The sequence below is a fragment of the Aulonocara stuartgranti genome (assembly GCF_965226115.1).
Source record: "Aulonocara stuartgranti genome assembly, chromosome: 7".
In the NCBI taxonomy this organism is placed as follows: domain Eukaryota; kingdom Metazoa; phylum Chordata; class Actinopteri; order Cichliformes; family Cichlidae; genus Aulonocara; species Aulonocara stuartgranti.
The window spans coordinates 67,005,325-67,149,503 of record NC_138945.1 but is presented as its reverse complement, the minus strand read 5'-3'; the positions used below and the strand labels follow the sequence as shown (position 1 = coordinate 67,149,503).

At 41.0% G+C, this 144,179-nt stretch overlaps 6 protein-coding genes and 1 long non-coding RNA gene across 10 annotated transcripts; 6 read left to right on the top strand and 1 right to left on the bottom strand.

Moving 5' to 3' along the window:
• Positions 1 to 13,302: 13,302 nt before the first annotated feature.
• LOC309711484 (monocarboxylate transporter 13) lies at positions 13,303 to 19,658 on the top strand. Its single transcript, XM_082541837.1, has 7 exons — positions 13,303 to 13,320; positions 13,476 to 13,619; positions 15,153 to 15,422; positions 15,914 to 16,057; positions 16,137 to 16,843; positions 17,136 to 17,376; positions 18,959 to 19,658. Exons 3-7 carry the CDS (start codon positions 15,188 to 15,190, stop codon positions 19,162 to 19,164), a joined length of 1,533 nt encoding a protein of 510 aa, XP_082397963.1. The 5' UTR covers positions 13,303 to 13,320; positions 13,476 to 13,619; positions 15,153 to 15,187; the 3' UTR covers positions 19,165 to 19,658.
• Positions 19,659 to 27,894: 8,236 nt separating this feature from the next.
• On the top strand, positions 27,895 to 40,042 carry wfdc1 (WAP four-disulfide core domain 1). The gene is made up of 7 exons (XM_082539574.1): positions 27,895 to 28,428; positions 37,187 to 37,382; positions 37,546 to 37,629; positions 38,084 to 38,224; positions 38,660 to 38,710; positions 38,799 to 38,858; positions 38,950 to 40,042. The coding sequence occupies exons 1-6, from the start codon at positions 28,318 to 28,320 to the stop codon at positions 38,855 to 38,857; spliced, it is 642 nt and encodes a 213-aa protein (XP_082395700.1). The 5' UTR covers positions 27,895 to 28,317; the 3' UTR covers position 38,858; positions 38,950 to 40,042.
• A 2,928-nt stretch (positions 40,043 to 42,970) lies between these two features.
• Positions 42,971 to 71,523, top strand: dyrk4 (dual-specificity tyrosine-(Y)-phosphorylation regulated kinase 4). Of its 3 annotated transcripts, XM_082540030.1 has the most exons (15): positions 42,971 to 43,635; positions 44,183 to 44,252; positions 61,621 to 61,704; positions 63,032 to 63,184; positions 63,380 to 63,530; positions 63,766 to 63,929; positions 64,854 to 64,990; positions 67,031 to 67,171; positions 67,923 to 68,061; positions 68,274 to 68,355; positions 68,459 to 68,631; positions 68,729 to 68,789; positions 68,898 to 69,027; positions 69,195 to 69,352; positions 69,470 to 71,523. In XM_082540030.1, exons 1-15 carry the CDS (start codon positions 43,604 to 43,606, stop codon positions 69,745 to 69,747), a joined length of 1,953 nt encoding a protein of 650 aa, XP_082396156.1. In that variant the 5' UTR covers positions 42,971 to 43,603; the 3' UTR covers positions 69,748 to 71,523. The 3 variants fall into 3 exon arrangements, with proteins under 3 accessions (XP_082396156.1, XP_082396157.1, XP_082396158.1); XM_082540031.1 differs by lacking the exons at positions 42,971 to 43,635; positions 44,183 to 44,252 and adding an exon at positions 48,061 to 48,144; XM_082540032.1 differs by lacking the exons at positions 42,971 to 43,635; positions 44,183 to 44,252 and adding an exon at positions 58,833 to 59,065.
• Positions 71,524 to 71,623: 100 nt separating this feature from the next.
• Positions 71,624 to 77,929, top strand: ndufa9a (NADH:ubiquinone oxidoreductase subunit A9a). Of its 2 annotated transcripts, none has more exons than XM_082540054.1 (11): positions 71,624 to 71,734; positions 72,952 to 73,128; positions 73,269 to 73,366; positions 73,484 to 73,575; positions 73,681 to 73,822; positions 73,985 to 74,087; positions 74,277 to 74,347; positions 74,685 to 74,761; positions 76,363 to 76,458; positions 77,500 to 77,566; positions 77,690 to 77,929. In XM_082540054.1, the coding sequence occupies exons 1-11, from the start codon at positions 71,680 to 71,682 to the stop codon at positions 77,858 to 77,860; spliced, it is 1,149 nt and encodes a 382-aa protein (XP_082396180.1). In that variant the 5' UTR covers positions 71,624 to 71,679; the 3' UTR covers positions 77,861 to 77,929. The 2 variants fall into 2 exon arrangements, with proteins under 2 accessions (XP_082396180.1, XP_082396181.1); XM_082540055.1 differs by having other exon boundaries at positions 71,630 to 71,734; positions 72,955 to 73,128.
• Positions 77,930 to 86,371: 8,442 nt separating this feature from the next.
• On the bottom strand, positions 86,372 to 92,525 carry LOC309712193. Its single transcript, XR_014278202.1, has 2 exons — positions 90,604 to 92,525; positions 86,372 to 87,529 (listed from the first exon to the last, which is right to left on the bottom strand). It is a non-coding gene; the product is annotated as an uncharacterized lncRNA (long non-coding RNA).
• Positions 92,526 to 107,333: 14,808 nt separating this feature from the next.
• Positions 107,334 to 116,854, top strand: LOC309710511 (putative polypeptide N-acetylgalactosaminyltransferase 8; the record flags this gene model as incomplete). Its single annotated transcript, XM_082540049.1, has 11 exons — positions 107,334 to 107,511; positions 108,384 to 108,633; positions 108,846 to 109,012; positions 109,099 to 109,282; positions 109,525 to 109,722; positions 109,854 to 109,968; positions 110,063 to 110,248; positions 115,765 to 115,902; positions 116,186 to 116,281; positions 116,361 to 116,528; positions 116,720 to 116,854. The coding sequence occupies 11 exons, from the start codon at positions 107,334 to 107,336 to the stop codon at positions 116,852 to 116,854; spliced, it is 1,815 nt and encodes a 604-aa protein (XP_082396175.1).
• An 8,313-nt stretch (positions 116,855 to 125,167) lies between these two features.
• On the top strand, positions 125,168 to 136,566 carry LOC309710504 (putative polypeptide N-acetylgalactosaminyltransferase 8). The gene is made up of 11 exons (XM_082540033.1): positions 125,168 to 125,405; positions 131,947 to 132,292; positions 132,421 to 132,587; positions 132,771 to 132,957; positions 133,411 to 133,608; positions 133,721 to 133,835; positions 134,139 to 134,324; positions 134,830 to 134,967; positions 135,095 to 135,187; positions 135,785 to 135,955; positions 136,037 to 136,566. The coding sequence occupies exons 1-11, from the start codon at positions 125,231 to 125,233 to the stop codon at positions 136,154 to 136,156; spliced, it is 1,896 nt and encodes a 631-aa protein (XP_082396159.1). The 5' UTR covers positions 125,168 to 125,230; the 3' UTR covers positions 136,157 to 136,566.
• Positions 136,567 to 144,179: the final 7,613 nt, after the last annotated feature.

Genomic DNA, 144,179 nt, shown 5'->3' with positions numbered 1-144,179 from the left:
ACCACTCATTGTGAGGTTTATGCCACAGATGCCCTAAATTAATGCTACTTATCATTACCAAAATCATTTTTATGTTTTTTTATGGTTCACATCGTACAAACTCTATAATCAAATTGTATCCAACAACTTTCAAATGTACTGTTTTAAAAGATAAGCTGAAAAAATGGCAAAGCAAATGATTCATTTTATACCAAATTACGCTTATTTAACTGCAGAAGAATTGGGGTTGGTGGTTGATTTTAATTGGTGATTAATTTCTGACTGATCAGAGAAGTCTTTCCTGGCTTTGGGTTTAAGAACATGAATTTTGTAATTTGCTTAAAAGATAATGATGTAATTTTCTCAAATATACTTAAATTACTGATGTTGTCTTGTTTTATGACGTGTCTGTGAATGTCCTCAGTCATCCAGGTCATCGTAGTCTAAGGAGCTTGCGAAGCAAAGCGTCTGGACTTCTTTAAGTTGCTTGAAGACGTTTCACCTCTCATCCGAGAAGCTTCTTCAGTTCTAAGGTCAAATGGTGGAGAGTCCCAGATATAAACCTAGTGGGAGTTTCCCCCCACAGAGGGACAAAGGACCCCCTGATGATCCTCTAATCGCCTGAGCCAAGGTGGGAAACTGGGCGTGGGTCCCAATCAGCCAGAGTTTCGGGTGTGTTCATTGTGAAACCTGGCCCCACCTTATCATGCGAATTCCTGAGGTCAGATGGCCCAGAATGTGAGTGGGCGTTAAGGCGTCTGGGAAGGGAACTCAAAACTGGATTATAGATGGCAGAGAGTTGGTGTCGTAAACCCCCGCCTCTGTTCAAAGATGGTCGCTCACAGTGGACATAGATGGCTTCTTTCACTCCTCTTTCAAACCATCTGTCCTCTCTGTCCAAAATGTGAACATTGGCATCCTCAAAGAGTGACCTTTGACCTTTAGATGCAGATGGACTGCTGAGTCTTGTCCTGTGGAGGTGGCTCTTCTGTGTTGTGCCATGCGCTTGTGAAGTGGCTGTTTGGTCTCTCCAATGTAGAGGTCTGAGCATTCCTCGCTGCACTGTACAGCGTACACCACATTGTTAAGTTTGTGTTTTGGCGTTTTGTCTTTCGGGTGAACCAGTTTCTGTCTGAGCGTGTTGCTGGGTCTGAAATACACTGGGATGTCATGCTTGGAGAAATGCTTGTTTTATGACATATAGTCAAGCACTGTATATTGACATATGCTACAATATTCCTTATAAATTACATATACATATGCATGTATCATAGCACTTTACCTCAGTTAATGAACTGAGTGATCATGTTGAGACTTATCAGATTTTTGTCTGGTGTCATGCTGGGGGGAGACCCACCAGTCTTCAACAACCCAAACTCCCAAAGACCCAAGAGCCACGTAAGGAGGAGAAGTAGCTGTTTAATATTCAAAGCCAGCTTTGCTTTCATCCTACATTTGTACTGATGACAGCTAAGGCTACAGTTAACTGGTGTTAGCTTGTCGGAGGTGCTGTAATTTTCATAGTGAAGCTAACACTTGAATTTCAGTTGTTCCACAGCCATGAATTATTACAGGTTCAAGACAGCAGTGAGAAAAGGGTATCGTATGTGCTTGTAGGGACACGTGAAGTGAGCTGCTTGTTTTAATCCTTGGAGCAGTCCTTGTGAGTAGATGTGCAGATTTTGATTTTAGAAGTATGATTATTTTTAACATTTTTTGTTCTGGAATAAATAAAGTTGAGAAATATTTCATACTACAGGTATTACTGGTTGTAATAAGGTCAAATTGCAAAATTGTAGGATTTTCACCTTTCCTTTTCTTTTTTTGTAGCAGTTTTACTTCAGGGAGGCTGCTGCTAATGTGGCGAGAGGGTGATTCTTGTACTGCAGAGATGTTCAGGCCGGTGGTGCAACTGAAGTTGCTTTGCAGCGTCATCTGTATGACATCTTTTTTTCAACACAACCAATTTGTAAATCTCAAACATTTTCCTATATAGCAAATTTTACCTTGATGTGAGATTATGCACTGATTCTGTGATGCTGGGAAATCCCCCCACTGAGCATTTCTCTTCTTTGTTACAAGAAAGAATTTTCTTAATTCCCTCCATGTCATGAGATAGGATAAGCTGGTGTTTGATTTTCCACCATAGGCATCATAGTTGATGCACACCATAAGATATATGGTAAGATATGGATCCAATTAAACTGCACAGGCACAGACTATCAGCACAGAAATCCCTACAGAGGACATATCCCACCATCTAGATAGAGAGCACTTGGCTCAGACCGCAAATGTAGATTTTAATCAGCCGAATGAGTCTTTCTCGTGTCCCAGTGTGTTTTCTCACTCTAATTTAAAGGAATAAAATGGAAAAGGGAAGAAAATGCATTCTGCCATTAATGTTCGACTGTAGGGACACTGAACCAGTTTGTTCCAAACAAAACCAAAAAAACATGAATCTCAAGAAAAAGACAAACACAAGCTGTTGTTGATGGGTTTCTATGTGATTTAATATTTGAATATTTGTTAGTGGGAAATCAGAGGATTTGTGTAGATTTGATAAAAATATAAAAGACAGAAAAAGGTGTCACGGACCCGGCTCCGGAGGACTCGGGGGTCCGTGACCAGTTTTGACTGTTGTTATTGTTGTTAGTATTATTATTATTTGGTGATGTGTGTTTTCTCCACAATGCTGTGTTAGTCTGTGTCCCACTCGTATGTATAGGCAGGGTGTGGGTGTATACGTGTGTATGTCTGCGGGTGTGGCTGGAGGATGGAGCACAGCCACCTGCAGGCCTGATAGGTGTGGCCCTGCGAAGGACTGGCCACACCTGAAGTTCCTGCCACACCTGTTGGTGATCAGGGCTCGTCGGGGGAGCTACTTAGGAGAGTGTTGGAGCTCCCACCGGCGCGGGATCATTGAGTTATCGTACCAAGTTAGTGTGTCAGTATATGTCTGTGTTGTTCGTATATGCCCGCCGAGGGTTAGTGTTGATAGCTGCCTCTATGGTTTCCCTGCAGGAGGAAGAGTGGTCCAGAAAGGCAGCACGCACGGGGTGTGCGGAAACACAACAGCGGGGAGCACGAGCACAGACGTCGGAGGGAAGCACGCACACGGGGTTCAAGGGAGCAACGGGGAGTTATTGTGTTTACAGTTTTTCACTGTGAATAAAGAGCACTGTTTGCATCGCAGAGTCTGCGTTTTGGGTCCTCCTTTCCCCACATCCCCACGGTCTGCCAGCCAGACCGTGACAAAAGGAGAGACAGAGGAACATCAGAGAGAGGGAGTGGACAGAGAAAACAAGAGTCTCTGTAAGTGTCTTCTTATCTAAAGCCAAGCACATTTTTCTGCTCCATAGTGAAATGAATTATGTGCCCTTTATTACGTGGCAGCTTGACTTGATGGTCCACTGCCCTTTAATACCTTATAATAACAGAGGACTCACACAAACACGCTCACATAAAGACAGTGAACTTGGTAAAAGATTAACACAAACATGCTAAAAAATGTCCTGGAAAGCTCAGGAGGAGGGAAGCTCAAGTAGTTACAGTGAGGCTCGTAATAAAAAAAGTCCTTCAGAGCTTCACAGTCTTCGCAAGATTTGCAGCAGATTTTATTCACTGAAGTATTTTACCATCCTCTGCAAAGGCGACGTTTAGTGTCTGTAAACATTCATGCTCTAACAATAACCCTGATTAACTCTGCTTACCCAGGACCTGCAAGCCAGCACAGAGGGACAGAAAGGGGAAATCAGCCGGCCAGACCAGCATCAAACTGAATATAATACAGTCGTTAAACATTCCTTTTCAGCTGTGTTGAACTCAAAGATTACCTGAGGCTAACCAGATAACTGTTTACAAAAACCAAACCTCCTGTTACCTGTGGATACAAATTAAAAGGGAAGAGGAGAAACAACAATGCAAGTAGGTAACATGCATACAAACAAAGGCTTCTGTACAATGAGGCCACCAACACATAATCCACATCTTTGATGTATAAACCCGGTTCATTTAGGATGCTGTGTAAAAATTGAATTCAGTGATTTGCAAATCTCATGAAATTATATTTTATTTATAACAGAAAACAGAAAACATCTCAAATGTTTAAACAGAGAAAATTCACCATTTGAAGTTATCTTTAATATTATGGCAGTAACACATATCAAAAACGTTAGAACTAGGGCTGCCACAAACGATTATTTTGATAGTCAACTAGTCACCAATTATTTTTGTGATTAGTCGATTAGAAACTACATCATTCGGATTGTCTACATTCAAAGGAACTACTTCCTCTTCCGCCTTCATACTTATGTGCGAAATACGCTGTATTAATGTCTGGCAGCCGCTGGCGCGTGAACTCACAACAATGGCTGAGCATAATTGTGCGGACTTATTTTACCTCCACAAACAGCTGAGACGTGGTTCACGATACATGTGGCAAAAAAGTGAGGTGTTGTGGCCATACTTGCCAACCTTGAGACCTCAGAATTAGGGAGATATTCAAAAGGGCTGTTGGGGGGGGTGATAAATACATTTTACAGTGTTTATTTATCGGATAAAATACGTTAAATGTCACCGTTATTATTGGCCGGTGTTCTGGGAATCCATCCTACCTGGAAAAACATCCTACCCAATGTACCCGGCTTGGAAACAGCGGGGGTGTCCAAATTCAGAGGCTGCTTCCACCTGAGGACCCGGCCTTTCTAAAGAAAGCCGGGTAGTACGTCACGAGCTCCCTCGGTGGAGTGAAATGTTGCCGTCTGCTCCTTGCTATCTAAAATATAACCGGGCGCTGACTTAAACTCTCGACCGTCTCACACTTCTGTTTAATCAGTTTTCTGTTTGATGTTTATTCAGCTGTGTGAAAACCCTCGAGGAACCCACCCGAGGGATTAATAAAATAAAATTAAATCTAATCACTTTAATCTCAGCCAAACCGATTTACTCACGAATAAATAAAACACTGAAGAAGCCAAACAAGAACATTTTTAAGTTATCAAAGTGACTTAAATATCATGTTTAACTCGAGTAGTGAAAGCCCGCGGGGGTTTGAAGACGATGTGTCGGCTCAGATATTTGAAGTTTACACAGCTACATTCTCACCTGAAAATATGTTAAAAGTTTTTTTGCGACCCAGAAAGAGAAATAAGAGTAATATTAAAACTAAGTAGCTGCCGTCATTGTTGGAAACTGGAATTCGCTGGGCCGCGCTATGAATTCTGCGATATGGTTTTTCAACTTTGTTGTCCGGGTGGAAAATCGGAGAAATTCGGGAGAATGGTGGCTCCGGGAGATTTTCGGGAGGGGCACTGAAATTTGGGATTCTCCCGGAAAAATCAGGAGGGTTGGCATGTATGGTTGTGGCAACATCACTAACCTTGTCACCTCAGAGTAAATCATATCACAGAATATGACGAGTGTTGAGACGAACTGAAGAGGAGGACAGGGACAGGTGCTGCTAGGGCGAGACAGACGTCTCTCACAGGCAGGCAAGGTGGTCAAATAGCACAACTTCAGTTTTTTTTATTTCTTTATGATGAACTCTGCATTATTAAGTGATAAGAACAAGTAATCTGATGTCCTGTAATCATTATGATGCTATAATTTGAGATACAATAAATAAAATACGTTTTTGTACAAAGTATCGGATCAGTATCGTCGATACCACCCTGAATATTACTTGGTATCAGATCGGAAAGGAAATCAGTGGTATCGCACATCACTACTGAGCAGGGCCACGCTATGAATTCTGGGATAGGTTGAGCAACGAATTATTCACCCGACCCATCCTTCAAATCTGGGGAAATGAAGGGCGCATTAGTCGGAGTCTTAGCATTTGGACAGTCTTCGTCGTGTCGCTGTAGCGTAATCAGCCTACAAATGCGGGTACAGGAGGATGCGGTTCCTGAATTTGGACACAGCTTCTTCTTCTTCGGGGTTTAACGGCAGCTGGCATCCTTGTACATGCAGTGCTGCCATCTTCTGTTTCAGTCCGTTATTACACTCTTAAATCCTGCTACTTATTCCTGCATGTTTTGGAATCTTACAAAGCTTCAAACGACGCGTCGACTATTAAATTAGTCGTCGACGACATCGTGACTAGTCGACTAATGGTGGCAGAACAAGGCTGTTTACCACTGTGCAGCACCCCCTCCTCTTTTAACAAAAGTCCATGAATGTCTGGAAACTAAGGAGACCATGTCACAGAGTCCCAGCATCTTCTGAACTGGTTTTGTTACCAAAGTTACCAGATGTGCCTGCGGACACATATAAACTTGAGTGACATCCCATTCTTAATCCATAGTGTTCAATGTCCCACCCTTTGCAGCTATGACATCTTCAGCTCTTCTGGGAAAGCTTTCCACAAAGTTGAGGAGTCTGTTTATGGGATTTTTTTTCTTGCAGAAGTGCATTTGTGAGGTCGGACACTGATGCTGGAGGGGGCAGCCTGACTCACAGGCTCTGCTCTAATTCATCTCAAAGGTACTCTATCGGGTTACTGCGCCATGCTGGAATTCACTGAGCTCCTGAGATCAATCGCTTCTTTTATAAATGTGTGGAGGTGCTTAGGTGCCTGGTTTTTTCCCCGTTGGCTATGGAAGTGCCTGGAACTTCTGAATTCAATGATTTGTTTAAATAAACCTAATGAACACAAAGTGCTGCTAGTCTAGTCTTAACTGCAGGGGAAAGATACTTACTAGCATCACATTGTTTGAGTGTCCCGCTTAACACGACTGAGTCAAGCACAGGAGCCAGAGTCAGGACACCGGTGCAAGGTTTGTGATCCCCCCTTGTGTGAAAATCTTTTTTCACATTTCTATAGATATATATCATCCATGGTATCCACTGCTATTGAGGTTGAGCACACTTAATGGATAACAGGAATAGCTCAGTAGGTAGTGTTTGTTTTGTTCCATATTCATATTCATCTAATTTCATCAACACCACAGGAGATTAACAAAAGAGCCACTTGTTTGCACTCCCAGGTCAAGAACCATTACCATTTTGCATATGTGTTAAGAGATAACATGCTAAGGTTCTAGAAATGGTGGGACAGATTATCTGGTGAACACTGGCGTGTTTGCACTGTCATTGGGGTGGCTGTGGCTCAAGTAAATAGCTCCTTTGCTCCTCCTGTGTACATGTCAATATATCCTTGGACAAGAAGATGAACCCTGAGTTGTCCTTGATGCTTTCATTGGAGTGTGAGTGTGTGAATGTTAGAAAATATGCTTAGGCATGGATAAAACATTATATGAATATATGTGTGATTAGATGAATGAGACTTGCAGTAGGAAGCACTTTGAGTGCCCAGCAGGAGTATTTGGAGTATACTGCATCATTAGCATGCACAGCTCATAGAGCATCTAGCAAAATTGTGTTACTTTGTAATGTTACATTTTGTAACATATTTTCTGTAATAAATTAGTTAGTGGTGCAGTTTCTATGACGGTACAGTCACAGAGATGATAGAACTCTAAATATTATGCAATTCAAAGCAAATAGTCCATCAAAGAAATAGCATAATGGGAAGCATCATAGCCTACTGAAGCAGTGGGAATGTTCAGAATTAAGGGGAAGTATTCCCCTGTGAAATCGTTATTTAAAAAACAAACACTCCAACACCAGCTGATCCCACTCTTTAAGTCCAAGCTTCCAACTCATTACCTGTAAAGACTCATTCCTTGTGTTTACAGGTAACACAAGTGTGAGCAACCTTGTGCTTGTTAGCAACCTCCTGCTTTAACACATCTTTCACCTGGAGACCAGAGCAAGACACGAGCAGGTGAGGGCGAACCATCCATTTATTTCAGATTCGGTTTGAACTGCTGCAGATTTTTAAATATTTTATGAAGGAATGCTAATGTGTCTCTTTGTACACTAGTATTACTGTGAGCGAGAACTAGCATATATGTCAAGTTGAAATTATGGAGTGTAACAAGGACATAAGCCATTCAAGAGCACAAAATCATTTGAGTCCAATTGAGTCATCTTGTTTAGTCCTGTTTGATCTTCTGCTGGAAACAACAAATTAGGTTTAAAACTACAGGTTACAGAGTACCGAGAGGCAGAGAAAAAATGTAAATGTAATTTTTTTTAATGAAGACATCAGACAATAGCCCACTCGTTCTGTGAGGAACTGTGATCTGATCCCATGCTGCGCAGGGAATGAGACGAGACAAGAGGGAAGAGAAAAAGTAAAAGTTGTTGCTCATTTTCGCTCTGTGTGTCTGTTAATTTAGTTCCTGCAATATTTCAAACTGGTCATCTGTGGCAAAATCCTGAAAATTCCAGTGATTTGGCTTCGTTTTTCTGAAGAATGATAGTGGTAAGTGCTAGACTCGCCAACAAAGACTTCCTGTGACTAGTTTATGCCTGCCTGTTAAATCCTTTCAATGTGAAGCAACGGGAGTAGGGAATGTTCGGTTTGTGCTGGCAGAAGCTTAATCTGTAACACTGTTACTAATGCATTACATTATTTGGTGTTAGTGATGGAACCTTTTTTGTTAAAAAATGCAACTCTTTGCCAAACTAATGCAAGAATGTGGCATCTCCCAGGGCGTGCAGCACAAAGGCTGTGAACCACAAATGTATTGTTTTTATCACTGAAATGTTTATTAATGAGGTTTACAGGTTACTTTGAGCTCTTTATCAAACCAAACACTGCTGATTATTTTTAATGTAAAAAAAAAGGGCGGGGGGGGGGGGGGGGGGGGGCAGTAGAATAGAAGACTAGAAGACCTGAGTTCGGTTGGCTTGTTCTTCCTCCTGTCATCATCAAAAACACTGCCATCTGGGCAGGCCCACACACACCTGTGCTTTCTGGGAGTTTGCCACGGAGAGGCAAGCAAAGACTGAAGCATTCAAGCAGAGGTGATGCAAGGAGAGACTGTCCTTCAGGTAGACTACAACTTTTACTCTCTTCAGCCCATTTACATGGTTGGACAAATACATAAAAAGGATACAGAGAGTGATTTTGGAGCAGAAACATAGATGGAAGTGAGTGAGAGAGGCAATACTTCTTTTCTGTGTTCTACCAACTTTTCTCCATATAAAGCTAACTCCTACACCAAACCCGTGTTATCCCCAAGGGGTCCATATTCCTCCTCCACATATGGACTGAACATTGTAATTCCTGTGGACGCCCGTACAAAGCAGCCTTGGGGCAGCATCGATGCACCTGTTCATGTGGCATGAATTAACCGACATCTACATCAAAAGGGTCAAATCTATACCCCCCAGGGCATGTTTTGGCTGAGTTTGCGTGTATCTGCAGAATTTTTGACAAGGCTGTCAGCCACTCTCCAGAGGAAGCCCCCCTACCAATCCCCCCCTCTCTTCTTCACTCACTAGAATAATTCACACTCAGCTATAAACAAAACCGACTGCCAAACATTCTTGGGGGCTGAGTGTGTGGAGAAGATTGAAAGGATATCTGCAAGTTTTTGAGGTGTGTGAATGTGGGGTGTGTGCTGCAGTGTGTGTGGGTTGGTGCGAGTGATTGTGTGATATGGTTTTTAAGCAGGCTTGAATCCTAAATGATCATTGACTAAACTGTTTTGTGAAGGAGAAGGAGACGAAAGAGTGGGGAAGGGGCCAAGGGCCAGTTTTACAGAACACGACCAGCCTAAAAATGAGCTCCAAAGACATCTTTCAACTCTCACTGGCTTGGGAACCTTTAGTGCAGAGTTCACAAACTCATTGGTCTTTAATTAAAACATCAGAGGCTAATCAAAACGATGCCCTGTTGCATATATGAATTTATAATGAACTGAAACATATTATCCACTTTTTCTTTAGCTACAAGGACATTTGGAAACTGGGAAGATAAAAAATACCCAAAAGATTTAAATCGCTCTTGCAATCCTTGATGTGGTGTGTGTGTGTGTGTGTGTGCGTGTGCCAAGCCTCCAGTAGGATCTGAGTTAAGATTTGTCTTTCATTGCAGACAAACAGACTGATCGGTTGAAGTTGATTTGCCGGACATTTGGCTGCACTGCTAATCAGAGAGCAGGAATGAGGTCCAGTGGTCTGATGCCAGCAGATTCTTTTCCTGTATGATTACAATCTCTTTGTTCTTTTCCAATGACCTTGGCTCATCACACAATCGAGTGTCTGATTGCATCACACGTAGCCCCCGACTGCCTTGTTAGCTTTCATGGCCATTACTGCGGTGCATGTGTGAGTGGCTGTTGGACGCAGTTGGTGTGCATCGGGGAAGTTCTGTCTTGTCTAATACTCTCATTGCTGTGTGTTGGTGACATGCACAAATGTTAAAAATGCAAATTTACGTTCACACAGCTAGTGTGAGGCAGTATTGATTTAGCTGGGTGGCAATTTGCTGCTAATGACACAAAGAGACAGACAACCATTCACAGTCACAGTCACACCTGTGGGCAATTTAGAATCCCCAGATAATCTAACCCCACAAACTGCATGTCTGTAGACTATGGGAGGAAGACGTACCCAGAGAGAACTCGTGCAAACCTCATATAGAAAGGTCTCGGCCAGATGGCAGATTCAAACCCAGGACCTCCTGGATGTAAGCCACAGTGCTAACCACTGTGGCTCTGCTACCCATTTACCAAACTGTTGATTTAATTACTTCCAATGGTCCTGCAAGCAAGCGCGAATGTGAGTGTAAATTATGTCTGTGTACTGGCCCTGTGGAGGACTGCCTAACTGTTTGGACTGTGCCACAATGATGGCCACAACCAGAAGATGGGTAAATATATGGATGGATGGTGCAATACAAATCTTTTAACTGAGGCTAGTGTGGCTAAAAATAGTGCACACAGAGGAAGTGTGTAACTAAAACACCTGTTGCATTAGAAGAGTGAGAGGAAGCTGGCTGTCATGTAACTTCTATGGGCTTCTTTCAAAGCGGTGTTCTGCATTTCACTTTTGTTGCATCACCATCATGACTGGAAATGAAGAAAAAAAGAAACAACAGTAAAGCTTTAGTCAGCATTTCAGTTAGCCGTGCGTGCAGCAGAATGAATGCAACGCTGGCCATGAAGTATGCTACAAATTTTCCCTGTAGCATTGTGCTTTTAAAAAACGTAACATGGCTCTGGATTCCCTCATAGGCACAAAGATCTGAGACTGTGTGTGAAAAACAGAAAGTTGACTTGTTTGGTGACGTGTGGGGGCAGCCTGTGCAGACAAACACGTCTCTGCTGCAATAACAATAACAGACATGAAGCCAGATACAGTGAAGACAGGCATCAGAGTCCACCCTCCACTGAACAGCACAGTTAATAACACCACCCTGTGCACTGTGTCAGGCTTCAGCAGCACATATTCATTATTCAGGTCTCCATCTCCATCTATACCACTATCCCACCTTCCCCAGTATAGATTTGTAATTCATCACCCATTCTTATAAATCTTTAATTGTTTTAAAGCACTCGTTGGTACGTGTATGTCTGTGTTCTGGGCATTACAAGCAAGCTTTCGCATGAACGTACAATTACTAAAGATACTCTAAAATAGACTGGGATAATTCTTCTGCTGATGTTACATAACAGGAATACATCCAGGAGAGGTAGACTGGTCTAAATTATTACCTGGGTGTTGGACAGATGCAGAGAAAGAAGATTGATTCTTTTATTCCATCCCCCACCGTTTCTGTCTCGCTAAGCTCTAACACCTAAACAGCACTGCCACGCAGTGACCTTCACCACAACACAGGAAAGCTATCTGAAATTTGAATTTACTGAAACAAAGAGTGCGAGTCATCCCCAAATCACATTTATGGATATTATTTTTGAAAATATCAAATTCAACATAGGTTAAGAGTACACAGAGTATATATACTTTTACCACTGACAGAAGATTTAATGTGATCGATGAAGCAGGAAGGATCATTTGCTTCCCTATTAAAGGAAGACTTCTCTCTTTGCTGCCGTCTGCTGACTCACAAGCCCACATAAACTTGGCCCAAACAATGTGCACTTGGCTTTGTAAAGATCCACACTAACAATCTGGCACACCACAAACATTGGTACCGTGCCTCTTTAGTGAACTGTAAAGCTCATAAAAGAGACAGTTCATGAGCAGAATTAATAGTTTGCCAAAGTTTATTGGCAGGTTGTACCACTGAGAGGTGGTTAAAGGAGGTTTACGAGGGGTTTGTCCCAGGTGGTTGTGGGATAATGATGTCACATTTGCATGTCCTTATTTTACCTTTGCTAATGAATATGTCTGTGGTACACAGGAATGGAGCAGATGAATCCAAATCCATCTGATTCAAACACATTCAAGCTAAAATATTATTTATTATGTTATTTTAAAAACAGCACCCGACTAAAAAGGACACCTCATGAATCAAAACTCAGTTTGCTAATTTAAGTATTTTCATTTGAAATAAAAAATATATTTATCTTTAGTTTTTCCCTTGAAGGAATCCATTACTAATCATGGGATGACCTTTTTGACGGGATCATATCTTTTTACTTTTACATGGTATAAACAAGTGTTGCTTTGAGCAAGCGTGCACTCCGGGCACCTTTTAACCAACCTTGCCATTTTCTCTTTGGTATATGACGCATTGATCAGAGGAGTCGTGTTGACTGTCTGCAAGGCAGCAACAGAGCAAACGTATCACTTGTGAAAGGACTTGCTGAGCTCTCAGCTGTGTTTTGACGTGCCCGGCGCAGAATACAGTCTCAGTTGTCTGAGCTTGTAGCTTTATCTGCATGTGTGGGTGGTTATCATGGACCACATTAATATGGTCTGTCTTTATTTGTCTATTTTTTTTTACAGATTTCATTATGTTGCGGTCAGAATGTACATGTATTTGAGGGGTGTTGAAACACACAACATCTTCCCTATTGAATGATACTGCTCTATTAAAAGTAGCACGCAAGGCAAAATCGTGGTTTTAAAAAACCCAGGATGTTACAAACAAGTGTCAGATTTGGGGATTTGATTGAGAAGCAAATGAGAACATGCGTTTGAACGTATCGTAGTGATTTGTTAACTGCATGATGGACGCGTCACACTCGTGGTCAGAAAGTTCTGAGTAAACTGAAGTAGCTAAGTTCTCTAATATGAAGCTCTTAACTGATTTACTGATACATTGTTTCCACCTTTGATTGTTGTTAGTTAGTCATTGATATTAAATGTTACAGAGAAACGCATGATTGTGTTTATGGTGTTACTCCCCACACACACACACACACACACACACACACACACACACACACACACACACACACACACACACACACACACACACACCAAACAGCTGATAAGACAAGTTTAATAAAACTTTGCCCTGCATGTGTCTTTGTTTTCAACATGTCCAGGAACCGTGAGGTACAAAGGTCTATCCAGGTTAGCTGTTCACATGTTGCTCTTAACCTTTTACATCATATTTAATCCTCTGCTGTATTTTATTCCCTATCTCCTTGATTCCTTTACTTAACCCCTTTTCTTACACTTATTGTCCATGCTTGACTTTTGCACCTTTTAACCTCTAACACGAGAAGACGAGCTGCATCTTTTCCTGTGTGAGTAACACCACTACAACCTCAGCATGTGACAAGCCGCTTATGCTTAACAAATCCCACCAAGCTTGGACGGCTGCCCCACAGGAGGAACATCATGGTTTCATGCTGACCAAGAAAAGTAAGGTAGCAATATTATTTTACATGGATCACATGTAAAATCTAATGCTTTGAATTACACTTTCATTCATCTCATCTTATAATGTTGTTGAGCTGTTGGGGTCATGATCTGGATTTAGGTTCAGACCTCTTTCATTCAAATCCCACAGAAGGTGAATAATCTCCATAATTGAAATGCATGAAAATCCTCTGTTCTCTATGCACTCTGTGCAGTTTCATTATCGGTTTTTGTGTTATGTATGTTTCATCAGCAGAAAAGGGACCTGAGCTAAATCCTATCATGTGTGATAAATTGTGCTCTGACTGTCGTCCAAAGAGACCAAGAGACAAATAACTAACAATAGACGCACTTTACTGTTGTCCTTTTTGGACAGACGCAGAGAAAGATGAAAAATGTCCTTTTTCAGACTAAACGCTGGTTGGAATAAAGAGGTGTTGAATGTCTCGATTTATGACAAATGTTTCATGTTTAGTTGATTCAGCAGGCAGAGTGAGTATGGCTTATTGAAATGAAATGCTGCTTAGACAAAGACTAATCCAGCCCTCGAGATTTTAGTCTTGTGGACACACGTGGTGGTCAGTTTGAGGCAGACATCAAAGGAAGTAAATGGACTGTATGTACTGTCTCATGACCAAAGTTACATTGTCAGTGTTATCCAACTGCACCACACAAGTCATCGTTATCATCGGTCAGTATTGCTTGGTGGGAATTACAGCTGGAACTAAACTCTTAACCTAGGAATCAACATTCGCTCAGTGAGTGTTTATGTGAGGGAAAAACTAATAGAATCAAAAACCTCGTATTGACTTCCACAAGATTTTGCATCCTATCTGGATTTTCTCCATTACACCTGGAAATTAAACTTTATGTGGGATCCCAGTTCATCATAAAAGCTTCTCTGAGTTTTTGTCAGCGCTCTGTACACGAGCCAGGTACATATTACTCAAATATATCCACCCATATATTTTCTTAACCACTTATCAAACTGATGACAGCAGGGGAACTTGAGTCTAAGGGTGGTTGCCTGGTTGTACTGTTACACTTTCGAAGTACAGTGCTCTGTGCGAGGTTGCTGAAGTTGCTCTGTTTTTAGGGACTAAATGGTTATTGGAGACAGAATCGCAGCTCTGGCTCTCAGACATACCTGGGCTGGTCTTGTTGTTGCATGCATTAGTAATTCTGTTCACTGACATCATGATGTACATTTTCATATATTAAGTACAGCAGTTGGGTACTGTACTTAGAAGGTAACTTTTTCACTTAGTACTGACAAATTTTAGCCAGAGGTATCCAGATAAGTCTTTCTGTTTAATGTATTCGTGTCCAAAATATGTTGATTTGCATCTGAAATTAAACAAGAACATCATTCAGATTTAGTAGCTGTTCTGAATATCTTCAGTGCAGAGACACCAGCCAATATCTGTTTACAAATTAAAGTCTCTTATGGAAATTAATATCTTGCTTAACAATTTGACATCAAATGTAAAAGCGCCCAAAAAAATAAATAAATAATAACATACTTGTTTTTCTCCCTGTAGATATTTGACTGTTTAAGGAGCCAGCGCAAGTGAACATGGACTCTGCATCGAGAGCTCAGAGGAGAAGGATAACCATGGCGGTAGCTGCAGCCCCCGACGGCGGCTACGCCTGGTTCATCCTGCTCTCCTGCTTTCTAGTTTTTGGTCTGACCTTTGGGGTCATTAAAGCATTTGGTGTATTCTACGTTGAGATACATCGATACTTTGAAACCACAGCAACAGGTACATCGTGGATCACCTCTATTGCGGTGGCTACCATTCACATTGTAGGTAACTATCAGCAAGTTTTTAATCTTAAGCATGTCTGTATTTAATACAAGCGTATGGAAGCGAGTGTGGTGAGAGTAGACATCGGAGCATCCCGACACATTTTCCTATTTTGACAGTATTATCTCGATGCGTTTACCCTTTAAATGCCCTCCACTTTTTAAGTTGTGGCCACCAGGTGTCGCACTTCTACAATTTAAAAAATGGTTAAACATTTGACACCCGGTTCTTTTCATGCTGAATGAATTCTACTGCATTAATCACAAAACTACCAAGAAAGTACTCAAAATAATAAGATATAATTTTGAACCCAACTGTTAGGATAGTTTGGTTATATAAATTATATAGCTGGACAATAAAGGACACTCTTAAGTCGACGATTAAAATTCTAAGCAAGTTACAGAACAGATTAAAAAGCATCTGTTATACTATGAAGTGTGTAAATGTTGTTATGGAATCAGTTATATGAGTATGTCCTATGTGTCCATTTGCAGCTCCAGTGGCATCTGCACTCAGCGCACGATTCAGCCATCGTGCTGTAGTGATAACGGGGGGTCTGATGTGCAGCTTAGGAGTTGTATTTGGGGCTTTTGCCAATAACCTCACTGAACTCTACTTAACAGTAGGGTTTCTAAATGGTAAGTGATACAATGCACACAAAATCAACCGAAAACACAACACAGAAAATATCATATTTGCTGTTTTTCTTTGCTGCAGGATTTGGCTACGCTTTAACGTGGACGCCCACAGTGACCATGCTGGGCTATTACTTTGAGAAGAGGCGCCCGGTGGCAAATGCCTTATCCAGCTCAGGAGAATGCATTTTTACCTTTGTCCTCACCCCTTTATTTCAGCTGCTGATTGACAGCTTCTCTTGGAGAGGTGCTCTGCTGATCTTAGGGGGTCTGCAGCTTAACCTGTGCGTAAGTGGGATGTTGTTGAGGCCCCTGAAAGCCACCAAAGATCCTACTAATGGCAGTGAGATAAAAGCTGCAGAAGAAAGCTTGGAAATCAGATCAGTCTCTAAAGAGGACTTGGATGAGGTCAAGTCCAGCTGCCATGTAGGGAAAGAGCTGGAGGATGCTGATGAGTGGAGAGTGGAACTATGTTTTGAAGATCCCAGTGACAAACATGATATGACTGAAGAATCAACCAGCAGAACTAAGTGGACTGAACTAAAGAACAAAATTCTTCTGTATGTAGATTATACCCTCATTACAAATGCTCAGTTCATGATCTACTCTATGTTTGGGGTGTTTGCTGCTCTGGGTTTCTTTGCCCCAGCTCTGTTCCTGGTTCCCTATGCCCGCAGTAAAGGGATCGAGGAGTACCAGGCAGCTGCTCTTATGTCCATCTCTGCAGTGCTGGACCTCTTTGGAAGAGTGTTTTTTGGCTGGGTGGCAAACCTGAGACTGACAGAGACGGTGCGTTCAATGTAATAATGAACCAGACCTAGAACCATACTTTGAAAATCACATGATAGCAAAGTGCTTCTTATTAACAGTATTACAGATCAAACAGATATGCCTGTTGAGAAAGAAATATTGTAGGTGATGGGTGAAACAATAAGTAAATCATTACAACTTAATATCTACGGAAAGGTAAATAATGCATCGATACTTGGGATGTTCCCGGCGACTCATTGAGAAAAAAAATGTAACTAGCCCTCTAGTCTGAAACTAAGAAACACTCTAATGCACTGTTTCCCATTTCCAGGTGCAGCAGCTGACGGCTACAGTGATTCTGCTGGGTACAGTGTTACTGCTATGCCCGTTGGCTACCTCGTTTTCAGAGCTGGTTGCTTTTAGTGCAGTTTACGGGCTGGTGTATGGTGCAACGGTTGCCATTCACATCACTGTGTTGGCTGAGGTTGTGGGCATCCAGAGGCTCGGAAGTGCACTGGGGTTCTTCATGCTTATACGCAGCAGCGGAGGCCTGCTTGGACCACCTATTGCTGGTGAGTTTTTATAGTGAACACTAAAAACAACAGACATGTTAAACCTTCTGTGAATATCACAAAAGAAATGGATTTTTAACTTTATGTTGTTGCTGTGAAACTCATCCATTTAGGTGTTGTGACTGCAAACTAAAAGGTATAATTATTGAATTGTTGCTTTATATTAACATTTCTATTTGCAAAGCTTTAGAAACATTTCAAGGTCGCAGTGTCCCCTCACATTATCCAATACATAAAGTCTTACACAGTGGTTGTGCTTATGCATTTTTCTACGATGTAACTGCAGCGCACTGAAGCTCAGTGGAATCAAATGAGATTTTGATACCTTGCTTACATTCAGTACTGCTTTACAATTAATAATGGATTTCATCAAATGTCCATCTGACAGAATCCTTGTTATTCTATTTACACTTTCTTTTGTATTTAGAGGGCAAGTGGGTAAAAATCACATTATGATGCTACTTTATGTTTATTTTACAGCTGATCGCTTCCAAATATGTCTTTTTCTTGTTAAAGAGAGGCTCTTTCCCACTGATTTTTCCTTCTGTTACACTGCATTGCAACAGCAGCTGCAGTAACTATGCATGCAAAGCAGAAAAAAAGAGCAAAGAGATGACAAATGGCAAATAGACGCCTAACTGGAAGTGCATGTGTCCTTTTTTCAGCTATTTCATCTCACCACCTTGCCAAGATATATTTAAACGAGTTGCAAATATGCCATCATACATCTCCAGTAATCTGTCTGCGAATTTAATTAAAAAGGCATTTCTTGAACTAAATTACAGTAAAATGTTTTTCTGCTCCTCTCCTCTCTCTGTGCAAACCAACACATACCATGAGCCCCGCCTCCCAAATCAGCGAGGATTTAACCTGATTATGGAGGTTGTGACTCACATTCACACACAACACTAAAGAAAAGCAGTTAATAGAGATTAGAAAACATCCGGTGTGATTTGGCATGCAGACAGACAGATACGCTGCCTTTGGTGGAAGATTTATGGTTATTTGATTTTTCTTTAAACAAAAGAAAATGTTGCATAGAAAAATATCAACAAATACTTTTCAGTCCTCCCCCAGTTTCTTACTTTCCTGCTGACATTTAAAGAATCTTTTTATTTATTTAACTCCCTAAAAATCTCTTAATTTGGATAAAAGTGACACCCCCCACATTTAAATGTTGAATTAAAGAACACGCTCAAGGCTGAAACTGACCTCAAATATAGTTAAATGCTCATTGAAGTGAAGTAGATGCAAATATAGCCAGTGGTGTCCTATTTTTAACTTAACATGGTTCCTCTGACACAGAGGCTATTTCTAACTACTTCTACTACTTTGATGACCGGAGACTTGATGGATTTTGAGGATGCATCAAAGATTCTATTTATGTTTCCTTCATGTGCGTCGCTGGCTTCATTGCCTTAGGATGAACCTAATGTTAGTGCAATCCAATTTCTGCCTCAGTCTTTTGCTTGTTCATGAACAATAACATAGCTTAAACATTGTTGTGTTTGTTGGTTTTTTGACAGCGCAGGTGAATTCCAGTGATGAATAGATGTTGTCCCACTTCTACTTTTCCTTTTAGGATTCTTCATTGACAAGATGAGTGATTATGGGACAGGTTTCCTCATGGCAGGGGTGTCTCTCATTGTCTCTGCCTTGTTCCTGCTCCTCCTCCACATAACGAACCGAAGAGGTCAGGGCACAGCTAACAAGAGCCAGAGTACACACAAGGACAACAAAGGACAAAGTCTAGGAGGGGAAGAAAAAGAGGAGCAGGACATGACATGATATTCTGCAGTTGGTGAGTTTAAAATGGTGACTGAGCCAAAGATTGCCATCAAAAAAGGAAAAAGAAGAAAGCAAGGACTGGCAAGTTAAACGTCAAAAACTGTCACCCTGCCATATGTTGCTTTTACGTACACAAACGTCACACAAAATTTCCACTGGAAATAAAGAAATTGTCATTTTGTCATTTTGATATAAACACTTCGCAACCCTCTGTTTACTTTTCACAAAGCACAATTTTACAAAGCGATCTGTCTCGTTTTTGTTATTTTCAGTGTTAGCAGTGTCAGTCCTGCAGGCGTGTTTGCAGTCAGCGGATAGGAACAAATGTATTGGGGTTTTTTAAAGATGCATTTGAGATTAATTTCAAGAAAGAGCAAGTAGAAACACATGAAAGGGCTAACCGTTTTTAACTGAATGCTCAATGCTTTTTGTACCAATAGACTGACGAGCATTTTGTACGCTCCCCGAAGCACTGGTAGAAAACACTGGGCTGACTCGTCTGCACAAAGCTGTAGTAATGATAAGATTTGACCTGACCGTTCACAAGGTCATTCTCATATGTTAATAAATACAACTTTGTTACTGAACGTCTTTAATCCTTGTATGGATGATGTGTCTGCATGGACGAGTGCGGAGCCGCTACTTTTAAAATGCAACTATGGCTCCCTCCAGTGACAAGATACTGCTATTGCATTTGCAGCCTTCCTAACTGCAGCACTGAGCTGAAAATGCTGATACATACAGATCACAGAGAGGATTACAGACTATTGGGGGGGGGAAAATTAGTTGCAGTTAGTTGTATGAAATCCTAAACTGTGTGAAGCATCCTCTCCTTTACTTTCAGGCCCCTTGTAAACAGCCCAGACGTTATCTGAACTATTCAAAGCTTCAACATTGGAGTTTGAAACCCACCGGGATTTTTTCCTGTCCTATGCTGTACAATTTTTGGTACATGCAAACCCTGCAGTAATGCAAACACACAGTAACGAGTGTAAATAAATACATCCCTCTTCATAAACCTGTAATAACGAGATCCAAAGTGAGGTTTACAAGCAGTGGCCCACACTGGAATGCCCCCACACTAAGAGGCACAAGATATGCAGACTCACACAGGCCAACACACACAGCAAAGGCAAAAGGCTACAGAAATGAAAACTCGCCACAACAAGAGAGCTGCTCTCAGAATACCACAAAGCTTTGATCTACCAGACAGGAACAAAGACCTAATCCATGTTTCATAGGAGCTCTACATGAAAACCAAACACACACATTCATTCACACACACTCGCAGGCACACAGTACGCCGTGGTTGAGTGCCAAGAGACGGATGCGACTACCTATCGTCAGGAAACGGTTATTGTTTTCTGAACTGAACAAATGTGCATTTTCAGACCAGTAAAATCAGAAACTAGGGCGGGTTATGCAGTTTTCATTTTCAGTGTAAGGACTGGTTTATTGAACCAGTGATTTGCAGACCATATGAGAGCCATGCAGTTACACGTTGTTCCAAATTTTCACCAGCTCATCGTTGTGGCTGTGAAAACCTCATTCTGTCCCCCGTCCTATTTTGACACTTGTGCACGGAGCACAACAGACAAAAGTCCTTCCAATGTCCGTCAGAGCCCAGCAGAAAGTTTCTCTCGCTCTGCTGGCATCCGCCCACAGGCTGCCTCATTTTTACAACCAATCAAAAACAACAAAGCAAAAGCCTGTGACAGTGATACTGTGAAAGAAATGTTTTTCTGCAGGATTATCTCTACGTAGTTTGAATAATTCGAGTTTACCAGTGTGGATGATTTGAGCTTCGTGATCAGCTTTTGGAATATAAATGATGTTTAGTCAATACCGAGGACCCACAGTGTACCAAGAGAAGAACATGACCCAGCAGCATGTTGGTAATTTGACTATGATTTGCAATCAGACATCTTATCCAGATAAAATATCCAGACTTATTCATTACATGAGATAGGATATTAGTTACAGAGGTCATATAGACTTTGCAGCTTCTTCAGAACTATGGACCAGATGTGGTGTAAAGTGCACTGCAACCTAATAAGTCGACTTTTACATTTAAACAATTCAGTCACAATAAATACGGTGTTTTCTTCATGTATATGAGGGAAAGACCTCGTCGGTGGGATGTGTGTAAAAAGAGAAAGAGAGAGTGTGCGAGGCGGAGAGCAGTGACCTGAGGCAGCCTAAATCTGACCCTTTCAGCATCATCTCCTATAAAGACGGAAGCACACGAAGAGCTTTGAAGTCTAACATGAGTTACTGAAGCACCTCCTGGACACTTTGACCCCACAGTAGAACGTCTGAGCTGTGAGTTGCTATAGAAACTGAATGAGTTTCTTTCTTCTTCTTTTTCGACCTGTAGGTCACGGTGAGGAATTCTGCACAGCTATCCGAGTTCAAAGTTTTTAGTTGCAGGATGAGAAGAGCTGTGAGGCAAGAGGGAGGGAAAAAAGACAACTGTATCTGAGAGATGAGAAACTAATTTGGACAAAAAGAGAAACTTAAAACTAAGGTGGAGCACATGAGGTAGAGCAGTAGGCAATCAACCATAAATAAACGACAAGAGGAAGCAGAAAGACAGAAAAGAACCAATTACTGTATGCCGGGGGAAGCTCTCAGACTGAGCTCACACATCAGACTTTTTGCAGGTTGGAGCTGTTAGAGCAGGGGTGCCCAATCCCGGTCCTCGAGAGCTACCGTCCTGCAGCTTTTAGATGCATCCCTACTCCAACACAGCTGAATCAAATGAATGGCTTGTTATCAGGCCATTTGATTCAGCTGTGTTGGAGTAGGGATGCATCTAAAAGCTGCAGGACGGTAGCTCTCGAGGACCGGGATTGGGCACCCCTGTGTTAGAGGATACAGTATCGTGATATTTTAGTGAACAGAAGGAAATCGAGCAGAATCACATCAGTGAGAAAGTCGTCCTGATAATGAGAAATTAATGAAACAGCTAAAAAGGGTTTAGATTAATTAAGATTTATAGCAAACAGAAGCTCACAGTGTGCACAGAAATCATTACTAAAACATATCAAAGCTGTACACATGAGCAGATTTTTGATTTTAGTTGATTTGAGATGTCACAAGATATCTGTAGTACTTTCAGGGGAATGTTCTAGACTACAACAGACTTAAAAAACCAAACACACAGCCTAGAAGTTTGAATAACGAACACACGTGAATTTGGAGTTTGTTTGACGCGCTCCCTGCCTTGAATAAACGTTCAGTTTGCAGGCGATTAAATCTTTTGTAAATAAAAACAGCCTTTTTCTGATTTTAAGGTTACTGACAGTACTGAAGGGGAGTAACTGTTTGGGCGTCATGAATGCCTTTTTGTCTGTCATCTATCACAAACCCTTCCTCTCCTTTTATCTGCAGCTCTTCCGCCCCGCACCCTCTTTTTATCTTTCCACCTTGATCTTCTTCCTGCGCTAACCCACAGTATTAAACAGCTGCCATGCTTTAAATCATCAGTGTGTTGCTGTATCTCTAACACTCTTAAATAGTAAACCTTTAAGTGCCATACAAAGGAAGCAAGATTTTATTTATAACATGCACCGACCCGATACTTCATCAAAATGCTAATACTGGGTTAGACCCGCTTTTGCATTCAGAACTACTCTAATTCCTCATGGCGTGGATTCAACAAGGTGCTGGAAACATTCCTGACTCTGTGGTCCATACTGACATGGCAGGTTCACACAGCTGCTGCAGATTTGTTGGCTGTACATCCATGATGTAAGCTCAGCTCATTTCAGTTTTATTTATCTGGTGCCAAATCTCAACACTCACTTTATATTGTAAGTTAAAGACAATAACGGAGCGAAAACCCCAATAACCAAACCACCTGTGAGCATGCATTCAGTGACACTAGCAGGGAAGAACTCCCGGCAGAAGCAGGCTCAGTGAGGCCATCTCCAACGACCGGTTAGGGATGACGGGAGGAAGACGGGGAGTTTATGAATAACTAATGATTACATGCACACTGAGTGTGAAAAGAGGTGAAGGGAGAAGCAGAGAAAGGTGACTGCTCTCCCATTCTTCCATTAAACACCCTATAAACCACATGTAAACCAGCAGTCTGAGAGCAAAGCGCTCCATCGTGGTGATATGCTGCTATGAGGTCCTTAAGATAAGATATGGCCTGACTGAGATATAAAGATAAGCAAGTATCTGTGCCTTTGACTGTTTGTTAATGTTAATGCTCCCTTTAACGAGTGGCATCATGTGGACTTGGACAAAGAGCTACGATATACCTGGGAGCTCATGTTTTTTCTACCATGTAATTATGATCATTGCAAAGTTGGCATTTTAAAATTGAATTACATCTCCTGTCATTTGTGTCAGACTTTAGTTACTGGAGCTCATCAGTGGCTCGTTTAGCAAATTAGAAGGAATGCCACTGCAATCCCACAAGTGAGCCTCTGTTTCCTGTTCTTAGCTGACGGGAGCGGCATCCAGTGTGGTCTTCTACTGTTGCCCAACTGCTTCAAGATTAGATGTGCTGCATACCTTGGCTTTAATCAGAGGTTAATTGAGTTAGCGATCTTCAAGCAGCCTGGCCATTCTAATCTGACCTCTTAAATCACCTTTCTCCCCATTCTGATGCTCAGTTTGAACTTCAGCTGCTCGTCCTTATCCCGACTACATGTTTAAATACACTTAATAATAATAAATTGTGTGTGTGTGCGTGCATATGTGTGTGTATGTGTGTTATAGTAGATAAAGATCACGCACATCAAAGGCCAATCTTTGCATGTAGTATAATATTTGCTTCATTTGCTAAAGTTCAGTTTTCAAACTAGAAAACAAAAAAGCAAACACATGAGAACAATCAGTAAAATTGCAATTAAGTCACAGATTTGTGTAACTGATCCCAACTGGTTCCTCAGAGTTTACATTCTGTCAGACACATTAAAACCAAATGCTGGGAAGCAGCGAAAGCCTGCTGGACCTTTTTCAATGTGACTTAGTGAAAAATAAAACAAGGTGGACTTTTATTGCCGTTTGATGTACACAACATCAAAAGGAGGACATTAAAGAGTTAAAGTGCTGTAAAAACTTGCCCTCTGCTCTGTACAAGTGCAACAAAGCTCGGGTATCCTTCTGTCACTTCTGGCACAGCATTGCAGGATGAAATCATGTAGCGTGATCATCTAATTACCAAACACACAATTTATTATCAGAATTTTCCGCTAATTGTTGTCATATGTACTGCGTGTGTCAGGGGGTTAAAGCTCATCCAAGTGGAACTTTGACTCCTGTCCACATTCAGCAGCCGAGTTCAAACTAACCAATCGCAGCTGACCTGTGACCTCTTGCGTTGACCCTCTGACCCCAACTGACAGGCCTGATTAGAAATGAATAATCTGACAAGTTTCAGCTTCAGGCTTCAGCTCACTGATACAAACGCAGCCCACACAAAAAGCTAATAAACATTAAAAGCCACACCAAAAAGATAAATGATCTATTCACTCGCAAAGCTGGTTTCACCCCTGCATAACTCCACAAATGGCATGTTGTCTGTCAGTTTATTTGTCACTAAACTATTTCAGAAATGTTTTAATAATTACATTTTCAGCCATTCTGGTTCCAACATCCATGTTTTTTCCAACATAGAAGGTAAATGATCAATTGGACCATCTTCAGGTGAAACAAATGTGTCCATTACTTTGTCTTACTTGTTACTGTTCTATGACCAAATTAATGCAATACGTTGTTCAAAGATTCATTTCAATTCAATTTTATTTATATAGCGCCAAATCACAACAAGTCGCCTCAAGGCGCTTCATAGATACAGAGAAAAACCCAACAATCATATGACCCCCTATGAGCAGCACTTTGGCGACAGTGGGAAGGAAAAACTCCCTTTTAACAGGAAGAAACCTCCAGCAGAACCAGGCTCAGGGAGGGGCGGGGCCATCTGCTGTGATTGGTTGGGGTGAGAGAAGGAAGACAGGATAAAGACATGCTGTGGAAGAGAGACAGAGGTTAATAACAGATATGATTTAATGCAGAGAGGTCTGTTAACACATAGTGAGTGAAGAAGAAACACCCAGTGCATCATGGGAATCCCCAGCAGCCTACGTCTATTGCAGCATAACTAAGGGAGGATTCAGGGTCACCTGGTCCAGCCCTAACTATATGCTTTAGCAAAAGATGCACATTTAACATTAAAGTCACATTAAAGAACAATCTTCAGAACAAATTTTAAATATATTTTCTTCTTCCACATATCACTTTAGCACATGTTCACAAAATCTGGTAAATCTTTGGTTTTGGTTCATTTAAATGTTGCCGTGCATTTCGTCCTCCTTACATTGACGCTAATGCACAGAGTCAGCAATAAAGTCTCTGTGGACTGAATCTGCAGAAGCTCATTCCTTTATTGCTAAGATCATGGTAACAAAACATTAGACGTCAGGGTTGGTCCATGTGATTGGAGTAGGTTTACTAGCTGTTGTTGTACTGCTTAATGTTTCTGTAGTACCTCAGTGATTGGTTCATATTATCCCTAGAAGCCTTTGGCAATGTGTTAAAGACCGTCAGCACTAAATAACTCCTCTCCTGCAGTCTCTAAGATTAACAGCATGAGGAATGAACATTTTATCCCATTATTTACTGCAAAAAATCCCAGTATCAACAAGAAATATGATGAATTATATAGGGAAACTCAAGCATCTGTGGTATGAATGCATGGTGTGTGTACATGTTTGGCTACAGTAGACCCCAACCACAAAGCTTACTGGTACTATTTAAATGTAACCTCTGTTGAAACTCACAGATTCTGTCCAGATGCACAAGCTGGCCTTCGCTGTGAAACACATGTCACACATTTACCTCTTTGGCTTCTATGAAATCACACTCTCTGCTCGTGTACAAACATGAAAAAGAGGGGCTGCTCTGTCCGCTGAGCCACATCTGTCTTTGGAGAGCTACCAAACATTACAGCATGAATCAGGCTAGAATTAATCAGAATCAGAGAGGATTTAATATGGAGTCCCCAGAGATTTGCAGACACTCCATCCTCCCAGAAACAACTACAATGCATCTTTTTCTCCAGAGAACAGCTGTCAGATGAAAGGATTTTTTTTTTGCCTTTCAAGAGGAGCCTGTCTCTAAACAGACTGCAATCAAAGATTTTCTTTTAGGTGTCCAGCCCCTTATCTTTCTCATTTCTGTCTTATATAGATGACACACATATAACATTGTTTCCAAAATAGTTCAGATGCTGTTCCCTGTAACAGAAACGCAGACAGAAAATGCAAGTATGAATGGATGAATTTAATTTAAAAAGTACTTGGAAATTTCATCATATGTGTGAAAGAAAATCATGGACACTGGTTATCAACCAAAAGTATCCAGAATAATATAGAGCTGGGACTTATTTGGAGCAACATATGCATGCATTTAACTGATGTTGTTTTCCAGGAAAGGCCTTACACGCTTCGGCAATGCCAGCAAGGCTACAGGTGCTCAGCTGGCCACCCTGTAGTCCGGACCTGTTGTGCATTTAAAGCACTTGGGGTGTTGCTAAAAAGAAAAGAGCAACTGAAATTCAAAATCAAACAAATAGGGGGAAAATGTTTTGCTTTCAAAACCACAGTAACTGATCTTTTTGATTCCCAGTGTAGATAAAAGTAGATGCAATAGACTCTTTTTTTGCCACAGACCAGCAGTTTTATTACTTAACTGTATTCAGAGCGATATGTTCTTATATCTTGTAGCTGCTGGCTGGATTGTTTCAACCGTATCCTGATCTCGTCTTGTTTGGTTATACTCGTTTATACTGTAAATTCCACCTTTAGAAAGAAGGGCAGGATGTAGATGTGAGAACATGTCTGGGAAGCACTGCTGTAAACGGGACAGCTGAATTCCACTCCAGCATTCCAGGAGTGTAATTATAACTTAGCATAAATATGGAAGGTAAATGAAACAAATCATTCATTAAATTCCACTATCGTCATATCTTATTGTCCGTGTCGCCCACCCCTTACCCTTTGCATTTTCATTTTTTTCTCCCTTGCTTTTGCTTTACTTTGTCTTTTGTGTAAGTGAGCCCAGGGGCCTCTCTCTCAGTGACACCGGCTCTGCTTCTGTAAAACTAATAATGACTGAGATTTGTGCCGGCTTAGCATTCTTTCTCCCTTTCAGTGCAAGACGCAAAGAATGGGGAGAAAGGTCCGGTGGTAAGGTGGTGGGGTGAGTCGGGGGAAGTGGGGGGTGGGGTTGAGATGAAGGGCGTCCTAGTTTAGGGGGGGGGGGGATGACGGAGAAAAAGACAGAGAGGCCCCTTTCCCTGGAATACACCACATGCTTTTATTGTGCATGGATCAATGCCACTGAAATCACTGTGAGTGCTCTGCCAACAAACATTAGCTTGTATTTATTCACACTTGGACACTCATTCAGACAGCTAGGTGTATTTGTGCAATTTCAGACACCTTGCCATATGAATCAGGTGTGTCCTAACTCTGTTGTAATTCAATCTTGGACTGTTAATAGTTAAAAAGCATGTATGAACTCCAGGCTAGCAGTGAAGTCTTTTTAAACCCCGTGCAAAGAAACGAGATAAAATAAAATAAGTCACAAATGCACGCTGACAAAATGCTGTCAAATTTACATAAAGATCACCAGATGTGCTACAAGATGCAACGAGGGGCCAAGGGGCGGTCTCACACTCACTGCCCTCTCCAACAGTCCTCCCTCCCTCCTTTCACCTCCCCTTCTCTCTTCCAGAGACATGTGCACACGCTGTGCCAGCAGACAGTTTCAGCTCTCGGTAACTGATGCACAGACTGCTGCTGTTTCTCCCTTCCCCTCTTTACTCCCCCTAACAATTCTCCTTCCTTTCCTGTACTGCCTCTATTCATCCCCTCTGTACTTTCCTCTACTTTTTCTCTACTCTGTCATTCTGCCCGTCACTTTTCCTCAGCCGGATATAAAGGCAGGACCTGTTGGAGGGAGAGCGCTTGTGTAATTTCTGGCTGCACTTGAGCACCCAGAGTTGTTGCTTCAGCTGGAAAGGCAACAAACCAGAGGACCTACAAACAGCTACAGGACAAACTCCGAGTAAATCTCTGTAATAAAGAGGAAGAAGGAATACTTCTGAGAAAATAAAGGAGAAGAAGGAGGGGGATGTGCAGAACACAGACCATGCCAGGCTCTTTGCTGGTGCTCCTGTCCCTGTTGGTCCTGTCCACAGGAAGTGATGCCAGAAGAATCAGGAAAAGAGGACTCAACCATAAGGTGGGGCACATAACCTCACCTTTCTACTGTACATACGAGTGTGTGTATTTCTCTGTCTCGGGGTTGTTTAGAGAATCTTTTAAAGTGGAAGTCGGTGAAAGCTCACAGCACTGCAGTACAATGTCTGCTCGGTTACAGGGAGGCACTTTGAGCTGTCAGGGCAGTTTTGTGTCTGAGGTGAGAGGTGTTCGAGTAGGCCTGAGGGCTGTGATTAAAATGACCGATAGTGTTGTGGCATAGTACAAAACACATTTACAGAAAAAGTGCATTTACTCAGGTTTTATACTCAAAGGAAGAAATAGATATTTTTACTCTACAATCACCAGCTGGATATTTTAAATCAGATTAAATTGGTAAATAAAGTTATATATTATATCTTGTTTTATATCAATTCCAAAGTCGTGGAGGAAAAACAACAAATTGCAGCTCTGAAAGTTAATTCAGGACTTTTCCAAACCCAGGAGCGTGAAATTAGATTTGTGGCACCCCACATGTCCCAGCTATGCTAACTGTGGCTAGGTAATGACCATGATTTTGATTAAATAGGCCCAATCCACACGATGCTAGCTTTTTTTATATGATCACTTATTATCATCGGGAAATATTGTAGCTTTTAACGGAAACTGTATGAGATAGGCATGCTTGTTAGTTTTCAGATGAAACATTGAAACAAATACATTTAAAAAAATGCTAAAAATCAGATCAACAAAAATGTAACAAAGTAAGTACGTAGTTCAGTCTGGAGAAGAGTCGGTGTTTTGCTTGAGAGAACTTTAACATTTCTTTCACCGTTGCGAAAAAACGGTTTGAGAGCAGATGTGCTTTGATTTATAGATGCATGAAAAATCCACTCAGACAGGCGAGTTTTGAAGAGTAACAGAGAGTGTGCAACAGGTTGGAATAAGTAATAATTCTATAGGAGCAGTGGGGGGTATATGGGATGTTCAGCATTAGTTGGTGTGTGTGTGTGTGTGTGTGTGTGTGTGTGTGTGTGTGTGTGTGTGTGTGTGTGTGTGTGTGTGTAGTGGATTATTAGGGCAGGAACTGAATTTGCAGGCCAGGCCCCCGCTTGTTAACTCAGCTCAGTGTAGCTGATTGATCATCTCTAACAAGGGCTCACTGTAGCGTGCTGCCTTTCCTCTCTGTAACCTTTCATGCTTCAGTGTTCTCACCTTCTGACTTGTTTGTGGCCTCTGTCTCTCATTTTCAGCCTTTCTCTAATACTGTATGTAACTGTTACCATTCCACCCTCGTTCTGACCCGATTTCTCTTCCCCGCTGACCGTGTGCTTCTCTCAGTACACCACCCTCCGTTTTCCCTCAAATATCTTTCTCTGGTCTCCTCCTGCTCTCAGGATGGGCCAAAAGAACCGTCCGTCTGGACTCTGCCTCAAAGCTGCAGTAATTGGAACATGCTGAGACAGCTCTATAGACAGAGTTTGCCTTTTACTCCTTGAACCTTTTCATCTCGGTATCTTGCAATCTTTCTTTTTTTTAAATCTCCCACATACACACACTCAGCCTCATTCATAATGCCAAGGCCATACAGAAAGACAAATTATAGTCACGCAGTATTTAACATACACACTCCACAGAAGGATATTTTGTCTCGAAAGGAAAATTGGTAAATTTGAAATCAACACAAGACCACCAACATGCTCAGTTTTGCCTTTTGAAGCCTTTTCTTGAGATTGTATAATAAGCTTTAAACCATAACAATATGAATACACGATCCGTTTAGATTAACCAAAATTTTTACATGCAAGTAGGTTCGCATATTAATACAGGAGAGGAGGTCAGATTTTGGCAGATGTTTGTTTTAACCTTAAAGAATGTATTTTGGTCAGTAATGGATAGAACACGCTGACATTTTCCCAAAACCAAAGTATCACTTGGATTTAAGAGAAGTGCTACATGCACTGTGTACACCAAGAGTTGATCACTTGTATTTTTATTTTTTATTCCTATTTATTCTATTTATCCCCTTTGTATATTTTATTTATATTTGTCTCTGTATTTATATATATGTGTGTGTGTGTGTGTGTGTGTGTGTGTGTGTGTGTGTGTGTGTGTGTGTGTGTATATATATATATATATATATATATATATATAACAATTCTGTAACTGTAACTTCGGTCGTTGCTGTGCTTTTTTTTTGGAAGTCGAATTTCCCAGAGGAACCCACCCGAGGGATTAATAAAGTTCTATCTTATCTTATCTTATCTTATCTTATCTTATCTTATCTTATCTTATCTTATCTTATCATTTAGTATACTTGTAAATCTTTTGAAAGAAAGGTGTTTGCATGACAGTCTTTCCATGTTCCATCTCTGCGCTTCAATAGAAACATGCCGGTCTAAGAATGATTTACATGTAATCAGGGTATTTAGGTAAGAAATGGGCCTAAAGGCTGCAATGGTCAGAGTGATAGAGATGCTAATAGAATTAGGCCAGTTTTCAGCACCTGTCTAATCAGGCTGGAGATTGCCTGTTCTGTTTAAGCGCTTAAAAGGAACAAAAAGGAAATGGACCCACTCTTATGTCTGAGATAAATACCTCAGCAGCGCCTCAGTTTGAAAGTTTTGGATCTATAAGTTTCCCCCTCTTACCAAATCATTGCCCAGATTTTCAGATTCCAGATTTGCTTTGCACACACCCACCACTCAACCAGATTGTTTAGTCTCATATAGCCATAACACAGTCTGGCTCAGACATCTGCCTGGGCATGCCCGTGTGCAAAGCAGTGTCTCACAGTAGCATTATAAATCTTTAGTTTCATCTAAGTGAAGTGATGTGGGCCCTTCTGACAGTATCTGCTATTAAGCAGAACGTGAAACACTTGGGCTTCCTGGCGTTTGTCTGGTCATGTGTTTGAAGGATAAGCATGCAACTGCTGCCTGATCTTTGAGAGATTTGTGGACATTTGTGGCGTAAATGTTGCAGACTGGTGGTGATGGCTTGTCTTGTAATGCAAACAGTTTCAGAGCTAAAGTTTGAACACTTTAATGCAAGGAATATTGTTTCCAGCTGTATGCAATTGCTCTAAGCTCAAAACTCATCTGTTTAAAACTACTTTCCCCCTGTGATCACATGTGCACTGTCTACTTCTAACTTCTTTATTTTTAGTGCTCTTTTACTTGGTTTTTGTTCATTTACTGTACAGGGCCCCTGAGTGTTTTGAAAGGTGCTTGTAAATGAAGTGTAATATTATTATTGTTTATTATTAGGTAAAAGGGGAAAAGTCTGTAAGCCTGGGATTTATAAATGCATGGAAGGCGCTGACTGTAGAAAGACCAGGCCACGTTTGTAGCTGTGAAGTTTTAAATATGGTGACTTTAAACATGTAGATTTGCTTTGTGGAGGCTCAGAGCTCTGAGAGGACAGAGTGTCAATATGAAGGAAACTACTGCAGCCATTGGTCATTAGCTATAAACCATCAGTTATATCATAGTAGTGTAACACTATTCTCGCTTAGAATCTACAATTTGGGATAATTTTTCTGTTATTATTAATATATTCTAATGAATATATTTGTTTTCTTTTCTGAGACATGACCTGTCAGCTATTTAACTCTGCAGCTCAAAGCAGGATTAATTCCAGTTAGATCTGAGTCTGGTGGTCAGCAGCACATTACTGGACATAACACTGGAGCAGATTATTGCTCAGTACCACAAACCTCAAATATAAACTCCCGTCCAAATCATCCCAAACATTCCTTCTGTTGAAAGAACGTTGTGTAAACCAACATGATGTCTGTCAACATGATTTCCCATCATTCATTAAAGCTCTCATGTCTTACTGATTTACAGTTTGTCTGTTTTCCTCACAACTTAGCCTGCTGCGTTTGCTCTTCTGTCTTTCTGTCAAACTGACAGCTGCTCTAGAAGCAGGAAATTGGGTCTCACAACACAAAATCTAACCAGATGTGTGCTGTGAGTTTCTTCATTTAGTAAAAGCTGAAGATCTTCCAGATTTAAAATGAAACCTTGAAACCTAACCAAAAGACCGAACACGTTTACCTGTGTGTACACCATGGAAATATATACAACAATCTTTATTTATAGAGCACATTTAAAAACCAACGACATGCCAAAGCGCTTAACATAAAACAAATTAACACAAGTATAAACAGAGTCATAAAAAAATAGAAGTGTAAAATTATGTTCACAGGAAAAGCCACCAATAGAAAAAATATAACTATAGCACAATATAACTATGCCATCAAAACACAATGGCGACAAGACACACACAGCGGAAATAAAAGCATGATAGGAAAATTAAAAGAATAAATAAATCTCTGCAAACAAGGCCAGCATTTAGCCGGTAGAAAAAGCAAGATTAAACAAATACGTTTTAAGCCGTGATTTAAAAGATTGAATAGAGTCAGACGCCCGGATGCTAATCGGAAGGTTGCACAACTCTGGTGCAGCCAGAGCAAACGCTCGATCACCTCTAGATTTCAACCGAGAGATCTAGGCTGCACCAGCAGCCTATATATATTCTTTGGTTTGTTTGTAGATCCAAGTTTCTGTGCATGTGTGTGCTCGTGCACTTGCATCCTTGCACAGACGAAGCAGAAAATGTTAGTATCTGTCTCCGATTTTGTTTTGTCCTTACTTCAAATGGTCAGATTTCAGTTCAGTTTAGGACCTCAAAATCCCATCCTTTCGTGAACCTCGGGACCAAAAAATGGTCCCGCCCCAAAAGTGCTCTAAAAATGTTATATATCAATATTTTTTTCTACTTTAAATTAGTCAATCTTTTAAAACTACTTCTGCTTAAAATATCCATGTCAAGTTTTAATTATATTTTCATTGTTTTAACCCTTTAAATCCCAGTTTTATTACATGAGCGCCCTGTTTTTTTAGCCCCAAAAAACAAAAAAACTAAATATTTTCCAAAAAAAACATTTGAAGTAATATTTGTTTGTTATTATAATTAGGCCTTTAGATGGACTAAAGATTGGCACCAACAGTCATTTCGATCGCCTTTTATTTTTTTTCCAGGAGCGCATTTCATAAAATGCACACTATCGACCACGCCCAAAAAGTGCTATAAAAAATTTATATATTAATATTTTATTCCACTTTAAATTAGCCAATCTTTTAGACCTACTTCTCCTTGAAATATTCATGTCAAGTTTTAATTACATTTCGCGGATTTTAACCCTTTATATCCCGGTTTCGTCACATGAGCGCACTGCTTTTTTTGCCCCAAAAACATAAAACATAAAACATAAAATATTTTCCAAAAAAAACATTTGAAGTAATATTTTATTGTTATTATAATTAGGCCTTTAGATGGACAAAAGATTGGCACGAACATTAATTTCGATCCGGTTTTAATTTTTTTTGCAGAAGCCAAAAATGTCCCCAGGCGGCGCTGCTGCTCCTGCTCCCCCGGGGAGGAGTGCCTCTGCCGCGGGTGTGTTTCGCGCAGCGCCGGAGCATATGGTTCGGTTCCCGTGTCTGCAGCACACACTTCCGCTACCACGTGAAAACAAATACGTCATTTCCTGTTGATTAAAAAAAATTAATGCACCCTTAAGGCCTGTAGTCCAAAACGAAACCTAAGCTGGAAACCTGACGATCCCTTTGACCGTAATTTTTCTGGCGTGAAAAATAGCGTTTATAATGGGTTTCAATGGGGCACAAATCGGCCACGAGGTTCGATAGTGGATGTATGCCTTTTATTCAGCCATTTAAGCTCATTTAAAAAACTCAGACTGAAATTTTAAAATAAAATGGGAAAAAAATACATGTTTGAAAATTTGGCTATACTCCATTAAACACAGTGGAAATGGCGTGGAATTAAAAAACGGAAAGGCCACGAAATGGTCCCAGGTCCTACCAAGGGAGCCAGGCGTGGTGGCTTCTCCTCATCACCTCTCTGTGAGAAATTGGAACGAGTGAAAGAATCAGCAACTGAGATCAGACTTTAAAGCTACCGTCGTGTTGCTTTTCGACACCAACAGCAGGGGAAGAAAGAAAATGAAAGCATCAAAGAGTGAGCGAGATGGAGTACAGACAGTGACAGATAGATAGATGGAGGGGAAAATATTCCCACAGATATTCATGAACATCACACACAAGCCTGCTGGCAGTTTCTTTATTGGGGAGAAGCAGCAGACAGGAGTGTAAATAAACACTGTGGAACATCTGAGAGATGTGTGTGAGATTTTATGATAGACTTCAAGAAACAGAGCATGACAGCCCTTCTGGCGTACAGCAGTGGAAAAATCATGAGATGACAACTGAGAACAAAGTGGTTAAAGTAAAAGAAGAGTAACAGATATTTAACCAAAGCACAGTCCGAACCAGCATGGGTGATGGTAGCGTTCTCGGGGAGCTGTAATAAATCAGTGAATGGCTCCTGCAGTGTGCACTTTTGCCTGTATGGTATAATTAAGAGCAAGTTCAAACTACACACACACAAAAGCATGCAGTTGAATAAACAGGAAGGGCACGCTTGAGCTTTTTGTAGGAGAGGTTTGCAGGATACACTGGGAACAGATCGGATATAAGATAAGTTCAGATAGTGTAATAATCATTATGTAATTATCCAGTCTGAGCAAACTATCCAGTCATTCACAGAAGAGATGCTGTGAATGAGTACGGAGCTCCAGTAGACTCCTGTCTGTATGAGGCCAGCATACACATAAAAATTAGAGTGGAATTTAACTAGAAAAGCAATAAAATAATCACTGACCACCGACTAACATCAGAGACAACACCCGCAGCAAACTGACAAACAATATTCTTGTTCTTTGGAGATGAAAAGCTTTACTAAGGTATCCAGTTATTTCCTGTTTCTGTCCATGTGTCAAAACGACTGATGAGAAACAAATTTCAGGCCCAAAGTATCAGGCAAAAGAGGAATCTCATTTCAACTCGGTAAAATAATCGAAATTTCAAATTAACCGAAGAACACAACGTTCTCTCCATCTCAACGACCTCACCCCATACACCAAACACCCACCGAGCTCCCAGCTGCCAGAAGAAACGAATTCATTTTTAAAGTGTTTGTGGTGCCACCATGAGTGCCAAACATTTGTCTTTTGTGTTTCACTGGTTGGTTCGGAGGAACAGCCTGCAAGCCTGCCAAATAAACAGCACAGTTTTAATGATCGTGTGCCACCCAGAAGCCAATTATCTAATTACAAATCTAGTGTAAGAAGAAACAAAAACAAATTCCTCTTTCTCGCTTTCATCTGCACTCTGGCCCATTCAGAAACGATGCTGCAGTTTCACTTGTTTCTTGCACCGTGTGCTTTCAACATCATGACAAACAGTTTGACAGAGATGCACTACCTTGACCAGTTTAGAAAATAAACTCTAGCCAATTAATAAAATATTCCCCAAATATGTTCCTCCGCTCTGGAGGATCCGAGGTTAAACCAAACTGTTCATTTTGATACAGTTAAAAGGAGAGAAAACACTGACGCTTCATCCAGAAAAGTAAATACAGTTCGTGAGAAAATATGAGAGTTGGTGTTTAGTTGATGGCAGCTGTGCTTCTTGGGATTTTGCTATAATAATTTCCATGTGCACAAACCCCCAGAACAATGAATGGTCACTTATTCTGTGGTGCACAACATCAGATATTCAATACCAGCAGTGAACAAAAAAATATAATAAAAAAACAAAACACTTCCCTCCACTTGTTCTTGCCAGAACTGTGTGTGAAGTGGATCTTTGCTCAGCTTCATAGTGGCCTACTTTCTCCCTCTCATTCACCAGGGAAGTAAGTGTTCGGTCCCACACTGAAACACCTGACCAATCCAGGTTAAGGTATTGGTAGGCAGGCATGCATGCAGAAATCAAACCTTCACCGCTCCTGTGCACAGTTCAGCTAAGTGCGTGCTGGATGTGCTCCCTCAGGTGTATTGTCGCCCTCTGCTGGTTGCAATGTGGTCACAGATATTATTACACTGAATGAAACTGTCTCAGTCTAATCTACATACATGCAGCACAGCCAGCACCTATTCTGAAAATACTTCCTGTCTACAGTGAAACTAAGCTTTTACTTCAACTGATCAAACACACACGTCCACACATGTGCAATAGCAATAACACTAAACGCAATACTCTTTTCTGGCATTGTTGTATTATACTTGTATATAGCATTTGTATTCTATTTTATTCGATTGTATATAGTATTTTATTTTTATTTTATTCTATTCTATTGTGTACAGTATCTCATAGATATATTATTCCAGTGTTTTTTCTCTAATTCTTCAATGCAACTTTGCACTGCACTGCTGTAACAAAATAAATTTCCCACACGTGGGACTAAGGTTATCTTATCTTATCTTACTGTGCTTCAACTTTACTAACTGATCAAAGTAAACTTGTATTAGGAGGCCAGTGATTAGCTTTACTTACTTTATTTTGAAATTCATTTATATAACAGCATGTGAAATCCTACAGAGACATCCATAATGTACTTATTATGGTTTTGTTTACAGCGACACCTGCAAAGTTAATGTGACTCCAGACTCCAGAGCTGCATTTTTATGATCTGTTGTCTTTTAACCGTGTTATTAAAAAAATAAAAAGCATATATCTATCTATCTCAATATCTACTAATTCTGAAGTCGGTATCTCTATTTCTTTTTGTGTGTGTTGCCCTCACATTGGCCTCCAGGGTAATATGTTCCAGTACTTTAAATAAAGAAGAGAGGGTATCGTGCATCAAAGTAACAGACCCCATCCATGGTATATTTCAGACATTTATCTGTCTTTCTTTCTCTCTTTCAGGATTACGAGTATCTCAATCATCCCCAGTCCACACAGCACCAAAAGAATGACCGGTGTCCACCGCCGCCCCAGATGTTACCAGAGCGAGCCTGCGAGGTCCCGGGCTGCCGCTCAGACTCAGAATGCGAGCGCCACAAACGCTGCTGCTACAATGGCTGCATCTATGCCTGCCTGGAGTCTGTGCAGCCACCACCAGGTCAGCAGAACCAGCAGACTGGAATTAAAATAGGGCTTCAAATTATATTAAAGTGATTATTGGTTGGCAATATTTTGATGTTCACAGAAATGCAGGAAGTTATATTTTTCCTCGTATTGTTGTTGAGTATTGCAGTAGCTAAGGATGTGTGTGTTTTGAGCAGTTCTGGACTGGCTGGTGCAGCCCAAGCCTCGATGGTTGGGGGGTAACGGTTGGCTGCTAGACGGTCCTGAGGAGGTTTTGCAAGGTGAGGGCACACACCTGAACAGTTAAGGGTAACACACATGTGAGTCCAGAAAATCCATCTGCAGAACATTTTTGAGTTTTCAGTGCAATATTGTGCAGTGATATTTAATCAGAAGTCACTTTCCTCCCTTCCTGTGTGACAATAATAATCACAAACTGTAAAGACATCTTCACTGTAATAGTCCCACCAGTCTCAAATACAACGCTCCACAAATATTAACAGGAGGGCAGACTTGCTGCTCATTTTCCTTTAAAAAAAACAACTCTAAAACTTTGAGTTTTTTTCTGAGTTTATATTTGTATGCTGGCATTTCCTGTGGGAAATATTGTTTTTTAATTATTTGAAGGAAAGCCAGAATATAGTGCCACAAAATGACTTTTGCTCTTCTTATTGTCGTTTCCTTGGATACAGAGTGTACAGAGTGTGTTGGTTTTTGTATTTTTTTGCCCACTAGCTGAGGCCTGCAGTACTACTGAGGATGGAGATGAGCCTCTGCACTGTCCTACGGGCTACGAGTGCCACATCATCAATCCAGGAAACCCAGCCTCTGGCATCCCTAACAGGGGACAGTGCATCAAGCAGCGCGGCAACTCTGGTATTATTTTATTTCCCTTGACTTAAATGTTTTAGTGATCGCTCACATGATTGTGATGTGGCTTTAAATGTAGAATTTAACACACATTCTCTCCTATCTATATGTCACTTTCACAACAACCGTCTGATAGAGCTGCTCTCAAAGCTTTGTGCTCTGAAGCGCCACAGGGCAGGATGAGAATGCCAGGCTGTGCCAAGCATTCTGCTCTGGTGTCTCTATCTTGGCAAATGGCACGCTGTTAGATGCCAGGTTTCTCCTTTGAAATAGATCTTGAAATAAACATGCTGGAGTGACCTTGCAAATGAATAGACGGCCACGAGATGAACTGATAACGTGTGATTGAAGCTGTTGGCAGAAATATTAAACCAAGTATTTGACAGAGGGAACTTTATCCATTCATTCAGTTTGTGCATATAACGGTGATTTTAATTACAGATGGACGTAGCTTGAGACACAAATACTTTAAGGACTACAAGGACTACTTAGGTAAGAAGCTCAAGTGAATAAAAGCTTCAAACTGAATATTAAGTAAAGCTAATATGTCTGACATCATTGTGGCTTTTTTATTTGATAGGTACCAGCTCTAACAGTGCAGTGGGCTATGAAAAGCATCACCACAAGCACCTGGGGTGAAGTATGTTCTCAGCCACTCACATAAAAATAAAATCATCCTCATCTGCATTTTCCTGTAAACAGACCCATTTTTTTTTCTCATACCTGCTCAGGTCGACTTGAACTCAGCCTCAGCTTCGAGCATAGCACAACCTCAGACATCAGTCCAGTCCTGTTTGATCCGCTCGCAGCTAAACCGGGATCAGATCTGACCTTTTTTTAAACTACGCCTCCAGCTGCTACCTCCTCTGCGCAATGCCTCTCGTCAGTCACGTGTCCACAGGGAGACGAGTTTCTCACACTCTCAGCATGCATCCAAAGAAAAAAAGCACTTTTGTCCCTCTGTTTGATGTCAGCAAAAAGGGAGGAGGAGAGGCTTTTGGTGAAGGTAGCGCAAGGTGCAAACTGAAGCTGATTAGCAAAATTGTCTGAGCAACCCCGATTTTTGCAGCCCCCTCCCCCCTCTCTATAATTTGTTCCTATTTTCATCCACTGCCATGCTCTCTATTCTTAAGACTGGTCAGCAGAAAAAATCAAGACCATGTGGGCTTCATTCTTAGCTCTAAATTCCTCTTCTGAAATCTGGAATGTTTTATGGACAAGAGGGAAAAAAATCCAGGTGTAGCCGTGAGTCAGCTAAGAAAATCCAGATGTTTTATATTATGCGCTAATAACTCTTAATTAAAAAATAATACCATGTGAGTATGTGGATCAGTAAATTCAGAACAGCTGCAGGTATGTACAAGCTAACAGATGCTGACTGTGACTTGGAAAGCAAAATAAAGAAAGACAAAACTGTTTATTTAAGAGGCCTATTCGAGATGCTCCCCCTGTGAAAAAGAAAACTTAAATTAACCTACTGAAGGAAAGTGACTCGTTTTGAAAAGACTGATTTCATTTACACTTCTTTGACGACTTATGCAGTAAATATGTACCAGTTCAGAACAGTTATTCATTAACATACTATATGAGAGACAATAATCCCTGCTGCAGTATACACATGATAAAAGAAAGGGATTTTGCTTCCATGTAAATATTTAAATGGTGCTTCGGTAATTGCTGCATATAATAACAGAAGAATAAGCTGGTCACACGTGAAAGAAAACCACTCTGTGCAGAACTAAAGTGATGTCTGAATATTTCCATCTGATTGGTGCTATGTCGCTGCCTTGATTATTCTAAATAAACCACTTTATTTTAAAAAAAGTTGTCCTTTGGTTCTCTTTCCCAAGTCATTTTAAGATGTGTGAAAATACTATTCACATTCTGTCAAGCCAAGAACATTTATGTACATCTGCATGCAGTCAAATTAGCTTTCTGTTCACGATCTAAAAATGAAACGAAAAGGCAAAAATTATATTGCACGGTTCTTTTCCCAAGAGAAACACAGACTTCTTTGTTCTCATTTAGTAGCAGAAACAGCAGAACAGCTTTCAAATGAGCTGCCTCAGTTTGTAGCTGAAATAAGTGCTTTAGACCACATTGCATTTGAAACTGTTTGGAAGTTTGCACAAACAACTTCTGCAAGAATGGCACTGATTTGGTTCCCCATCTTGCTCATGACAGAGAACAGAAATATTTGCGTTCTTTAGCACAAAAACATGTAATGTTTGTGCAGTTATACAAATCCACAGTCAGCTTGTAAAAACAAGCTTGAACACTTTCTGACCCAGTGGGTCTTTTTACAAAGCCCCAGTGTTAGGTAGCCAGTGGTAGTGGTGGTTGTGGAGGTGGCCGTTAAGGTCACCGCTCCCCCGCTGGACAAACATTTCCTTAAATTAAGACAATTTATATTTAGAGCCTGTGATTTCCATTAATAAACAACACAAGAGAATAAAAGATAAGGCAATATACAGGGAGTGCAGAATTATTAGGCAAATGAGTATTTTGTCCACATCATCCTCTTCATGCATGTTGTCTTACTCCAAGCTGTATAGGCTCGAAAGCCTACTACCCACTAAGCATATTAGGTGATGTGCATCTCTGTAATGAGAAGGGGTGTGGTCTAATGACATCAACACCCTATATCAGGTGTGCATAATTATTAGGCAACGTCCTTTCCTTTGGCAAAATGGGTCAAAAGAAGGACTTGACAGGCTCAGAAAAGTCAAAAATAGTGAGATATCTTGCAGAGGGATGCAGCAGTCTCAAAATTGCAAAGCTTCTGAAGCGTGATCATCGAACAATCAAGCGTTTCATTCAAAATAGTCAACAGGGTCGCCACGGCGTGTGGAAAAACCAAGGCGCAAAATAACTGCCCATGAACTGAGAAAAGTCAAGCGTGCAGCTGCCAAGATGCCACTTGCCACCAGTTTGGCCATATTTCAGAGCTGCAACATCACTGGAGTGCCCAAAAGCACAAGGTGTGCAATACTCAGAGACATGGCCAAGGTAAGAAAGGCTGAAAGACGACCACCACTGAACAAGACACACAAGCTGAAACGTCAAGACTGGGCCAAGAAATATCTCAAGACTGGTTTTTCTAAGGTTTTATGGACTGATGAAATGAGAGTGAGTCTTGATGGGCCAGATGGATGTGTTAGGATGCCTGGGTCGTTGACCCAGGGTTTTTGAGTTTATTATATTATTTATACTTTCTAGTCTTTGGCTTCTTTGAGTTCTGTCTTATGGTTTATGTCTCTGTCTTCTTTAGTTGCTCTGTCTCCCCTATCACCTGTATCCCCTTGTCTAGTTCGCGTCTCTGTGTATCCTTAGTTCCTATTTCCCCGTGTTCAGTCAGTGTTTGTCTGCCCTGGTCCCACGTCTCTGTTCCCTTTGTTATAGTGCCTGCCTGTGAGTCTGTGTTATGTTTCCTGTTTTACTTTGAAAGTCCATGTCTGATGTTAATGTGTCTGGTTTTGCTTTCCCTTGTCTCGTTAGGCCTGATTTGCCCCAGCTGTGTTTCCCTCCTGTTACCCATTCCCTGATTGCTCCCTCTGTGTATTTAAGCCCCGTGTTTCTTTGTGTCTGTGTCGTGATCTACCGTTTACTTTGCTGTGTGTTTTGTCAATCCGCCGGTGTTAGTTTATTTTTGAGTTTTTCCAGTTATGTTTGCGTTCAGTATTAAAGCTGTTTTGGTTTAAGTTCTGTCTCCGGAGTCTGCACCTTGGGTCCTATTCCTGTTTGCACACAGCCACACCTAACAGGATGGGCCCGTGGCTGGATTGGTAAAGGGCAGAGAGCTCCAGTCCGACTCAGACGGCAGCAAGGTGGAGGTGGAGTACTGGTTTGGGCTGGTATCATCAAAGATGAGCTTGTGGGGCCTTTTCGGGTTGAGGATGGAGTCAAGCTCAACTCCCAGTCCTACTGCCAGTTTCTGGAAGACACCTTCTTCAAGCAGTGGTACAGGAAGAAGTCTGCATCCTTCAAGAAAAACATGATTTTCATGCAGGACAATGCTCCATCACACGCGTCCAAGTACTCCACAGCGTGGCTGGCAAGAAAGGGTATAAAAGAAGAAAAACTAATGACATGGCCTCCTTGTTCACCTGATCTGAACCCCATTGAGAACCTGTGGTCCATCATCAAATGTGAGATTTACAAGGAGGGAAAACAGTACACCTCTCTGAACAGTGTCTGGGAGGCTGTGGTTGCTGCTGCACGCAATGTTGATGGTGAACAGATCAAAACTCTGACAGAATCCATGGATGGCAGGCTTTTGAGCGTCCTTGCAAAGAAAGGTGGCTATATTGGTCGCTGATTTGTTTTTGTTTTGTTTTTGAATGTCAGAAATGTTTATTTGTGAATGTGGAGATGTTATATTGGTTTCACTGGTAAAAACAAATAATTGAAATGGGTATATATTTGTTTTTTGTTAAGTTGCCTAATAATTATGCACAGTAATAGTCACCTGCACACACAGATATCCCCCTAAAATAGCTCAAACTAAAAACTACTTCCAAAAACATTCAGCTTTGATATTAATGAGTTTTTTGGGTTCATTGAGAACATGGTTGTTGTTCAATAATAAAATTATTCCTCAAAAATACAACTTGCCTAATAATTCTGCACTCCCTGTATGCCCGTAAGAAGTAATTTCAAAAATTGTTTTTAATTAAATATATTTCAAGAAAACATGGCATTGCTAGCAAATAAGAATGCTCGATTTTGCCACCAGTCTTCAGTAGACTGGGTGTCTGCATGTTTGTACTGGGCGGCAGGTGTGGGCTTATGCTAGCGCCTGCTTGCTTATTAGAAGTGCTCTGTTTGGACTTTGAATGAAGAGAGTTATTCTGAACTACAGAGACAAATTCTGCATTATTCTTTCTATTTATTTATCACATTACTTAATATTTTAATATTTTATTCAAAGGGCTAAAACGAAACATGGTAACCAGGTTAACATTAGCAGCACTAGTTTCTTTTGAAATTTGGAATCTTTTTAGAAAGAATTTGTATCTTTGTAGAAATATGAAAGTATGCGGGCCCTCCTTTACGCCGTGCTACGTCTCTGTTGCCGGTGTGGTCACTGAGTGCTGCAATATGTGGGAAACGTGTAGCTCAGCGGGTGTCCTCTTCTCCCTTTGTCTCGTGCTCTCTCACACGGGCACACTCGTGCAACTAAGCGCCTACGTCAGAAAAAAGGGAGAACAACACTTGTCAGTGAGCACTTGGTGTACAACGGCCATTGTGTTTGGGATAAGCCGGTGGTGGTAACTACGACAGCACGAAGGCTGCCAGCCGTTTGTTATTACCGCCTAAAAACCTGACTAGCGGGCATGCCGCGCATAACCGCTTCATCAACACCACCTTGCTGATCACGTCAACATGAGCGCGCCGAACAAGTCTTCGGAGAAAAGGTTTGTGTGGTCCTCTTTTAGAAGTTTGTGGTATGTAATGCTGTGCACTCTGCATTTAGTGAAATATATAAAGAAGTAAATAAATGCCCATGAAGAGTTAACGTAGACGTTTTTAGTTCGTAATGGGATTTAGAGTCTCTTCTTTACATTCCCTGTTTACCGATAAAGCTATTTAATCCTAGTGACACTTTCAGTTTTATGAATGGACTGGATGAAGAGTTGAATGTGTTTAATAAAAGACAAACTTGTGTCCAGAAGGTGTCAGTGTAGTGTACGCAGTAAGCTGCTGAGGAAGAGTCCGCGTCTGTGTCTGCTGTAAGAAAAAACAAACTTCACAGTATGCAAACATTACATCTGCATGTGGTTTCAGTCTGAAACCGCATGCAGATGTAATGTTGGCAACAAGGATGACAATAATTAGTGCAAGACTTATGCTTCTGAAAGATGAATCAATATGCGTTGGCATAACTGAAGAGTAGTTTAATCTGCAGTTGATAAAGCAGCAGGTTTATGTTGTTATACTATTATCTTTTTTTTCTTTGAACAGAAACGGCCCCAAAAATAAGCTGGATAAGCTTTTAAAGGAGAGAAAATGCACATTTCCCCTTCTGATCAAGGTATGGAAACAGCAATTCGTCTTACCACTGTGCTTTATTATTTCAACTGTATACTAAATCTTGAGAGGGGTTTTTTCTTTTAATTGTGCCATCATGAAAGCTTAATGTATTACATAAGTTAGTGTTGTTGCCAAGGTTTTGTGGGGTGACGGAAGGCCTCCAAGTAACCAAACACCCCGAGTTCATCTGCAGGCCATTAAATAAATGTTATTTGGGTGATTGTGTGCTCTCAGCAGAAGTGATTTATTGGGGAACATGCTCTCCCTTGTAAAGTTCTTGGCCTGCACCATGGAAGCATCTGAGAGATGTGCTCTATTCCCATTTGCTGGGAAGAGCAAAACTACTCGATGGCGAATAGCTATGACGTTACACGCGTCCCATATCTGAAGCTTTCCGCGCAGACACCTGTGTTAACCCCATCATCTCTTCTTCCTGGAAGGTTCCACAGCTTTAAACTGTGCCCTGCAAGGACACATTCATGCAGGGGTGGACTGATTCGCCCACCCCCTCCCTTCTGCATGATGGGATTAGTGTGTTTCAAAGCACCTGAGACCTCCCTCGCTGAGCTCCTATCGGACACTTTTATAGTTACTGTTGATTAAACTTTTAATACAGTTTGGACCTCTTTGCCAATAGTGGACAAAGACCAGTGGAGGAGAAATTACTGCATCCTTTAATGCAACAAAGATCATGCTCACTGTTGTCTTTCTGTAAAGCATCCTGGGTTCAGCGTCATTCAGACTATTTTTAAGTAAAGCAGGGATATTTTGATAAAGAAAATAGATGAGCAAGGTGGAGAAACAAACGAGAGAACATATGAATTTGGGGAATTGGGGACACCAGATTGATATTGCATGTGTGTGTGTTGGGTTTGAGAGAGTGGGAATTTAATGACCTGTGGAGAGGGCCAAATCACAGCAATAAGAAAGCCCATCGTCACTTAAAACAGCACAACCAAGCCAAGCTCGGTTTGTGTCTTCCATGTGGATTACTGCATACTGCAGAATGGGTCAGCTAAACGCATCCTTGTTTAATCCTATCATGGCTCCTCTTATTCTTTGATCCCAACACTTAAAAAAGGCCCTCAAACAGATATCCTTATTAATTAGCAATAGAACTCCCCACAGGTTGTTGAGCTAAAAGATGCCCAACATAAGAAGGCTGAAAAATCTTTGATCATCAGTGAGATATTTGATAGAGTGGTAGCTGAGGCATCATTTGAAGCTGCCATGGATGGTTAGGGTGTCAGTTCAAAAGATTTTTCTGGTTTTCTAAGTTAGGCTATCGATGCGAAGCATTTGCGTCATTGCAAAATACGGACGCAAGCAGCTGCTCTCAACAGATGCTTGCTGAGACTGGAGCAGGCAGTGTCTTTTCAAGTTTGCAGCTTTCGTATATTATGACTCACTGCTCAAGTCCACTTGATCATTTAAGAATGCTTTTTATATCTCACAGTGACTCATGCATGTACTTGGACATATATGACTTACATATGGACATTCATCCCGTTACTGAAGCTCAATGTTTGCCTTATACTGGGAGCTTCATGCACGTGCACATCTCTATGTTAAGAGATTTCTTACCCCATGGCTCATGAATTAGCTGAATAAAGTTGTAACATTAAATAGTGTAATTGGAATAGCAGATCTGCAGTTTAAATTTAGCACTGAAATGCCTGCATAAAAGTTTTATAAAAGCTTGTATAAAAACACAGTAGCAGACTACGTTAGATTAAGACCTTGATTATATTTCTTGCACTTCTTGACACGCTTCACTGCATTGCACCTGGTCAGCCACCTCCACAGAATGTGGAATAAGGAGTGTGCCACCCTATTATTCTAATGAACCTTGCCCCTGATAGAGTTTCTCATCACTGCTTTGTTCCTTGATGACACCGGACCCCTGAATAAAAGCCGGTCATTTAGAGAGACATAGGGTTCACCTCTTCTGAATGACAGGCTGATATCGATGTCAGTGAGCACAGAGTTCACACTGTCACTTTACTGCAAAGTTGACTCTGCGCGTAAATTACATCTGAAGTACGATGAGCTTAATTCTAATCATGTCCTAATCAAACGATCGTTTCTTGTTTCTCATTCCGAGCGTGTTTGCGGATCTGCTTTCCTGCACTGTGTTCCCTCGAGTTTATGTTTATGCATGGAAGATGTTGTGTGTGCCAACTGAACGGCCTGCGGCTTGTTTGTCACATGGCTCTCACTCGTGTCAACATGTGAATCTCCATGATCACCAAAATAGTTCCAGCCATAGCAACATTTTCATTTCTGCCAGCGATTGCTATTCCTCCCACTGGTTCCTGCAAGCTGGGCAGGTCTCATACTGCCAAGGTGTGATCCTGGTTAGGCCACCATGTCACGGCTAAATTTCACAATGGTGAGGAGGTGTAGCGATGCTGCCCCGGAGAGGATCAAGAAGCCAGAACACTCCTCGGCCGATAAACATTAATTGGATCTACAAAGAATGCTGTGTAAACAGCCACCCAGGGAGTTTAGTTAATGAGTGTCTGGTTTAGTTGCATGAAGTGTCTGTTTTCCTTTAACAGTGAGTCATGCAGTACCGAGCTGCAGGGTATGCCAACGTCCTCCCCCATCACACCCTTTCGTTCCATCTCCATAGGCTCAGGAGAATTGTTGTGTAATCTGGTCTAATCTAAAATATCGTTATATAAAAGGACACATTTGTTGCGATTGGTTCACTGATTCCTACACAGTTTTACAGTATAATGCAATATCTAAGAATATGAGATGTGACTACTTTAAATCATCTAGTAGTTTTGCACAGTTTTGATTGAAGCAGCAAATTCAAACTTCACTGTTGGCTGAAAATGAAAAGTGTTTTAAAACCCCCCCACTAATAATAAGTATTTGTGTCTTTTACTATGATGATCATTTATGTAATTATAATTGCACTTCCTCTCATGAAAGCTTGTAATTGTATTACATAATCAGGATCACATTAATCAGGATTTACCTTTAAGCCACGCCTGTGCTAGCCAGAGTGTGTCAGTATACACCTGTAGAAATGGGGAAGGACTCAATGAATGTTTCATTCTTCATTGTTTGCATCCATCATGCGAGCCATGAGATTAAATCCTGCAATTTGTGCTAATGATACACTTTGAAGGCTGTATATTGTCTGTCTTTGTCTAGCTCAAACATTGGCTGCTTCGTACCCGGGTGGTGCAAAGGCTTGTTGTGGTAGGTGACAGGAGAGTAAGTACTTTGGGGTCAGAAGTGGACAGTTGATCTTACCTAGGTGATAAGGCTCAACTTTGTCCCACCACTGGGACGCAAAAAGGTTGGCTGGTTGGTGGGTTACCATAACTTAGCTTGCCAACTGATGATTAGAAAGTAAAGGAGGGGATGGTTTCTAGGAAAGCTGAAAATGGAAAATTAAATGCTGTGTTGCCTGGAGATTATAGCTCACTTGGCGCAACATTAGACCCATTTGTAGACAAGGTTTGTGGTCACAGGGCTGCCAGAGATGTCAGGCCATCATCACTCACACAGGTCTGATGGCACAAGCGCGCCGACTCCATCCTCAGGTTCTCAAACCTGGCAGGGCAGAGTCTGGGGCATTTAGGTCAGCGCCCGCACCGCACACGACAGGGGGTAAATCCTGCGGTGTTGTAAACATATTTAGCAGTGAAACATATCACACACACACATTTTGATTATAGAGCTGAACTCTGACACACACATGCACCTGCAAACATTTTACGCCTCAGCTGCCTCACAAGCAGGCCAATTAATTTAATCTTATTGGGTTTATTGAAATAACAGTGCAGCGGTCTGAGCCAGACATGGGGCCCTGGGTCAGGGCTCATTCCAGGGAAGGAATGCCGCAGATCTTAGATGAAAGAATAATTCATGAGGTAAGACTTCCAGCTCTATATTAATTTAGAAAGAATAAGATAAATATAGGCTATGGTGTCTTACTAGAGATTGTATCAGTAGAACTGCTGTAGAGACATGACTTTTAACTTGAATGCATTGAATATCTCCAAAATATTTAGTTTTGATGTGAACAGAACAACAGAGCTCGGAGTATCCAAAGCTGGATCCAATCAATGTTGATGAGACTAAACCCAGCCAGGCTATCGACTGTTACTGAGCTAGAATATGTTTTGTGTTTTTATTCTTGTAGTTGTAGGGCATCAGTACAATCGGTTTCCTGGCCTTTTAAAATTTCACAAACAGAAAAGACTTCCAGCGTGTTTTTAATGGTTTTCAGAGAATAGCTGCACAGCGATGCAGTGCGAAGAACAGTTAGACCTGCAGGAGTACTTTTGGCTGTTGACTATGTGTCTCACTGCAGCTCAAAAGATTAAGAGAGGTGAAGAAATAGCAACGCAAAATGTTTAAAAAAGACTATTTTCTGACTGAATCACAGAGCTTTTATGACCACATAACATTTTATTTTAGTTACAGTTAAAATCTTTGGGATTTCTTTCTGTGTTGAGGCATTCAACAAGGGTGCAACGGGTAGCAAGCATTCAGTCTGTATGTTGGATTAATTTCAAACAGTGAGGGGTTTATCTGTCGGTGCCACGATGGGGAAGTATAATAATTCCACCACAGCCCCATCAACCCCCGATCAAGGCCACAGAAAAATGACCTGTGGCCCAATTCTGGTGTTTTCTGTGACAGTCTGTCTGATAAAGGAGGCAGACAGGAAGCTCTTGTATATCTGTTTGTGGTTATTACAGTACATGAAATGGTGAAGATTGTATTATAGTGCATGGGAGGATTATACATGTAGGTGGTCCCGACGGGCCAGCACAGTTGACACAAATATGAAGTAGTAGGTCAGCCTCCACAACCATCGAACACCCCACACAAACATAAATCACAACAATATAATATTGAAGTAAAATAAATATTATGTGTTTGAAGAGAGTTCAGCAGCTTTTTGTCACAATCTTTCGTTTTTAGAAATCTGACTCATCACACTTTGTTAGCCTCAGATCATATCATGAAATCATATCACATAGTGCCATTTAATTTCATGTTTGTCTTTGATTTTGCTTTTATTTGCTATTTTATGACATACGTTACAACTTAAACATTAGAAAATATTCACTGGTTTGCTTTAAAGGCTTATCCAGTTCAGGGTTTGGAGGAGCTGCGGCGTATCCCAGCTGTCGAGGGGTGAGAGGAGGGGCAGGTAGACAGGTAGCACCTCACACCTTCAGTCTATTTAAAACTGGTAATTAACCGAACCTCTTGTTAGGTGTGGCTGTGTGCAGGCAGGAATAGGACCCAAGGTGCAGACTCCGGAGACAGAACTTAAACCAAAACAGCTTTAATGCTGAACGCAAACATAACATAACTGGAAAAACTCAAAAAAACAAACTAACACCAGCGGATTGACAAAACACACAGCAAAGTAAACGGTAGATCGCCACACAGAGAAACACAGGGCTTAAATACACAGAGGGAGCAATCAGGGAATGAGTAACAGGAGGGAAACACAGCTGGGACAAATCAGAACTGACGAGACCAAAGAAGCGTAAACTGAACACACTGAGATAAGACAGAGACCTTCAAAGTAAAACAGGAAACACATAACACAGACTCACATGCAGGCACTACAGAGGGAACAGAGACGTGGGACCAGGGCAGACACAAACACTGACTGGATGTGGGGATACAGCAGACAGGGAAGACAGCAACTATGGAACACAGACAGAAAACCAGAACACTAAAACTCTAACCAACCCCACCCAGAGAACCTAAACTAAGAATGATCCTAAAACCCATAAAGCAAAGCTAGAATATAATGAAATAACAAAATCAAAGAACCAAAAACACAAAACACTGGGTCAACGACCCAGGGACCCTAACACCTCTGGGAGAAAGCCAGAAATCCCACTCAGGACAACAAACAAGACTTTGGTCTAAAGCAACAGTGCTAACCACAAAATGTCCCCATTATTGGAAAATATCCTCATTGATATTTTCTTATTATAAATCAATTCATTAATTTATTCATCAGGACAAATCTGCTCAGTTGACTTTGATTGCAGGATGTTTTTGTCAAACAGGGCAGATACTTTTCCAAATTTAGACAATGTTTTACTACAAACGGTGGCTTGTGTTTCTGTTGATGGACACAAGTCGACTTGAGGTTATTTGCCTGTTTTTGTCTCACCGTCTTCACCCTGCTGGAGAGAGCCTCTCCACGTGCCTAATAAGATTTCGCTTGCCTGGGAACTGCTTAATTTTCAGCTTTACTCAAATAAAGAAACACAGACACTAACATAGCAAACATGAATGCAATCACACAGATACAAGCACACAGACCTCCTTATAGAGAATGGGGCTGAGCGGGCTAATATTCAGAATGTGGCTTGATTGTAATTACTTTAATAAAAACAGATTATCAGATGCTCTTTTAATGCAGCGACTCAATGACGACATCGTTATTGTTCTTCAGAAATGAACTCATTTATTTCCACAGTAGGTTTAACAGACTGGGGATCTTAGCCACAACACCTTTGCAAAATTTGCACTTTTGCACAAAAACTGTTTACATATAATGTATGTTACAAGTGAGTTTATAATCACCTGTGTGACTAAAGTGTATGTGGTTGTGCCACCTTGTGAACTTGACCCATATTGCACATGGTGACATGCTGTTACTGAGACGTCTGCTGTGCATTTTAAACTGCAGATGCTGCATTGCACCTGCCAGCCGGGTCACACTACCCACATACCTCTCTGCCATGTGGGAGGGGACACTGACACGGTCTGTTTTGGCCGATAACCCATCTTCTTTCAATTTGCCTGCACCTGGCAGCGATTAGCCAAAGGCCCAACAGCATGTAAGGCACCAGGTTGCAGTCCTCTCAGAGGTGGCAGGTTGGTCATGACTTAACAGACTTACTGTTCATTCTATCCAGATCAGAGACATTAAAAAGGTATAGCCCAGTTATATGACTGATCCAGCTGGTTGAGGAGCAAATGAATTAAATAATACAGGACAAGAGAATACAGGATGAGAGAAGTGATACAGCAGCTACTGTACCTCAAGTGTCTCAACTGGCTGACTGAGCAGTAATGGAATACAGTACCCTGGTGCTTCATGCTACAGGAATAGCAACATTTTTCCTGTCACCAAAACATGGTGATTTACAGATTTTATTTTTAGTGGAGGGGTGGAACCTGTGTGAGCGCAGCGTGCTTGTGCTTACTGACAGCGTGTCCTTTGGTCTTTGGTATGACTGCAACATTTAATATGAACTGTTGCACTCTTACCTCCCTAATAACTGGACTGTAAATAGAGAGCTCCTCCGATAAATCATTTAATCATCGGCAATAAATTAAAAAGAAATACAGAGAGATAATTACAACACTTGGTTACCCAATGACTATCTGCAGTAAAAAGCTATAGTCAGCATTTGTCTCCTGTCCTGCTGTGGGCTCTGCTGTTTCTGCTGTTGTGTGTAGCAGGCAGGAGGCCAGGGGTAGCTACAGGAGGGTGGGGTGGCTAAGCTGTTTGTTAGCAAGACTGTAGCATCTCACAGGGGTTTGTGCAGCAAGTAAAGCAGCTAAAGAGGTGTAGAAGAGTAGAAGAGATGGAGGGGTGGATAAGGAGAAGCAGGCAGGGGGATATAACATCCCCGTTGTCTTTGTCTCCAGGATACAGTGACAAGTGAGAAGGAAGAGGAAAGTTGCAGGCATCTGTTGAACCACATGGGAGGGCCATTAGAGCTGCACCACCTCCCCATCTGACTTCCCCACGAAGTGCCCACCTGGGAGGATGATGAGCTCTGTACCTGTCTTTTCTCATCTGCCTAGTCCCAGCTCACCACTTCCCACCCCCTGTCCTTCACTCCCAGAGGCCTCTTTTATGGCAAAGTCAGTGCCAGGCCCCTGCTGCTTTGTCTCCGGCTCAGGATGGGTCCCCAGTCAAGTCCCATCCATACGTCACTGGCAGCAGCAGACAGAGAGCACTCCCTCACTCATAATAGCAACCGCACAAAGCAATAGCATCCTCTCAGTGTCTGTCGGCAGTCTGCCTCTCTGTTCTGGATAAAACCTGGGGCAGAGAAAAATACTTTGCAGAAACCTGACAGAGAAGAAACCACAGAGGTTTGGAATATAACCTCGTCTAAATGAATAACTCGATGAAGCAAGGTCCAGATTGTAGAGGAGTACTGTTCAGAGTCACAAGAAGTTTTCAGGGAACTTATCGTTTATGGAAACTTATCATCGCTTAGGTTTGTAGCATCGAGGTTCTGTCAAGTTGGAGAAATTTTTGTTTTTTAACAAATGGAGCTCAACTAGACCAAAAACCTACTGGAAATGCAGGCCTGGTATCATCACTGCAATCATAATCTTTTCATTTGCTCCTCAAACAAGAGGCCATCTGTCGTTACGGCACCTCTGGATGGAAATAGTGTCTAGAGGTTGAGATGTCGTTGAGGCTGCGGCTGTGACAGCATGGAGGAGATGTGCTATGTGGGAAGACGGGACCTCACCTGCCTGCTGTGGTTTTAGCCTCCTCCATGGCTGCTGCTGGGGTAGGAACAGGAGGGTCAACCCAGAGGTATATTTAGCAACAGGACTGCCTAGATGGGACTAAAGGCAATCATTTGTTTCCATTCTCCAGACAGCCACACCCACTTATCTGTTTTTAGTTAGAATTTATTTTTGTTTTTATTGATTTATTTTAAAGAAATGCTCACAGGCTTTACATTTTGTGCTATGACACCCGTCAATAAACTGTGATCCTTTGTTTCTTGATTTTTCTGTTCTCATTGTTTCTATACTCCATATCTGAGTTTTTTACTTCAGGTGCTCTCATGCGGCGTCTAATATGTTGTCACCTGGGTGACAAAACAGAAGCTGCTTAAATACTCTTCCAGGATAAGTGTGGCAAGGTTTACAGTCCTCTATGTGCAGTCAAGATAGCTGTTTCATCTCGTTTCTAGTCTTTATGCTTGGCTAAGCTGCTTTTATTTTTAGCATGCACATGAGAGAGAAGTCAATATTCTCATCTAACCCCCCTTTTCCAGTCATGCTGCAGTACAGATGCATGGTAATGAGTTTTGTCAATATTAATGAGACTTAAAGGAGTCCTTCCACCTCTGAGAGGACCGCGTGCTCACTGTCACTATGTTCACCTCCCTCTTGGATGGCTTCTCTACCAACAGGGGACAAATACTCTCAGTGGCTCAGCTCTAAACCTTAACTTATCATTGGTAGCACCTTCTTCATATTTGGTCATTGTCCAAAAATAATGCTGCAAGATTATTCAGCATTATTTATCATACAGCTTGATTTCAAAATGAGATGCTAGGTTACTGTCTAAAGTGAAAGGCAGATTGTGAGGATAAGAGCATCTTTCTGTACTGTCTTGCATGACATTTTATTTGAACTACACTCTAGGTATTTGGGAATTTAGTATATTAAATAATTGCTTTATATAGAATTTTAGCTACCTGCTAGTATCGCAGATGCTACCCTGGCTCTTTCATACATAGCCCCTTGTAATTGTTCTTTTATAGACCCAGTCATGTTACTAACCTTCTGCCTAGAAATCTGAATTTGTGAGCTTTGCATTATCTAATTTTCCAATTGTCATTGCCGGCTTAATTTCAAGCATTTAAACGTCTTTGGAAACAGGATTGTATGTCTGACTAAACAAATACAGCAAGAGAAATAAGAGAACAAGAGAACAGATAAGAGTATAATGAGGGTAGTAGCAGCAGCTTCCTCAATAGATGCTCATTCCCAGAGCTGATTACTGAAGTAGCCACTGTTGTTGCATAACTGCTGTCGTCTTATCATATTCATCTCTTGTACTGGTTCCGGGCTAATCAGCACATGGAGCACTGAGTTGTTTCCCTCCTGCAGTGTGGATTAGTCACTGGAAAGCAAATAATCTCGTCTTACATTTGCATCACATGATGCAAATAGGTTTTGTTTTGTTGTAAACAGCAGCCATTTTGACATTTTACAGCAGGGTAAACAAAGGTAATTAAACATTTTAATTGTGTCTTTTTTGGCTCAGTGTAATAAATGATAGTTCCACCTGAGTTTACCTGGCCATAAACTGTCAGAATGGCTGTTGTGAAAGGGCCCCATGCTCTAATATGACTTTGAAGGGTAAGGTGTGTTTCATATGTCAGTCAGGGTTCAAAACACGTAACTGTTGTGTCAAGGTGAAATGAAAGTTCATTGCTATTTCTTCTGGGTTTTATGTAGGGCTGCCACAAACAATTATTTTGATAGTCGACTAGTCACCGATTATTTTTGCGATTAGTCGGCTAATCAGATCATCATCCATTGGACGTAAAACGTACAGCTTATTGCACCAGCAGCATCTGCTCTTATATAACTATCATTAGCTTACAGCTTTAAGTGTTTAAGGTCTGTGCTAACTAAAAATAAAGACAAGATGATAGTTTATTAAATTTTAATGACATTTGCAGATTGTTTCGGTGAAGTTTAATAAACTCCTTGCTATCTAAAATGTAACAGGACACCGGAGTAAATTCTCGAGCATCTCACACTTCTGATAATCAGCTGTCTGCTTGAGGTTTATTCAGCTGTGTAAAAACTATAACTTTAATCTCAGCCAAACCGATTTACTCAGGAACAAATGAAAACCATTGGCCGGGAGTCCGGTGTTCTCACGGGCTCTAGTGACCCTAGCCCCCTGCTAGCTATCGAGCTAGTGGGTAACAGATGTCTCCGAAAACGTCGGAGCGCTTTTGAAAATGTGTATTGATAAACTGAGCAGATATTTGAGGTTTACACAGCTACATTCCCGCCTGAAAATATGTTAAACGTTTATTTTGTGACCCAGGAAGAATAATAAGAGTAATATTAAAACTAACTAGCTGCCGCCATTGTTGGAAACTGAGCTGGGCCGCGCTATGAATTCTGGGATAGGTTGGGCCACGAAGTATTCACCCGACCCATCCTTCAAATCTGGGGAAATGAAGGGCGCATTTGTCTGAGTCTTCGAATTTGGACAGTCTTCGTCGATTCGCTGTAGCGTAATCGGCCTCCAAATGCGGGCACTGTCACTACCCGATCCGTACCACGCACGTGCAAAAAGCCACTACTTCCGCTCGAAGCCTTTTATGATGGTTACGGTCAGATTATCTGTTGAGATGTTAAGAATAATAAGTATCTCTTAAAATGTTTGCAATAATGAAACATTTCAATATAATGTAGACAAAAACGAAAAATAAAAAGATAGTTACGGATCAGGACTCCCCGATCCGTACCGCGCATGTGCAGATGTTCTCTTCTTCTTCTGTTTCGTTTAATGGCAGTTTACTCCCCAGTGTACGGGGATACCGCCACCTGCTGACCGAGCAAATGAACCCTATTGTAAACTGAACTAGTGTCATTACAAACACGTACTCAACTGTGGTTATCGAGTGTTTATGTTTGTCTGTGTGGAGAGGATTGTTGGAATAGTGATGATGATGTCCGCTATAATTGTCAATTGTCAGTAAACACTTAACCTGGCTGATGAATCTTCATGTGACATATTACTAAGTCAGTATTATTAAGTCTATAATTAGGTGCCATTCTTCTTATATTACGGCGCTGTTGTTCAATCGGGGGACGCTCTCTGTTGAGGAGAAAAGCATGAATTTGTTTGTATACGGATTATCCATTGTTTAAATGTCCCGGGCAGTCGAAAAGGAGGCAGAGCTGTTGAGAAATGCTAGGAGCTAACTGGGCGCTAACCGTGTCACTCAAATACATTAGCTGTGTCCCAAAACGTCGGCTGCATCCTTCGGAGGCTGCATTTGAAGGCCGATTACGTCACAGCCAGGCGACGAAGGCTGTCCCAATTTGTCGACTCCTTCAAATGCAGCCGACAAATACGTCCTTCATTTTCCCGAATTTGAAGGATGGGTCGGGTGTTTCCTTCGTGGCCCACCATATCCCAGAATTCATAGTGCGGCCCAGCCAATTTCAGTTTCCAACAATGGCAGCTGCTGCTAAGTTTTAAAATTACTCTTATTAATCTTCCTGTGCCACAAAATAAACTTTTAACATATTTTCAGGTGAGAAAGTAGCTGTGTAAACTTCAAATATCTGCTCAGTTTATCAAGACATCGCATATTTGCAAAAGTGCGCCGACGTTTTTGGAGACGTCTGTTACCCACCCGCTCGATAGCTAGCCGGGGGGTTCAATGGTCACTCGAGCCGGCGAGAGCAGCGGACTCCTGGCTTCATTGTTTTCAGACCCCCGCTGTCTTTCGCTACTAGGGTTAAATATCATATATAAGTCACTCGGATAACATAAAAATGTAATTGTTTGGCTTTTTTCGGTGTTTTATTTGTTCCGGAGTAAATCGGTTTGGCTGAGATCAAAGTTATTAGATTAAATAAAACTTTTTTAATCCATCAGGTGGTTTCCTGTGGGATTTTCACACAGCTGAATAAACGTCAAACAGAAAACTGATTAAACAGAAGTGTGAGACGGTCGAGAATTTACGCCAGTGTCCTGTTATATTTTAGTTTGTTTATTAAACTCCACCGACACAGCGGTGACGCAAATCTGAAGGTTAGACCGACCCATTTGACAAGCCTCACTAGGGATGGGTACCGGTATCCGGTGCCATGATGGCACCAGTTCTGTCATAAACGGTAGTAACCAGACCGAAAAGCAGCGCACATTTCGGTGCTTTTTTTTCCTGAGCTGTGATACACTTTAGATTCTAGCCAATCATTTTACGTTTCCAAGGATAGTAGGCGGGGCCAGGTACGTAGGTTCTTTTAGAGCAGAGCTACAGATTAAAAATGTCCAAGGCGAAGCGGTCAAAGTCTGGCTGTACTTCACAGCAAAAGATGCAAACTCAGCAGCAACAAGTGCTTTAAACTGATACTGTGATACTGTCAAAGGAGGTAACACCTCAAATCCGATGAAACACCTGGCGACGCATAGCGTTTTTTTTTTAAAGCCGAGAAATGCGCCGTATTTGATAGCTTGCTGCGAGACCTCACACAGAGCACATCTACTGTTATCGGACCCGGAGTTAGCAACATCCCCCGAGAACCAGAAGAGGAGAGTCCTGGCCCCTAGCCCTGCCAGTGTAGCAGAAATGATGAGGATGATGATGCAGCAGCAGCCATTCTTCTCTGCGTGAGTAGCTTAATGTTGTTCGTGTGTAATTTACGTTGAGTAGGCTAACCACGTTATTACATTAATGCATGTAAGGTGAACTAGCAAACATCATCATAGCTACATGCGGCTGTCTTCTTGTTTGATGGCAGATACTCCCTTCACCCTGGCTAAAAAAGGCTAAAATGACCAAAGAAAAAGTGGAAAACAGTTAAACATGAGAGGTTTTTGGACAAAGTTTGTGTTTTTTTCCATTGTTTAAGCACTGCTTCCAGCCAAGAGTGATACCATATATGCCCCATAGCTGCAGAAAAGGCTAACATTGTTATCTTTTTACAAAAAACAGCTGAACATGAGAGGTTTTTGGACCAATTTTGTGTTCTCCATTCTTTAAGCACCGGTTTGAGCACCGTTTAAGCACCGGCACCGTTTCAAAAGTACCGATTTGGCACCGGTATCGGATAAAACCTAAACGATACCCATCCCTAAGCCTCACACTTCCGGCCTTCTCGGTCTCGGACTACTAAATTAGTCGTCGACGATTTTGATAGTCGACGTAATCGTGACTAGTCGACTAATCGTGGCAGCCCTAGTTTTATGAAGTTCTTTTAAAGTGTGCTAAGGCTAACAAATGTGTTGAAATGCGTTGAGTGCATTAATCACTGTTTTGACATTCTGTTTTATAGAATACTTCTTATATAGCACTTTTCTGCTCTACTTGAACACTAAAAGGGCTTGGTACAACTCCACTCATTCACCCAAGCCTAATTGCTTCGTATCTATCATTCACACTATGATAATCAGAGAGCAATTTGAGGTTTAGTATCTTGCTCAAGGAGCTGAGATTTTAGTTCATTTTTATCAACTACTTGACCCTGCAGTGCACACACAAATGGCACAGGACTGTAAAACATGGCAGATTTTAGCAGAACTGCTTAATTTTAATTAATGTTGGCGGAAAGACACAAAAGGAATAAGAAAAGTTTTAATCCAGTAAACCTGCTGGATTTATCTGAATGTAGCTACTGTGGAAAACACATCGCGCGTGTGCGTGTCACTTAAAGATGAAGACTCATCTTGAAGAACGACGGTGAGACCGTGCGTTACTTGCGCGCTTTCGACAGCGCAGAGGTTTCTGGACCTCACTTTGAAAATAGTCTACAAAACATTTACAGTACCTGAAGTGAGCTCAAGCATTGTGGCCAGTACGTGCGTGCGTTGGTGTAGCCCTCGCTGCACAGCGTCGGTGTTGGAGAGCGCATCAGTCACACCGCATGGTGTAGGTGGACGACAGCAAACGGATAAAAAAACCAACAAATCTATATCGGGACAGCCCCAGCTGTCAGCGGCAGAAACCTGAACAGGTGGCTCCTCCGGTGTCTTAGCAGAACGCGTCACGGCACAACAGCTTGTCTCGCGGGCTAATCTCCTCTCTGACGACAGTGCATTTACCGTGTGCGCGTAAAACCGGGAGTACGGCAGCTTTGGGTTGCGGGAATCTGATCAGTCATCGGGATTTTCCTCATCAGTGTTGATTCAGTGTTTATCACGAAGTTGGACTTTTGGAAAGTGCGCCTTGTTTTTGAGGTTGGACGGACAGAGTTGGATACAATGACTTGGATTTCGTAATTTCTCCTTTGTTTTTGGATTGTCAAGGCTGATAACACAGCATGCTGCCAGAAATAAATAACAAGGTGAGGAGTTGTTTGTTCGCTGGATACTAGACTGACTGTCTGGTAGCAAAGCAGGAAGTTCTTATTAATCGAATAGGGATCAATATTCCAGTTTACAGGCAGTTCATTGGAAAATTACAAAAACAAATTGACGATACTCATAAAAGTTTCCTGGGATTATTTTATGGGATCATAATGTTGTCTGTGTTATATTGTTATGATACAGACAATATGAATATGTTCTGTGAATATTAATATTATCACTGCTTTATCTCCACTGGCACCAGTGCCAGAGCATGTGTTATCTTCATTTTTAGATGACTTTTGCTCTGACACAGGGCTAACATCCCTGATAATTGTAGGACAGACCTCTAACAGGTAAACTTTTATAATGAAACTATAGTAAAAATCTACCATTTTTATTGTATTCACTTTTTAAAAAACTCATTCCAAGAATATTAAACGTAACTTTGAAATGATTTCCATTTCTCTTTCATAAGCTATCCTACTTGAGTGCTATTTCGCAGTCCACTCCCTTTCCCCTGAGTGCATGCCAAGTTATGATGAAAAATCTGATCCATTTCTATTTCAGTCGTTGTTTAGCCTACTTACTTCAGTGTTTGTTGTGCTGACAGATTCTGTAAGTCTATATGTGTTCTGGTATATTTTTCACACCTTACATGGGAACTGACATAAATTTAACCTTTGCTGTTTTTGGCACTTTAAAGAATTGTAGCCTTTTTTTTCCTGCATGAGTGAAAAAATGCAAAATTCCTTTTTACAAATTATGTCTAAAACTAAGGACTAGCACGATTTGTGATCACATGGTTTGATGACTATTTACCACCACTTTACATCCATCCTCTTCCTTGTGCTCACATTCAGCATGCGATGTGCAATACAAAATAAATGGAGAGCATGATTAGACATGTCTGACAGATGACAGTGTTCATGAGCAGCAGGTTTTAGTTTGTTGGTGTTTACCTCAATGGCTCCTGGTTTTATTGCTTTGCTTTAACCCTTTAACCAGTTGACCCTAATGGTGGACGGTTTTAAGGTCAACCTGCTCTCATACACCTGTTGAGATGATCCTACATCCAGCTAAGACTTAACCACATCAATAAAGGCATGGCTTTTGCTGTCTTGATTGTAGGTCCATTGTTTATTTGGGATGAGAGCAAATATCCTTTTTGTATATGGTCCCTCCGACCTTCGTGTTAATGGATTATGGATTTACATGGGCAAAGGGAGCACACGTTTATTGCATGTACAATAAAAGTTTGTCCAAGTCTTACAGTGTTACAGTTCATCCACTGTGTTCCAAAAACAGAATTCAATTTATTGTTTTTAAGAAAAAAAAGTGAAAACAAAATGTGCTCATTTACTTATTCAGTGTCAGCTGATGTATATGCATCTATAACAGTGGAATAAAAGGTCACAGGTCACATTTGCCTTATTGTGATGTCACTGGGTTTCCAGTGGCTCAGTACTCATTAGCCAGGCTTACAGCACACCTGTACAGGTGATGTTTAAGAAGTCAACCTGTCACAGTGACCTACATGGCTCCAGCTGTCACTCACTCACAACATTGTAACATGACCACATTATTGTACCCTACTCCTTGTCAGTGTTAACCTGAAGAACTGTATTGACTTTAATGTAAAGGGAGAACCCAGAGAGCGCCTGTATCCAGTTAAGCTTTAACAAAAAGTCGAATCAGCTAGTTGGGTTAATTCACCTTCTTCACTCTGTAGACAGTTCTGTGGTGACGCTGACTTGATGTTGCATTTGCTTCTGAGTCAATGATACAGATTAAGATTGTGATCTGGAAGCTGTTTTCCATCTAGCACCTGCAGACAACAACCCAACCTGGCCTGTGAGTTTAACACATATCCCCGTATGAAGCTAAGCTTTATTTCACCCATATGGTGTCATTCGACACAGTTGTGAGCTCAACCGCTGATTAATAAGGCACGTGTAAGCTGGCTTGGTGATGAAGCGACGCACACAGAATCATCCCAAACGTGTGTGGTACTTTTTTAGAACAGCGTTTATTGCTTCCCTGTAATGCATTCAGTCCAATGATTCTCCTGTGAGGACTGGCTCGGAAGCACGTGCACACCTACTGCAGAGCACATGGATGTGCACATGAGCACATGCTTACACAAACTATGCACAAAGGGAAATTTAAAGTGAGAGGCTTGGTGTTGCTGGGTTTTTGCAGATGTGATCTATTTTAGGATCACAGTGCATTATTTTAGCTCGTCTGGTTTCAGCCCCGCTCAGCTGCCTAGAGGCTGTGTGTTTCTGAAGAGACTGGGGAATCCAGCACAAGTAGACACTTAATTATTATCTTACATGCCTGCTTTAATCTGTCTTTTTTGGTGTAAAGGGATTCCTTTATTTGACTTGGACACGTTGTCCAATTGCATCACGCTGTAAAAATAAGTCACTGCAGGAGAAAAATGTGGTTACCCATTGTATCTATTTTATTTCCAGCTTGTTGGGAATAAAAGGCAGCTATTTCTCACTTTTTGTGTAGGGCATTTTATGAATCATTCTCATTCCTCCCACAGACATCACGGCCAGAGGCCTTTCCTCACCCTCACAGGCTCCCAGCAGAAGGCAACCGTATTGGAACAAATCGGCCCTGCTCACAGGTCAGTGCTTTCCCACCGAATGATGCTTAACAGCTGACCAGAACATGTTCTTTAGCCAAGTCTATCCTCCACTGATGCCAACCTTTTCTTTTTGCATTCAAACTAATGTGCTGTGTCTGACCTACTCTAACAATTTCTACAAGACAAACAAAGAAAAAGATAAACTACAGCCACTACTTTCATCTCTTTTAAATATATATATATATGTGTGTGTGTGTGCGTTATTTAAACAACATGGCCCCCCAGTTACGTTCAGGCATGTAACTGTGTTTGCTTCCTTTGCCTGTTGTGGCAGGTGCTTGTGACTATATTTAGCTTATCTCTATGCGTCATAACCAAGTTGGCAGATCTTGCAGCAGGTCTTAACACGTGAGATGAAATATCAGAATTTATGAAAGTGCTTTTTTATGGAATGTTATCAATAATTAATATGTAAGAGTTTAATTTTCATCCATCCATTGCTAAAGGGGATGCAGTATCACTATGGATGTAGGGAATCTCTGTTTTCCGTGACATCTGAGTTCAATACATAAAAACGTGAGAAAAAAAACCCTGTTGTCACAGACGGTTCTGCAGGATGTTCTCAAGAGGACTTGGCAAAGCACAGATGTCTAATTTTGCACCATCACTGCCAGGATTGAGCCTTGCAAGGCAGTGACACATGTAATCATGCTCTCGAAGCAATCAGGGTGGCAGCCTAAGAAAAGCAGGTCAGTGCACCTCACCCTCCTACAAAGCCACCACTGACAGAGTCTGTCAGAGCGCAGACTCATGGGTCTTTGTCCCCCATTTTTCTTTCACCCTGACCGGTAATTCCAGACGCTATCAGCTGGAGGTCCCGGTCACCCAAGCCTCCACCGACAAAATGCATGAAGGGACGATGAAGCAAAACAGATGAGGTGCAGTTTGCACATTCTCATGAAAAAAAATGAAAGGCGCTGCAACAAGCATTTAAAATGAATATTTGGATATCACACTTGCAGCCATATTTTCATCCAATTAATTTGTCGTCTTCTTACAGCTGTCTGTTTAGATGCCTGTGTGTTTCATTCTGTCATATGAAAATGTAGAATGTGTAGAGAAATATCATTTTAGAGGTCCCAGAGCTAGCTTGTTTGTTGACCTAAATTGCCTATTTTATAATAATTTTGTTATTATGTTTTATTTTATTTTTCACTTTCTTCAAAAATCAAGCTTTACGAGTTTGGTAAACTGATCTGATAAAACTTTGCTTTTCTTTTCTAACTCTTATTCCATTTATGTTTCACCTTTTTGTCTTGAATGCACTTACCAAATACACTTCTATAACAATTTATCTGAATCACAGAAGTTCAATTCCAGTGTGGGGACTCTGCCTCAGCTCGAGCCACCAGTGGTCCAGGTGATGGTTAGCAATGCCAAAAACCAGCAGCAGCAGTCAGACAGCATCTTGCCCCAAATTGCCAACAAAGGGGGTCCAAACAACTATCAGACACAATCGGTAAGGCTGTTATTGACTAGGCATCCATAACATGGTGAAGTAGAAGCTGTCTAGTGTGCCGTCAGCTAGTTTATTTAACTCAAAGCTGAGAAATGGCGCTGTAGTTTTAGAATCACTGTGAAAACGTAATGAGGATCTTTCATTACTATTCATCTCCCAAAATGCTAAAAGACTCTTTTATGTGTTACTTAACAGGATGAGAGGCCAAAGCCCGCTCAGCAGTTCACCACACGGTTTGGTACAACAGTCGATAAAGTGGCAGTGTCTCGCAACAGCAGAATTTTCATCAACAAGCTGGAGAAAGAGAAAGCATACGAGGGTCAAAGGTTACCCATGTCACCTGTAGGTATGTTGGTGTCAACCAGAATACAACACAAGTGAATCATAAAGGAAACGTTATTTCATATTTTGAATATATTGTGGGTGTTCCAACAAAAACACGTAACTAATATTTTTCATTGCCTTGATGGAATGAAAATAGCATGCTGGCATTGGAAGGCGATATTTCAGAATCCTCTGCATTTGGCAGATCAACGTGATACTGACTCATCCTGTCTTCCTCCTCATGCTTCCTGTTGCAGAAGCATTGAAGAACTTCCAGGATCGGCTGACAGAGTTTGAAAAGGAAGAAATCATGGATTATTCTGAGATCTGGTTCCTTGGTTTGGGTTCCCAGAAAATCGAGGGTTCCCAAGGAGCTCCACAGAACTCAGGATACGATGATGAACACGGAAGCTACATCAGGGTAATGTTTCAGAGCAAGCATTAGAGTTTTACTGGATTATAACCATCAGGCTTCATCTGTGTTGATGCCGAGGTTTTACAGCCTGCAGGAACTTATATTTTTGACCTAACACAGCAAAGACTGACAGTTAGATTAAATAAACAGGCCTAATGAAGAAATCATATGGTAGCATCTAACAAAAGGTGCAGTCAACACCCGAGTGTAGTTTCTAGAAGTTTCTTTGAAATAGAAAAGGAAAGAAATATTAATTATGATGAGGTCACCATCAGGTTGGGTCAGTTTGTCAAGAGTTTAAGTGACTCCATTCACAAGCACATCCACATATCATGCGGTTACATTGTAACCGTGGTTCTCTGAGTGAGAGACTATCTCTCCACTCCGTACAAGTGGAGAGATAGTCTCGATATGATAGAGAACCCACATGTAGTATGCAACAGTAGTAGTCGTTATGTAAAAGACATTTGTGCCATTCATTTATGCACCAACAAGCTGGCCAATGAAAACAGTATGTGACCAAACGACCTCCAGCAGCTGCGGGCACCACTCCACCGTTCAATCTGACCATGTATAAATCAGACACGTGATGGACAGTTGTGTGTCAATAGACAATATGCAATGAATGAGCTGTTAAAGGCTGAGTGACTGACCGTTGTTTAGACTCTCATATGTCTGTTGAGGCTCATCTCACTGTTACAGCGCTGACTGACAGTTACAGGAAAGCCACTGTGGCTGATGTGTACAAAGAAGAGAATGCTGCCTGTATTCTAAGACTAATATCACCAAGTTAATATAATGTTACGTTAGTAAATCATGATATTACTTTACATCATTTACTTTTACTGTGATATAAAGATTTGTTTTAGTGCAAGGACAAAGTGCACAGTAGTCTCACATCCTCACTTCTCCTCTCTCTTGCTCTTTCAGGTGTTGCATGACCACATTGCCTACAGGTTCGAAGTGCTGGAAGTGATCGGGAAAGGCTCCTTCGGGCAGGTCCTAAAATGCCTGGATCACAAGAACAATGAACTTGTAGCCATAAAGATAATCCGCAATAAGAAAAGGTATGAGAAATGACAGGAAAATGTAATATGATTTATTTTTTTCTTTTTGTTTGTGATCAATTCACTAAAGAATCAAAAAAGATCCTGAAATTTGTATTTAAAAAAAAGAAAAAAAAAGAAACACTTCCTATCTTCATATACTTCTTGTTTTAAAATTGCAAGTGAAGTAAAGCTTTACAGCTCCCGACCTTTATCCTTGGACTTGCCCTCACACCGCTGTCAGATGGACATTAAACCCCCACTGAACTCATTTCAAACTAAATTTGGTCTATATCTGAATTATTTAGTCTCAACTATTAGCTTAATATTTCAACCACCAGTGCACTACTTTTAGTACCTACTCTGGTATCAGCTATTCTTATTCAGCTACACTAACTGCCAAAAGTATTTGCTCATCTGCCTTAACATGCATATGAACTTGAGTGAAATCCCATTCTTAATCCATAGGGCTACTCACTCACCCATGTTCTTAGGACCTTGCTTTGTACACTGGTGCACAGTCATGTTGGAAGACGAAGGGCCATCCCCAACTGTTCTCCCAAAGTTGGGAGCATGAAATTGCCCGAAGTATCTTGGTATGCTGAAGCATTAAGAGTTTCTTTCACAGGAACTAATGGCCTAAACTCCTGAAAAACAACCACACAGCACAATCCCCCCTCCACCAGACTTTATGCTCGGCACAAACCAGGCAGACAAATACGTTCCGTCCAAACCAGTCTTGTCCATCGGACGGACAAGTGTGATTTGTCACTCCAGAGTAAACCTCTCCACGGCTAGCATCCAGTGGCGGCGTGTTTTACACCACTGCATCCACGCTTTGCATTAGACCTGGTGATGTGAGGCTTGGATGCAGTTGCTTGGCCATGGAAACAATTTCCATGAAGCTCTCTACACACTGTTCTTGAGCTGATCTGAAGGTCTGCAATTTTATGTGGGTTGCTGACGTTCCCAATCACTCCCACCTTGTTATAATACCACTCAGTCAATTGTGGAATAGTTGTGGAAATTTCACGACTGGACTTGTTGCACCGATGCAATCCACGCTGGAATTCACTGAGCTCCTGAAGCAGTCTGTGTGCCTCGGTGCTTGATTTTATACCTGTGGCCACGAAAGTGATTGGAACACCTGAATGAAATAATATGGATGGATGACTGAATACTTTTGGCAATGTAGTTTTTGTTCACTGACTCCCTATGACAGACCGCCTAATAATTTTAACTGCTTATCTACCTGCCTCAATTGCTTGCCAGTTTTAGCTTTTAATATACTTTTATTACTTCAAATTTCTACTACTTACTTTCAAGTAGTTGTTATCTTTCCTGCTAAAGCCTGTCTACGTCTACTCAATTCTAAATTAAATTGTGTTCGGGTTTTGTCACATTGCCTGTCCAGGTACAACTGGCCCGTGGTCGCTGGGCTACCTCTGGGTGGGAATCACTGCTCTATGGAATAAGTTATTTGTGACATTGAAGAAGTTAACTTTTGTCAGTCATTTGAGATCTCATGCCCCGTTGTCAGTTTTTTTTCCCCCACATGTCTGCAACCTGATCACTTTACACTTCAGGACACTGCCAAATAGCTGAGACCTGACTTAGCATGGTAGAAGTCGGCACCCCAATGGTATTATCTTACCTGTCCTTCTTAACTGAGGATCACAGTGGCTGCGGTGCCAGAGTCCTGTAGGTTAGATGCAGGAGCCACTGGGTCCTACCGCTACTTCAATAATGCAGAAAACAAAATAGGTGCAACCTGGAACAGAAGAACTTTAAGCTGTGTCAGATGGCTATCTTAGATCTGATTTCTCTGCAGTGGATATAAAGAAATATCCAGAGATATCAGGAGGCTTTTGTGCTGAAAAGCATCTCAATCAGAGAAATAAAGCTTGTACAAATACAGATCCTCATTTATTTAATGACTCTTCTCCCTTTATAGAAAAGAATATCTTTATTCTGCACTTGTATTATTAAAATATAGAAATGAGTAATGAATCAAATCACTCTTGGTGTGAATTTAAGTGTCAGCTGTAAATTTGTCTGTAGGTTTCATCACCAGGCTCTTGTGGAGCTGAAGATCTTGGATGTGATAAAGAGGAAAGACAAAGACAACCTCCACAACGTCATCCACATGAAGGAGTACTTCTACTTCCGAAATCACCTTTGCATCTCCTTTGAGCTTCTGGGGTTAGTATGTTACCTACATTCAGAAAGCAGGAATGTAAACACACTAAATAATGAAGCGTTTAATCGAGGGGATCCGCCGTCAGTCACCCTTCCCAGGTACAATAGCACGGTGTGAAGACAGTGTAGCTTATCAAAGGCAGTTCTCGCATGTCTCTGGTCTTTACTTCTAAGTAACTGCAATCAATTAGGAGTAAATTGACTACCTGTGTACCTCCAGCCAACCATGTTTTAGTATGGGTCACTACTGATATCTATTTGAGGAGAGAGAACTTTGTGTGTCACTGTGGCTCAATGACCTTTACGGGACGTCTCGAGCTGCTACCTTGTCTAACATTACTGTCACCAAATCCTTTAGTTAAGGCCTTGATTGGGGCCCTATCTCTTACCCCTTCTTGCTTCATGTGTGAAGGATCTGGTTACACAGTCTAAAGAAATTCATGCTCAGAAATAGCAGGGGGATAAAGTTTTTGTATCGGTCTTCCTATGAATGGAGGCACAATCGCAGATTATTTCCAAGTAAGCGCTCAAGACTCAGTGCATGTTTTATTGTAGGTGTCAAGTGACATCAAAATGAGCAGCCTTCTTTTTCAGGGGGTTTATTTGAGGAGCATCTTTTTATAAGTGAATCCACATTGAGTACACTTGGACATGGACAAAGTATTTTCATAAAAACGTTCAGCTAAACGAAGCTTCTTTATGTGTCGTCATCTTGATGAAATAACCAAACGTCACACGTTCTTCCTTCATCTAGGGTGAACTTGTACGAGCTCATAAAAAAAAACAACTTCCAGGGCTTCAGCCTCGCCCTTATCCGGCGTTTCGCTCATGCACTTCTGAGGTGCCTGCAGATGCTGCACAGGGAGAAGATAATCCACTGCGACCTCAAACCGGTACTGACCTGCATCATAAGATAAAAAAATAATATTCGACTGATTGAAACGTAGTGAAGCAATCAAAACTGTACTGCTGTTGATGATTGCTTTGCAAGGATTACTCAGAACAATTTTGCAGATTGTGCTCCACCTTGTGGTGCATCAGAGTATTGCACTGGTACTATAGAAATTGGCGAGTTTTTTGACAGTTTGCTTCTTCTTTTCAACAGGAGAACATCCTTCTCTCTCAAAGAGGGCCAGGCAACATCAAGGTGGTCGACTTTGGCTCAAGCTGCTATGAACAACAAAGAGGTAAGAAGGCAGAAGTGGTTTGATGCACATGTACAATTAAGTAATATCACGCTAGGGAGGTGACAGAAATGTTCTTGTTTCCCTACTCATTCCCCTCTTTTAGTGTACACATATATCCAGAGTCGCTTCTACCGCTCTCCAGAGGTCATCCTGGGTCACCCTTACAGCATGGCCATTGATATGTGGAGCCTGGGCTGCATCCTAGCTGAGCTTTACACAGGCTATCCTCTCTTCCCTGGAGAGAGTGAAGTGGAGCAGATAGCTTGCATAATGGAGGTATGACAAGGAAATAACCTGTTCTGTATACAGAGATTACTGTTCATGCTTTGCAAGTGTAATTGCTTCCTTCTTATTGTGATATTTGACCTGATAGGTCCTTGGAATGCCTCCAAATGATTTTGTTCAGTCAGCATCGAGAAGGAGGTTGTTCTTTGGTGAGATTCTAATAATTTATAATCATTTATATGTTTTATTTTATGTAAAGTATGTGTTTTTAGAGATAGTGATAACTCTGGTAAATCTGTGTGGTATTATCTGTGCAGACTCTAAAGGAAACCCAAGAAATATCACTAACAGCAAGGGGAAGAAACGGAGACCGAGTTCCAAAGAGCTTTCAGCTGTGCTGAAAACGAATGATGCTGTCTTCTTAGACTTCATCAAATGCTGCCTCAGGTACACTTCTGCTTATTTGTTCATAGGTCACATTATGATTCTTTTCTTTGTCTTTCTTAATCGACCACAATTACATTTTGCTTCCTCTGACTTGAGCTGGTAGATCATGACTATTACTTGTACACATAAATGAATTCATCTAAATTCAAACTGTCTGCGCTTTTCAGCTGGGATCCAAGTAAGCGCATGACTCCTGATGAGGGGTTACAGCATGAGTGGATCCTACAAGGAAATTTCAACAAAGTCCGGAGCAGAACCAAGCCTGCAGCCAAGAAGACATCAGACAGTTCGACCAGCACAGACAAACAAGCTAACAGCTATCCTGGTGAGAATATGATATTTACCACATCGAAATTACTTTACTTGATATCCATGTCACTTTTTAAATTCTTTTGTAATTGCTGCGAGCTGACATCTAATGTGCTTTGTTTCTACGGCGCAGCAGAGAAGGTCAGCTCGGAAAGCAACAGCAGCGACAAGCTGAAGAGAGACAGTTCAGAAACCGGAACAAAGATGGCTCCCGCAGAGCGTCTGCGTCCCATTGGGGCCTCGGCAGAAGAGGAGGTGTGTGAACGTGAAGGCAAGCTGTCCACAGATACCAAGCAACAGGAATGCAGCGGAGAAAGGCCCATACACATCATCATCAAACCTCAAGAGGAAGATGACACAGAGAGGAAAGATATTCAGGAGCCATCTCAGGATTTGTCACCTGCTGTCTAACAAACGGAGATAAACATGCTACAATCATGACAAATGGGAACAGAGAACATTCAAATAACACGATTGAGAAAGCTGATTTTGAAAACCCTGCACATTCACAAAGTCAGTGAAACGTTACCACTGATAGTAACAGAAATGTGTGATTTACACTCACACACAGAAAACGTCTCCGTTTCCACGTGCCGTGTAGAAAACACTGATGTATGGAGTAGAAACAACAATCAACAGCAAAGACAGACATCGTTTTTATTGTTTAAACTATTCAGTCGTAGTGTATTATCATTTGTTTGGTGAATCTTTGAGTTTTTATGACAGTGAAGTCAATCAACCAGTTGCATTTTTGAATGAAGTTGAGATGCAGTTGTTAGTTTGTCTAAATGTGTCACAAACTGTCTGCCACACAACAATGTACAGATGATACAGCATAAACTCTCTTACTGTTTATGAACCCCAAAAATCTTTGCTGTGCATTGAAAAGATGAGCTGATGTAAAAAGAAAAGAACATTGTAGAAAAAAAGATCTGAAGAACTGTGTGGTGCAATAAAGGCTGAGCCAAATGTTTTCTTTTTTCAGTTGTGATATTCAAGAAATATTTCTCATGTACATTTTAATTATAGTATGAAGTCAATGACATACTGATTATTAATTACTTTATCGCTGTTTATTGTGGAATATATTTGACCCTTTGTTTCATATTTGTTTAACAGTTTAATTCAACAAACATTAAAGATTTGTAACAGAATTTACTGTATATATATATATAAATGTATGTTTCAGCTGTAACTTCTTATACATGTCAACCACAGACCATATTATGAGAAAATATTTCAGATACTTGTGGGGGACTTAGACAAGGTTTTACTTGTTGTCTTGTTACTGTATGAAGAAATTTTGTATGTCTGTGTTATTACCAACATTTTTTATATTAGATACAAAAAGACAATCCTATTATTGATAGTTTGTGCCTTGCAGTATTAGAAATCTTGCACTTTAATATTGTGTGTACACCTGAAATTGCTGAATTCTTACCCGAATTTGATTTAACCTGCCAGGATCCTTTTTATTTTATAAGATCATATATCTTATATAATGTTACAGAAGAAATTGAAAAAAAAACTTGCATTTTATTAGTTTTTTGTTTGTTTGTTTGTTTGTTTTGGGGTTTTTTAGTCGCCATAAAAGATCTGACATAAATTGCAGATAAGCCCGTGCCCTCGCTTTGTGTTCGCTAAGAAGGCTGAATGCTGAAATAAAGGATTGTAGCTGAAATAAAAGTCCTGATAAATCATTTTTATGACGGAATAAAAGACGAGAAAAAAGCTGTTTCAGAAACCATGTGTTTGATAAATCCTTTTTATTCAACCAGAGATAAAAACGAGGCATGTTCATCACTTTGTGAGCGTCATACAGTTTGGACTACACTACTAGTACATTAATTAATCTTTTAAGTTAATGTGTTATTGGTGTAATTCGTATTTTCATGATGTAATACTCAGCAAATTAACGTCTTAACGGGTATAATAACCATCAAGTTGGCAGACATGAGGCCACGACGAAACAGCAAATAAATATTTGAATATACAATTAAGTAATAAAACAGAAACGAGACAATACCATTAATCGAAATGTATAATTATATAAGTAGTGTTTTATCAGTTTATGCTAATAAAAAGCTGAAAGTGTGAATAAATTTGTGGTTATTTATTTTAGTGCTTAGTTTTTATTGGCACCAAAATAATAAAAAAAGACACAAATAAAGTTATATCAAGTCCAAGCCTGGAAAAGCTAAAATTAAGACAAACTGCCCAGAAAACAAAGGTTCTTTATACAATATACTGTAAATATATATATACAGTATATTATGGTTTTTACGCCTTCTTCGTGCGGTAGCGCTCGTATTTTGGCCGACAGGGTTTGCCGTAGTTGGGAAGATGGCGACCGTAGTGCTGGTTAGCCGTCCTGCGAGTGTCCTTTCAAAGATTTCAAGTGAGTACCGTTACAATTGTCGCCAGAGCATGTGTAGATGTATGCTTTACAGATTCATATAGCCAATCCCTACATTTGTGCGATTCCATAACAAGATCACACGGAGACGGGACACTCGGCTCGGGTGACCTTGCTAACGGGCTCGGCCAATCACCCGCTAGCAAGAGCTCAAGGTAGCTAGTAGGAAACAAGAACAGTAAAATTAAGTATTTTACCATGAGCTACTGCTGAATCTGGGCGACTGCGTCCCATTGTGGATTAATATATCAAAGACGTGAGGTATGATGTTGGGTCGAGCTGGTTCCTCTGTGCAGCTGTAGCGTATGTTTCGCAGACTGCTAGCATCTCCTGTTTCTCTTTTTGTTTTACTGCAAAATAAAACAACATTTTTGTTGCTTAACAGAATGGATGCTGTCTTTAGACTAACTGCCGAAGTGGGATGATATAATTATATAATTCTGGAAACACTGAACTAGCTTTAGTCCCAAGTCTGCCCTGTAGTTCACATTAGCTGACATTTTTAGTTTCATGCATTTACAAACTGAGAACCAGTGTGAAATCAAGGACAATGTTGTCGCTTCTGTCATCTGCAGCCTCCCCGTATATAGGATTTCCCATTTCCACTCTCTGGTTTGACATTGGTTCAAAATGCAGCTGCTCGGCTCTTAACCGGCACAAAGAGAAGACAGCACGTCACTTCTGTTTTAGCTCCCCTGCTTTGGCTGCCTGTGACGTTTTTAATAAATGTTTCAAAATGTTATTTACTTTTAAAGCCGTCTATGAGTTAGCGTCACAGTAATTTACAGGTCTTTTAATTTCACAATTTGCCTCCAATTCAATGAAGTCATTATTATAACAACATTATAATTATAACATATACATTTCTCTCAATGCCCCTTGTTGCCTAAAAACTAAAGGTGATCAGGATTTGCTATGGAAACGTTTAACAGTGCTTGTAAAGGACTTTGGGCTAAATTCTGTGGTGTTTAAATTAAACTAACTTAACTTTAGTAAAATGCATTACTCTAATATGTAATACCATGCACACTCTATTGTGGCTTTCGGTTGCCAGATGAATGAGGCTAAATTGTAAGCTTTACTACAGTTTTGAAGTGCCAATCATTCAGCTTTATGGTCTTTTCCAATTAAGTCTGTAACTGATTGCATCTCACCTTATGATTAAATCAAACTGCTACTTGCCTTTCTACACCCCCTAGCAGGCAACTCCTACCCTGCCTTGTTGTCAGCTGCATCTGTCACCACAGTCCAGCAGAGGAAGCTGCATCATGCTCTCATCCCTAAAGGGAAAGGAGGACGCTCCTCTTTTAGCGGAATAGCTGCCACGGTGTTTGGTGCCACAGGTTTCCTGGGACGATACGTCGTCAATAGGCTGGGTGAGTTGAGAAAAAGTGGGGAAAATGCTGATATTAATGTGCATTTGCTCATTAGCTAGTACGTATACATACTGCAATGCTGGATTACAGAGTACACACTGTTTAGGGGAAGTTAAAATGTTTTCATGTGGTGTTTTCAGGTCGGATTGGGTCTCAGATTATAATCCCTCATCGCTGTGATCAGTATGACCTCATGCACTTCAGGCCCATGGGTGATCTTGGGCAAATCCTCTTTTTGGTAAGCTGCTTATAGATGCAAATTTCTCTTGAAGAAACTCTTTAAAGTGCATACGGCCATGAATGCAGAACATCAGTGGATATGACAGTCACCTGGTCTTTGTTTATTGTGTTAAAGGAGTGGGATGCCAGGAACAAAGACTCCATTAAACAGGCTATGGAGCACTCAAATGTTGTCATCAATCTGGTGGGCAGAGAGTGGGAGACGAGGTATATTTGCCTGGAAAAAGGCTCTGGTGTTCACATGAAGCTGGTTTGTGCTAAAGTTCCCTTTGAGGTTGGCTATTTAAGGTTTTTCCACCTCTTTCTGTGAAGGAACTTTCGCTTCGAGGATGTGTATGTTACCATCCCACAGCAGATTGCCAGGGCAGCCAGAGAAGCCGGCATCACAAAGTTCGTCCACATGTCGCACCTCAACGCTGACATCCGCAGCCCATCCAAATACCTGAGGAACAAGGTCAGGAACAGCTTCTATACAGACTGGACCTCTTTTTGTCAAAGTCAAACTATGTTTTGAATGGGTTTGTTGAAATTTTAAGCGAATTTTGGTACATTTATATTACAGTTCAGAATTAATGTTTATTAACAGATCTTTGTGTGTCTCATTCTTTAACTGTAGGCTGTGGGAGAGACTGCAGTAAGGGAAGAGTTTCCCGATGCCATCATCATGAAGCCCTCTGAGATGTTTGGGAGGGAGGACAGATTCTTCAACTATTACGCAAGTAAGAAGGCTGTACCTCTGTGTCGTGTAAATGTCAGCAAAAGCTCATTACAGTTTTATAATTGTGGTTTCTTTTGTCCTGCATGTTAGCTACAGTGTTTCCTTTCTTTAATTTCACACAGAGCTGTTGTTCCTCATCTTTGAAGATGAGTGATAATTGGTGTAACTGTGTGATGTAAACCTTCCTCAGATATGCGCTGGTTTGGAAATGCCGTTCCTCTTATTGCCCTCGGGAAAAAGACGGTGAAGCAGCCTGTTCATGTAAGATTTAAAAGCTAAGCAGTGCTTGATTTTATTAACTGCTTTATCTATCAGTTTATTTCCCTTTTAAGATAAAACACAAAAAAATTGAACGTTATTGTTTGTATTTTGTTGGAGTGTGGCTAATGGTTTCCATCACATCTGCTGTTTTGTGAGAGCCACACTTGCCACTGCAGCTATGATTAAGTGGCTCCACTGGTTTGATTCATTGTTGCATACCTAATTTATCACTGGGCCATGTGGTTGCAAAACACTGTGGATGACCACACCACTCTTTGACTAAATGCTTCAAAAACTGTAAACAAAATCAACTAAACGCACCGTCTTTCCCCTTCAGGTGGTGGATGTGGCTAAGGCGATCATCAGTGCTATCAGAGACCCTGATGCTAATGGAAAGACATATGCACTTGTTGGGTAAGTGGGCTAATTTGTTAGCAAAGTTAGCATGTTGTAATGTATTTATGCCAGAAAGTTCAACAAATATTGAAATGTTTAAAAGTTCAAATTTATAGCTGCCATTATACCCATTTACACACACTTCCTGATTGCTCGCATCAGATTGTTGTTGTTTGTAACGTTTGTTTGTAACACCAGAGTGCCCTCTGGTGGACAAATTGTACAACATCAACAATCATAACATAGCTGTAGGGTGTTTCTTCAAAACCCTACACCCACACCCACCCTTTTTCTTCAATGTCTTCTTTAGTTTTTTAATGTACTGTGAAATTGCCAGAAACAGTACGTCAGCAGAAGAACACACGAGGGTTTTAAAGTTCCTAAATGTTGGACTAAAAAATAAAACAGATTTATAATGGAGATGTATAATTTAATGTGATACGTTTTAGGTGGTGTTAAATTCAGTTAAAAAAAAAACAAAAAAAAACATCAATTCAATGAAAGGATTAGATGTTACAATCCCTGGTAATGCATTGCTTCAAATGGAGAAGGTTATGAGGGACGGCTGCTATGAGGAAGGTGTTCTGCCCTTTATTACAAGCTATTCTGCCATTTTTCCTTTTTTATCTTCCTTGGTTACGTTTAGGGATTAGAGATCTGATCTAGATTATAATATTACGATTTTGGGACACATTGTCAGTAGTCGACCTTGGATTCATCGGGTGTTTCGGCCATCATCACAACATTAACTTAAAGAGCCGGCAACGCCGTTTTACCAATAATGCCAAAGAAACAAAGGAAACACTCGCAGCAACAAAAGACAAGAAGACTACTAAACAAAAAAGGGAGGCACTTCCTACCCTAGTCCTCACCACGGGGAGACACTCTCAGGGCCCACAAGCCCATCTACTCACTAGTCAGAAGGCAGCTGTCTGTCCAAAACCTAACACAAAACCGTGTAGAGCCACAGAGGGAAAAAAAACACCCTGCTCACAGCTCATCCCCAGTTTAAATAGCCTCATAGGTGATTGCTGACTGGAGTCAGGTGGCAAACGAGGCTAATCAAAAGCAGCTGTGTCCTGGGGAGAGAGGAGAGAGAGAGAGAGAGAGGGGGTAGGAGTGGCAAGAGAGGAGGAGGCGGGGAGAGCGGGCCGACTGTCTTAGCTGCCCAAGTGATGTCAGCCCTCTTCAGCCATAGCCAGTGATTGGTCCTCTCAGCAGTGTTAGCTAATTCTGTTATAGCCTGCCGTTGCGCCTGTCCTCTGACTCCAATCTAAGCAGTTTTTCTGTTGTATTGGCAACAAAGCCGCTGCACCCCACTTCCACCAGACACGCCTTGATCTTCCAGTCTCTGCCCTCCGCCTCAGCTGCCAAGTTGGCATACCACAGCTTGGTGTAACTGATTCATAACTTATTTAGAAAAAGTACTTGTAAAAGCATACTGAAGAAAGATGACTAAGGTTAATTTTGTGCTTAACTTGTCAAATTGAATCAAGTCATTTGTACGATAAGTCTGTTGCAACATGTTTGTCAATGGCTCGAGTCCTGCCTTTGTTACCATGGGTGTGCATGATAAACATTTTTCTCTCGTTCTATCTCTCCTGTTTTCTTTTGTCTAGACCCAATCGTTACCTCCTTCATGACCTGGTGGAGTACATTTACGCCGTGGCGCACAGACCTTTTGTGCCCTACCCTCTGCCTCGCCCACTTTTTCAGTAAGCACCTCATATATTATGTTCAGGGTTCAATATTCTCCTAAAAGAAGTCGTCTTATTTGGGTAAATACTTCAAGGATTCAGTCACGTAAACAGTGGATCCTGAAAAGTATTCATTATTATTCATTATCTAGTAATAACCCAGACTATTTGGAGCACAAAGCAAGATCAGAGTTAGCTTAAAACTGTTTTAAAAAAATATGCAACAAGTGTGATTTATTACTGATCCGCACGCATGCAGAGCTCCTGCTGAGAGCCGCATCTGCATCCAAAGTAGTTTCACTTTTTCTTCTTTTCTTTTTTTTTAACAAACACAACAGCAGTCACCTCTGGGGGATTGCACTGCGAGGTAAAGACTATCCATGTCAGGGAGAAAACACAACAATTAGACAAACCCATGGTGTTTGACAACAGTGGCAAAAGCAAACTTTCTAGCAGAACCAGGCTGAGGGAGGGGCAGCCATCTGCTGCAACCAGTTTGGGGTGAGGTGAAAGAGAAAAGGAAGGACAGAAGACACACGATGGAGGACCGAGTTTAATAATTACTAATGAAGAAATACAATATATATGGTTTGGTATTTAAACATATAGATTGTGAAGGAGAAATGTTCAGTGGATCGTAGGAAGTGCCCAGCAGTATAACTGAGGGATGGTTAAGGCTCACCTGATCCCGACTGTGAGCGTTACCAAAAAGAAATTCTTTTTATTAAACTTTTAAAAACTAACCACAAGTAAGATAAGAGTCTGAGAACATATTTGGATATTATCATCTTTAACATATGACAGGACCTGATGATTGTGAATATAACGATTGTGGAAATGAAGGAAAGCTGTACCACATAAATGCTTCGTGCGCATGTTGAATCCATATGGCCAAAAATTGTTCCAAGATTTCTCACAATATTACTGGAGGTCAAAGTAATGCCATCCAGATTAATTTAGGACAATAAAGATACAGAACAACCACTTCATGCTATGTTGAAGTATAGTTATCAAAAGTTGTTTGCTAGTGTTATAAATGATGGTTTGCTCATTTTCCAGCCTGGCTGCCCAGTTGTTTGCAATGAATCCTTTTGAGCCCTGGACAACCCCAGACAAAGTGAATAGGGTAAGACTGCCAAGTATCTGACATTGCCTGAAGGCTGGTGTGAATTCCCCCCTCAGCCTTGTACCAAGGTGCTTTTTCAGGATAATCGATAAGAAAATCCTTTAATGTGCTCTCATTTTCTAGTTTCACACAACAGACATGAAGTACCCGGGACTCCCGGGTCTGGAGGATCTCGGCATCACTGCTTCCAGTGTAGAGCAAAAGGCTATTGAGATTTTGCGTCGCCACCGTCGCTTCCGTTACCTGGAAGCAGAACTGGATGAGACGAAGCCGGCCAAGACCGTCAACTATTAAGGCGACCGATGTGAAATCTTGCTTTGTCTTTAACTGTATTCTGTACATAAATAAAGAATTATCCCCTAATGTGTCTCAAGTTTAGTTTTCTTGGTAAATATTTTCATTAAACAAAGCATGTGTCTGACATGACAATGCTTCTCAAGCGTATTCACCCTTTTTTTTATTTTCATAGACGTTGCGTTACCGTGCTCATGTTTTGGTTGTTGTATTTAATAATAGAAAGTATGACTGTGATGAAGGTGGAGTGTTTTAGTGGCAGTACTCAGAAGGTTTGTTATCAATCCAGACAGCAGGGGGACTAAAAGCAGTGCTACTGCAGTAAATCCCAGTGTAAAAAAAATACATTTTAGCAGTACTCAGTGTTGGTCAAGTTACTTGAAAAAAGTACTCAGTAACTAATTACTGATTACTTCCCCAAAAAAGTAATCCCGTTACTTTACTGATTACTTATTTTCAAAAGTAATTAGTTACTTAGTTACTTTTTAAAAACACGATTTACAACCTGAATAGGTGATAAAGCGATAGATCTTTCAGCCCAATTCTACTTTTTCTGCATAATCCATCATACAAAATGTAATCAAATGGAAAAGTCTCTTTTTAAAACTTGTTTTATTAGTTTTAATCTTTTAACTTTATGCATCAAGCAAAAAATGTAATTATATGCAACATTCTCTGACTGGAAGAAATTTGTTTAATATTTAAACCTATTTTCTGCACATTCCAGCTCATAATTTTTTGTGTGTGTGTATTTATACTCAGTCTTTCAAATAGATGCAAGTAAAACACAGCAGAAAAGAAATAGAGCAACAGGACCGCTAGTCTTTGATTTTATTTTCACCTGTAAAGCAGGAGTTGGGTAGGCGGAGGGTTACCCTGGTGCAGGTGTGCCGCGGTCAGTGGAAGAATCCGCGAGTTTCTCTGTGAGTTTCCCATTACGTCGTAGCTACTCGGTGCTTGTTGGAAGTTTAGGGGTTTTTTCGCTGTAAAAAGAAGTTTTCTTCCCACGCACAGCGGACACTAATGTTTTTGTCACTTTTTATGGAATCAAACTCAAAGTAAGGTCAGTACTTCCACGCTTTAAACGCTGCACGCTCATACTCTCTCTGCACTCCATATATGATCCATTGTTGATCTGCACACAGCTGTTGCCACGAACGTCGCACTCGCTTACGTCACTGTCGTGAGACATTCTCGCAAAAAAAAATCACGGTTTTAGTAACGCAGTAACGCAGCGTTCCTACGGGAAAGTAACGGTAATCTAATTACCGTTTTTGCAATAGTAATCCCTTACTTTACTCGTTACTTGAAAAAGTAATCGGATTACAGTAACGCCCATCTCTGCTCACAAACAGCCAGTGCAACAAAAACAGTGTTAGTGTTTCAAGAAGCATAAGCTACAACTAATAGGGAAGTTAAGGCAACACAAGATTAAAAGATGAACTACTAACATACAGAAATGGATAAAAACATTCTCACAGCAGAAAAGTCATTTCATCTGCAGTTTTTATCCCTTGCTGTACACTCCAAAAACTCAAAATCTTACCAAGTATATTTGTCTAATTTCTAGTTGAAATATCTCATCACACTTCGATCAGCTACAGCAGGGCTGCCCAATCCCAGTCCTCAAGAGCTACTATCCTGCAGCTTTTAGATGCATCCCTACTCCAACACAGCTGAATCAAGTGGTTTGATTACCTCTTCAGCATGCCATCATGTTTGGCAAAGGCCTGATAACAAGCCATTCATTTGATTCGGGTGTGTGGGAACAAGGATGCATCTAAGCTGCAGGACGGTAGCTCTCGAGGACCGGGATTGGGCACCCCTGAGCTACAGAGTAACATTCCAGTGAGATATAGGAACTTGTTTTTAGACAGTGAATCTTGGATCTGGGGAATTTTCACTTGTTCCATTGGCAGATTTTTCACTTATTTCAGGCAAAAATCTTGTATTAAGTGAAAAAATCTGCCAATGGAACAAGTGAAAGTTCTGCAGATCCAGGTCCTAGAAATGAGACAAATACACTTTTAAGAGTTCTTGCAGTGGAAAAGGCAGATCGGGTATTGTCGCCACCCTGCATGTTTGTAAATGCGATAACTCGAGAACAAAGTTTCAAATTCATGCCGTGGGTGAAAATCTGAATGCAATAATTTCAGGAAAAAGGTGGATTTTCATGTTGATGCTACAGGTCGGGGGTTGGGAACTCCAGGCCTCGGGGGCCGGTGTCCTGCAGGTTTTAGATCTCACCGTGGGTCAACACACCTGAATCAAATGATTAGTTCATTACCAGGCCTCTGGAGAACTTCATGACATGTTGAGGAGGTCATTTAGCCGTTTAAATCAGCTGTGTTGATTGCCAGCATTTTTAAATCTTTACCTTAAATTGTTTTTATACACAATGCTGTTTTTTTTTTTTTTACTTCACTGCTAAAGATATTTGTGGTGATGCACTTCTCCTGTTAATGTCACAGATCTCTCAAGTTCCAACATGTCACGGAATTACATCAGTGTTTTCAATCAAAGTACTTCATATACACATTTTTTAATATATATATATATATATTATCCCTGCGTACAGCACTTTGGCCGACACTTGATGTCTTTTAAATGTGCTATATAAATAAAGATAACTTGACATAATTACTCATCGGCCACTTTATTAGTTACACCTTGCAAATATAAGGTTAAACCCACTTTTTTTTTTTTTTTTTTTTTTTTTTTTGGCCTGTCCCGTTTGGCTCTTTTGCCATCAGAATTGTTGTCTAAAGGCAAAGAAAGATGCCCAACGGATTTACTTTACCGAACTGACCATCCCAGCCTTGCCGTAATGGTCCATTTGATTCACCTTTTATTGTTTATTTTATTTTCACTTACTGAATACGGGACAGACTTGACTGGGGGAAAGAAGGGGAGAAAGAAAGAGGGAAAGAGAAACAGCTGAGAAGAGGGACGGGGGAGAAGGGCAAAAGACAAAAACCAACAGAACGGGCAGAGAAAAAAAATGCATATATCAATCACCTGGATCACCTGCTGAGAAAGAAAAAAGAAAACAAGCAGAAGAGAACAAGAGTAATAGAATAAACAACATCACAATGATATATGGGAATATGACAGTAAATACTAAATATTAAACATTATTGTGCAGCACATAAGATCAACAGAACACAGTGTGCTTTGAGGTAGGAGCCAAAAAGGGTGTAGTTTGTGGGTGTGATCACCCGTGTGTACACCTGTGAGCATGGACGCGCTTGTTTTTTAAAAGGTTCCTTCATGTAATAATCTGCTAGAGGGTGTGGGGGGGCCACAGCCCCGTCCTCCAGGGCATGAAGCAGGTGTGGAGGAGATCAAAACTCCAGACATCCAGAGGCCCCCAGAACACAAGAGACCAAGGAAGACCAACAGAGGGGCAGCCGCGCCACTGTCCCAGAAAGAGCTGAGGAGAGTCCCAGATGAGGGCTCACTCAGCAGCCGCGGAGCAGAAGCCAGGGGGAGTTGCAGTGACGCGCCCGTGAGCTCCGCCGGCAGCCAGCTGCGCCTGAGTGACCGAGCCCCAGGCCGAGAGGCCGGGGGCACCCCACCTCCGAAGTGGCCCGAGCGAGCCCCAGGCTCCAGGCCCCGATAAGCGGCTGCCAAGGAGTGAGCCGGTGTGTACCTGGACGCCCACCCCCGGACACAAAGAACCACCAACGCACCGATGTCTGAGGGGGTCTGCCACTGGCAGGGGAAGTGGTGGTAGGGGGAGATAGGCCTCCATACCTTGGAGGGCCTGAGATGTCCCCAGAGAGGTGGCGCCTGACACCCAACCTGACATATAGACACAGACATACAGGCACACACAGATACAAACATCCATTCCCACCCTCATGCTCTCATATGCACTTACTCCACACTCAACCAACGTGGAGGTTAGACCCACTTTTGCCTCCAGGGCTGCCTCAATTCTTCATGGCATATATTCGGTTAGGTGCTCAAAGCATTCACAGGAGATTTTGCTCCATACTGACATCATAGCATCACACAGTTGCTGCAGATTTGTCAGCTGCACATCCAAATTTCCCCTTCAACCACATCCCAAACGTGCTGTACTGGACTGTGAATGTTGCTGGAGTACAGCATTTTTCCATCGCTCTATTGTCCAGTTTTGGTGAGTGCATGTGAAACAGTTGACAGGTGTGGCACCTGGCGTGGTCTTCTGATGCTGTAGACCATCTGTGTTCCATCTTCAGGTGCTCTTCTGCATGCCTTGTATTCTGGGTTTCCTGTCAGTTTAAAATACTCTGTCTGTTCTCCTGACGTCTGACATCAACGAGATAACTACCTTGATAACTAATAGACACCTTACATATATCCAGACCTGTTGTATTAACTACACATTCATCAGAAACATTAGATGAATGAGTGATGCACACAAAATCAAATTACTGTGTTTTATTTCTGTTCCTGGCACTGATTATTTCAGTGCTGACGCTGTCGTGAGGGAGTCGAGTGGCCATCACGAATAGTTAAATGACAATAAAGGTTTTGACCAGCAGGGGGAGTTTTTCAGTCTGCTCAAACAACCTTTCAGTCACTCTAAGCAAACTTTTATGTTTGTGGTTGTTTTTGTAAAAGCCACAGAATTGATACCTAGAATGTCTTCGTCCTGCTTTTGTGTAAAAACATCTATTATGACAGTTAACAGACTAATGTTTGCTTGGTTTGTTCTGTGAAGAGGTTTAAGCTTTATAAGCCTGGTTGATGCTCCTGAGGGAGAGTTCAAATTGCACTGTAGGATTAAAGTGCTGGCTAGTAGACTAAGAGCCACGGGCTTGGCTTTGGCTGTAAGTTTGCTTTTGTATAGTTTTCTTCTTTTGTCATTCATACCACCAACCTGAGCTGCCTTGTTATCTGCGCCTGTAAATAAACCGAGTGAAGAGAAGTCCGGCTTCCAAGTGTTCTTTCTCCACTGAGGCCCTCTTACAATAACCATGTGACTTGAATTTAAATGTTTATTTTCACACGCATTTTATTGCTTTGCTATGTTGAAATTTTGGTTGTATTTAATCATAGAAAGTATGGCCATTATTAAGGTGGCGTGTGATGAGGTAGTACTAACCCCTCAGAACATTCATAATCCGGACAGTAAAAAAATGTATGGTGGGTCTAAATGTCAGTAGACGAAGTAATAAAGTATAAAGCTAAACATCATAAACATCATAAAAGACACCTCACATCCTGGCCACTCCCTGTTCGAACTGTTGCCCTCAGGCAGACGGTACAGGGCAATCAGAGCAAGGACTAATAGACTCAAACACAGCTGTTATCCAACTGCAATAACACATCTGAATACTACAAAAAAATGTCCATCACGCCACTCTTGTGTTAATCTATGCACGGTCTGAAGCATGTGTGTGGGAATGTATGTGAATGTTTTACTGTTATATCTTATTAGTATTTTAAGTATTCTATCTATTTTATTTATTGAATTTTATTGTTTTATTTATATTTTGATATTGCTAGGGATGATGCAATGATCGGGGACCATTCTTAATTTCGTTGTTCTCATGACAATGACAATAAAGTTTCTGATTCTGATTCTGATTCTAATGGGGAGGTTAAGGTGATACAGAAGACCACAAAAAGCATAATCTTATCTGTAATATTTAATGCTTCAAAGCTGTCATTTATCCTAAATGTACTAATATTTTAATATCAATTACAACCACAGTGAACTAATGTAAAACAAAGGAGGCTGAGTAAGTTTTACAAGCACGTGAAATTTACTGTGTGCACTTTGGAACCTTTATTGTTAGCCTGATAACGGTTGTTGGCATCACCTCTGCACCTTTACGTCAGTAAAATGCTATTTAATAGCTGTGTGAGTTTTTTTTCTTTTAGAAATGTTTAAACTTTAAGATAAGATGTGCTTTTATATACAGCTTGAGTTTTAAAGCCTGTTCAAAAGGTTGCAGTGTGTGTGTGTTGTTGTGGGGTTGTGGTGGGGAATCCAAAGGGGAAAGATGCATGCTAGATTTGATCTGTATGACAGGTTTTTGAAGAGCACTTGATAAGTCGAAACTATGGAACACCAGGACTGCCATAATGAATTAATTAAATACACCATTAAATAATTAATTAAATGTGTCAATAATTAATTAAAATTGGAATTAATTAATTAAATAAATAGTTATGACACATGTAATTAATTAATTATTGACACATTTAATTAATTATTTATGTATTTCACATTTTAATTAATTATTGACACATTTAATTAATTAATTATTGACACATTTAATTAATTATTTATGTATTTCACATTTTAATTAATTATTGACACATTTAATTAATTATTGACACATTTAATTAATTATTTAATGATATATTTATTTATTTCATTTTGGCAGTCCTGGCGCCTGGCTCTCGTCATGAAATAATTTTATCTGTCAGCCTCACCCATCAAACTCAGGGGGCGGGGTTAACGCTGCCCATGCAGCTTCTCTAACATTTGATTGGTTGCCGTGCAAAGTAAGTCAAAACAGGTCGATCCTAGATAATCGATTGCTTGTGTAGACTTGGGGCAGCCAGTTATCCCAGAATGCAGATCAAATCACAGGCCGTTTTTCTGTCACCAGCTACACTTTTAACAGTGTTTTAGCCGCGAATGTCGGTATGTCTGGTCAGGTTGTCAACATAGAACATGTTTGCAAAAGTGCTCAGATGTTTTCAGAGATTTCACTAGCTCTGCTAACAGTTAGCATGCAGAGCGCACCGAGGGGGTACATTAACCGGTTTGTTTACATATTCCACTCTCCGTGTTCCACATGTTGCATTCGCAGATTCTCATTTTCACCGAACGATCGTCTCTTTCCGCCTGGTCTTGTGTCTCTGTGCTTCTGTAACATAAAGAACGAGCTGACATTTTTCTCACTAAACCAGCGATCAGCTCAGCAGACCCTCAGTTTACCTGCATGCATCCTCCTCCTCATCTGTCAGCTGTGAAGGAAATTGCCGTCCCGGGTTTCCTCCGTGGCGTGAGCGATAAGCAGAGTTCTGTCCTTTCCTTCTAAGATTCCTAATTATTTAAAGTAACACTCAGGTATGCCGTTCAGCTGGGTTAGTTACAGCGTCGGGAGCAGCTTGGGAGAACAAGGAAACACAGACTGCTTCAGGTTGCCTTCCCAAATCAACTCAAAGGTTTATTTGATACACAGCAGTTTATATAGAGGAAAAAAGGTTCGTGTGTCAGCTTTCCCAGTTCAAACCGGTACAGACTAAATAAGGAAACGTCTTCCTGCCTTCTGAGCAAAGTATCCCTTGTGTAGTTTATCAGTTCAGCTATAATTTATGATCATCCCAGCAAAATACACTCCTAGACATAAAATACAGAGTTCTTTCATTAGTGAATTCTGAAACAAACCACCTAGCCTTTAACGAGCCTTTTCCAGGAGATAAAGAAAAAGGGAGGATGGGAGTAAGGAAGTGGTCTCATCTCTGTGGTGTTTTCGACCTTGGGGGACCAGCTTGTGAGTCTTACACCTTAATTCTTGGGTCACAGAGAAAGAGAAAAACAACTAGTAGATGGGCCTTATTGAGTAACTCTTTTCTGTATAATATCACAATAAAACAATATCCTGTAAATGCTACTATGGTATCAAAATATCACAACAGTTCTCTCCTTTTATCATGAAATGATAACATAGTATAAAGACAGAATGTAATAACATAATATAAAGATAAATCATAAATGTGAAACAAATCATAAATGTAACTAGTCCTTTGAGGAAGCTTAATATCAAAATTTTAAAAAGAAGAAAAGAAAGAGAAGAAAACGTCATTCTTTTCTTAGACAATCGAGTAATTTACAATCTAATGCTCAATACATACATCAGGATCATCATTGATGACATCTGACACATAATCTGGGTCAATTTGTGCCAATTGCAAATACATTGAAGTAGCTGTACTAGTAGCTATACGGGTTATCATTGAACGTACACAGGATACCACACAACAGACAATAATCATCAAAAACATGCTGCAACGGTTACAAAGGCTACAATTAGTTCCTTCCATCTTCCAAACGTGTCCTGTAGCCACTTATGTAGCCACTGACCGTGACCTGTATTGGCAATTAGTTCTATCTGCAATGCTTCAAGTTTATTCATAGCTTGTGTGAATGAACCGTTAGGAGCGGTATTATTGGGAATGAAAGTACAGCATACATCAACGGTTACTAAACCACAGGTACCGGTCCAATTAACAGGTAAAGCTAATCTAAGGGTATTATTGCACAACCAATAAGCATGTGGGATTGGTCTGGTCAGGCGCGTGACCATGTGTGATTTAACTAACTCCCCCCAGTCAGTGTCATTTAATACACCGTCTGGGGGAACAATGATCGATTCTCTGCTCGAACTTGAACTGTGTGTGTGTTCCTCCAGATATGATAAAACTTCAGCCACAGAGACAGCTAGCCATGTCTCATTACAGCGTGCACCTGGGGAGTCAGAGAAGAATGTATAGTTATCCTTTGTATAATCTATGTGTGTGTCTGGGCCAGTTAACTTTAGTCTGCGCAGACATATCATACTAGTATTAAAATGGAGAGGGATCTGTCCTAAGGGCAGTGAGGGCTTTAACCTATTCTTAGGGCGTTTCATTGGGGCGCAGGTCCCTGCGGTGTCATCAGATAACTTCAATAATTCGCCCAATGGAGTCTCAGGGTTAGTTGGTGTGTGTGTGTGTCTAAGTAGGCAGTCGAGAGGGCTCAGAGTCAACTGTAAAGTGTCTTTAAAGAGAGCATTATCTCCGCCGATTTTCTCTAGTCCCTCAGTGAGGGGGAAACCGGATATGGGGTATCCTACTATTACCTGTTCTGGATTAGCCTTTGAACAGACATAACAGTTACTGTTTCCTAAATCACGAGCGGCTGTTCTGGCATTTTCATACCAGGCGTTAGCTCCTGCTCTAGAGGGCGCATAAAATGGTTTATTAGTGGCGTCTATGTTGCTATTTACTGATTTTAGGGAACGTGAGGAGTGCATTAAGTAGGTGTCTTGCAAAATGGAGCATGAGGTATAGTCAGCAAAATATGACCTGCAGAAATGTGAACATGGTTGCAGTTTACAATACAAAATAGCAAAGAGAAATCCTAAGGTTAATGCGATAGATATGATAAATAACCTAAATATATAAGAAAAACAGTTCTTCAGTCGTCTTCTGGCCTGGTCCCAGGTTCGAGAGACAGAGAATAAGCGTCGTATGATGACAATGGGCATTTCATTTTCTCCATGATCAGGATGGAATGAGTCTAGCTTTATCAGGTTAGACATCATGTGGTACTTTTGGCTTTCTGTTCCTGCTGGATGTTTGAGTACCTTGTTGTTGTTCTTTCAGACGTTGTGTGTTAATCAGTGATTGCGTGTGTATGTACATTGGATCCGGGCGCTGGCTCGCCTGAGATGTCGTCTGCTTGATCCGACGCCTGAGATGGTCCGATTGGGCTGGTCTTAACCCTGCTGGCATGAATCCACTGAGGTTGTCCGTCTGTGAGGATGCTGGTTCTTCGTCACTGCCAGTACAGTCTGGGGCTGGAACACGCGCGGCCTCCCAGAGTGTCCTTGGTTTTAGTGGCTTCTCCAACATGCATCTCCTTGTCTCCACTGGTGGAACTGTGGAGGGGAAAGGCTGAGAGAGACAAACTTTCTGATAGTTATTATTCAGTGTTTCTACCAGGTTGTGAACATCAGTGGACAATGCAATATACATCACCTTCTACTAGCGGTGCCCCTCTGGAAGCTGACCATGGTGTTGGAAATAGTCTTATTTCAAATGGAAATAATTTGGTTACTGCAGATTGAGTCATTCTAATCTCACACAGGACTTGAGTAAGTAATTTGACCCAGGTCATTAAAGTTTTAGCACACTTTTGAATTACTTCTAATGTGAATGAAGATCCTCTATCACTGTTAATCTGGTGAGGTATTCCGAATCTGGGTATTATTTCATTGCTCAACTTTTGACAGACTACTTCTGCAGTTTCTTTTGAGGTTGGATAAGCTTCTACTCATTTACTAAATTGATCCACTATTACCAGTAAGTACTTGATGCTTCCTTGCGCTGGCATATGTGTAAAATCAATTTGTAATGTATGAAATGGAAAATCTGGTTGTGGTAAATGCTGATGTTTTGCTTTTGAGCTACCTACATTAGTTCGTGCACATGTTAGACAGGTTGCTAATATGCTTTTTACTGCATGTGATGTTTTCTCAATTACAAATCTTGATTTTATTGCCCCTATTACCCCTCTTTGTCCGACATGACTCACACAGTGAAAATGTCGGGCAAGGACTGGCATCAGGGAATATGGGAGGGCAATCAAACCCTTAAGATTTTGTATAGGCCATCTCTGTCATCTAAGGTACAGTCATTATTCTCCCAATAGGTGTAATCACATGCAGAGGCTTGCTCTTGTATAAATTTTAAATCAACATTTGTGTCTAAATAGTCTGGGAGTGTAACAAGTGGCAGCTGTAGGGGCACAGATAATACTTCCTGCGGAGGTGGGAGCTGTGATGCAGCTGCAGCCTTGGCTGTCACGTCTGCTAAGGCATTACCTGTTGCTTCGTCTGTGTCAGCTGTACTGTGTCCTTTCGTTTTTACAACTGCAACGGCCGATGGTAGCTGTATAGCCTGAAAAAGTCTTTGAACAAAATCACAATTTAGCAATTTATTTTCCATCAGCAGATCTAAATCCTCTCTGTCTCCACAATGTGCCAAAGTCATGCACAACGCCAAATGCATAGCGGCTGTCTGCGTAAATTGTCACATGCTTATCCAAATGTAGCTCACAGGCGCGTATTAAAGCCATGAGCTCTGCTTTTTGTGCTGAGTGAAATGGTAATGAGTGAGCCTCTAGTATGATGTCAGGCACTGTTACCACTGAATAGCCACAAAGAAATGAGTTGTCACTCGGCCTTGAACAGGACCCGTCCACATAAACCGTGGCTGAGTCTGGGATAGGTGTTTGCTCTAAATCTGGACGTGGTGCTGTGGATTCCTGTATACGTGTCATGCAGTCATGATCGTCAAGCCTGTCTGAGCCATCCTGTCGGTCAGAAGAACACAGCATAGGATCAATAAATGTGCTGGCGAATTGGGTGTGCTGCTCGCTTTTATAGTGAGATTTGCATATGTTGTGTAGTTATGTTTGCTAGAATGGTCGTGACCTGGTGATTGGTGTGTAGAATAGTGTCATGTGAGAGTGTAAGCTTCTCGCAGTCCCTTATCATGATAGAGCAAGCTGCTACTGCCCTCAGGCAGGCCGGCATTCCTGAACAATTCAGGCAGCACCTTTGAGTGGCGGAGGTCAGCACTCCCTGTAATGCATTGAAAGAGGCAGTCATTTCTGTGGATCACAGTATTCGAGGAGGCTTGTCTTTTTTACAACAGTCACGCAGAATGTGGTCATGAAAAGAACAGTCTGGTATCCACTGTCTGCAATAGTTCACCATGCCTAAGAAGGACGACATTTCCTTCTGTGTAGTGGGACGAGGGACGGAGGTCACAGCTTTGACCCTGTCTGCAGTCATGGAACGTTTTCCGTGAGACAGTGTGAATCCCAAATATTGAACAGAAGTCTGACAGTACTGCATTTTCTTTGCAGATGCTTTGTGGCCAGTCTTTTGGAGGTGCTGGAGAAGCATGTGTGTAGCAGTTTGACATAGTTTTTCACTTTCAGCACAGAGGGGAGGTCATCCACATGTGGATCAGGGTGCAGCCCTGGAGGAGTGAAGCACCATTGAGAAAGCAGCAGAGCTGTCTATCATGCCTTGGGGCAAACGAGTCCAAGTGTACTGCTTATTTCTATGTGTGAATGCAAATAACGGCTGTGTGTCTTCATGCACAGGTACTGAAATCCACCACGGTAAAGTGTGTATGCAGTGCATGTCAATATGCTGTGAACATCTGAAACGAGAGGTGGCAGAGGAATGTTGACTGCATTAATTTGCCTTAAGTCTTGTATGAAACGCCATACGCCAGGTTTGTTAGGCTTTGGCACAGGATTGACAGGAGTGTGGGCTTTATTGCTCCTGTAGTCAATAAATCTCCTATCATGACATCTAGGGCTGCGGCTTTTTCGGCAGAAATGGGATGTTGCTTGACATATACTGGCTTGTTGTGTTTTAATAGGTGTACGTGATAAAGTCAATAAATCATATATCATTCTCACTTTTTGACCACAATGTCATATTCTGGTATTCAGCTGGCAATGTAACTGCAGAAATAGTACAGTGGATAGGATAGGTTAGATCTATGTGACGACATATTTCATAACCTATGTCTGAGTTATGTAACAAAATCACTGTTTGACCTTCACTTGTGTGAGCAGTTATCATGTTGTTGAACAGTGTGAGAGAAACAAAAGTGTGGCTCCCAGTCATGGGATTACCTGTTAGTGGCGTCTGTACACGTTTTTTTTTTTTGGCACAGTGTGTGACATAGAGTACCGGACAAAAAGGATGTTGAGTTCATTCTCTGCTGAGGGTCCAGCTGACACAGAGGATGTTCCTTCTCCATCATGTCGGTACATAGGGCAGAGAAAACATAAGCTGTTATCAGTGTCAGCAAACATTTCACCCTTTATGTTAAATTAAATACACAAATTCATTTTTGCTTTGGGTGTCTGCGGCTGCTGGAAAACTGAGCTAAATTTGCACCTGTGGGGCCATTATTGCATGCTTCCCTTTGTTGCCAGTTACCTTGTCTGGAAGAGCTCCGCTGACGCCTAGTGGCAGGAACTTGTACTGCGTTCTGTGGTCGAGGCGCGTGTGCCCTGTTGGTGGCTGCAAAGCGACATTCTCTGGACCAGTGTCCTACCATTCCACAGCAAAAACACACATCTCTACTTTTATCTTTCCGTCCTCTGAAACTTCCTTGCTGTGCTGGAGCGGGTAATCCTGCATACATTAGTTTCTCACTTTCCTCTGAGCCTTCTACATCAAAATTCAACTTTATCTTAACACTTTTAGCTTTCGTGGTAGTATCTGCACTGGCCTTCAGTTTTACTGACCTGTTTTCTGGCGGTAATCGTTCGGGATAGGGCTCCGGAAATAAATTAGAATGCATTGTACTTACAGTCCGTAAGTTGTAAACAAAGTCAGTCACATAAGCACTTCCGCATGTTCTGGATACGTGATCATGGACGTCTTCACCGATTCGCGGACGTAGGTTACACGTAACCGGAAATGGGAGTTGTACTGAGCCGTTATTTGAGACTTTATTTTGTATTTTATTAATTTTTGGTTTTACAGGTACTTTAGATTTTTTATCGGACCTGTCTGTGGTCTTTGAATTATTCTGACCCATGTTCAGTGATTTCCAGAGGGGTTTACACGCTAGGAGGATTTAGGTTAGTATTTTCGCTGCGGCACAGCTGAGGTCACTTTAAATTTATTGCTAGCAATTTTGTTTGGGTGAGCAACTCTCACTTAGCGAGCAACTTCTCGCTTAACAACAGGCAACTCCCTGTGTCTTTCTGCTTTTAATTTACTGCTTTTAACCCTTGAGACCCGTGTTTTTTTGTTTTTTTGTTTTTTGTTTTTTTTTTTTAAAAGAAAAATTAAACAATTAATTATTATTATTATTTTTTTTTTTTTACGTATAAATGTGTTGTGTCTTTCCACTTGATTATAACTGATTTATTTATAACATTTTATATAAAAGAAAAACGAGAAGCACATTAATTCATAGTAATTTAACATAAAATTGTTTGATAGTGTTAATTTGGAAAGCCACAACTCTAGCGGGTCCACCAACACCACACAAGGGTTAATTTACTTTATTCGGGGACTGAGGAAGTCGTCAGTGTATCTCTCTGGATCACTAAGTGAAACTTCGTCAGCATATCCCGTTTTTTTTATGGATCGATCACTGAGAGAGGTATAATACGGTCTTTATATAAATATGAAAGACGTGTATTTACCTTCTGTCAGCCATCCCACTTCTGACACCAAAATTGAAGGAAATTGCCGTCCCGGGTTTCCTCCGTGGCGTGAGCGATAAGCAGAGTTCTGTCCTTTCCTTCTAAGATTCCTAATTATTTAAAGTAACACTCAGGTATGCCGTTCAGCTGGGTTAGTTACAGCGCCGGGAGCAGCTTGGGAGAACAAGGAAACACAGACTGCTTCAGGTTGCCTTCCCAAATCAACTCAAAGGTTTATTTGATACACAGCAGTTTATATAGAGGAAAAAAGGTTCGTGTGTCAGCTTTCCCAGTTCAAACCGGTACAGACTAAATAAGGAAACGTCTTCCTGCCTTCTGAGCAAAGTATCCCTTGTGTAGTTTATCAGTTCAGCTATAATTTATGATCATCCCAGCAAAATACACTCCTAGACATAAAATACAGAGTTCTTTCATTAGTGAATTCTGAAACAAACCACCTAGCCTTTAACGAGCCTTTTCCAGGAGATAAAGAAAAAGGGAGGATGGGAGTAAGGAAGTGGTCTCATCTCTGTGGTGTTTTCGACCTTGGGGGACCAGCTTGTGAGTCTTACACCTTAATTCTTGGGTCACAGAGAAAGAGAAAAACAACTAGTAGATGGGCCTTATTGAGTAACTCTTTTCTGTATAATATCACAATAAAACAATATCCTGTAAATGCTACTATGGTATCAAAATATCACAACAAGCTGTTTAACACCTGCTGCTAATTCAAGAAACACGCCTAGTTACCTGGTGATAGTCACAGTTTAACTGCACAAGATAAGTAAATATAGTGTTTTCCCCGAGCGCAGAGCTGCTGGAGCTTGTTTCCTTACAGAGCACTTTATAGGCGAACAGCTTCATCAGCGGCTGATGTCCAATCACCAGCACACAGCTTTCAAACCTCAGCTGAGTTTTAGCTCTCAGTGGTTAAACGCTGGACTTCATTCACTCAGGTTCTGTCTGTCGGGTCACGTTTACTTCGCTGTTTTATTTACAACTGAGCAAATCGGTTTGGCTGAGGTTAAAGTTACGTTTCATAACTGCATAGTTTCACAGACGTTTAATGAACCACTGGCACATGTGTTAGACTGAACTATCATCTAAATATAATCTGTTTTTTAATAGTTATTCAACTGTATTCTAAGCACCAGCTGTCTGTTAGAATGTGATTTTTTTTCTCTCTCTGTTGGCAGAGGTATAAAAATGCGCAGGAAAATCTGACGTGCATGGCAAACTTCACCGACGATATTTAGGGAGGAATAAACACACATCAAACATAAATGAACCATTTGCCTGTCTCCATAATTGAGAGCATTTTCTCTTCTTATGTCAACACTCTCTCTCTCTCTCTCTCTCTCTCTTTTTTTTTTTTTTTTTTTGCTTTTTCGGTCATGTTATGTTTACCTGTCAAAGGCTTGTTACAAACTATGAAACACATTGTGCAGACTTCTGGATGTTAGAAGAAAACTAATACCGCTCATGAATGAGACTAAAGGCAGGAAGGTGTCCTTTAAAACTAAACATGTTAATAGGACCTCCCTATTTATATCATAGTTTATGATATAGCACGTGTATTTCAGTAATAGCCTGCTGAGGCCACTATACGTGCTGGCCTCATATCAAATGTGAAGGCAGACTGAGTCTATGTTTGACGTTTGTTTATATCTAATCTTCCTTTTCAAACATTTAAACAGCAGCGAGTCTGCAGCTGAGGGAATACAAATTCAAATTGTCGGAACAGGTTTGCTCGTTTCTTGGATTCATTTGGTGATTTATTAAATGTATAACTGTGTGGTGGGGCGTGGTCTGCGGTGCCGTGCAGGGAGGGCGGACGCACCTGCACGGCATCCTTAATCACGCCCGCCTAGTTAAAAACACGGGGACTGAAGGGTTTGGGGGTGTTGTGGTGTGGTGAGATGTAAATAAAGATGACTCTGAACGTTGCTCCGTGGTCCCGCCGTGTCTTATTCACGCCACATTGGTGCCGAAACCCAGGAGGCAGCACGGCGGGTCCATATCGGAGCCAGGGAATGGAGGAGCTGGCCCAGAGGGTGGCCGAAATGGCGGCCGCCCAGCGGGAGCAGGCGGCGGAGGTGCGTCGCCAGCAGGAAGAGCTGCAGGACCAGTCCGAGCGGCACCTGGAAAGGATTGGGGAGCTGGCGGCGCTGCTCTGGGCCTGGGCGCCACCCCCACAGGTGTGTCCCGAGGACAGTGAAGCGGTGGAGGAGCCGCGTGAGGCACCTCAGCAGCCGGAGGTGGCAGACGAGGCGCGCGGGGATCTGCGCCTGCCGGAGGAGGGGGAACAGCCAGGTGAAGGGCTGCTCCTGCCGGGAGTGGTGGATGAGCCGCTCCAACCGGAGGCGGCAGACGAGGTGCGCGAGGGTCTGCGCCGGTTGGAGAAAGAGGAGCTGCACGAGGGGCTGCTCGAGCCGGGAGTGGCGGCGGAGGGAGCAGTAGTGACGGAGGAGTCGCGCTATGGGCTGCTCCAGCAGGGAGCGACAGCGGTGACGGAGGGGCCGCGCAAGGAGCTGGAGGTCCCAGTGCCAGGGGAGCTTGCTCGAGTGGAACTGGCGAGCGAGGCGGGCGCCACGCTTGAGATCGCCGTGCTCGCCAGAACGGCCTCACCACCACCAGAGGCCTGTACACGCCACACCTCTGCCCAGCCACCTGTGAGCTGGGGCTCACGCTTGTGCCGGCCGCGCCGGGTGCACCTGTCACGTGTCCGACTTCCGAACCAGCTTTGCCTGCGCCGCTGGATTCGCGGGCGGCCGCCTGAACTCGCACCTCCCCGTCGCTTGGCCGGGGCCTGGGGGTGCCAGCTGTCCGGGCTGATTCCCTCTCCCACTGGCGGTGGGGGAGTAGGTTCGGCCGGATGGCTCCCCGGCCTCAATCGGGCGATGGGGGTATGTGGTGGGGCGTGGTCTGCGGTGCCGTGCAGGGAGGGCGGACGCACCTGCACGGCATCCTTAATCACGCCCGCCTAGTTAAAAACACGGGGACTGAGGGGTTTGGGGGTGTTGTGGTGTGGTGAGATGTAAATAAAGATGACTCTGAACGTTGCTCCGTGGTCCCGCCGTGTCTTATTCACGCCACAAACTGTTATTCTAATCTGCTGCTGAGTCTCTTACACTTTTCTTTATGCTGTATATTTTCACGTCTCTGGAATAGTTGGCAGTTAGATAGTCAGCTGGGAAACTTTGTGTTAACTCATGGAGCTGAGGATATCGTGGATATGCTGACCTCGCTGCGTGGTGTACAGAGCGAGGTCAGCATGATTAATATTCACAATAAAAATATTAGCCGAACATCATGAAGTCTGTATGTGTTTCATAGTGTCGAACAACCTTTGTACAGTTAAAGCCAGCAGTTACTACATGACGGAAACACCAACGTTATCTCTTTTATGTGTTTATACACAGGTCACGCTGATTACTGAACAAAAACCCAAAGATCAGATGTTAAACAGATTTATTTGCTCTCTCTCTTCCTTAAACATGTTTTTAATGTTAGTTATAATTCAGAATTGGCGACTGAAACACGTAGGACACATAAGAACATCAGGAAATAAAACACCGATAAATATAACCTCAGTAAAAGAAGTCAGCGGGGGTTACTACAGCTGTGTACCGGGGCCTGCGCTTTGTCGGTGGGATTGCTTGCGAGGCGAGCGGGTCTATCCCACGCTTTGCCGTGAGACTGGGCAGACATCTCCGACATCATCGAAGCACTTTTGCAAAGAGGCTGTATCTTGACAAACCGACCAGACACATGAAGATTAAACCACTACATTCTCGGCTAAAAAAATATTAAAACGGTATTTGGTAACACACAAACAGGGTTTTTCAAAGCTCAGTTCTGTTAGCTTCCACATGCCGGTTGTTGTGTGCTAGAAACAATGGCCACCAGGCCAAAGCAATGGTTTTGACTAGATCAGCGTTAACCCCGCCCCCTGAGTTTGATGGGTGAGGCTGACAGATAAAATTATTTCATGATGAGAGCCAGGCGTCAGGACTGCCAAAATGAAATAAATAAATATATCATTAAATAATTAATTAAATGTGTCAATAATTAATTAAATGTGTCAATAATTAATTAAAATGTGAAATACATAAATAATTAATTAAATATGTCAATAATTAATTAATTAAATGTGTCAATAATTAATTAAAACGTGAAATACATAAATAATTAATTAAATGTGTCAATAATTAATTAATTACATATATCATAACTATTTATTTAATTAATTAATTCCAATTTTAATTAATTATTGCCACATTTAATTAATTATTTAATGGTGTATTTAATTAATTCATTATGGCAGTCCTGGCGTTCCATAGAAACAATCCTTCTAGCCAATTTCTTCTTCTTTTGCCCCAACAATGAATAACAATTTTCATCCTTCTGTTTTTCAACCTCCACAAAAGCAAAGCTGATCGAGGTTTTAGGTCAAAAGAATTTCACAAATTCCATTTTACGAAATGTGGACAAAGAAGAAGAGAAGATCGTTATGCCAAAGTTATACCCAAACTCCGTCCTGTTTACCAAGTGGGGCGATGGCCTGACAGAACAAGAGCAGAAGGAAGCTGAAGGTCTGTTTCAAATATATGGATACAATGCCTTCCTGAGTAACCAGCTGCCACTTGGAAGGAAGCATCCAGATACCAGAGACAGCAGGTACATTTTATTAATGAGATCCGTGATCGGCTATTAGTGAGATTTATTTTTTATTTTGTTGCTGTAACTGTCAGTGTTGTCGCCCTTTGTCTTAGAAGTGCAAAGGTTTTCCTCACAGTACATACCAGCTCACAGATGTCTGGCACAGAAATATCCCAAAGACCTGCCGAGCATCAGTGTGATAAATGAAGTTCTGTCATTAGTATTTCTTTGCAACTAAAACTCTGTGCAAACAGTCTTGGTATCAAAATAAAGCTAACGCTTCAACAGAGGTGTAAATATTACAGCAGACGTTACTGTGTCAAAGTAACTGAGTCTGGAACATAGAAAAATACGAAGATTTTTTTTCATCGCCTATTTTTTTTGTATTTTTATCGCATGTAACCCCTTTGAAGATATGGTGCAGTACACAATAAATTTCAGAACAAACGTTCAACAAACGAACATTATCTGTGCAAAAATTGATGCTGCTGAAGTGAAACAGAGCAAAGTTACAGAGGTTTTAGTGAAGACATAGCCAGGTGTTTTGCAATTTGTCACAAATTTCTCACATTTTAGCAGAAATGATTTTAATAATACTTTCTATGGGATATTTTTGGAAGAATTACCCACGCACATGCATAATGGGCCTTGTGTGAAGGTAGAAAATGGTCTCTGGCATTTTAAATTAAGATGATCGTGCTGATGAGGCATTGGGCCCTTTTTATTGACGCAGAGGACCGAACATTGATGTCGATAAATAAAGAAAACTGGCTGAGATGGCGGCCATGGAACGTGAGCACGTGGCGGCCCAGTGTTATGGTACCTGGGTCTGGTGACACAGTGGTTTTGATTTTGTTTGTCTATATTCTGTGACTTAGTGTTTCTATTATTTAGTTTCTGTATTTCTAGCTCCCTTTAGTATCTCCTGATTTCCAATTGTAGGTTTTGTTTATATGCCTTCCCTGTCTCAGTGTTGTTCTGCACCTCTCAAGCAGGTAAAAGACAATAATTTTTCAAAGACCATCAATTCAGGTTTTGTTAATTGAGGTTCTCTCATCCCCGAGTCTGTTTGCTTGAACTGTTTTTCCTCAGACTGCTCGTCACGGTGGAAAAAATTTAAAACCTATCTTAGCTAAGCCTCGTCTAGTAAATTCAGAGACCGCTAAGACTGTCCTTTCACAACCTGTTAATTGTGGTGGAAAAGGTTTGAAAACAAGTCTGCCTATTTAGTTTATTTCTGTTTTCAGTTTAGTTATTTTCATGTTCAGGAACAAAGCTGTTGTGAGTGCATTTTTCGCCTTCTGGAGTCCGCACTTTGGATCCACCATTCCTGCCTGTCATACACAGCACTTGACACCCAGAGCGATCAACCGGACAAGCTGCAGGACCAGGCAGAGTGGCAGACGTAAGTGCTGAAGTGGCTCGTCAGGTCGCCACATCGCCTCCCTGCTCTCTGCTGGCGGTGGCAATGGACCAGATGAGGGAGGACAATGACCCTCAGGTTTTTCTGGAGGCACGCATTCTGACAAATGTGGTCCTGGAGCAGTTCATGGAGGGGCTGCCCTGAGGAAATAAAATCATACAATATTTTTTAGAAACTCAATCACTCAATCACATACCACATGAGTATATGATTCAATAAAAAGCAAACAAGTTTGACACTCCAGTTACGGAACGACCTTCTTAAGAGCCACTGTGTGGACCAAGGACCTGTTCCAGGAAATATCCACATCCTGCATGGATGCCACTTTCAACAACCACATGTAATGTAGAGTACCAAACTACCAGGATAGTAAATATGACTAAAAAATAATCTGAAATTATTACTTTTCCTTTTAACAGCACTGCTACTACAACACAGATGGTGAAATAATCATTGGGGGGATTACATCTCACAATTATAACAGTGATCGCTGCCTGGTTGATCCAGGCTCTGGAAGTTCTCCCGCCCTACAGGAGTGTCCACTGGCAAAAACGAATGAACTACACATGCACTGGGACTTCAAACAAGATCTTGGCCTAGACATATTGTTTTTAGAAACACTTGCTGTGCACTGTCTCATAACGTCTGTCAACCTGTGGCAGGGCCAAGCAATCATAGACAAAGCAACAAACAGATCCCTTGAAATCGCCCAGAGAGCAAACTTTTACTATAAACTCATCATTCAGCAGTGCAGTGGGCAGAGCTGGAGGATCGAGCATCTCATCACAAGTTTTTAGTGCCGTTTTTAACATGAACATCTGTTATAGTCAAGTGTGCTCAAGCTTGATCTTATGAACACTTTTCACAGATTAAAACAAAATAAAGATCAAAATTATTTCTAAATACCACTAATAATGTTTTAATTCCTACAGTACTCACTACAAATAACTGGGCTGCACATTTTCCACCTGTGAAGCATCTGCATGATTCCAGGAGTTTAAACAGTTCAGGCTGAATGACATAATCATGAACAAATAACTGAACATTTTGAAGAGATTTAAAAACAGTATATATTTTTTGTCCATTACATTGATGACTCTTTTATGACCAGTTTCAAGCTAATTTTAGGCTGTTCAGACATTTCAGTTTTGCTTTTCATCAGAGAAAATATGTGAGAGGTCACAGTCACTTTTTTGGGAGTGGAGGGATGTTGACGCCTCTGCTCAGCTAACGATTTTATGACATTCACATCAGGAGTTACAGTGTCAGTTAGGTCAGTACTGTGTGTGTTTTTGTGTGTCCTCTGACGTGTTATTATCTGGCTAGAAAGTCGGTGTTATCAGAATGAGGGTAACATTGACAAAGCGACTATTGTTATTAGTCGCTTTAGTATTTAGTATTTAGTATCGCTTTAGTATTGAATGCAGCTCAGCATTCAATACCATCGTTCCCTCGAAGCTGGACAGGAAACTGCAGGATCTAGGACTGAGCAGCTCCCTCTGCAGCTGGATCCTTAGCTTCCTGTCTGACAGACGCCAGGTGGTCAGACTGGGCAGCATCACCTCATCCCCCATCACACTGAACACTGGTGCTCCACAGGGGTGTGTACTGAGCCCTCTCCTGTACTCACTCTACACCTACGACTGCACAGCCACTAACAGCTCCAACATCATTGTGAAGTTTGCGGACGACACTACAGTGGTGGGTCTTATCACCAACGGTGATGAGACGGCTTACAGGGAGGAGGTCAGCGCCCTGACCCACTGGTGTCAAGACAACCATCTCACCCTCAACGTCGCAAAGACAAAGGAGTTGATAGTGGACTTCCGGAGGTGCAGAGAAGTACACACCCCCATCACCATCAACGGCGCTGCTGTGGAGAGAGTGAGCAGCTTCCGGTTCCTTGGTGTACATCTGGCTGAGGATCTTACGTGGTCAGTACACACAAACAAAACAGTGAAGAAGGCGCAGCAGCGCCTCTTCTTTCTCAGGAGACCGAAAAGATTCAGCATGAGCCCCCGCATCCTCAGGACCTTCTATCGCTGTGCCATTGAGAGCATCCTCACTGGATGCATCACCACCTGGTATGGCAACAGCACCGCCTACAACTGCAAAGCTCTCCAGCGAGTAGTGCGGTGCTCTGAACGGATAATTGGAGGTGAGCTTCCCTCCCTCCAAGACATCTACAGGAAGCGCTGCCTGAGGAAAGCGGGGAGGATCATCAAGGACTCCAGTCACCCCAGCCATAAACTGTTCAGACTGCTTCCATCAGGAAGGAGGTTCTGCAGCATCCGGTCCCGTACCAGCAGACTGAGAGACAGCTTCTTCCATCAGGCCATCAGACTGCTGAACACGTCATAGACACCTCAGCTTCACTGCTGGAACTTCAACATTATGCACTCCACACTGTATATAAATGCCACTTGTTTTGCACATATTCAACTCTGTATATTTTATATATTTTATTATTATTATTATTATTATTATTATTATTTTATTTTTTTACTATTTAATTTGTAAAAATGTGTATACACACACACACACACACACACACACACACGTAGGAAAATATTTAGTATACACATCCAGAAATGCATACACTATTATATATTGTACATATATTTATTAGTTTCAGGTTGGCCATTCTTGTATTTTGCTCGTTTGTGTTGTTGTGTTTGCACATCTCTGTTGCTTGTGGGGCTCGCACACAAGAATTTCACTCGCATGTGCTGTGCCAGTGTGCCTGCACATGTGATGTGACAATAAAAGTGATTTGATTTGATTTGATTTGATTTATTAGTGGGCACTGGAGATGGGCAGTAACGCGTTACTTTTTTAAAGTAACGAGTAAAGTAAGGGATTACTATCGCAAAAACTTACTTTCCCGTAGGAACGCTGCGTTACTGCGTTACTAAAACTGTGATTTTTTTGCGAGAATGTCTCATGACAGTGGTTCGTGACAACAGCTGTGTGCAGATCAACAATGAATAATATAGCGAGTGCAGAGAGAGTATGAGCGTGCAGCGTTTAAAGCGTGGAAGTACTGACCTTACTTTGAGTTTGATTCCATAAAAAGTGACAAAAACATTAGTGTCCGCTGTGCGTGGGAAGAAAACTTCTTTTTACAGCGAAAAAAACCCCTAAACTTCCAACAAGCACCGAGTAGCTACGACGTAATGGGAAACTCACAGAGAAACTCGCGGATTCTTCCACTGACCGCGGCACACCTGCACCAGGGTAACCCTCCGCCTACCCCACTCCTGCTTTACAGGTGAAAATAGAGCAACAGGACCGCTGAGTCTTTGACTTTATTTATTTTCTGCTGTGTTTTACTTGCATCTATTTGAAAGACTGAGTGTAAACACAAAAAATATTTTATTTTATGAGCTGGAATGTGCAGAAAATAGGTTTAAATGTTAAACTAATTTCTTCCAGTCAGAGAATGTTGCAGATAATTAAATGTTTGCTTGATGCATAAAGTTAAAAGATTAAAACTAATAAAACAAGTTTTAAAAAGAGACTTTTCCATTTGATTACATTTTATATGATGGATTATGTAGAAAAAGTAGAATTGGGCTGAAAGATCTATCACTTTATCACCTATTCAGGTTGTAAATCATGTTTTTAAAAAGTAACTAAGTAACTAATTACTTTTGAAAATAAGTAATCAGTAAAGTAACGGGATTACTTTTTGGGGGAAGTAATCAGTAATTAGTTACTGATTACTTTTTTCAAGTAACTTGACCAACACTGGTGGGCACTATGGGGGTCATGCTGTACTTTGGCTTTCTGAAGAATGGAAACCAACATAATAATAATGGATTAGATTTATATAGCGCTTTTCAAGGCACCCAAAGCGCTTTACAATACCACTATTCATTCACTCTCACATTCACACACTGGTGGAGGCAGCTACAGTTGTAGCCACAGCTGCCCTGGGGCAGACTGACAGAAGCGAGGCTGCCATATCGCGCCATCTGCCCCTCTGGCCAACACCAGTAGGCGGTAGAGTAAAGTGTCTTGCCCAAGGACACAACGACCAGGACAGAGAGCCCAGGGATCGAACCGGCGACCTTCCGGTTACAGATACGCTTCCCAACCCCCTGAGCCACGGTCGCCCTGACATAGAGAGGAGACTGATAAAGAGATAGACACACGGCATTTGAAGAGCTCTTCCGATCTGGAGGAAATGATCAGTAATCTCAGTGATTTAAGTCAGGGGTTAATATTCCTCATTATTATTATTATTATTATTGCATGATAACCATGGGACTTTAAACCAAATAAAGATACATATGGTAATGCAGTTTGTTAATGACAGATGAAATCAAATTACAACACAGGTCTCTGTCCGTCTTCTATAAATGTGTTTTATACTGTAATTTTAAAATTTTGTTGATGTCTCCAATTTGTTATCGTTTTCAACTGAAGACGATGCACTCAGACGTTTTGAGCAAAAACAGGATGTCATGCAAAAAATGCTGGGAGAGCACAGAGACGAGCAAAGAAAATCTGCAGAGGTCCAACAGTCCAAAAGCAGACATTGAAGCAGACAGAGGATGATGCAAATATCCAAACCCAAAACAAGGAGACCCAAATGAAAAAGTCTGAAAAACTGTTCCCTAACTCGGCCTTGTTCAAGACATGGGGGGAGGATCTCTCTGAGGGTGACCAAAGAGAGGCTCAGAGCCTGTATGAGAAGTATGGGTACAATGTTTATCTGAGCGATCGCCTCCCTCTGGATCGACCTCTTCCAGATACCAGAGATCCTCGGTACAACTTTCATTTTATATGATTTCAATCTTTCATTCTCTCTTCTGTACATACAAAGAAAAAAAATCCAGACAGTTTAGTCCACTCAGTTCATTTCTTGCTCAAATATTTCAAATTTCTAAACAAATACAGTGGTATTTCATATAATTCTTTTTAATGAATAGGTGTTTGAAAAAGAGTTACCCCAAGGACCTGCCAAGTCTCAGTGTGGTGCTCATGTACCTGGATGAAGCCCTGTCTGTTCTCCAAAGAGCCCTGCGCAGCATCATCGACCGCACTCCTAAAAACCTGCTGAAGGAGATAATAATAGTGGACGACAATAGTTCTAATGGTAGGCTGGTTATAAAGAAAGAACATCTGTGACAAAAAAAAGTAATTATAGGGCATGCAGATTATTGTAAGTCAATACAGGCTGTTAACATGTTGTTTTATGTGCACGCCTCTCATTTTCCTTTCCTGTTCACATCTGCCAATTCAAACAAACCATCAAAAGTTGAGTGAAGATCATCATGTCACATGTTTGTGACTAGTTTTATTGTTTGGACGGCTTATATACATATCTGTGAAAACTGGTGTTCACTCTGTGTTGTAGCATTTTGATGACACCCAGTTTGTGCTCCAGTGGATGATGAGAGTCAAACCTTAAATACTAATCTGTATGCGTAGGTTTACGTCAAAGACTGATTTCTAGAACAACAAAGTGACCAAGTGTTCCAAGCTTTTGCATAATTTAAAAGCTGAACATGGGTGTAGTATTTTAATTGTAAAAGACACCAAGTGCAGGTGACTTCCACTTAATACCAATATTTACCAGCTGCCATTAGGGCTGCCACGATTGGTCGACTAGTCACGATTACGTCAACTATCAAAATCGTCGATGACTAATTTAATAGTCGACGCGTCGTTTGACGCTTTGTAAGATCCCAAAAGACGCAGGAATAAGTAGCAGGATTTAAGAGTGTAATAACGGACTGAAACAGAAGATGGCAGCACTGCATGTACAAGGAACCAGCTGCCGTTAAACCCCGAAGAAGAAGAAGAAGAAGAAGAAGAAGCTGTATCCCAGAATTCATAGCGCGGCCCAGCTCAGTTTCCAACAATGGCGGCAGCTAGTTAGTTTTAATATTACTCTTATTATTCTTTCTGGGTCACAAAATAAACGTTTAACATATTTTCAGGCGAGAATGTAGCTGTGTAAACCTCAAATATCTGCTCAGTTTATCAAGACACATATTTTCAAAAGCGCTCCGACGTTTTCGGAGACGTCTGTTACCCACTAGCTCGATAGCGAGCCGGGGGCGAGGCTAACTAGCGCCGTGAGAACACCGGACTCCCAGCAAATCGTCTTCAAACCCACCACCGTCTTTCGCTACTCAGGTTAAACATGACATATGAGTCACTTAGATAACTTAAAAATGTTATTGTTTGGCTTTTTTTAGTATTTTATTTGTTCCTGAGTAAATCTGTTTGGCTGAGATTAAAGTTGAAAAGAGATTTAAGATGCTCGAGAATTTACTCCGGTGTCCTGTTATATTTTAGATAGCAAGGAGTTTATTAAACTCCACTGAAACAATCTGCAAATTTCATTTAAATTTGATAAACTATCATCTTGTCTTTATTTTTAGTTAGCACAGACCTTAAACACTTAAAGCTGTAAGCTAATGATAGTTATATAAGAGCAGATGCTGCTGGTGCAATAAGCTGTACGTTTTACGTCCAATGGATGATGATCTGATTAGTCGACTAATCGCAAAAATAATCGGTGACTAGTCGACTATCAGAATAATCGTTTGTGGCAGCCCTAGCTGCCATCCAGAAGTCACAATCAAGCATCATGACGTGATTGAAAAGTATTGAACAAGACATCTCACCAGCATTTGAGAAAATTTATTGTGTGAAATTGTATGAACCATTTCCTTTTTTCCCCTCCTTCATACAGGGCTGAACCTCTGCTGACACAGAGTAAAGCTGACAGAACTGTGGTGGCTTCCCCGGTGTTTGATAGAGTCAACTTTGATGATCTCAAAGTTATTAAATATCATCCCAGTGCACACGCCTTCGACTGGGCTCTGTGGTGCATGTATGAGAGTTTTACACCCGAGTATTACAAACTTAATGACGGTTCACTGCCTGGCAAGTAAGTTCAAGTGAAATCAGCATTTAGCCAATGCAACAGCCTTATTAACTTAATTTTTTTTTCAATCTAACTGGTTTATTAAATATTGTTATATCAGTATACAGCTGTAAAATATGGTTCTCTTCTTTGACTTTAGGAGTCCATCTGTCATGGGGATCCTGGTTGCTGATAGAAAGTTTCTGGGGGAAATTGGAGTCCTTGATGAAGGAATGAAAGTGTATGTTGGAGAAAATGTTGAGCTGGGAATTCGTGTGAGTAAAGATCATAGAGTCATGAAGTTCTCTTTCATGGTAAAGTAACTATGATTTCTGTATTTGTCATCTACTTTTTAAGAAAATGCGTATTGTGGACTATAGTTGTAGTTGCATTTTTTATCCTTGCAAAGTGCAATTTTATAATTTTTAAGTTACACTTTGTTCATGTAGGTATGGACATGTGGAGGCAGTGTTGAAGTTGTTCCATGTTCCAAGATCGCCCACATCGAGAGGGCCCACAAGCCCTACATGCCTGACCTGGGTCCTGCCATGAAGAGAAATGCCCTCAGAGTTGCAGAGATCTGGATGGATGAATACAAGCACAACGTTAACTTGGCTTGGAACATCCCATTTGAGGTGTTTTGTGGCACTGACACAAACAGCAAATGACACTTTCTTTAAGGGATATTTTATTCTTCTATTATTCTGACAACGCCACCTAGGGGAATTTCACCCCCAGGAAATATATATTTAAGAAAAATAGATAAAAGGAATAAAAAGAGGCCGCACACATTCAAGGATGCACACCGAGGCAGGTTGGCTCCAATATTAATACAGTTTTATTTATGGTTAAAATAAATGAAATATTAGAAAGCAAAATGTAGCATCGTTGTTGACAGTGTCCTAAAGTGAAAATAAAACAATCGTGGAACTTGGACTTACCAGCAGCCGTGGACCCAAAAGAAAATCACACAAAAAGAACACAAGCCGGTCTGGCTCCCCACAGGCTGAGATCGGCAACTGAGGCAGTTTAAGGTTCCCAGCACGACACTCGGGCAGAGGATCGCTCCAGCCCGATCACAGAGGCGTGGGTACAAGCAGCAATCCAGAATAAAATAAAACCAGGTGAACCAGAAAAAGGTAAGCCTACTTAATAAAAACAGTTTCACGACAAGACAAGACAAGACAGCAAGCTCCACTGAGGAGGAGCCCTCACAACAGCAGCTGGGAAGGTGTTTCACTCTTCCAATTGAGGTCGGGCAGTTTGCCACGGAGATGTGAAGGCAGCAATCAAACCCTAAAACAACAGATAAATATAACCTTAGCCTCCGGTAATTGTGAATGCTAATAAAAGTAGTTTTAACGGCTTACCCCAGGACCGGAGGCGCTATACTCTCACTGGTGGAGATAACTCGAACACCCCTCTCCGCAACGCCGGGATAAAACAGAAACTACAATAAGCCACAAAAACTATATTACTACAGATTCTAGTACTCGGAAACTTTGAGGCTGTCAGAAAATATGAAATAGAATTACACAGTTGTGAAATCTTAGCAGGGTCTCGCCAAGTATATGTCTTTACTATGGTGGCATGAGTTGCACTGCATTTACCCACAACACCATACCTCATGCAGCCACACATGCACACCCTGTACAACAAATCCATTTTACTTCACATATTCTATCCCGGTGCACATAAAAGTAAAATTCATAGGAAATATGGAAACGTCTTTGCCACGCTTTTCTGCAAAACATCTATTATGACAGTTAACGGATTATTGCTTACTTGGTTTGTTCTGTGAAGAGGTTTAAGTTTTATAAGCCTGGTTGATGATCCTGAGGGAGAGTTTGAGATGGCACTGTAGGATTAAGTGCTGGCTAGTAGACTAAGAGCCATGGAGTTGTAAGTTTGCATTTTGCAGCTTTCTTATTTTGTGGTTCATACCACCAACCTGCCTTGTTGTCAGCATCTGTAAATAAATTGCATGTTGGGTGAAGAGAATTCCTGCTTCCAGGTGTTCGTCCTTCACTGAGGTGCTATTACAATAACCATCTGACCTTTCTTTTTATTTTCACACACATTTTATTGCTTTACTGTGTTCAACTTTTGGTTGAGAGAAAGAAGAGAGAAAAATAGAAATGGACAACAAGCATAATCTTATCTGTAATATTTAATGCTTCAAGGCTGTCATTTATCCTAAATGTGCTAATATTTTTACATCAATTACAACCACAGTGAATTCATGTAAAAGAAAGGAGGCTGAGTAAGTTTTACAAGCACATGAAATTTACTGTGTGTACTTTGAAACCTTTATTGTTAGCCTGATAACGGTTGTTGGCATCACCTCTGCACCTTTACGTCAGTAAAATGCTATTTAATAGCTGTGTGAGTTTTTTTTCTTTCAGAAATGTTTAAACTTTAAGATAAGATGTGGTTTATTATACAGCTTGAGTTTTAAAGCCTGTTCAAACGGACACAGAAAGCTGAAATGCTGCAGAGGACATAATTACACTGTGATCCTCTGTGAGAAACCACAATGAAGCTAAACATACGAAGAGTTGGAATAATCGGATCATTTCTGTTGTCACTATACATTTTCATCATCTACACAAATAGAAGTTGTACACCCAGAAAATCTATTCCTGAGGGAGTAGCTGATCAAGAACTTTTAAAGAGAAAACTGGAGAGGATCGAACAGACTCTAAACAAACTGAGTGAGTATCAGTTTCAAAGTTCACATTCTCACACGCTGACTTCTTTTCAACATTATTGATAAAGTTACCCTTCAGTGAAATAGCTTAACCTATTATTAGCTATCACATTGTAAAAATCCACCATTCACAAGAAATGTATGTGTGTCAAAAGTAAATGTGTACTCCCAATCTCATGGCTCTCTTTTTATGAATAGTTGCTCTGTTAAGTCATGGTGGTGTTGGTTGGTGGTTGGTCTGGAGGATGTGCTTCCAGTGTAGAGCAAAATGCTATTGGGATTCTACATCGCCACCACTGCTACCATTACCTGAAAGCAGAACTGAATGAGACAGAGCAAGCCAAGACTGCTAACTATAAGGGTTGCAACCAATGAGAAATCTCCTTTCAATGCTTTTTCTTTAATGCTATTCATTGCATAAAAAAAGAATTGTCCACTAAGGTTTCCTGTGTATAGTTTTCTTGGCGAATGTTGCTGTTAAACACAGCTTGGTCCATCTCATATGGTCTTCAAGCGTATTCATCCATTTTTCATTTTTATAGACATTGCTTTACCCTGCTCATGTTTTGGTTGTTGTATTTAATCATAACAAATAAGATAAGATAAGATAAAACTTTATTAATCCCTCGGGTGGGTTCCCCTGGGAAATTCGGTAATATAGATATAAATATGGCCATGATGAAGGTGGTGTTGTACATTTTTTTTCTTTTTCAATGTTAGGAACCCAAAGGGGGAAAGATGTATGCTAGATTTGATCTGTGTGACGAATTTTTGAAGAGCACTTGATAAGTCGAAACAATTCTGCCAATTTCTTCTTTTTTTGCCCCAACCATGAATAACAGTTTTCATCCTTCTGTTTTTTAACCTCCACAAAAGCAAAGCTAACCGAGGTTTTAGGTCAAAAGAATTTCACAAATTCCATTTTACGAAATGTGGACAAAGAAGAAGAGAAGATCGTTATGCCAAAGTTATACCCAAACTCCGTCCTGTTTACCAAGTGGGGCGATGGCCTGACAGAACAAGAGCAGAAGGAAGCTGAAGGTCTGTTTCAGATTTATGGATACAATGCCTTCCTGAGTAACCAGCTGCCACTTGACAGGAAGCTTCAAGACACAAGAGACAGCAGGTACATTTTATTAATGAGATCCATGACAGTCAAGTATTTTTAGTTATTTATTTATTTTCTGCTGCAAATTCCAATGTTGTCATCCTTTGTCCTAGAAGAGCTTAAAACTATCTCACTACTCCCAAGTAAACCTCGAAAAACGGGGCTGGGCTAATGGTCTGTTTGAGCTTACTAAAACATTAATCTAATACACACCATCTCACGCCGTTTAGATGTCTGGCAAAGAAATATCCCAAAGATCTGCCGAGCATCAGTGTGATACTCATCTACATAAATGAGGCCCTGTCTGTCATTAAGAGAGCAATACAAAGTATAATCACCCACACTCCAAAGAAGCTGCTGAAAGAAATCATTCTGGTGGATGACTACAGCAATTACAGTAAGCTTACAAAGATAGTCCTCGCTAATGTCACTCAGTATTTTGAACTACATCAGCTTTGTCACAGATCTCTATTTCAATTCCAGATGACCTTGGAAAACCCTTACAAGACTACATAGATCAAATTAACAAAGAGATGCCCGGATTATTGAAGAAAGTGAGACATACGCAACAAATGGGCTTATCACAGTCCCGGATATCCGGTTGGGAGCATGCCACAGCTGACGTTGTGGCCATTTTAGATGCCCATATTGAAGCCACAGAAGGATGGTAAGTACATGTTTTAACTTTATGGTTTGTTTTTTCCCCCCAGGAAAACAAGAGTAAAGTAGGAAGTCGAGGAACACATCCTCCACCAATGAAGTACCTGTTTCCCTCCTTATTTAATGAATTATTTCTTTTGCTAGCGCTTCAAGTTCAGATAAAAACAGTAATTTTGGATGAAATCTTATGAACAGAAAAATGACATACTGGAAAGTTCTCTTGGTGTCTTATTTGTTCCTCTTCTGCAGGGCAGAACCTTTGCTGGACAGGATCAAAGCTGACAGGACTGTTGTAGTGTCCCCTGTCTTTGATAAGGTCCATTTTGATGACCTACACGTGGAAAGATATATCCCATTTTCTCATGGCTTTGACTGGGCAATGTGGTGCACATACGAGCACTTTAGCTCTGAGTGGGTAAAGAAGATGGATGAATCACAACCGGGGAAGTACGTGAAGCGTGCAAGCAAAGAGGCGATAGAGACAGCATCACAAAATGTATCTCAAGTGACATTGGATTGCAGACAATATAGGTAGAGAATTGTTGGGGAAAAAAACTCATGTGTTGGTTTTTGCACAGGAGTCCCTCTGTTATGGGAATCTTTGCAGCAGACAGAGCTTTTCTTGGAGAAATTGGTGGGCTGGATGGTGGGATGACAGTTTATGGTGGGGAAAATGTTGAACTTGGAATTCGTGTAAGTTATTAGTAATAATATTATAGTCCACGCTTTTAAACTATTTAAGATTGAAGATTTGCCGATCACGGCCGTCTGATCTGTGTCTACTCAGGTGTGGCTGTGCGGAGGAAGTATAGAGGTTGTGCCCTGCTCGAGGATAGCCCACATCGAGAGGGCCCATAAACCATATGCACCTGATCTCAGCCCTGCCATGAGAAGAAATGCTCTGAGGGTGGCAGATATCTGGTTAGATGAATACAAGAAAAATGTATTTATCGCGTGGAACGTCCCACTGGAGGTTTGTATGATGATTTATAATCTAAAGTTTATGTTTAGTATAGAGATGGACCGATCCGATATTACGTATCGGTATCGGTCCGATACTGACGTAAATTACTGGATCGGAGCGAAATAAAAAATGTAATCCGATCCATTAAATATCAAAAAAGCACCTCACAAAACTTGCGACACGCCGTAACTCGCCTCATAACTGTAGCACTTTGGAGCAGTATGCATCATGTGATAGAGCGGTTGTGGCGTGTGAGACCTGTCGGCGGTCTGGTTGAGTATTTGGAGCTTCGCTACCAAACCAGCATTTCACCTCCGAGGAAGTGATCCCAGAGAGAAGTAAAGCAAGTGTGTAAGTTCATCTCTGAATGTTTGTAAAGCATTCCCGCGTTAAGCTTATCAACCGATATATGGAGCGACTGCCTCTCTCTCTCTCTCTCTCTTCTGCTGCTACTTCAATGTGAAACTGATCAATGATCAGCTGATCGGCTTTTCTGTCGCGAGTCCGTGTCTCTTGTTTGTTTTTGGCCCACTTCGTGCCAGAAAGAGGAAACCAGCGGCTGAACAACAGCAGCACGTTTAAGCTTGATCAGCTGTTGTTAGAATGTATTTAATATTACTTTCTACTCCAGGATCTTTTTCTACGCAGCTGACGGCTGGTAACTGTGCAGGGGCGGATCTAGCAAAGTTTAGCCAGGGGGGCCGATAGGGCATTAACAGGGAGAAGGGGGCACAAAGACATACTTTTCTTTCTTATTCTCATTTAAAATGTCGAGCTTTTAATAAATAATTATCTGAATCTTACACCCAAAGTTTTAATCTGATGTAAAATGTATAGAAGTCCATAACTGTATATAGTAACTGTTAAGTCTAATATACCCTAGTACAGTACTTTTTCCTTTGGGAAAGTACCATCTCTGCAGTTCTGTTGAAGAAAGATGTTGAATCTATTTAATTATTCTTGAAAAATAATTGATTTCTGTGCATTGTTTTTCACACTGCATCAAATTAAAGTTGATTACATCGATTAAGCATCATGAGGTGGAGGGGGTTCCCTATTTTTTTTTGCTGGGAGTTTTAGAGCCCGATTAGTTAGGATGCTTACTCTTTAAAATACCAGAATAGGGAGGATGGAGCAGGTTTAAGTTTATTAGATTGATCAGTTTTGCTGAACTATGAAATTTTTTGGGTGCAGTGTATTTTTTGCATACAGGTTTAACAGAATAGCTTTAGTGTTTTGTTTTGTTTTTAACTTGAGTATGAACTTATACAAAAAGCAGCAAGATATTAAAAAACAGTTTTATTGATTAAAAACCACTATATCGGATTCATATCGGTATCGGCAGATATCCAAATTTATGATATCGTATCGGACATAAAAAAGTGGTATCGTGCCATCTCTAGTTTAGTATATGTATTCTTGAGTGTTTTACTTGTCAAACTCATTAGATTATAAACAGAACATGTGAAATCTGTCCTTCACATGAATACGCTGTAAAATTTTGTATTCTTGAAACATTGTCTGTTAAAAATACTGCATATCATGTGTGCTAATGATCTAAAGGTGTTTTCACCTAATTCAACTTCTTCACACACATTTATTAATTTAAATTGTACCTACTGCACTCTTGCTTTTTTCTGTTATGTATTGGATACTCATCTGAAATGTGACTAGATTTCGAAATAATTAGCTCAGTATGTGTAAATGCAACCCCTGTTAGCTTAATTTGCAATGTTTGTTTCCAGTCTTGTGCTAACATTATGTCAGTTTGGCACAGATTTCCTTATATGGTCACCGCAGACATGAGGAGGCGGGGTTTTCAAGCACTGAGTTCTGATAAGAAAATGGTAGCTAATCAATCGAAAGTGGGCTTTCAGGGAGGGGAGTCTAATGGAAAATATAACATGTTACTTCAGACAAAAGGTGAGGCTGTATAAAGTTATTGGTGGAGTCACCATATAGGACGACACATAGTGTGTAAAAGCCACCAACACTGGTGACTCAGAAACTGGAGAGTTTCAAACCTCATCTGGCATTAAGATCAGTGTGCCACGAGCTTAATGGTATTAGTTTCCATGGTCTGCTGTAGGTGGGGTCTCAAACCCCTACTTGTGGTACTTATAGACGTGAAGAAATATAATGCAATTTGGCCCCTGAAATTTTTTCTTGGATTTGTTTGTTGTTGAGTACAATGTTAAAAATGAGTTAATATGAAGGCAATATGAGCAGAGAAACATGTTGAGGGATTGGCTGTGTTAGTTCAGTGACAGAGTCAAAAACTAATGTGTACACTTATTTCTGCATTTTTATTTTGTTAAATAGAAGCCAAATGATAGCAGAAGTGCTGCTACATGTCTGGCCAGAAAGAGAGGACCAAGTGTTTATTTGCAGGGCTCGCAAAATCGCTAGCCCGACGTCCCGGGGCTAGCGATTTTTCTGTTCGGGCTACCAAAATCTATCTCAGCCCTGCCCGTCAGGCTGTCATAGGAAGAAAGAATATGTCAATGCTTTTGCATTCTTTGGCAAACGTAGCTGTCAGTATGTGACATATTGAAATCGCGTTTGAATTTCCGCTTGTTTTTTGCTTCACTTTCACTTTGCGATGGCGCAAACTGTGAATAGAGAGCGGCAGCTACTGACTGGTGAGTGACAGATTAGTTGCGCACCAGTTCCTCTGACATCGTCTTATCACTCATTAGCTTACTATTCAAACGTGACAAGTGAAATCTCCCGCAGCAAGCTTAAACCTGTGATGCAGGTTGATTGCGCAGAGAATCGCTGATCATTATGCAAGTGCCTGTGTAAAAGCAGATGGATTTACGCAGGTATTTTAGTTCTGCAGAGCCAAATAAGACAGGTCAGGGTGAAGAAGGGACCACCAAAGAAAAGCCGATCACAAAACGGAAAAGATATGACAAATCAGGCTATGAGGCAAAAACAAAAGCGCAGCTTTTTTTGGTTTCATGGACAAAAGAATTTCTGTGGCTGGAATATGACGAGCTAAATAACATCATGTTCTGCCGGGTGTGTCTTGTTTCCCTCGATTTCTGAGTCGACAAGCACCTTTGTTACTGGGACCAGTAATTTTAAGAAAGACCCCATTAGAACCCATGAGAAATGCAAGAAATGCATTATTGCTCAGTCTGCAGTATCTTTCCCAGAACAAACGCCAATTGCAAAAAAACTACTAAAAATGAACCAAGCACAACAAGAAGTCCAGAAGAAACGCAGAAGAAAAAGCTGTTTAGAACAGCGCGATGTTGCAAAGAGTGAACTACCTTTGGCACAATGTAGCAGCCTTTGCAAACAAAGCAAATGATCTTGGTTCCACTTACCTCTTACCCGTGACTTCAGTGGAAATGTCAGATTCAGGATCTGACACAGACTGATCCATGTTCTACACAGTTCTTACAAGTTCATAGAAATTTCTGTTCAATTAGAACCAAATATTTGAGTTGATGATTGTATTCTTTTACAGTTGTTGTAATTTGTGTTTTAACAATTTTTTAAGTCAATCAAAAAATTGTCCTCTTTTTTTTCAGGCTACTTAAATTTATTTTGGGCTACCAAAAACTGAAGAGTGTCTGCCGGAAGGGCTACCAGAGATTTTGAAATTTTGCGAGCCCTGATTTGGTACTTCAATGAAAGACTTCAGTTAGTTAAGAGGGAGGGAAAAAAGTTGTGTTCACGTTTGCAATTTTGTCTTGTTATACAGTATTTGAAAGACTACATTTTCAGAAATATTTGTGAGTGTTTTCTTGTTTGTTTGGTTGGGTTTTTTTGTACTACTTGAACACTAAAGTGTCCCTCACATGACATGACAGTGCCAGCAGGGGCCCAGAGCTCATTTAAGTTTGAGACCCACACAAACACAAACTGCAAATCTTGCAAGGCTACTCTAACAGAGTCCAAGGATATAGATATGGACCCGAACATAAGAAAAGTAGGTATCCAATAAAGTTTATTTCTATATGGACAGATCTGGATCATCACAGCTGAGTATGTATAGCCTATATCAGGGGTCAGCAACCTTTAACACCCAAAGAGCCACTTGGACCCGGTTTCCAAGCAAAAGAAAACACTGGGAGCCGCAAATACTTTTTGACACCTAAAATGAAGATAACACTGCATATATTGTTTGTTTGTTTTTTACCTTTATGCTTTGTGTGAACAACTAAAGTAAGTAAGTAAAGTTTATTTGTTAAGCGCTTTTAACAGACAGGCAGTCACAAAGCGCTGTACACAAAGATTAAAATAAACAATACAATCAATAGACATTATACGCAATGTAAAAGATCAAATGTAAATAATGTAAAGAATATAAAATACGTGGATCAACAAAAGGCTTGTTTGAAAAGAAAAGTTTTTAACTGCTTTTTAAAAGAATCCACAGAGCAACTAAGGTGTGCTGCTTGTGAAATCCATGAAGTGCTACAGAGAAAATTACATTTTATTTATGTAATTAACACATTTTGAACTCTTAAAGAAATATAACAAAAGGAAAGCTGAACTACAATGATCCAGCAAACAAAAACTGTTGTGAGCCGCCCCCCTCATATCGCCTTTGGGCTTTTGGAGCCTTGACCTGACTTTTAAAAAGTAATTGGAAAAAAAGCACCATGCTGCTAAAAAAAAATAGATATTTGCAAATTTCTGCCTAAATATGTATTTTACCTGAGATGTTGAAAAGTGTGTTCATGGAAACATCGTCGGGTCTGCTGTGGTATGTTTACAATGGGACTTCTGCTCCTGAACCTCTGCGCACAGCGTCTGCAAATCGGGGCTGTACGAAGTCACTTTCATCTTTACGAAGGACTGTAAGCTGTCATCTGTAAGGTGTGAGCGCTGTTTGTTTTTAACATAGTTCACAGTGGAGAACAGCTGCTGGCATAATGTGGATCCGAAGATCCATAATTGGCCTACCTGGGGTTGAAAGTCTCGATAAATGCACGTTGTTTCGGCGGGTACACCGGCTTCCGCGAGTGTGATGCTTATTTTGAGCGATGAAAAATAATAAAATATAATTTTATTTTTATATTTCAATATCACAATAATCTTCCAATTTAGAGCTACAAGTTAAAAAAGAACTAAAGACAAATAAAATACACTTCAGCTAAATACTTCTAATTTATTTTCCCAAACCACGCGGAGCCACACTATAAGGACTAAAGAGCCGCATGCGGCTCCGGAGCCGCAGGTTGCCGACCCCTGGCCTATATTATAAATTACTTTATAATGCAAATTAGCTTACACTACCAATTACAAGCTTAAACTGAGGAATGTCTTTCTTCAACTTTTTTTGTACCTGGCATACTATTTGTCCTATTTATTCAGGAGAGATGCTTCCTTTTAGTGGTTGGCTGTTTTGTCCCTAAATATATTGTTCTATTTAAAAGTTCACTGTATAAGTCTATACAATACAATAAAGTCTATACAATATTTTCTTCTTATTGATCAGAAATATCATCAGAAATAAGAATGTTACTGTGGAAATCATGCTTTCTGGTGTGACATCTGACACACAGGATCACGTGGTCGATATTGGTGATGTGTCTCAGAGGAAGGAGCTCAGAGAGACGCTTAAATGTAAACCCTTCAAATGGTACTTGGAAAATGTCTACACCAGTCTGTCAACATGGGATAACATGTTGGGTTATGGTGTGGTAAGTGGCTTTTTATTTTGCTTTTTGAGCACTTTGTCACAAGGACAAAAATATCTATTAGAGTAAGTTCAAGATAAGAAATGTGGTTGTGTTAAAAGTTCAGTTGTATTTCAGGAGGATTTCCATGATTTAAGACTCTAAATGTGGTAAATTAAAAAAAAAAAAGTTTAAAAAAACATGTAGTAGCAAAGCCCAGGAGATTTAAATATATATTTGAGAAACTGTACCCACACAGTGAGTATATGATTCAGTACAAAGCAATTAAGCAATTTTGACACTCCAGTTACGGAACGACCTTCATAAGAGCCACTGTGTGGACCAAGGACCTGTTCCAGGAAATATCCCCATCCTGCATGGATGCAACTTCCAACAACCACAGGTAATGTAGAGTACCAAACTACCAGGATAATAAATATGACTAAAAAATAATCTGAAATTATTACTTTTCCTTTTAACAGCACTGCTACTACAACACAGATGGTGAAATAATCATTGGGGGGATTACATCTCACAATTATAACAGTAATCGCTGCCTGGTTGATCCAGGCTCTGGAAGTTCTCCCGCCCTGCAGGAGTGTCCACTGGCAAAAACGAATGAACTACACATGCACTGGGACTTCAAACAAGTAAGATCTTGGTCGATAACAATCATGGTAATGTTTAAATGGCGTCCCTGTATAGTGTCTTTTCAGGTGCCACTGGTGGGAGGTGCTAAAGTCAAAAATGTTCAGATGCTCCTACTGACATACTCCAATGTTTTTTTTTACAAACACTTGTTGTGCACTGTTGCCTCATACTTTCTCTCAAACTGTGGCAGGGCCAAGCAATCATAAACAAAGCAACAAACAGATGCCTTGAAATCGCCCAGGGAGCAAACTTTTACTATGAACTCATCATTCAGCAGTGCAGTGGGCAGAGCTGGAGGATCGAGCATCTCGTCACAAGCTTTTAGTGCCGTTTTTAACATGACCGTCTGTTATATTAAAGTGTGTTCAAACTCGATCTCATTTAAAATACATTTCTTTTTTTTTTAAAAAAGGTCAAAACCATTTAAGCGTGTTTTTGCAATGACATCGCTGACTACCCTGGAAAATGTTTGCAATTCTACAGTGCTCACTACAAATAACTAGAGTACACATTTTTCTACCTTTCCTGGAGTTTGAACAGTTATGACATAATAATGAACAGCTAATGTGCAAATTCCAGAAATTGACATTTTGAAAAGAGGTTTATTTGATCCATATGTTGTGATACAATAATTATGATATAGTGTTGTGCAAAATATTGAAAAACACAGGTGTGCAGGTGCAAGCATTCAAGTTCATTAGACTGGTGTGTCATCTCTTTTTACCCCTTCTATTGTGCAAATAGCCACAAGTAAAAATAGCTTTATTGCTCCGGTTAAATGTAGTCACGACCTGTAGTCTTTGTCAATACACAGATCCACAGATAATACCTTTTAAGAATTATCTTTCACAGAACTGACATTGAACAGTTGCAGCAAGAAAAACAGGAATGCATGATGACTGTACGGCTTGGACGTCACCTGTGAGTGAATAAAAGGGCTCTTGGTCCACTTTATGTAAACCTGATTGTGCTGCAATGCTAAACTCCAACTCCATTAACTCTGCATAATTTTACAGATGCAAAAACAATACTTTAATTCATTTAAGATTTAATCTCTTTATTGTATCGTGTTTAGATTTGGAATTTTTAAATCTCTTTTGTATATTTAAAATTTAGTTGAGCTCATTCTTTAGTGTACTTTTTCATTCTGAGATATTTATCTTATTGAGCTAAGCTGTGGGTTTTTTCATGTTTTGACTGGTGTAACAGTAATTTCCCAACTTTAAGGACAAATTAGGTTTTTGTTTTCCTTCTTTTTTGACTGACTATAGATTGACTATAGATTAACGAGCAATTTTAATTTTTTATTTTATTTTAACAAAATTATGAGTGAGGTGATGGTGTGATATGTATCTCAGATGCAGTGGAGGGGTGGTCCAGTGGGTCCTGGTGTGTGGTGTCCTGGCAGGCATTGTGTTATTAAGCCTTCCCTATTTGAGTAACTGCTGGAGCCCAGAGAAGATAGAGAGAACAGGACAGAACTGTTCTAAGCACATATTCAGCTGCAGAGAACAAACAGCTTAAAAAGCAACAGTGAATAAACATGCATTTACCTTGTACTGCTGTGTGCGCCAAATCCTTTGCCACAACAGCCTCACTAAATCAATTAACGTCTGGCTCGAAAGGGAAAAACTATGACCAAAAACAACAATTTGCTGTAAATGTATGCACTCAATTGACTACTAAAAGTCAAATGTAATCTGGAAGGTTTCTAGGTGTGTAGTTGCCATCAAAGTGAAGCCATTGTTTAAAACTTTGTTGGATGTGACTCATAAATACTTGGAAAAAGGTACAGGAAATAGGGATGTGTTCAGCTGGAGCACCTATTTTTGCACACACCTATGCATGTGCCTCCCTGTCTGGCTATGGACAGAATTTCTAAATGGAATAATGTCACACAAACTCAAGATGAAGTTAAGAAACTTTACAGGTATGTCACTGACACGAAATTTACAGCTCAATTGAAAGATATGGGTGGTCTAAGACATGCTGCTGATAAATGTAACCTGTTTCATAATGGAACCGTAACAACCGTGACAACATTATACTTTTAACCTTGGGTGTGTCTGTGGTTTTTGTTCCAAGACATGCAGAGTATGAAAGACCACAAAGGCAGTTTTGAAAACAACATTAATCAATATTTACACTCTTTCACTGTCAAGCTTTTACATATTAGGATTTAATTTTAAAGAAAGAAAGAAGGATAAAAGAAACATAAACAAAATATCATCTGATCTTTAGAAGGTCTGGAGGATTTGGGTGTGTGTCTGGGAAGGGTTACAAGTTTCAAATACTTTGAAGTTCATCATTCCACACCGATAAAGATTATTCACGAGTGGAAAACAATGTCAGACACATGCCAATCTTCCCAGGACTGGACATCTCAGCAACATCACCAGAAGGTCAAACCAGAGGTGTGGACTCGAGTCACATGACTTGGACTCGAGTCAGACTCGAGTCATTAATTTTATGACTTTAGACTTGACTTGAAAAAATGTTCTAAGACTTTTGACTTGACTTGGACTTTTACACCAATGACCTGGGACTTGAATTGGACTTGAACCGGTTTACTTGAAAAGACTTGATATTTCACCCCAAATATAAAACTTAACATGCATATTATATAGAGATTGAAAATGTGATGTCATTCAGGGGTAAAACCGCAAAGGATTCTGGGAACTCGTGGCAAGAGGTACTAGCGCACGCAGGCTTTCAATTGAAATCAGTCACACAGCGATAAAAAGAAACACAAAAATGTCAAGAAGCTGTTGTATTATTAACTGCAATAGCCGGTCGCATGACAGCCACGGGAAGCCGACGGGTAAAGAGATCGGTTGTTATCGGATTACGACGTTGAAGAGAAATTGTTCGAGCCATGTTTCCGAAGTAACAAAGACGCGACGGATGGCCTGGATTTCAGCCATTCAAAGATCAAATATAACGTCCCAGAACCCTCCAGCTCACAGGTTAGTCTGCTCCAAGCATTTACACGAAGGTCAGTGTTTTGTAGTAGTTAATACGTCATTTTCATAACATAATTGGTGATATAGGTTACAAGCAAGTCTGGCGCTGAACAGAAATTGTCGCTCCTTTGTTTATTGTGCATAAATAGTGAATTGTCCTGACACAATATTGCATTTCGCCTCTGTTATTATGGTACACTGACAAAAACATATACTTTTATTCACAGGATAAAACAGGTTTTTTGTATCACTAATTGCCCAGTGCGATTACAGCATACAGTATTATTGTCACTGCTACATTTCTGTGATGGGTACCAGAAATTATTTCCACTACTAATTAATTACCGTTGAGCTCAAAGGTCCTATTAATAAACGGTTAACGAATGTGTATTTATGACGACGATTTGTGAGACTGGTAAACTTATGATACGTACGATGGTCTTTCGTTCTACACGGTGCGTTTCAAGGTCCTGCACCCATCCGTCGGTAAACTGTACCTGGGCTTGTTGCAGTGACCTGAAGTTACTAAACTTCATGAGTGTGTGCACTCACTCCAAGAACCGTATGATTATAAATATGCATATAAATATGCTACGATGAGATAGCTGACTTCATCTAACTAGCAAATGTTGTCCAGGCTCCGTTGGTGATACAGTTTTTTTTAATGTGTATGATATTTTTGTCATGCGATTTTAAAGCTGGTCCTACAACCGCATCCAAGAATAACATGCAGCTTATCTCAGAACTGTCGGTGAAAATTATTCTTGGAGCTAGGTTTAATTGAGCTGCATTCTAAAGAGGTGCAATTTCACAATTTGTGTATATTTTCTAAGTTCACTATTTTGTCATGTGTTGAGAAAAACACAGATTTTAAAATTACATGGTCTAATATTTACATTTAGCATATAACTGCAACATGCTTTTTTTCGGGTTTTTTTAAAGACTCGAAAGGACTTGAAATTCAAAGTTTAAGACTTGTGACTTGACTCGGACTTTTACACCAGTGACTTGAGACTCGACTCTGACTTGCCTGACATTACTTGAGACTTGACTTGAGACTTGAGGATAAAGACTTGAGACTTACTTGAGACTTGCAAAACAATGACTTGGTCCCACCTCTGGGTCAAACTGTGCAATGTTCAGAGAAACTGGAAAAGAAATGCACATCGCCGACTCTACAGGGCTCTATTAGAATATTCAAGTTAATGAAAGTATCCAAAGAAAAAGACTGAACAAGACTTGCTTGTTTGGAAGGATTACCAGGAGAAAGCCTCTAAATTCTAAAAAGAACATGGCAGCACAGGCTAGGGTTGGAAAATTGTATCTGAACCACAAGATATCTGCAAAAATGTATTTTGCACACACAAAATCAAACTATGATATTGAGCTATGGTGCACAGTGCCACAATTGGTGAAAATCAAACGCAGCACATAAACTGTCAAGCAGAGTGGTTGATGGGTAACAATTTATTCTTGTTGTGCAGCCACAGGACCTGGGCACTTTGCACTCACTGAGCTGACCAGGAACACCTCTGTACATCAAGTATTCTAGAGTGAAACGTGAGTCCATCTGTCAGACTTGACCAACAGAGCAATGATGCCAAACACACCAGTCAATCTAAAACAGAATGGCAGAAAAAGCTGTTGCAATGGCCCAGTCAATGTCCAGACCACATTCAAGCCAATTAAAAGGCTGAATGAGCTCTAAAGAAAGCTGCGCACACACAAATGCCCAAGGACTTCAATGAACTGGAGCAATTTTGCAAAGAGGAGTTGGCCAAGATTCCTCCATAATGGCATGAGAGGGAAGAATTATTTTAACTTATTGGTGCTAAAAAGTATTGAATTATGGGGTCTACTTAGTTTACACACTGCTTCTGTTATTTTTGAACCAATAACGAGAAGGTATAACAGGTCACATGTTGTTCATCTGGGATTGTAAAATAAAGTTATTTTAAAACCTGAGGAGGACTCGATTATTTTTTATTATTAAGTAAGTAAGTAAAATTTATTTATATAGCACATTTCACAGACAAAAATCACAAAGTGCTTCACAATAAGATCAGGCATACAAGTTAAAATTAATTAAAAACCCGTTTGTATAAAAATGTCTTCAGCTGCTTTTTAAAGGAGTCAGTAGAGTCTAGACAGCGTAAAGACAACGGCAGGGAGTTCCACAGCCTCGGTGCCTGAAAAGCTCGATCCCCACGTGTTTTAAATCTAGTACGTGGGACCACCAGTAGCCTCTGACCTGAAGACCTAAGTGCTCGGGATGAAGCACGAGGTTTCAACAGGTCAGAGTTATACTGGGGAGCTTCACCGTGCAGAGCTCTAAAAGTTACAACTAAAATTTTAAAATGAACCCTAAAATTTACAGGCAACCAATGAAGAGAAGCCAGAACTGGAGTAATGTGTGACCTCTTGTTTGTACCAGTTAAAAGTCTTGCCGCTGCATTCTGTACAGACTGAAGGCGATCCAGAGCTGGTTTGTTGAGACACGTAAAAAAGACTGTTACAATAATCCAAACGAGAAGAGATAAAAGCATGAATCATCTCAAGTTCTGCCTTTGACACAAGTAGCCTGAGTTTAGAAATGTTTCTTAGATGATAAAAACAGTTCCGGACAAATTGTTTAGTGTTTCTCAAGAGACATCGAACTGTCAAATATAACACCTACGTTTCTAAGGGTCTAAAAAACTGATATGCTGCCTAATTTCTGAGAGCATGTGATCAGGTGCAACAATCAAGGTTTCTGTTTTATCTGCATTTAACTGAAGGAAACTGTCATTTAACCATTGTTTGATTTCTGACAGACAATTATTTAAACAAGACAATTTATAAAACTCAGAAGTTTTGAAAGAACAGTATAACTGAATGTCATCAGCATAGAGGTGATAAGCAATATTATTGTAACGTCTGATAATGTGGCCTAGAGGGAGGATATACAGCAAAAAGAGAATAGGACCTAAAACAGATCCTTGAGGTGCCCCAGAAGGCAGAACTGATGTTTCCGACAGCACATGATTTATACAGACAGTAAAGGATCTCTCAGATAGATACGACATAAACCATTTTAAAACGACACCAGTAATCCCAAACAAGTCCTTCAGCCTATTTATCATGATGCTGTGATCAACAGTATCAAAAGCAGAGCTGAGATCCAACAGAACCAGAACGGTGTTCTCTCCAGTGTCTGCTGCCATCAGAGACACTTTAAGCAAAGCGGTTTCAGTGGAGTGCAATTTGCGGAAACCAGACTGGAAAATGTCCAGAACATTGTTCTTCTCCAAAAAGTTGTTAAGTTGTTCTGCAACTGTTTTTTCCAAGATCTTTGACACCAATGCTAATTTTGATATTGGCCTGTAACTGCTTGGAAGAGATGGGTCCATATTTGGTTTCTTTAATATTGGTTCAACAATAGCTTGTTAGCTGGGAACTGAGCCAGTATAAAGAGAAGTATTAATTATTTCCAGAATACAGGGGCCAATAGAGTCAAACACACTAATGAAAAATGATGGAGGACGTACATCAAGGTGGCTTGAGTCAGTTTCATTTGACCAAGCAGAGCACTGATGTCCTGTAAGGTAACAGGAGTAAAAGAGGACCAGATATCAGCAACGTGTCAGTGTGATACTGAGAGGATGGTAAATGGCCTGTATTTGTATAGCGCTTTTACTAGTCCTCCCTAGGGACCCCAAAGCGCTTTACACACCCAGTCATACACTGGTGGAGGCAGCTACAGTTGTAGCCACAGCTGCCCTGGGGCAGACTGACAGAAGCGCCATCGGCCCCTCACCAGTAGGCGGTAGGTGAAGTGTCTTGCCCAAGGACACAATGACCGAGACTGTCCGAGCCGGGGCTCGAACCGGCAACCTTCCGATTACAAGACGAACAAGACGAACACCCAACTCTTGAGCCACGATCGCCCCGATCGAGGATGATGGAGAAATATTAGACCTGACGGCAGCGACCTTATTAATAAAATAGTTTAAAAATTCATTACAATCAGATTTAGTATAGACTGGTACATGAGGAATATCAGGAGAGACAATGTTTTTAATTGTATCAAACAATACTCTGGGATTTTTCTTTTTTGAAGCTATTAGATTAGCAAAATATTCAGTTCTGGCATTTTTTATCATGTCGTTAAGTGAGGAAATTGATTCCTTGAGATGTACCCTATGGACCTCAAGCTTGGAAGCCTTCCATAAACGTTCTAATTTGCGACAATATCTCCTAAAATTTCGAATATTTTCATTTATCCAAGGACAGAAATTTGAAGAATGGACAACATTTAGTTTCAGAGGTGCCACCGTATCTAAAATAGATTTACATTGATTGTTAAAAGACAAAATAAGTGAATCCATATCATTTTGAGCCATGCGAGGGTCAAACATGGCAGAGAACCTTCTAGCAGCATCCTGGTTTATAATCCGCCTTTGGATCATCAATTTAGGAGGTGAAGGATCCACGTAAAATGACAAATTAAAGAATATACAACTATGGTCACTCATGTGGACATCTTCCACACATACATCATGTATATTTAAACCCAGGAGAAAACAAGATCCAGTGTGTGGCCCTTTGTATGTGTGGGGCCAGAAACATGCTGCTTAAAGTTAAAAGACTCAGTGATAGTGATGAGCTCAGCAGCAGTGTTACAGGAAGCGTCATCAATATGAAGGTTTAAGTCTCCCAATATTACAACCTTCTCCAGTTTAATGATCGATGTCAGAAGGTCGTTAAATTCAGTTAGAAAGACCCCAGCAGGTCCAGCAGGTCGATAGATTAAAATACAGTAAAAGGTTTTCAGAGAACCGACCTTCATCATCTGTGACTCAAATAAAGAAAAGAAGTCCGAGGTCATCGGTTTGCATATGAGTCTGTCCTGGTAAACAACAGCGGCATTAATATGTCCTTATATGTAAAACTTAGACATACGTTTATGTTATCAGTATGATAAATGCAGAAATGTACAGCCTCTCAGTCATCATTTCACCATAATTTCTTTCTTTAATCCAGTCACATCTTACAATCAGTACTTAGAAATATTCAGGGTTCAGGGTTCACACATACTTAGAAATATGAATAAAAAAGAAAAGACACAGTTTACTTGTGGACTCGTAATATTAATGAGATGAAGTAGGAGTTGATTTTTGTCATTAGATTTATCCTTTAGCCACTGAGGAATGTAGTCATTTTTGTGTGATAGTCTGTTGTGCACCTCCCCTCGTCATCTGGTAATATGGTGGTGTTTTGGTCTTTGCAGACTTTTCTGCAGACCTCTTTTTAGTCCCAAAGAAGCGTGAGGGATACTTATCAAGTCTGAGATTTCTGCCCGCTTGGACTACAGGCTAATTGACTGGTTAGCTATTCAATGAGGAGATGAGAGTTGTTTTTAATTAATTTGGCTGGACCATGTTTATTAACACACTATTCTTACAAAGAATTCTTAAATATACAATATATCTTTTATTGTCTGTTACATTCACGAGGCACAGTCACTTTTTTGGGCAGGTCTGGACGCACAGGGCCCGCCCATGACCCTGACGCTGCTTGCTGCAGGGCGTACCTGCCGCGATGGGCGGGTAGCGATCTTCACGTGTCTGCTCAACTAACGATTTAATAGCATTCACATCAGAAGTTATCAGCTATTTGATCTCGTCCTGTGTGTGTGTGTGCTTCTTTGTGTCCTCTCACGTTGGATTGTCTGGCTGGGAGGCTGGTGTGTTATCAGAATGAGGGGAACGTGGATAAAACGGCTGTTGTTGTTAGTGGGAGCTGTGGGGGTCATGCTGTACTTCGGCATCTTTCTGAAGAATGGACACCAACATAGCGTGGACACTAAAAACGAGATGGACACACCGCGCATGAAGACCTCGTCCAACCTGGAGGAAAGAATCAGCGATCTAAGTGAGTTCAGTCAGATTAAAGTTTCTCTTTTAGATGATTATTATTATTATTAAGATTAAATGCTACCCGTGGGTTTTATACAAGAAAGAAAGTTAAATATGGTAATAAAATTAAGCGAAATATCAATTAAATTCAGAGGCAGTTTTACATGCACATGTATTGAAGATATGACATTAAGTCAATGCCCGCCAATGATTTATTAGTAAAAAGTATAGGGGGAAAGACATTAATGAAAGCACCCTTAGTATGGTTATAAAAAGAAATAAATAGGTCTTTTGCAGTTTATTGTTGACAAATGAGATAAAATGATAACACAAGTTTATGTCCCTGTTCAATTAAAGTGTTTGTTGAGCTTGAAGAGTTTTCTTCTTCTTCGGCCATGTTCTCTTAATAATACACTCACTTGGTTGATTACTTTGCCCGTTTCTTTTATTGTTAGCAACACAGGAAGGGAATGAGATACATCATTGCTGCAGTTCGCGCCAACTGAACACACACACGGAACAGGAAGAGGAAATGAAAAAACAATCACCAAAGTAAAATCTCTTTCAAAATAAAATGATAATCAGAAAACGACAATCAGAAAAAACGTCTCTCCCAACATAAAATAAATCAATATATTTACTCATGAGATCACAAATCTAACACCCCCCCTTGTTCTCATGCTATCAACCCATAGCATCTTATGAATTTCCAAAGAACCATTTTTGAAACTTTCTGAGTCTCACTCTTGTGACTGGTTTTGTTAGTATGTCTGCAGTCATTTCTTCTGATGGACAGTATTCAATGCAGATTTTCCCTTCATTTACCGCCTCACGAATGAAGTGATATTTCACATCAATGCCAATCAGGTATGGCAGGGAGTTCAGCACTTAACCAACTACAAACCTGGCAATACCACGTTGACTGAGGGTAACGCGGAGCTTGCAGAGGAGCTGAACCACTTCTTCGCACGCTTTGAGGTGAAGGGACCAGAGGCAGCAGCAGCAAAAACATCGGACAGCAGCAGCCCAAGCCTCATAGTGCAGGAATATGAGGTGAGGCGCACACTGAGGGCAGTGAACCCCAGGAAGGCCACCGGACCAGATGGGGTAACCGCAAAGGTCCTAAAAGAGTGTGCAGACCAGCTGGCTGGGGTCTTCACTAAGATCTTCAACACTTCACTGTCCCAGTCCTGCATCCCGCCGTGCCTAAAGTCAGCCACAATTGTCCCACTGCCAAAGCGTACTAACATTAGCAGCCTCAACGACTACCGACCAGTTGCTCTAACACCTGTTATAATGAAGTGCTTTGAGAAACTGGTCCGACGTCACATCATGTCCTGCCTGCCACCCACACTCGACCCGCTCCAGTTTGCATACAGAGCTAACAGATCAACTGAAGATGCCATTGCTACAACGCTCCACACCACCATCTATCACCTGGAAGTGCAGGGCCGTTACGCCAGGCTGCTCTTTGTTGACTTTAGCTCTGCTTTCAATACGATACTCCCGGACAGACTAATAGATAAACTGCTGGAAATTGGACTTCCTTCCACCACCTGCCGCTGGATCAGAGACTTCCTCTCAGACCGTGTACAGAGAGTTAGAGTGGGGCCTCATCTTTCCTCAGCCCTCAGCCTCAACACCGGCTCTCCACAAGGCTGTGTACTGAGTCCCCTACTGTACACTCTGTACACACATGACTGTGTTAGTTCCCACCCAGACAACACAGTCATCAAGTTTGCAGATGATACCACTGTGGTGGGGCTCATCTCAGGGGGAGATGAGACTGCATACAGAGCTGAAGTTCAGAGGCTGTCAGATTGGTGTGCAGATAACAACCTGGACCTCAATACCACCAAAACAAAAGAACTGGTAGTTGACTTCAGAAGGAGGAAGTCCGAGCTGCAGCCTGTCAGCATCAACGGGGAGTGCGTGGAAAGGGTCTCCAGTTTCAAGTTTCTGGGTGTGCACATAGACACAGACCTCCAATGGAGCTCTAACACCTCTGCGGTCTTAAAGAAGGCCCAACAGCGTCTCCACTTTCTGAGAATCCTCAGAAAAATGGACCTGAAGGAGCTGCTGACCGTCTTCTACCGCTGCTCCATTGAAAGTGTGCTGACATATTGCATCGGTGTGTGGTTCTCCAGCTGCACCACAGCACACAGAAAGGCACTCCAGAGGGTCATCAACATGGCCCAAAAAATCATTGGACATCCTCTTCCCTCCCTGAAGGACCTGTACAGCACTCGCTGTCTCAAGAGGGCACGCAGCATCCTACGGGACTGCACACACCCAGGACACCGGGTGTTTAAGCTGCTGCCGTCTGGCAGGAGGTTCAGGCTGCTGAGGTCCCGAACAAATAGACTCAAGGACAGCTTTTACAACAGGGCAACAGCCCTGATCAATGTAAATAGCTGACCTGACTGGATACCTCCCTGGACTTTTTAGGGGGAGGTAACAATGTTTAAAACGATAACAATAATATTTATATTTATAACAAGGTGCAATAATAATTAATGTGCAATAATAACAGTGTGCAATACACATACACTTATTCTTCTTTTTTATACTAAGTTAATATACTGTGTTGTGTTGTTTGTTACGTTGTGATGTGTCATATCGTGTCGTGTTGTGTTATATGTAGTGCCGACGTAGGACAGTTTTTCCAATTTCATTGTACTATGTATGATTGTGCAATGACAATAAAGAGTTATCTTATCTTATCTTATCTTATCTTAATGTGTTTGGACCTCTGTCTCTTCACAGGGTTTTTACTCAAAGCAATGGCCCCTTGGTTGTCCCCAAACAGTTTCGTGCATGTGTATCTTTTCTTGTCCATGCCGTTTAACAGTTGGGTTAAATACATGCTCTCCTGAGTAGTGGTTGCAAGACCAATGTATTCAGCTTCACATGTTGAGAGTGCCACTGTAGGCTGTTTCTTTGTTTTCCAAAATATTACTGGTCCCTCTTTAGTAAGTGCACAACAGTAGCCTGTTGTACTGCGTCTGTCTTTTACAGAGGATACCCAGTCAGAGTCACCGTAAGCAATTAGATCTAGATCCTCACTGCTTTTCTTAAAGATCAGTTCAAAGTCATTTGTACCTTTCAGATACCTGAGGACTTGCTTTGCCATTACTAGGTCCTCTCTCATGGGTTGAGCTAGTGTTTGAGATAGTCTGCTAACAACCCAGCTTATATCTGGTCTCGTACACGTCATGGCATATATCAAGCTGCCCACTATTTCTCTATACTCTCTTGAGTTAACAGTCTCATTTCCATCATTTTCTCCACACGTGGTAGTATCCGTTTTTAGATCACACGGTGTGGATCTGGGTTTGCATTCAGATGTCATGTTTGCTGTTGGTGCAAATGTCTCTTGGTAGTCTATCCCTTGTGTCTGGTTGTAACCTTTTGCTACAAACCTGGTTTTGAATATTTGTCCTTGTTAATTTTCTTTGAGGGCGTAGACCCATTTTCCTCCAATGGTATTTCTACCGGTAGGTAAAGTAGTCAGTTCGAATGTGTCATTCTCTTTCAGAGGGTTGATTTCTTCTGTCATTGCCTGTTTCCTCCTTGGTGCTTCTGGTGATTTCAGCGCCTCTTTATAGGTTTGGGGGATTCCACAGGTTGCTCTGTAACAGTAATCAACACTCACAGAGGTTACATTTGTTAAATCTTTGCAGTTAGATGTGTAATCCTCTAGATATTTGGGAGGTTTCCTTTCTCTGTTAGGATAGCGCTCAGTTTGTTTTTGCTCATCATCCTCATGTCTTTCTATGTCAGGGTTTGGTTCGTTTGTGGTGGTTTCCTCATCTCTAGGGGGTCTGTTCTCTGTTGCATTTTCGTTTTGTTGTCCTGTACTTTCTTTTGAGGGTACTACATACTCATAAGTCTGAATTTCTGAGTCATATTCATCAGTCTGTGTTTGTTGTTCAACAGTGTTCTTCTTGATAAATCTCACAAGCATGTGTTTTGACACTTTTCCTGTGCGAGGGTTATAGACCAGGTATGCTGAGCTATTTTTACTATAACCCACAAATATTCCTTTTTCACATCTGGGATCAAGTTTCTTGTGGTTATGTGTGTATGCATAACAGTCTGATCCAAATATCCACAGTTTTGAGAGATCTGGTCTTTTCCCTGTTAACATTTGATATGGTGTACTTTTAGTCCTGTTACTGTAGCATCTGTTGCGGGTGTGAGCTGCATTTTGAACGGCGTAAGGCCATAATTCTTTTGGCAGCTCTTTTTCTAGTAAGAGACACCTCCCCATTTCAAAGAGAGTTCTCCATTGCTTCTCAGCTGTGCCATTTTGATGAGGAGAATATGGTGCAGATGTTTCATGCTTTATGCCTTTTTCCCTTAAAAGAGACTGAAAGGAACTGCTTGTGAACTCTGTGCCATTATCCGATCTAATGCACTTAACACTGCCGTATGGTGCACAGTCGGCTAGAAACTTTGCTGTGGCCTCTGTCGTGTCACTTTTTTGTTTTAGGAAGTAAACTGACACTGCCCCTGAAAAATCATCGGTAAATACTATAGCGTATTTATGACCACTTTGGCCACTTGGTTCAATAGGGCCGGCTAGGTCAGTGTGTACCAACTGTAATGGTTCACTCGCTTTTGGGTCGCTTTGTCTGTTTCTGTTGTTAGTGAATTTCCCTTCTGTGCACACATTACAATCTAGCATCCCACTGCCTGTGATTTTCATGCCATCTACAACATCAGGTAGTTTTAACACATCGCTAACATTACAATGTCCTAAAATTTCGTGCCATGTTTTTACATCACAAGCCAGATTAACAGTATCACAGGACATTATGTCATTGAGTGATGTTTCAATGTTTACCGTTTTCAAATAGTAGAGTCTGTTGTATTCTTCGATGGGGAAGACTGTCCCATCTTTGTTCACTAGTTCGTTCTGTCCCTTCTTGAAGATCACCTGTGCTCCATAGTTTGTAGCTGCCTTCACTGAAAATATGCTCTGAGGGTAGGATGGGATGAACAGGGCATCTCTCAGTGTGATGGTAGTACAGTGTCCTTGTGTGTCTCGTAGAGAGACGTTCGCGTCTCCCCTCTTGAGTGCAACGTTGTTTGTCCTGGATCCATCAGCGAGCTCCATGTAGTGTTCCCCAGGATCAAAGGTCTCGTCGAACTTTATGAACTTATTCTTCTCCGTAATGATGTGTGAAGTCGCACCACAGTCCACCATTAGTCCTTCTCTCATTATGTCAGTAGTCAGAGGTCTTTGACTGACTTTAAATACAAAAGTCTGCTCTTCTTTCTTGCCCTCTAGTTTTACTACAGTTAGTTTTGCGTCATCTCTGTACTTGGTTTTTCTTCTACATGTCTCATCACTGTGTGTCGAGCTTCTATGGTAGTTACACCACTTAGGTGTTCCCTTTTGGCGACAATCTTTTACAAAATGTCCTTTGTTTCCACATCCATGGCAGGTGATTGATGTTAAATCAACCTTCATCACATTATCCACTTTTACTTTGTTGTCAAATTTTTCTGTTTCCTCGTAACTTCGTAGGTTGCTTTTGAACTGTGTGAATGTTAAATCTTCACTGCTTTGAGTTGTGTGGATAGCAAATGGCTTGTAAGTTTCAGGAAGCCCCTTTAGAATCATAGCGATAATAAGTCCATCACTGATGACTTCTTTTGCATTTCTTAGGGAGGTCACTGCTTTTTCAGCTCGGATAATATAATCTGTCACTGTCTCATCTGGTTTCTCCTGTAAAGACGTCAGCTCTGTGTACAGTGCGATGATTCTGGGCTTGCCTTTACTATCGTAGTGGTCACGTAGTATTTTTAAAGCTTTTCTTCCGTCGTCAGCCGCATCTCTCATTACCAGTGACAGACTTTTATCATCGAGAAACTGTATCAGTTCAGCGTAGCATTCAGCATTCTTCTCTGCATCTGGGTTAGTGACTGATAATATAGTGTCCTTTAGGCCAATGATCCGCATGTGGCCGAGAAACTTCGCCTCCCAAAGTTCGTAACTGTTTTCGTCTCCGTTGAACACTAACCTCTGCCATCTTCCTCCTGTTGTGTCACGCCTGGGCCCATAACCTGTTGAGCTTGAAGAGTTTTCTTCTTCTTCGGCCATGTTCTCTTAATAATACACTCACTTGGTTGATTACTTTGCCCGTTTCTTTTATTGTTAGCAACACAGGAAGGGAATGAGATACATCATTGCTGCAGTTCGCGCCAACTGAACACACACACGGAACAGGAAGAGGAAATGAAAAAACAATCACCAAAGTAAAATCTCTTTCAAAATAAAATGATAATCAGAAAACGACAATCAGAAAAAACGTCTCTCCCAACATAAAATAAATCAATATATTTACTCATGAGAACACAAATCTAACAGTGTTTAATACTGCAATTTTAGCTTTTGAACGTGCAGTGTATTTTTATTTATGCTTTTGTTTTTATCCTTCTGTATGCATGTAAACAGAGGTAGGAAATGTAGAAGATGAGTGCATGTATGAAAGTTACTCATTCCATTTCTTTGATCATGTTTTTTCTTACATTCTCTTTTACTGAAGACAAAGTACTCAGAGGTTTTGAGAAAAAGCAGGATATCATGCAGAAAATATTGGAAGAGGACAGAGAAAAACAAAGAAAATCAGCAGAAGTCCAACAGCCAGCAGTTCAAAAGCAAGCAGAGAAGAAGAAAGATGATGCAAATATCCAACCCCAAAATGAAGCAGATCAAATGAAAAAGTCTGAAAAACTGTTCCCTAACTCGGTCTTGTTCAAGGAGTGGGGGGCAAATCTCTCTGAAGATGACCAAAGAGAGGCTCAGAGCCTGTATGAGAAGTATGGGTACAATGTTTTTCTGAGCGATCGCCTCCCTCTGGATCGACCTCTTCCAGATTCCAGAGATCCTCGGTACAACTTTTACAACTTTTCATTTTAATCTTTCATTCTCTCTCCTGTACATTCAAAGAAAAAAAATTACTCTATCCAGTCTATTTCTTGCTAAAATATTTCAAATTTCTGATCTTTTTAATAAATAGGTGTTTGAAAAAGAGTTACCCCAAGGACCTGCCAAGTCTCAGTGTGGTGCTCATCTACCTGGATGAAGCCCTGTCTGTTCTCCAAAGAGCCCTGCGCAGCATCATCGACCGCACTCCTAAAAACCTGCTGAAGGAGATAATAATGGTGGATGACCATAGTTCTAATGGTAAATTGGATACAAACGATTGGTTATAAGCCAATTCAAATATATCATCAAAAGCTGAGTGAAGACTATCACATCACACATGTTTGGGACTAGTTTTCTTCTTTAGATGGTTTGAATCTGCTGGTATCACTTCCTTACCCACACTTCCTTCAGAAAAAAACATAACTATCTTTTTCCATTCAGACAATCTGAAGGGTGACCTTGACGTTTATGTGAAGTTGCTTGAGCAGGAGAACCCTAATCTCCGTATTGTGAGAGTGAGGCACAGTGAGCAGAGAGGTCTCGCTCATGCCAGAGCATCCGGGTGGAGGGCTGCTACTGCTGACGTGGTGGCCATCCTGGACGCACACATTGAAGTCCATGAGATATGGTAGGAACATGGCAGAAATACATATATTCAGTTGTTGGTTTAAGTCTTATATTTTCTGTTTTCTTTTATCATTATATTACCACATTGTGTTAAAGAACATATCAATGCTGTCTTCATGAGATTAGCTACAAGTTTACCAAATATAAATTGCCATCAGTGATTTTTTGAGGCCATGGATGTGTCAAAGTTTCACGACAGATTTGCTGAGAGTAATACGTTTTTCTTTCTCACATACAAACACTTTACATGTCTGGTGATCTGGTCCTCCTTTCCCCACATCCCCACGGTCTGCCAGCCAGACTGTGACACATAATTCCAGTTTATACCAGTTGCCATAGTCATGCTGCATAGTGTGATTGAAGAGTGTTGACCCAGACATGTCAGCAATTAATGAAATGTACACATTAGTTGACTAACTTTTCCACCTTTTCTTTGTTCCCCTCCTTCATACAGGGCTGAACCTCTGCTGACACAGATTAAAGCTGACAGAACTGTGGTGGTTTCCCCGGTGTTTGATAGAGTCAACTTTGATGATCTCAAGGTTACTACATATCATCCCAATGCACACGCCTTCGACTGGGCTCTGTGGTGCATGTATGAGAGTTTTACACCCGAGTATTACAAACTTAATGATGGTTCACTGCCTGGCAAGTAAGTTCAAGTGAAATCAATGTTTAACAATATAACAGCCATATTAACTCTATCATTATGATCTAATATCAATGTACAATAGTTAAAATAGAGTTCTCTTCTTTGACTTTAGGAGTCCATCTGTCATGGGGATCATGGTTGCTGATAGAAAGTTTCTGGGGGAAATTGGAGTCCTTGATGAAGGAATGAAAGTGTATGGTGGAGAAAATGTTGAGCTGGGAATTCGTGTGAGTAAAGACCACATGGTTATAAATTCTCTTTCATAGTAAAGCAAACATAAGTGTCTTTGCCATCAGATTATATAGAATATTTGTGCAGATGGACCTTCTGGATTTTGTTATAATCACCACAGGTGTCCGAATCTGCAGATCATTTAAAATGGCTATAAACATACCATAGAAACTGAAGGTGCAGGTAGCAAGTAAATGAATTGCATTATGTAATACAAACAAGGAGATGAGGTCCAAAGTTATATCTTAGCCATGGAAAGAATAGTGACTGAGTTTTATTGTGCTTTTTTTTTCATGTAGGTATGGACATGTGGAGGCAGTGTTGAAGTTGTTCCATGTTCCAAGATCGCCCACATCGAGAGGGCCCACAAGCCCTACATGCCTGACCTGGGTCCTGCCATGAAGAGAAATGCCCTCAGAGTTGCAGAGATCTGGATGGATGAATACAAGCACAACGTTAACTTGGCTTGGAACATCCCATTTGAGGTGTTTTGTGGCACTGACACAAACAGCAAATGACACTTTCTTTAAGGGATATTTTATTCTCCTGTTCATAGAGTCATGAGGAGATGAGTTATGGGTACATATTAGGCTTAGGCTTGTGTGTTTGAGTTTTAGCTTTTTTTGCATTGACATTTAAGGAAAATCTTTCTTCAGATTCTTCCTCAGTCACAATCTGTGAATCGATTCACATCTTCTTCTTAGTTCCTGCAGAATCATAGAATTGACACAGGCGACATTTCAGAGAGGAAGAAACTTTGTGGCATGGTGTTTGTGGCACTGACACAAACAGCAAATGACACTTTCTTTAAGGGATATTTCATTTGTTTACTTACATGACGCAAAAAAACATTGGTTAATTAACAACTTTATGAGACTTTGAGTGCTCTTAGCTTTTTTTACATTGACATTCAAAGGAAACCTCTCTTTAGATTCTTCCTCAGTCACATGAAACTATAAGCTGATTAACACCTTATTTTGCTTTTTGCAGAATCATGGAATTGACATAGGCGACATTTCAGAGAGGAAGAAACTCAGAGAAAGGCTGAACTGTAAACCTTTCAAATGGTACCTGGATAATGTGTATCCTAAGCTGGATCCCTGGGACGACCTCCTCGCATACGGAGGAGTACGTTTACTTTTCTCTGATGCTTAGTATGTTTGGTACAGAGAGGTCCTGCACAATGTGTGGGAATCTGTGTTTGATGATTTGCCTGTTTCCATTTGTAATATTCATAATGTTCTCCTGATGACAGATGAAGAACCTTGATGCTGACATGTGCCTAGACCAAGGTCCAGTACCAGGTCACACACCGATAGCCTACAATTGCTACTACTATGGACCTCAAGTAAGTGAAGCACCTTATAATTATGTTGATAATCATGATTATAAGGCAGTGCAGTTGTAAAAAACAAAAATCAAAACGAAAAACACTATAAATTGATTAAATCTTTTAACGCATACTGTATCATATTTGATACAAATTTGGGAGTTTTTCAGACTCCCCCCCTCCCCCCCAAACAACCTCAACAAATTGCACAACACAAGTTTAAGCAAAAAATGAAGAAAAAATAAATTTGGAACTCATATTTTTAAAATTTTTAATGGTAAACACTCTATTTTCTATTTTCAAAACCTTTCTTGCAATTATTTCATGGTTCAAGCTTTAAAGGGTTACAACTGAGTAATTTTGTCTTTAAGCTTGTCTCTTTGTTAAGCTCAGGATTGTTGACAGTGCAGCTGGTATTTTTAGATCGCACCCAGGATGTCTCTTTCAAAACACAAGCATTTGTGCGTGCAATTCCATCTGAAATGAATGTCACAGTCCACAGAGATCGAAGAAGTTAATTATTGTTCCTTATTGTCTGTTGTTAGCATTTTTAACATCCTAATATCATTTTGCCCTCTGTATCGCTCTGTCTCTTTCTCTTTCTTCCTTTCTAAGTTCACATATTATCGTGGAACGGGTGAGCTCTACATTGGTGGCATGAAGTCACATAAGTACAATGACAACCGATGTTTAGCTGACACGGGCACAAAAGAAACTGAGCCTGGCCTGTACAACTGTAAAGAGGCTATGCAGAAAGGAATGGGGATATACTGGGACTTCACTCAGGTACTACAAAGTTGTTTGCTGCATCTCAGAACAGGTTGAATGAGCACTGTTAGTCTTAAAACACTTTGCTTTCTTTCCCAGGGCGAAGAACTGAAGAACAGACAGACAAAGAGATGCCTGGAAATTATAAACAAGAAACTTATAATACAGGAATGTACAGGTCAAAGATGGACAATTCAACACATAATCAAACCCTTTTAAAGTGTGTTTGAGCTCTGCTCATTGGGCAGTGGATAAGTTACACCTGGGTGCTCTATTGAGAACAATACATTTACTTTTGCTTCCAATACTTTTAATGTGAGTGTGTGTGTATTACAGATTTTAAAGCCAAGATATTTGTAAAAATACCTTAGATATTAAATAGGTTTTGTATCAAAGATTTTCAGTCTAGAGTAGCACAACAAACTTTGAGTCTTTTCAACATTCAAGACAAAGTTAAACAGTTGTGAAATCCTAGCAGGGTGTTGCCAATTATATGTCTGTACAAGAGTTGACATGAATTGCAGCAAATCCATGTTCACATATTCTGTCCCAGTAAAACTCATGCTTGGTAATTGCAGTTTTAAAGTGATGCTTTACTTATTAAGCTTCAGCTACGATGGAGACCATAAAATAATATCTTTTAATAACACATTTGCTCTGTCTGTTAAAAGTTTGAAGGACTTGAGTTTCCAGTATTTTAACGGTAGTTACCATAGCAAAATCTATAATTCATATCTGTCCTTGTGATGGCCAAACCCGTGGCCACACTCTAAAGTTGGTAACTTTTGTATTTTCATTCTTCATTTGAACATAGTAATACATTTTAGTTTCCAATAACTTTATTGATTGGTTTGGATACATTTGTTCTATTTGTAAGCGCGCACATTTAGTTTACTTATGTATTCATACTTCATTTCTTTGCTTTCTGACTAACCTTTGTCTTTTTATTTCTTACCTGCCATAATCCCTGGGCAAGGCAAGGCAAGTTTATTTGTATAGCACAATTCAACAACAAGGTAATTCAAAGTGCTTTACAGAGACATTAGAAACAAGAACAAATAAAAAGCATGATTTAAAATTGAATAAAACAAGCAAATAAACTAACTAATTAACAAACAAACAAACAAACAAACAAACAAACAAACAACAGTATATAAAATCAAAACAGATGAAATCAGAACAGTAGATAAAATCAGTAGTTAAATGTAAGTTTTGAAATTTAAGCTTAAAGTGTGGATTTGGTGCTTTATTCAAATGCAGCTGAGAACAGGTGAGTCTTCAACCTGGATTTAAATAAACTGAGTGTTTCAGCTGATCTGAGGCTTTCTGGGAGTTTGTTCCAGATATAAGGAGCATAAAAGCTGAATGCAGCTTCTCCGTGTCTGGTTCTGACTCTGGGAACTGATAAAAGACCGGATCCAGATGACCTGAGGGATCTGGATGGTTCATACTGGGTCAGGAGGTCACTGATGTATTTTGGTCCTAAACCATTCAGAGCTTTATAGACCAGCATCAGAACTTTAAAGTCTATCCTCTGACGGACAGGCAGCCAGTGTAAGGACCTCAGAGCTGGACTGATGTGGGAGTTGCTGGACAAAAGATGGTAGCCAGGGTTTGAAACCATTAAATGCAAAGGAAGATAATTGGACCACACCACCACTTCCTGCTGAAGGGGAGAATGTGTGTTTTCTTTACTTTAAAAACAAAGTATTTGTATTTAATTAAATATTTGAGTTTAGGGTTTAATGGGGTTTTTGATTTTCTTCTTTAGTATTTAGTTTATTAACAAACTAGATTGTACTGCATCGTTTGTGATTTATGATTGTGTTTTGTTTGTTACCCCTCATGTGTCACAATGGTCTGATCAGCCATTATATGTACCCTTGTATGTCATTTCATGTTTAGGTCAATTATGTATGTTTGCAGCAGTCATTTGGTTTGTTACGTTTGCAGTCTTTGCCTGAGTTCAGTTTTGTTTCTTTGACCTCTTTTATGAGCTCAACATTTATTATTCATGTAAATATAATTTTGGGGGGTTAAATAAATGGAAACTATATTTTTCTAATAATTCCTGGGACTCCTCCTGTTTTTCAACTCAGTCCATCACAGTCCTGTTGGCACTAGTGGGTAGTTAAAAGATTTTGAAATGTATTTTATAGATCTTATGTCTGTTATGTTACTAATGAAAAATAAATGTGGTAAAGACCTATGAAGGAATATCATTCAACTGAAATATAATATAATTTAAATATTTAATTTAAACATGACTAACATCAGGATGCATGCCTAAAAGGGAACAGATGTCTGACTATTTTGTAGAGTTCTCTGGAATGTAGTGCATCATAATGAAAAACTAATACAAACACACAGTCCTGAATAAAACTGCTCATTTATTTTTTCCTAATGCTTCAGTGTAACTGATTCCCATTACTTTTAAGCAGATCCCATTCGGTTAAAGGTGCTCCATTACACTGTTCATACCGACTCCACATTGCCTGTTTCAATTTTAAATCAAAAACCTTCTACAGTAGACAGACAACATTCCCCCCTCCGTGAATCGCTACCTTCTTTGTCCCAGGGATCCCAGGGGCTATATTGTCGGGGGGGGGCTTTTGCCCCCATGGCAAATTGGTCCTGGGTGAGAGACCAGACGAACAGCAATTCAAAAGACCCGTATGATTATACAATTAAGGGAACAGTTTACCCTGCCCAGGATAGGGTGACCGGGGCCCCCCCCCCAGGAGACAGGCCTGAGGAGGGTGCCCGACGGCAAGCGTCTGGTGGCTGGGTCTTTGTTCCCCGTTGGGCACAGACTGGACATGGGCCCATCCTCCTTTAGGTCCACCACCCGCAGGAGCTGCCATAGGGGTCGGGTACAATGTGTGTCATGCAGCTGCCAGGAGCAGGGGCTCTGGTGGACCGATCTCCGTCTAACAAGACTCACAACTGGGATATAGAATTTCACATCTCTTGTGGGGACGGAGCCTGAGTTAGTGCATGAGGTTGAGAGGTGCCAGCTAGATATAGTCGAGCTCACCTCAACGCACAGCTTGGGCTCTGGAACCAGTCTCCTGGAGAGGCGCTGGACTCTGTCTCAGTCTGGAGTTGCTATTGGTGAGATGCGGAAGACAAGGGTATCTCCTTGGCTTGCTGCCTGTCCTTTGTGGTTTCTCCTGGTGGACGAGAGGGTTTGTTCCCTGCAACTTTGGATCGGGGAAAAGGTCGTCTGTGCTTTGCCCTCATATGGGCAATGACAGTGAGACCTGGAGGGGCGTGATTGGGAGGAAAGGCCTACCGGATCTGATCCAGAGTGGTGTTTTGTTGTTGGATTTCTGTGCAAATCACCGTTGGTCCATAGCAAACACCATGTTTGAACATAAGGGTGTTCATAAGTGCACGTGGCGCCAGGACACCCTAGGTCGCATTGCCAAAGCTGCTGCATTGAGCTGCAGCCACAAGATAGTTTGTGCCTGTCATGACGGTAATCAGGTGTGGGAGGAGTTCCGAGAGGCCATGGAAAAAGACTTTCGGACTGCCTCGAAGAGATTCTGGCACCTCAGGATTGGCAGAGGTACCACCCAACTTTAAGAAGGGGGACCGGAGGGTGTGTTCTAAATATAGGGGGATCACGCTCCTCAGCCTCCCTGTGAAAGTCTTTGCCAGGGTACTGGAAAGGAGAGTCCGTCCATTAGTCGAGCCTCGGATACAGGAGGAACAATGCGGTTTTTGTCCTGGTCATGGAACACTGGACCAGCTCTTTATCCTCTTGAGGATACTTGAGGGTTCATAGGAGTTTGACCAACCAGTCTACATGTGTTTTGTGGACCTGTAGAAGGCATTTCACCATGTCCCTCAGAGTTTCCTGTGGGAGGTGCTTGGGAGTATGGGGTGTCTGGCGCATTGCTGCTGGCCATTCGATCCTTCTACAACCGTTGCAAGAGATTGGTCCGCATAGCTTCTGCTGTGAAACATTTACATCAATATTATATACATTTAATGCCCTTTGTATCGTAGATGATTGATTTGATACATGAGTTTCTGAAACCTCTATCTCATCAACATGATCAATATTTGCCATAATTTCAAAATGTTATGGACAAAACTCTTTTGCTAGTCTAAAATTAACATTGTTGTTGTTAGCAAAAAGTTTCAAAAACACACGCAATGTTCCCAATGCAATACAAAAAATATATAATAAATATATGTTATATATTGCATAATATAGCAGAAAATTTGAAGGATTTTGTTATAAAGGTTAATAAACATCTCAGTTCCAAAAAATCTGAATTTCTGGCTATTTTTTGATGGGTTGGGTCTTATAGGGTTAAACAAATCCATTTGTACACATTTTTAAGGTTGGGTAAACTCAGGTAGCTTAACATGGACTTTAGAAGGGGTAATAACATTCTCAGAGTTTCAGATGTGACTTCACTCCAAATTAACTGTGACAAACAGATATCTGAACACACTTACCCTTTAATAAACATTTCTTTTACTTTTATTCTGAAGAGCTTGACTTTGGGAATGGCTGTCCTACAGGATGTCAACTGATGACAGATCGTGTAGGGTGTGAAAAGAGTGATGTGAAATGTCCTTACATAGCTTTGTTGCATACACGTCCTGTCCGTGAACTATGATATTGGATGAGTTTAACATAAATGTTTTAGACAGCTATGGTTAGCTCTACATTACTGCTCTGCACCTAAGTTTCTCAGACATCAAGTACTGAGACAACAGAAGTTACATGTTACCCACACGATTGACAATTAACAGCCAGTAAACTGAAGATTATAATAGCAATCTTAATAATAATTACTAGTAATAATTTCAGGTATTTTGTTAAATGAGCCATGACATCAACACACACGAGGAACACCTGTGCCTGTAATGAGCGGGCAGGGATGTCAAAGACTCTGCCTATGTCAATGTAACCCAGAGGTTTTATGCTATGCAAAATCAGAATCAGAATCAGAATCAGAATCAGAATACTTTATTGATCCCTGGGGGAAATTATTTTTTGTTACAGTGCTCCATTTTAAACCAACATTAAGACAAGACAGACAATACGCTAACTAAGAATAGTACAATATATACATATATATACATACATACATACATACATAAGTCACTTATAAATAAATATTTGGAAAAGAAACATGTGTAGTTGTAGCAGCAAACAGTGTGTTAAGTGGATGCGTTGTACAGGGAGATGGCCACAGGCAGGAATGATTTCCTGTGTCGTTCAGTGGTGCTTTTCGGTAATCTCAGTCTCTCACTGAACGTGCTCCTGTGACTGACCAACATGTCATGGAGTGGGTGGGAGGTGTTATCCAACATTGTCTTTATCTTGGACAGCATCCGCCTCTCCGACACCACCTTGAGGGAGTCCAGCTCCATCCCCACAACATTGCTGGCCTTACGGATCAGTTTATTAAGTCTGTTGGCATCTGCGACCCTCAGCCTGCTCCCCCAGCATGCAACAGCATAGAGGATCGCACTGGCCACAACAGACTCATAGAAAATCCTCAGCATTTTCTGGCAGATGTTGAAGGACCTCAGTCGCCTCAAAAAATAGAGACGACTCTGGCCCTTCCTGTAAAGTGCTGTGGTGTTTTTAGCCCAGTCCAGTTTATTGTCAAAACAGGTACAAACTAGTAGATGTTGTCAGGTCAGTAGGTGAGTTTTCCGTGTGTGTCCTCTGAGGTGTTATTATCTTTTTAGGCATTCTATCAGCTGTCACTGTAAGGGTTTCATGGGTAAACCGGCTATTGTTCTTTCTTGGGGGTCATTGGGGTCATTTTCAGTTGAATTTACATGAACCCCAGTCTGTACAAACTACTCGATCTCAGCAGTTCAGTAGCTTAGTGTCTCTGAAGTTTTATTATCTGACTAGGAGGTCAGTGTGTTACCACCATCAGGGGAATGTGGACAAGGCCTTTTTTTTTTACTGGGGACCATACTGGTCATCCCCTTTTTGGGCATGTTTCTGAAGAACGGATACAAACATGGTGTGGATACCAATAAAGATTTGGAAACATCGCATATGATCAGGAGTTTTTCCAACCTATCTAAGTGAGTTCAGTCACATATTAATTATGATTTCATGGTACCCATAGTATTTGGGTACCATGAAAGGGAAAGAGATCAAGTAATAAAAGGAGTTTAAATCGTAAAAACAAGTTGACACAGTAAAGGGTATTGCCTGCACATGTATTGAATACATGACAATAAGGTGTGATAAAACAAAAAACAAACAAAAACATTCATGGAAGAACAGTATGTGTAGTTATGAAAGAAAGAAATGGCTTTTAACTGAACTTTTGCAATTTGTTAATGACATACGAGGTCAAATTATAACACAAGTGTTTGTCCCTTTTCTATAAATGTGCTTTTTATGCTCTAGTTTTCAGTATTTTCTTGTGCAGTGTTTCTTTTGTTGAGTAGGAACATTAACTATTGAAATTCCTTGATTGTGTTTTTTTACTCGTGTTGTTTTCTACTGAAGATGATGCACTCAGATGTTCTGAATAAAAACAGGATGTCATGCAGAAGATGTTAGAAGAAGACTTTCATGGTCCTGAGTCTGTGGGGTCAGTGGTTTTGTTTTGATTGTTATTATCTTTTGTTTTGATTTAATTCTGATTAAGATTTGCTAGTTTGAAGGTTTGGGTTCTGTGTTCCTTCTGTACTGTCTTAGTTTTGTGTCTCTGTGTTCATGTCACTTCCTGTTTTATTTTGGCAGTGCCATGTCCTCCTGTCTCCCATTCCCTGATTGCCCTGTGTGTATTTAAGCCCTGTGTTTTCTTGTGTGCGTTGCTGGTTCGTCTGTGTATTTCCCTGCATTTTGTGTGTAGTTTCCCTGAATCTCCATTTCTGGTCTTTTCTTAGTTTCTAAGTTGGTTATTTTAAAAACAAACTCTAATTATAGAGTGCAGACTGATAATGTACACAGCAAATCCAGCATGTCCACATTAACAATGTAAGACTTGATTTCACCACTATTAAAGTGTCTATATGGGTCCACACCAGAGAGTGTTAATTTAGCTCTTTTTGGATAGTTGGTACGTTAACTCTGATTTAGTGTTAAACACCAAATCTGTCTGGAGTTGATAATTTAACACTTACTAGGTGTTAAGAGTTTATATATTAACTCTCAAAGAGTATTTTAGTTTAACTGCGTAAGAGTTATCTTCTAATTAATTCTAAAAAGCGGGAATTTTCCTGTTCTGAACTTCTAGAAATTTCTTTTGGAAATAAACATTTACTAAAAAGACGCAAGGCAGTGGTGCCGTTCAGGAGGTCGTCCACAGCGGCGACGACGCCCAACTAGAGGCCAGGAAAGTGGCCGGCAGAGACGAGGTGGAACAGGACGAGCTGGAACTGATGATGGTGTGGCAACCGCAGGACCAGACGAGGCAGGACCAGACGAGGCAGGACCAGACGAGGCAGGACCAGACGAGGCAGGACCAGATGCTGAAGCCGGACCTGGTGTGGAAGAAGCCACTGCGGCTGGACCAGACGAGGCTGAAACCGGAGCTGGCTGGGCAGCTAAGCGAACTGAGGGCTGCTGGATTGCGAAGTGTGATGACTGCTGGGCAGCTGACTGCACTACCTCAGTGGAGTTTTTAAAAGACTCGGGAAATGCTGGCTCTTCAGCCTCTAGCGGTCCAGAGTCTGCTGAGGGAGGACACGCAGACTCTGGGGAGGCCCTGGAGATTGTGTCAATATCTACAACATTACCGCTTGAAGTCTTTAAACGAGTGCCAGTAGCCCAAGAAACGAAACATTCGGGCGCACACTGAACAGTCTCTTGAGGTGGCAGTTCAGAGAATAAAACAGTCTTAATGTTCTCAGAGCTGAGGTTAATTGTCTCCGGGGTGGAAGCCGCAGCTTTAGCTGATACGGGGTTAACAGGGTCAGATGGAGCAGAAGAAACATAGTCCTTTTTATTGACATTCCCAGAAGGAGTGCGGGAAAAACTGTCGTGGTTATTCACAGCTGCTGATTGCTCTGGGAAGGGGCTGGAGTGCGGCTGTAGCGAGGAATGGTGATGGTGCCGGTGCCGTTTCCTCCTGGAAGTGGGAGTGGAAACTGCAGAGGAGAATGGCGATGGCTGAGAGACCGACTCCTCATCCTGCGCCCACATGGCCGCAAGGAAAGAGGCTAGCGAGCGACAGTCAGAGCAGACCGGAGTCGGTAGTTCGCTCGGTGGCAGCGGCAAGGGGTTGATATCCTGCCGCGG

Coding starts and splice junctions, on each gene's coding strand:
- LOC309711484 (XM_082541837.1), top strand. CDS start 15,188: ATGGACTCTGCATCGAGAGCTCAGAGGAGAAGGATAACCATGGCGGTA. Junction 16,058..16,136: donor AACAGTAGGGTTTCTAAATG/GTAAGTGATACA, acceptor TCTTTGCTGCAG/GATTTGGCTACGCTTTAACG. Junction 16,844..17,135: donor ACCTGAGACTGACAGAGACG/GTGCGTTCAATG, acceptor TCCCATTTCCAG/GTGCAGCAGCTGACGGCTAC.
- wfdc1 (XM_082539574.1), top strand. CDS start 28,318: ATGTGCAGAACACAGACCATGCCAGGCTCTTTGCTGGTGCTCCTGTCC. Junction 28,429..37,186: donor AAAGAGGACTCAACCATAAG/GTGGGGCACATA, acceptor TCTCTCTTTCAG/GATTACGAGTATCTCAATCA. Junction 38,711..38,798: donor GGACTACAAGGACTACTTAG/GTAAGAAGCTCA, acceptor TTTATTTGATAG/GTACCAGCTCTAACAGTGCA.
- dyrk4 (XM_082540030.1), top strand. CDS start 43,604: ATGAGCGCGCCGAACAAGTCTTCGGAGAAAAG. Junction 44,253..61,620: donor CATTTCCCCTTCTGATCAAG/GTATGGAAACAG, acceptor TTCCTCCCACAG/ACATCACGGCCAGAGGCCTT. Junction 63,531..63,765: donor GTTACCCATGTCACCTGTAG/GTATGTTGGTGT, acceptor TTCCTGTTGCAG/AAGCATTGAAGAACTTCCAG.
- ndufa9a (XM_082540054.1), top strand. CDS start 71,680: ATGGCGACCGTAGTGCTGGTTAGCCGTCCTGCGAGTGTCCTTTCAAAG. Junction 74,348..74,684: donor CGGTGAAGCAGCCTGTTCAT/GTAAGATTTAAA, acceptor TTTCCCCTTCAG/GTGGTGGATGTGGCTAAGGC. Junction 76,459..77,499: donor CTGCCTCGCCCACTTTTTCA/GTAAGCACCTCA, acceptor CTCATTTTCCAG/CCTGGCTGCCCAGTTGTTTG.
- LOC309710504 (XM_082540033.1), top strand. CDS start 125,231: ATGAGGGGAACGTGGATAAAACGGCTGTTGTTGTTAGTGGGAGCTGTG. Junction 125,406..131,946: donor GGAAAGAATCAGCGATCTAA/GTGAGTTCAGTC, acceptor CTTTTACTGAAG/ACAAAGTACTCAGAGGTTTT. Junction 134,968..135,094: donor ACCTCCTCGCATACGGAGGA/GTACGTTTACTT, acceptor TCCTGATGACAG/ATGAAGAACCTTGATGCTGA.